The sequence below is a fragment of the Cricetulus griseus genome, chromosome 4 (genome assembly GCF_003668045.3).
Source record: "Cricetulus griseus strain 17A/GY chromosome 4, alternate assembly CriGri-PICRH-1.0, whole genome shotgun sequence".
Taxonomy (NCBI): domain Eukaryota; kingdom Metazoa; phylum Chordata; class Mammalia; order Rodentia; family Cricetidae; genus Cricetulus; species Cricetulus griseus.
This window is the reverse complement of record NC_048597.1, coordinates 74,448,812-74,592,990: the sequence shown is the minus strand read 5'-3', so window position 1 is coordinate 74,592,990 and position 144,179 is coordinate 74,448,812. Positions and strand designations below refer to the sequence as shown.

The following is a 144,179-nucleotide window of genomic DNA, read 5'->3' as shown; positions in this document are numbered from 1 at the left end:
GTGCACTTGAATATCTCTTCACAGGAGAAAGCCTATGTTCTAATGCACATAATGATGGAAGCAAACCTGTACCTAAGCCAAGAAATAAAAGCCTACAATCCAGTCTGAACAAGGCCTAGCTCTCAAATGACAGTGTATACATGTCTTCTGAAAACACTCAGCAATGGGACATTTGGAAATAGAATACTTTCTTTACCCCGAAACCTCTGTCCACATCCATCTTCCAAGGGAAACAGCTTTCCGGGGACGGCAGGCAGATAAGAAATAGCAAGTGATGAATGGAGCTCTCATGATAAAATACAAATGGTACCTGAGAATAGGAAAGCCAGAAAGCTGTCTAGGAAGTTATATAGGCAAAAGCATGCTTTTCAACACACATGTACATAGATACACACACACACACACACACACACACACACACACACACACACACACACACACATATGCACCTCCACCATCAGTCCACTTAGAATGGACCCCCTTTGAGCAGTTGGTCAGGGTTTTCCAAGAAACTTCCAAAACATTATAGGTTATTGCTTTTAATGTTGGTAGTCACCCAAATGTGAAAGTTAAGTGTCCATGACTAAAGACACCATGTACTTTGGACACAAAACTCAAGTATCTAGACTGGATCTGACTTGAAAGTCTCTTTCCTGAAAACTAGCTTTCATGGTATAATAAGCCACCATGCAAGCTTCCAATGAAGGGAGGCAACCACTAGTCCTACCCAGCTTTGAAGACTATGAACCATAACAACAACCAGCATGGCATGACAAACTTAAAGGGTGCAATAGTGGCATTCATAGCTTAGTGGTAACCAATGACTCCTAATTGGACTTCCCCTAAGTGTCTACTCAAAAAGAGGCAAACAAATGCCTGATATTAGAAACCTAGCCAATTCCCTAGGACTAATTAAGATATATTTTGGAGAAGAATGCAAATCAACATTTGACTAAACCAGCACAATTCTTAAGTACTTTGTAAATATTTGCCCTTATGTCCACAGATAAGAGCAGCACTCACTCTTCATCAAAGAAATTTCTTGATTAAACACATAGAGGTCATTTCACACAAACACAACTAGTCAAAACACAGAGAACAAGAGGTTGTATTGTGCCAAATCCTATCTGTGACATGAACAACACAATGCCTGCATCTAAGGTTCAGCTACTTAGCTACTCTTCCCAATTTGGCACCTCTTCCCCACCCCTTGCATCTGGGTCAGCCTCATGACTTGAAAAAGTGGAATGTGCTAGTCAATGATAATATGACTTCAATGAACTTCAGCATCCATTCAGGCTCTTTTCTCTATGAGGAGAACTAAGCTTCCCTGAAGATGGAAGATGAGAGTCTAGTGAAAGAAACCAACCCAAAACAGCACAAACCCTTTACAAAGCTAACTGGGCCCCTCTCCATCCTGTAAAGCCACTTAATATTCCAAGTCCAGCAAGACTGTACACAAGAGAAATCTAGAATACTACATATGGAACTGAACACAATTAATTGAGTATGATTTGGGGTCTCTGAGTTTCAGAATAATGTGTTTTGTAGAATCAAGGTATTTTTAGAACTTTGCCTGAGATATGCAAGCCTCCTCATGTTTTCTCAAGCATGTTATGCCTGGGCCTAACTAAGGGATTGGTCCCAGATATTCTGTTTCCTCTACTGGTTTCTGTGAGGTTTCTTTTGCATGGGCAGCTTCCTATGTGCTTGAGGTTTGTACTGTAGAGGTTGTCTTCTGGGGAGGATTCTCCTAGACCTTTTCCTTACTGCTGTGACCCAAGATACTTGCTGGTATCTAACACAACTTATATGTTAACTTTTTTTTATTCTCTATCCTATTCTTATCTATAGGGCTAGTTTCCGTTGGTGTGCTATCAAGGACTCAGACTCCTAAATTAAACTGTATTAGCTTAGGAAATGTTGGCTGTTACAACAAAGAGACTGAAAGCAATCAGATAGGTCTTTCTCTGAGATCCAAGGCACACTTTCCAGGTTAGCAGATGGTCTTGTCGCAGAATGCAAATCTTATTTTCCATCTGAGTCTTCCAATATACCCTACAAGTGGACTCAGGTGCTAGGAAATCCCTTTGTCTTGACTCCTGGGACAGAGAAAAAGGACATGACTGGATAGCTTATATCACAGAATTGAATGGCACAAACCCTTTGTGATCTCTTTACTATTTCTACTGGCCAGGCTCTCTGGGACTGTGGTCTAGCTGGGTAGCTATGTGCCCAGCTATATGACTATGACCATGTTAAAAGGAGATTTTTGAATGCCAGAAAGCAATTTTGCCATTATTCCTCACAAACCAATGGCTTTCCCAGAAATTATTGCTATGAAATGTATACCAGAAAAACTACCATTGAAATCAATAATAAGAAAGAGAGCTAAAAGATGTACTGCTCCTCTGATGCCCCTTAGGCTTCACTGAAAGGCATGATGGATCAGTTGGTGACAAAACTTCCAGACTCACAGAACAGGGCATTGGCATGCCAGAGAGAGTGTAATCTACACAAACACAATTTGTGATTGAAGTCCAGCCCTACAACTGACTGGCTGGTTTGTGGGCTATCAATCAACTCTTCTCATCATCAGCTTCTTTTCCCACAATCTCTTCAGGAAGAGCCATGAGTTGGACTGTAATGCAGAAAGCAATGGTAATGACCTCTGAACTAACAAGGTGAAGCACCACACAAGCAGCTAACTACTTTTTGATACTATAGTCATTGGAACACCCTCCAGGAATGGAGTCATGAGGAGAGTACTGAGTCCTTATGAGAAAACAAGAGTCTTGTGACGTCAATTTTTTCAAAACATGGAATTGTTCTTGCAATGTGTTTTTGTGCTTCTCCTATGTATAGCAGTCAGGAGTGCATTTACTTCACATTACTGATTACTGCTTGCTGTTGTTATTCAGTTATGCCTCTCTGGAAAAAAACATGCTTTTGTCATGTGCAAATTGTCCTTGATTGTATACAGCTTGAACTCATAAGAACTTTACTCTGGTGATCCTTCTTAACCCTGAGAGTGTAAATTGTCTGAAGCTCTAAATCAAGTTAGCTATTGCAGGGAACTTTAGTCTGCCTCATTTATCAGCTCCATTCTCCAAGATCCCACTGTCTCTAGACAGTGGTAACACAGTCATACCTATTATACTTGAAGGAAAGAAGGAAGGTTAGTATAGGGCATTGTGTCATATCACAGAGGTGACACTTGCCACTATTAAGTGATGACTTTCTTAACGTGGTGATAAAAATAAAAGCAAGCAATATAGTATTTAGTATGCTCACACAGGACAAGCATGCTTAGAGATCAGTGAGTTCAGTAAAGAGGGAACAGCAGATGCATCCAAATTATTCTGTCCAAAAGGTGACTCAGCAAATCAGAGCAGTAATGGGGAGGACTGCTATGTCCAACCCACTGTCTACACTGAGATAAATCACACTCTCCACATTGCAGTGGATTGGCCTCTTCCACCACAGAGCAACTGTGATTTCTCCTCAGAAACTCACAGTACCAAGTTCTTAGCAACTTCATTACGACAAAACCACCAAATTGCTTCAAAAGTGTTTTTATAAATCTTATAATACTATGGTAGGGGCTGATGGTGTTATAAAAAGTCTAGAGTAAGAAATGGTTGTCCTCTAGCCTTGTCCTGCTGTCCTTGGTATCTTCATGGACTATTATCAATCAGTAACCTTGTCTTGTCCATCAGCTAGCAACTTACTCATAAGAGGAAAATACAAAACTGAGCCAATTTTAATCTCAGTTAAGAATGACCTCATTAATGATTATAAAATGAAGTTTCCAACTTTTATTTTTTATTGTTTGAGAACTTCATACACACATATAAAGTTATTTTTTTATCAAAACTACCCACCATTCCCTTCTTTCAATTCTTTGCCTCTTCTTCCCACTACTCACTTAGTTCAACTCCATGCTTTTATTCTTTTTCAACCTCACTGATTCCTTTAGTGTTGCCTGTTGATCAACAAGCATCCTCTGGAGGATAGCCTGTTATGGGCCACATCCACGAAGAAAACTTACTCTCCCTCCCCCAGGAGATATCAATTCCCAATAGCTCATGGGATATGAATGGGACTTTGAGTGTCTTATCCATTCATGCTGACATTTTGACTGGCTTGATCTTGTGCAGGTTTTAAGCATGCAGTCCAGGTACTGTGGTGTCATTTGTCTGACAGCCTGTCAAGACTAATACTGTTTCATTATTGTGGATATCTACTCACTCTGGCTATTATAGTCTTTTGGTCATCCTTCTGTGACTTCTGAGCCCTTCGGAGGGGTATGGTATGGATGAACCAGTTAGATCTGAGAACTTCACAGTCTCATGTTCTCTGCATATTGATCAGCTGTGGATCTCTATTAGTAGCTATCTACTTCAAAAAGAAGTTTCTCTGCTGAGGCTTGGATAATGCACTAACTTGTGGGTATAAGGGTAAGGACTTATGAGACAGTCTAATAGTATGTCAATTTAGCAGAATAATAGTAGGTTTTCCCCTATGGTCTATGACCTTAGCCAGTTATGAGTCTTGGACCCAGCCAACAATACATGGCATGTGTTCTGTCTTGTAAAATGGGCTTTAAATACATTCAGAAAGAGTTTTGTTACTCCCATAACACTCATGATATGATTGCATTAGCTGGCATCCCTTGCCAGGCTAATCATTGTCGATTAATCATTGTTGTAGCTCATAGGGTTTATAGATGTCTAGCAGTGTTGATGACATTTCTCACTCAGTAGCATACATAGAATCTTTCAGCATACATAGAAGCTTCCAGGTAAGTATTAAGTTTGATTTATCCATATCCTATGATGTAAGTATGTGAGCTCTTCAGCAACTGCTCTTGCTGGCAAGTTCTGGGGAGTAATTGTCTTAGGGTTTCTATTCCTGTGAAGAGACACCATGGCCATGGCAACTCTTATAAAAGACAAACATTTAATTTGGGTGGCTTACATTTTCAGGGGTCTAGTCAATTATCATCATGGTGGGGAGCATGACAGCTTGCAGGCAGACATGGTGATGGAGGAGGAGCTGCTACTTGTTGATATGTATGCAACAGGAAGTAGACTGAGACTCTGGACAGTATCTTGAGCATATATAAGACCTCAATAAAGACACACCTACTCCAACAAGGCCATAGCTCCTAATAGTGCCACTCCCTTTGGGGAACTATAGTTCCCCAAACCACCATAGTAACCAAGAGTGATGTCAATAGCCTGTAATGTTTGGAAGGGATCTAATGTGTCACAATGACCAAAAACTCAAAGTTAACCCATAACTGGCACTGCCTTGTATTTGGAAATAAAAATGTAGGTTTCCATATGGCATTTTCAAAGGTCTTTAGTTATTCCATCCCATACTCCTTTTTCTGCACTGCCCTCTGATATCCTGCCCCAATTAGCTCTTCCTCATTACCCCTCCATACTATTTGAACTCTAGCCCCTTGTCAGATGAAAAGCTAATGATTATTTTTTCTATTCTTACACTTCACTTGAACAGTGATATCCTCTGCTATATAGAAGCTTTTCAGTTTCATGAGGTCTCATTTGTCAGTTGTTAGTATTAATACTTGTGTTACTATGGTCCTGCTCAGAAAACCCTTTCCTGCTCCAATAAATTGAAGCTATTCTCCACTCTGTCTTCTATCAGATTCAGGGTATCATGTCTTATGTTGAGGTCCATGTTCCACTTCAAAATTGAGTTTAGTGAAGGATGAAAAATATAGTTTCATCCTCTTACATGCAGTTAATCCTGTTTGACCAACACCATTTGTTGAAGATGGTATCTTTTCTCCAGTGAATATTTGTGGTCTCTTTGTAAAATCAATAATGTGTCTGTTTTTATGTCAGTAACAGACCACTTTTCATACTGTAGTACTTCAATGTAACTTGAAATACAGAGTGGTGATACTTTCAGAAGTGTTGCTATTCTTCAGGATTGTTTTGGCTATACTCAGTATTTTGTTCCTCCTTGTGATTTTTTTCATTTCTTTGAAGAACTGCATTGGAATTTAGATACAGATTGCATGAATCTGTGGGTTGCTCTTGGCAGGATGGCCGTTTTCCCAAAATGAATCCTCCTAATGAGCATGGTATGTCTTTGCATCTTCTGATATTATCTTAGTTTGCTTTCTACTGGTGTGATAACATACTTACCAAAATCAAATCGGAGAAGAAAGGGTTTCTTTTCAGCTTTAAGTTTACAGATCCATCATGAAGGGAAGTCTGGGCAGGAACTCAAGGCAAGAATCAGGAGCATAAACGAATCAGAAATGATGACTGAACACTGCTTACTGGTTAGATTCCCATGGCTTGCTCAGTTGGCTTTCACATACCTGCTGAAAGCTGGCACTACCCACAGTAGGCTGGGTCCTCTCACATCAGTCATGATCAAAGCATGCCTCACACACTCACCAAAAGTAATCCAGTGCAGGCAACCCCTCAGTTAACATTCTCTTTCTCCAGATGACTTTAGCTTATATCAAGTTGACAAAACTAAAAAGTACGACTGACCCTTGTCAACTTCACACACACACACACACACACACACACACACACACACACACACACACACACCACTAACAAACTATAACTTTCTTGTTCATCACCAAGATCTTATCTCAATATCACAGTATAAAACATAGTATAACTTTAAAAATCTTACATTTAAAAAAATCAAGGCCTTTAAAATTCACGTTCTCTTTAAAAACACTTTGCCTTTTTAAAAGTCCAAAGTCTCTGAATTATAGGTTTTTATAAATCAAAACATAGTTAATTACTTTCTTAGGAAGAACCATGGTATAGTCACAGTCAAATCAAAGCCAAACCAACACCCAACAGTGTAAATCAAATCCTGTAGCCCAGTATTTTGTAGCTGGGATTCACTCATGGTCTTCAGTTCTCCAAAGGGCTTGAGCAGCTCCACCTCCAGATCTACTATGTGCAGGACACGCAGACTTTCTGATAGGCTCAGGCTCACTCTACTTCATACCTGCCATTATCCTTCACAGACATCACATGTCCCTGATATTGTCGGTATGTTGGGGTTTCCAGTGCAAGTAGGCTATACATTCATCAGTGACATCTCTTCAGGGACTCCAACCCCATTAGATGCTGGCATGCTTCAGCTTCTCTTTATGGCCTTTTCATTCCTGGATTTTCCACCCCAACTGAGGCTGTAACTTCAACAATGGCCTTGCCTGGCGTCTTCCTATATCAAGCATCAACTTCTTTCCATGGACCCTGCAATAGTGCCATTGTTGTCCTGCCAAAACCAGTAACATGGGGGAGACTCTTACACATTACCATCTTGGCTGCTGCTTAAGATACAACCTTGACCCCTTCAGGATCACAGATCTTCATGCTGACCCTGAGGAAACATGTTTGAGAATCTTTCACCATAATGTGTGGCTGGCCAACAGCTGTTTGCAATTCTAGTTCCAGGGGAATCTGATGCTTCTTATCCCATAGGTGCTTACATGCATATACACACAAAATTTTAAAATGATAAAATTCTTTAAAATAAAAATCAAAACTTTACATATAGACTAAGAGCCACTGATAGATTTAGCATGAAGGCTTCTGTAAGCCAGTCTGGGCTTTTATTTAAATGCATAGCTCTCCAAACCCATAAAGAAAAGTTCTCTGAAATCAAAAGTATGAGATTCCCCAGTTAGATGCTGCCAGTGTCCATTCCAGTCTCAGAGACTTTACTAATGAAGATCCATTGACAGCTTTCCAGTAGACAACAAATGAAATCACTCTGTCTGTGTTGAGCTGACTACCATCTTCTAATGTTCTGGTTAACTGCTAATATTACAGCAAATCCTAAAACTAGCAGCAAAAACATCCCTGCCTCCACGGTCAGCTTCTCTATTGCCTGATACTACCTACAGAAATGAACTATTTAATGACTATGTCATTCTAAACCACATCTCTAGCTCCTGTCTTCCTAATCATGCCCTGTTAGTTAGAATGAGTCATGTTTATTTCATAGAACCACATTTCAGGATTGGGTGGTACTGCTTAGGGAATCCCAAAGACACATCAATTGTCAAGTTCCACAGAGTAAGTTACACACATTTTCCACATGTGGGATACATTGGGGGAAATGCAGAAGTAGTGGCCTGTGTACTATGGTCTCCTGCCTACTGTAGGCATTGAACAGAACTCATGTGCATGCCATCAGAGTTTCATATGCAGCTCTTATACCTTTCAAACTGAAGCCTTGACATCATCAAGAATTTATTTCACAAGGGTTGATGAAGAAGATGGAAAATGTATGTTTCCTTCTCAGCCACGTGACCTGTAAAATCTGATACTTTTTAAAAGAAGGATATGACTCTAATTCTTCAAGTGTAGTTAAACTAATTGTTAAATGTGAATTCATCCTGGAATGTAAGAGAAAATATAAGCTCAATATATCAAGTCTGAACTATCAGTTCTAGGAAACCAGTTATCTTCATGTTCAAACCCAGCTTTCTCACAGTATGTCAATTTGCTAGGCTCGGGTTGGGTATTGCATTGTTTGACATGATTTCACTCCAAATAATTCAGTGAAGCTGAAGACTGTTATATGTTCAAATGCAATACAAATGAAAAATAATAGAACACTGATTCATATAGTTTCAATGTCATATTCAAATGTGCACTTAAACATAAGCTATAAGACTGAATAGACATTTACATACCTTTTGAAAAAATTAACATCATCTGTTTGTCAGTACATTAGCTTTCGATCACTAGAATAAATATTCTAGATAATCAGCATATAAAGAGAAAAATAATTGAGTAGTGGTGGTTTATAACTAGTCAGTCCCACTGCTTTAGGACTTCTGGTGGGTGTAGCAGAGCATGGCAGGAGCCTGTGGTGTAGCAAATCCGCTCATCCTGATAGGAAAGGAAGACAGGAGAAGGGGCTGATGTGTCTCTACTCTTTTCAAGGGAATGTCCAAGTTATGCAAAAACAACTACTAGGCCACACTACCTGAAAGTTCCACATCTCCCAGTTACTCTAAGATAAGACCAAGACTTTTACATGTTTGCCTATAAGAAAAATACTATAACCAAACTATAGCTGTCAGGAAGAACATATTTCTTTTGTTTCAGGAAGGTTGGTTCACTATGATTTCTTTTTCAGGGTAGGGTTGGCAAAAGTGAGGATTTAGGAAACCTAAGTAGGATGGCTTTACCTGTTTGAAAGTAGGAGTGAGGCTGTGTGTTGAGGGATGTGCCTGGTGTGGAGAGAAGCAAACAAAACAGGCAAAAGGGGTCACAGATTGCTGAAACAAAGTTATTGAGTTGGAAGACATTTGAAGGGTACAAGAGTGATTACAAAGCATATTCCACACCCTTTTAAGTAGGTAAAGCAGATATATATGTAGTAGTTCACTTACACTGCTCTATCAAAGCACCATGAGCTGGGCAGCTCTCATAACTTTTTATTGCTCATTGTTCTAGAAGTTGGGAAGTCCAGGATTATGGCAATGGAGATTCATCATCTGCCAAGGCCATTTTCTTGCTGTGTTAATAATTAACACAGGAGGAAGAGGCTCTCTAGAGATTTGTAGAGGTTTTAATCTTAATAAATGTTCTACCCTCATTACCTAAATGCTCCCAAAAGCCCTCTTTCCTTCTAACCCCCCAACAGAATATTCTGATGATAGAATATGAATTCTTGGCACCTCAAATATTCAATCCAGAAATGTCTTCAAATGAAAGCCTTTCTGGGAGTGAAAAAGTTATGGCAGTACCTCTCTTGATTTATTTGATGTCAGAATATCACAAGGGTTTCACTTAGTGTATGAGTAGTTAAGTGAGTTTATGAATTGAATTACCTGTATTTTGGTTAAGCCAACCCTGAAAAAAGAACAGTCAAATCAAAGTCATTCCTTCACAGAAACCTGAAGTACAAAAGAATGCACCTTTGCTTTCTGAGCCATGTGGGTGCTTCCTGCTATCAGTAGGCAGTGGTCTGTAACATGAAGGATCCTTGGTAAAGATATCTGAAAGCTGGATGACATGGTGCTCATGGCTGCAAACCCTACACTTGGGAGGATGAGGCAGGAGGATTGTTGTGAAATTGAGTCCAACTTGGACTACATAGTGAGATGCTGTCCCAACATCAATGGAAATATAGAGAAGAAAATAAAGAAAAGGAAGGAAGGAAGGGCGGGAGGGAGGGAAGGAGGGAGGAGGAGGGAGGGAGGGAGGGGGAGGGAGGGAGGGAGGAGGGAGGGAGGGAAGGTTTTTGCCAGTGCTCTGTTGGCTAGAGTTAATTTTGTTGTTTTAGGCTGATGCTGGTGCTAACAATGATGCTTCCTTCTTTCTGTGTTTCCCACCATGATGAACTTTATCACTTTGGAACAGTGAGCCCAGTGAGTCACTCACCATTGTGAGCATAGGCCTTCTCCTCCTGTCCGTGTGTCCTAACCAGAGATTAGACCCAGCCATTTCCACCACCGGGCCTTCCCCCACCCCCTGAAAGTGAACTTCATTTCTTCCCACCTTAAATTACTTCTTCTCAAGACACACAGTTACATAATTACATCCATTTCAAAATTCATCAAATTTTGATCTTGAAATTGGTGGTCTTTGTGTAAATTAGGTCTCAAAAATGTTTCCTAAAGTTTCTTTTAGATTTGAGAGGGTTTTTAATTACTAAAATGCACATGGAAGTTCTTTTAAAGTAAAAAGATCCTATATTTATTCTTTATTGCTGTATGACAAATGAACAACTTGAAACAATACTCATTTATCTCATATTTTGGGAAGGTTTGACAAGGTTTTCTGGTGGGGTCTTCCACAGCCACATGATAGTTTCAGCCATCCTGAGGCTAGGGTAGAGTAGATATCTACTTCCAAACCCACCTAAGCCATTAATAGAGTTAGCTTTCCATTGGTGGAAGGATGGAATTTGAATTACCCATTAAGCACACACAGTCCTTGAAGCCTTTTGAATTTCTCTATTTTTACTTTGTACTTCCTCTTCTGCTTTTAAGGGGCTATGTGAAAGGTCTGGACCCATCAAAATTAATTCTTATAGATTATCAATGCACTTTCAGGTACCTCCTTATTCTCCTAGATATCTCATTTTCTGATAATGCTGGGTATCCTGGCTCTTTATAACCTCTGAATGGTTTGTAGGAAGCAGTGCCTGGACTTGCATGCTCATAAGACTGATTCCCTTTGTGGAACCTTACCAGAGGAGAGCATGATCTTTCCCAGATGTACATGTATACTACACTGCAGAGTCACAGCACAGATTAGTGACTAATAGGAAGAACCCAGGAAAATACCTAGGTACTTAACTAGAAACACCTGGCTCATAGCGAATACTTCAAACCACTATTAAAATGAATAAATAAATAAATAACACATGGAAATAATTTCTAGGACTTGCAATATTAAACAAATAAATAGTCATTCCTGAAGCAAATGTGTGAAATATAAAGGTCATGCTGCTAGACAAATCTTTTTACAATGCTGCGTGTGAAATAGCCTTTCTTGACTTGCTGATTTCTAGTCCTGCAAATGTCCCTTCAAATGCCACTAAAGTGACTGGCCACAACAAATTACCCGGAGCTGAAGAATGAGTCTTGTCCACCCAGCAGCATTTTCAAGTGTTAGATGGCATTGTTCTCAAGGGTTTGGCTGGTAGCTTTTATTTTAATGAGGAGAGATCATTCTGAAAAGATAGTAGGTTCCTTGGATAGTGGACCAAGTCATTTCCCCAGCAACACAGCCAACAAACTCAAAGGTGAACATTCCAGATGCTTCCAATAACATCCGTATAGTGGCCTGCTGATATTGGCATTAAGTTTGACTTAATGAAGGAACAGTGAGAGTACTCATACAAATTTTCATTGTATTCTTAAGAATCATCAAGTAGGAAACAGTCTTAAAGAAGTGAAAGTCAGCATTTTCTTGGTATGCACAGCCCTACTTTCAAACTCCAGCTTGGACAAAAAAGAAAGGAAGTCCAAGTTCCCATAAACTTGTGCTCATGGATGAAAGTGTATGGAATCCCCCTAATGTTAGTACCACAAATGCTGATCCCCCTTTCCTGTCAGAGAGTATCCACAGTCTGACAGTCACAGACTTTCTGTTGATGTCTATTCTGAATAGGTCCAGGTCTCCAGTGCATTACATGACCTATGGATTACCTCTGAAGCAGGTCCCCAGGGCATGTCATGATCTATGGGTTACCTCTGGAGGTCCAGCCTTTATTTTTTTTAATGTGTATTGGTGTTTTGCCATGGGTGCTGAGTCCCCTGGTTTTGGAGCTGTAGAGAGTTGTAAACTGACATGTGAGTGCTGGGAACTGAACCCAGCTTCTTTAGAAGAGCAGTCAGTGCTCTTAACCACTGAGCCATCTCTCTAGCTCGGTCCATAGATTGACCAGAGAAGAGGCCCACAAGCCTGGCAAAGGTGAGACCTTGGGAAAGTATGGAAAATGCACTACAAAGATATGGAGGAGATGTGTGATCACTTTCTTCATTTCCATTAGTAGGTTACAGCATCCTGGAACTCTGTAGCAAGAGTACCCACTTTCCCTGTGATAGCTATGGAAACAGCACAGTTCTCTTAAGTCTTATCACAGGAGTTTAAGATGCAGCCTGTGTAGACTTCAGTCCCACAATCCCATTGGAGTTCTACCTGGGTTCATGAAATTTTAGAAAAACTAGCGTCTTTATTCATACTGCTGGCAAGATTATCATTACACACCACATCTTCATCTTCATTAAGTTACATGTAAATTGTAAGAATCCTACATTGGTAAACCTTAGGCATTAGTTTTACTTTCTGGTCACTTGATTATGAAAAAGAAAAAAGTCTTAACTGTATTAACACCAGTGTTAACACTGAGTGTGTACTGTGGGGGAAAGTCAGTTTAAAGAAAGCTTTTCCTTAGTGCCCTACTCCCTTTAAGGACTACACTGCCCATAGTAAGTAATCGCTCCCTCTGAGGTGCTCCACACAGCATCTACAGGGCTCCACACACAGCTGCCTTGGAGAACCAGGAGATAACATTTTTTACCTTCTCATTGCACATTTTCTCCTCTGATTTTTGGTAATACAAACCCAAACTGGGACTTGTTAAACTTCAAAAGTATAGACAAAGGCTAGACAAGTGCACATAAAGACATTGATTAAAATAAATTTACATGTTGGAATAGAGAATGTACAGCGTTGGGTAATTTACAGTTTAGTGCTGAGTTTTAGAGAGTTAATGCTCATCAGCAAGAAAATAAGCAAAGAGGATTTCATAAGAAACTCAAAAGACTTATCTGAAGAACTGTAATTTCTAGTGAACAGAGATGAGATGTATCCAAAGGTCCGGATGTTCAATGTTCAATGGGCTCTCGGTTTTAAAAAGAGACTGTCAACACAGCATCTGAGCAAAAGACAAAATGACAATAAATAGCAGTGAATATTCAACTCAAACAGCTAGCTAAACGTAACTCCAAATTTTTATCATTTTCTCTATAAAATAAATTAGTAAAATCAAATTTAAATGATGCAGACAACCAACTTCTCTGTTCCTTTTATTAAAGCAATTCTATAATATATTTATAATACACCATAGTTGGACATCAATTCTATGATGTCATTTCCCACAGAGCTTCCAACTACCTTAATCATAAAAGGTCCATGTTAAGAAAAACACTTCAATCAAGTCAAGGTCCAAGCTATTTATCATTCCAAAGACTAGCAAGTCAAGGTAACCCCCAAATTAAAGGAAACATAGCATTAAATACTCACTTAAATATATTTTTGTATTTAGAAAAATATCTATCTCAAGGTTTCTTGAATTGTAGAGGGTTCCATGATCATTTCATGCACAGTAGAATCAGAGTCGAACACAAACGAACCACAATCTTTTCTTGTTGTGCTATCAGCTGCCTTGATCTAAAGTAAGCATTCACACTTAATTGACTTACTCTTAGAAAGCCCCAGGGCAATGCAGCTCTAAGCCTGTTCATCTCAAGCAACTAAAATTTACAAATAAAATTTTGATTGTCATAAATATGATTATAGAGGCCTGCAACTAGTACGGATTTTTAATTTTTCATAAAATGTAATGGATTGTCTGAATTATATCCCTGTGTTGACAAAACGTGTGTCAAATAAATATACTTACCCTGACAAAGATATGTTGATTGTCTCTACAACTAAAGAAAGCAAGTTGCACACAATGCATGCAAATATCTTTAACCCAATGGGATTTTAGGAAGCAGAGGAGGTTTCTTTCAAATGTTGCTTAATGGCTAAGAGATGCTTGTCTACTGTAAGCACTTGCCTAGTCTTAATATCAATAGGATCCAATATTGACCCTACTTTTTTTCACTGTAAGGGAAAATGACAATATGATCTGATTGAAATCAGCAATTTTCTCATCTATATGAGCCTCTAAGAGGTATCCAATGTATCCTGTCTTCCAGGATGCCTAGGCACACTCATTAAGCTGCTCCCTAAGACACTTCCCATGCCCACGGATTATGTCATTAACTACTGACAGCCACACCTACTCCCTGGCTTTCACAACGTCAACTCCAAAATGTAGGGGGAAAAATTCTGTGATTTTATGGGAGGAAAGGACAAACTATATCCAGTCCTTCTCATTTGTTTCTACTATCTCAGAGTTTGTCAGCTTCTGGATGTGAGGATATTGGTGGTCATTTCATATTGGTTAACATTTTTCTAACAATTTTCTTTAGTGAGGCACAGTACCTGGGGTTACCAAGGGTTCTTGGTTCTGCTTTCAAACAGCACTGTAATTATTTCTACAAAAAAATATGTAAAAGAAAACCAGCCCCTTCAACACTGGAACTATTTCATTTTGGGTTGTTTTTTATTCTTGGCAGTATTTTTCTATTTTCAGTTGGAAAAGGACATTATGTTTTCAATAAACTACTGTGATTTCCCAGCCGTTGCTCTCTGAAGGTTCATGCTGAGCTAGACCATTCATTTGGGTCTAAATTCAAAGAGAACATCACATCTGTTATTGAGAAAAGTAGAAAGTACTGCAGTGCTATAGATATATAGTGATTTTTTTTTAAACATTCAGACTTGTCTTTCAAATAAGCAATGCAACAATTTCAATGGGATATATTTTTTAAAAGCAAGCTTGGATATCAACACTTAAATGGGAACCTTTCTCCATATAAGAGGATGTAACTTTACTTAACAACCTTAAAATTTGATGGAAGGTTTGGGGGAGGGAGGAGGGAGGGGAAGGGGGAAGAGGGGAGAGAGAAAGGTTCTACTTTCTCAGCAACACAGTTCAAGCCTAATTGTTTAGACTCACTTCCAGTGGTCCATTAGTCCTGAAGAAAAAGCTCCTCACACTCAAGAGCAAACAGCCGCTGTGACAATTGTCTGAATGGCACACGTATTTCCCTCCAGCACTTCCACAGATCTCCCTAAAGACCCTAAGTCCCTCTTGTGCCCATCACCCAAAACATCTCCTATATAACCTGAACACTTTCTCTTAGACTTCTGATTGTTTATGTTGCAGTCTTGAGGGGCTGTGAACCCAAAAGACAATGAAAAGTGAGTATCAAAAACTCCAACCTGTCAATCAACACAACCTGAAAAGTGCCTGGTTGGAATTCTATAACTTGGACAGTAGGGGCTGGGCAGCCATAGCTGGCAGTTTCAGCCACAGGCCTTTCTGTGCCAGACTAGTCAGCCTCCAGCGCAGAGCCAATCGTCAGCAGGACCAGCTGTTGCCATGGCTCCTCTGTGTGCAAGGGCCTCATTTATGTCTTGCCTGCCTGCCCCTGGGAGCCAATTGGTGGACTGCTAAAGCGTTGCCATGGCCACGCTGTCTGTTAGGGGCCGCAAATGCTCAGAGCCAAGGAGTCTGAAACCAGGCTGCCTCAGCCTGGAGCTCGTGAAGGACCTGGCTCTGGGCTCCAGATGACACTGAGACTTACCTAGATGAATACCATCATGAACCGAAAGAAGCTGCAGAAGCTGACAGACACCTTAACTAAAAGTTGCAAACACTGTAAGTAAGAACCGAATTCTGGAGGACCCATGACTTCTGGACCAGGTCTGTTACCTAACTTGTGCTTCCGTCCTGCTTCCACCACAAGGGCTTCTTCACAGTAAGCCACAAGAGACACCTGCATGAAAATCCCTTTTTTGGGGTGTCAGCTCCTCATGTAGTGCCAGGATCTTTAGAACACGACCAGATCACGTGCATCCAGTGTGTGCTGCCTGAGCTTCCTCTCATACCGTCGCTAAATTCAAAGACCCTCTTTATTTGCTTTTATGTTATAGAAACATGATGCGATGTCCTGGGAGGCATGTGACTTTAGCTTTAAACAGGTTGACAAGGTCTAGAAAAACATTAGAATCAAGAAGGTAGCAGAGCCGATGTATAGCACCTTCACCTACTTCCTAGCTCTTTCTAGAGGAGAAGAACCTGTAAGGTCTAAGTTCTGGAAGTTTACTAAGAGCTCCATAAGGGAAAACAGTCATCCACTGCTGGGCACCTTTAAGAAAGACACTTGCAGTTCCACAGCAATGTTTTAGGATGAGGTAGTCTATTTGAAAACTGCATTGCTCAGCAAATTAAGATGGTAAGGAATCTGTGTTCAGTTTCAGATGCTCAAATACCAATTGCTAATGGGGTCTAAAGGTGAGGGAGATCCTCCAGGTGAGCAGACACCAGAGCATTGTACTCAGACTGAAAAACAGAGTTGGCCCTTGGGCTAAGAAGCTGTGTGTGGATTTGATTGGGATGAGGGCACTGTTGTCTGGTGTGGGGACTCACAAGTTGTGTGATGATTGAAAAGCTTTTGGTCACGAGGAAAATAGAAAAGGTTCAAATATTCAAATCATCTCAGTTGTATGAAGATGTAGAAGTGAACTTTTAATGGAGCTCTGGGGCCTACTTTCTTTTACATCATTGGTATCTGATATGTGTAAGAAATGATGTTATGGGTGTAGACCCAGAACTGAAATTTGTGACATACTGTCACACTGTGAGCATCTTAAAATTCTCAGAAAAAGGCATCCAACCATTTAAGCTGTTTATTAATTTGATAGTGATTGTGTTCTTTTGCTGTTTTCCTGAAATGCTTTTATCTCTTGGAGAATACCTGATATTTCTAAAATGAGTACAAACATTTCTGATGAATATACAACAGATTAATAACTGGCACATGTAGTGCTCAATTGATTGAGTCTGTTTAATAAGTTCACATTGCTTCACTACCAAACACTGAGAACAATTCAAAAATAAGTGGTTTTCCTTTTGTGTTTTATTTGCATTACTCAGGACTGAAATGCTATGCAAGCAATCTACCACTGAGCTAAAATCTAAACTCTATATAGAGAGTTTAAATTATCAGTAAAAACATGTCTTTAAAAAACTCTTGATTTTTGTTCTTAAGTAAAAATTTTTACATAAGTCCTAGAAATGTTAATGATTATTAGTGAAAAGTAAACTGTCAAACAGCTGCAGCTCATAGACATTGTGATCATTTAAAATGTCTTTAAGTGGCAGATGATGACACAGTGACTGAAATGGATGTGTTGTGTTGAACCAGAGAATAAAGGGTCTTAGGCATGCAACTAGTTAATCCACCTGCTACAGATGAGAACTTCTGAACCCATGTAGGGACCCTGTAACAATGAACGGCCAATCTGGGATGTGTCTTAACTTAATGTAATATGTTGAGAATTCAAGGGGACAGGAAAGTAATACAGGGAGAAAAGATAAATTCTACTAAGAACGTTTGAAAAAGTCAAAGGAGAACATTATTTTATAAATTACTTAAATATTCATTAGCTAACCTGAACAAGCGGGAGCTCATGGACCCCAGACTGATATCTGGGAAACCAGCATAGGACTAGTCCAGACCCCCTGAGTGTGGGTGTTAGTTGGGAGGCCTGGGCAATCTATGGGACCTCTGGCAGTGGATCAGTATTTATCCCTAGTGTATGAATGGGCTTTGGGAGTCCATTCCACATAAAGGGATACTCTCTCATCCTAGACACATGGGGGAGGGCCTAGGCCCTGCTCCAAATGATGACAGACTTTGAAGATTCCCCCATGGAAGGCCTCATCCTCCCTGGGAAGCAGAAAGGGGTTGGGATAGGGGGTTGGTGAGGGGCAGGGGAGGAGGGGAGGGAGAGGGAATTGGGATTGACATGTTAAACAAGCTTGTTTCTAATTTAAATACAAAAGAAAAATATATAAAAATAAAATATTATTGTAATATATGTATACACATATATGCACACATATATATGGAGTTATGGCACATGAAATGAGGGTGTTTCCCCTATCCCAAAGAGCCAGGCACAATCTAACACAAAATTCAGTTCCAGGCAAACCTTCCCTCAAGGTATTGATTAAGGGAATACAAGAGATTTCCAAGACAATTTGGGATGTAGCTTTTGCCATTAATTGCCTTCCAGAACTTAAAAGTGAGACTCTATTGCTGAAGATACCACACACTTGGGCACAGAATTTGGAGAAACTGAGCTGCCACTGACCAGCTAGTCCCTGAGGACTAGTTCTTATAATCTCTTAAAGTGCTGTGTAGGCTGCGATGGGAGAGGAGCAATGAGTTGTCCTACCCAGAGTAAACCCTATGAGCGAGGACAAGGACTGGACAAGGGCACTTTTATCTTGGGAACAACCAACAGCTTTTTATTTGAAATTATGGTCCACTAAATAGGAAAGAACTCATGTAAGGTACTGTAAACCTAGCCAGCTAACCTGCAGGATAACCTATAATTGCCACTTTTCTAAACCATCGTAATTTCTAACTGTATTCTAAATAATTATTCTTACAGCCACAGATAAGTGTAGTTCTCGCTCTGCATCAAAGAAGTCTCTTTTTTCAACCAGTGGACACTATTTCAGGATCCACAACTTTTAATAATGCAATGAATTAGTGACTGTGAGCTGCCTAAGCCCAATAGAAACATCTGCAACAAAACACTTGCCCTTAAGGCTCAGGGAAAATCACAGAAGAGGGAGCAGAAAGCTTTTAAGAGCGAGAAGCCTACTATACCTGCTACTAGATAGTATCTAGACATGACCAGGAAAGTGCACCCATAAAATCTCAAAAAATATCATTTTATGAACAAGATCAGCATATGACAACATCAGTCAGCATGTCGACATGTACAGAGGAAATGGGTTCCACTCCTAGGTAAAGAGTTACAGGTGTTCAAAGGCTGCTGAAAGACTGAGAATCAGTTTTATCCAGGGACCAGCTCCTGCAGAGGTTGTCCAATCCCCAAGAGGTCAGTGCTAGACACATGCACATGGCATGCCTCTCTCTCTCTCTCTCTCTCTCTCTCTCTCTCTCTCTCTCTCTCTCTCTCTGTGTGTGTGTGTGTGTGTGTGTGTGTGTGTGTTATGTGCGTGTGCATATGTGTAAATAATAAAAAAGAAAAAGTGTGTGCATATGTGTAAATAATAAAAAAGAAAAAGTGAATTTGGAAGGGAGTAGAGGTCATGAGGCAAGGGAGGAGTTAATGGGGAAGAGGGTGAGACAGCAGTGATACAGACACAGTGTTCACATATGAAGTAGTCAAAAGGTTTTAAAAATCAGTGAGAAACTTTTTCTTATAGATGACTTTTGATCTCAGTCATAAATTAAGCTAACGCCACTTAAGTGACATTTCTTTTGAGATGGAAACACAGCCCATCAGTATTTGCTGTTCCTCATGAAGTTCTTCCCTAGTCACAAGCAGTTCTTATTTTTTAGAGCTTTGCACAGTCTTTATGTGTTATTTTATATCATTAGATTTAATATTTTAGCTCTTTTATGTGTATGGTTCTTGGCATTAAGTTCAGAAGTCTTCTCTTATCCACGGGGTTTTGAGTGGAGTTCAAGATGCCTGCTCTTTGAGATACTGAGCACTATGTTCTCCATGTTTCTCCTTGTAAATGTATAGCTACTGTATTTTAAGTTATAAATAAGGCACACTTAGATGCTAGGTTAGGTTAGTTACAAACAATAAAATAAAATAGTTACAGCAATACGCTGTAATAAAAGTCACTATTTTTGGATTTCATCCATTATTCTTGCACTATAATAGGTGAAGTGAAGCTTCACACAGGAGGGGACTCTGTACATTCACAGTGTCATGCAATTGTCATGAAAAGAAAGCTCCAGAACTTTGATCTTTCCCAAATAAACCCTACACCAACTAAACACTAACTCTCCACTATGAATTTGATAACAGTAGGTCCATCATACAAGTGGAACCATATTTTATCCTCTGGTTAACAACACTTATGTCCATAAACATGCTTGTTCAGTTTCTCTGTATTTCAAAAGAAATTAGAAAACAAAAACTGGTAAAGGAAAAAAAAAGGATTTATTTTTTGAACAAGTCTGGGCATGGGTGTATCTAACTTTCCTCCTAACATGCCTGTCAGCAGCTTTTAGTTTGTAGAAAGCCAAGAGACTGAGATTACCACAGATGTAAATATATCTGTGAGACAGGTCTTTTCTTGGAGAGGAAGAGGACCTAGGCCCAGTTGTCTGTTGTCCTTTTCTTCTGTTACAGAAATATACTTTTATTCAGTTATAGGAAAGAAGCAGAAAAACATCTCCAGGATTGTTCCTAGGACCACCTCTATGCTAGGTCCAGGTCTGTTTTAGGTCCATCTCTCTCTGTGCTAGGTGAATCTGTCTCTGTGCTAGGTCCATCTATACTAGGCCCATCTCTGTTTGTGCTAGGTACATCTCTGTAATAGCCCAGCTCTTTGTGTTAGGTCCATCTCTGGACTAGGTCTATCAACTCTGTGCAAGGTCCATCTCTCTGTACTAGGTACATATCTCTCTGTGCTAGGTCTAACTCTGTACTAGGATTAGCTCTCTGTGCTAGATCCATCTCTGAACTAAGTGTAGGGCAGTAATATACTGTACCTTTTCTTTGAAAGTCAGCTTCAAGCTGTGACTCTTGCATGCCTGTTAAAGGCATTCATTTTGCAAATGAAAAGCAGGTCTGATAGTGAATAGAGAGGCATAAGCGGTTCCCTTTACCTTATGCTTTCCAACATTGTGGCCTCAGCATGAACTCAGGGTTATACTTTCCTTCTGTTTTCCACTTATCTTAATGCCAGTGCATCTTGTAACAACACTTAAAAGCTAGTATTCCACTGTTTGGCTAGATTCTATTTTGTTTAAACACTCATCTCTCACTGAACACTGGTTTGCTCCTTTTGGCTTTTGTGAATGATGCTACTGTGAACATTGGTACATAGGCACATGGCTGAGTCCCTTCTCTCAGTTCTCTCTCTCTCTCTCTCTCTCTCTCTCTCTCTCTCTCTCTCTCTCTCTCTCTCTCTCTTCTTGTGTGTGTGTGTGTGTGTGTGTGTGTGTGTGTGTGTGTGTGTGTGTGTGTGTGTGTGTGAAGTAGAATCATTGGATCACACCGTGTTTATTTTTAGGGACTGGCATACTCTTTTACACAATAGCTTACAGCTCATTTAAAAATCTTAAACATTGTATTATTTTCTACTATTTACTTAGCATTTTTTCTTTTTCTGAAGTTTTAAGTTTTCTATTAAATTGTAGTTCTTAAAATCAGAAACCACCCCGAGTGTTATGGAATACAGGAGAAGATGTAATTTCTCTATTTTCTTGTGCACACAGCCATTGTCCTTATGTATGAAAATATTCAACTATTTTTTTCTGGTTTTAAATAAAATTTCCCCATCTCCCATTCATACCTCACATTTAAATTCACTTATATTCTTTTTGGTAAACTATATTTTAATATTTTTTATTTGCTATTGTTGATGGTGCTGGTGTTGCCACTGTTGTATAAGTAAGTGTGTGTGTGTGGAGGGGATGTTCAGACTCAAATCACCAGGCCTCCATGGCAAGGCAATGTTTGTTTGTTCATTTTTTACCAGCTGAGATATGTTGCCAGCTTTCATTTATGTTCTTAAAACCAGTAAGTATTCATTCTCACACTGCCTCATTCCCTCTCTCTCTCATATTCTCTATCTATCTCTTTGTGTCTCTTTCTCACTCCATCCCCTTTCTGTGTGTGTGTGTGTGTGTGTGTGTGTGTGTGTGTGTGTGTGTGTGTGTATTTTAAATTAAAAAGAAATCCTTCAACCAGAGTAATCCTGAATTGTTTCCTGTAAATGTTCACATACTTGGAGAAGAACCATACTGGTTGTTAGAACATGCTTAAAATTCCTTTATTAGGAAATAAATCTATCTGATTTTAATGTTCTGCCTTATAAATTCACCAAGTCTAAACTGAAATGAGAATGATTAACAGATATTTAGGAGGCTATATTTCCATAGAAATGCTTGCATGCAGCTGCCATAAATACCTACCATCAAATGTTGGCTGTTTCCAGCAGTTTGAAACCACACAACAATGATTTACCCTCTGTCTGCTCTGTGAAGTCTCGAACATGACACCACAGTCATCTGGATCATGTGGCTGCTATCTTTTTTCATCCTAAATGTGATGGGATCTATTTCTATTTAGCATTTGGCTCCAGCAGGAGTAACTTACCTTCTGTTAGTGGATAATGTGACTTTGGCACCATCTTCCTTTAACTCCAAGTCTGTGACTCAGAATATGAGAGACTTGGAGGTGGCAACAAAACGTTAGATGCTTTTGATTGTGAACACATAGACTCATTAATGCAATATTTGTGTTAGAACTTAAAATTTTAAAGTGTACTTTTGTTATGTGTCCATTTTTATCTTTTACAGTTAATAAATATGAAGTGAACTGTCTCATAACACTTTTCTACAACTTGGTGGGAGATGCGGCAGAAAGGTCAGGGGCAGTCGTTGGACTAGATCGAAATGCATTTCGGAATATCCTGCATGTGACATTTAGAATGACAGATGACATGATTATGGACAGAGGTAAGATACACATATTAGTGAAACTGTCAAATTTATTTGTAATTAACAAAGGTGTAAGTTTGGTTATGCTCTTGGGAGAAATACCATGTTCTAGATTCCCAATTTCATTTGAATACATATGTGAATATATTTTAATCTTCCAAAATGTTTGGAGAAGGAATCAGTATCCTATTTCTTTTGTTGTTCAGAAAGAGAACAAAGCTGTGTTGGGTAGCTGGGTTTCATATGTCATACAAAAAAAAAAAAACCTCATAGTTTTCTGCTTCTACTTAAATTTCCTTACATACTAGAAAATACTCAATAACAGCTAAGAAGCACTCCTACTATGTAAAGCATTGCTTGTTCTGAGGAAAAAAAAATACAATTATTTTTATTAAGAAGCTTAATTATCTAATGACTAGCATGTTTAATATGCCTATGTATTATTATTCACCTATATTTTATATATTAAGAACACTATTTATACCCACAACGTATGAAGAGAAAGTTGAATATATAATTAAAAGAATTTTCTCAGTTTGTGTCAATTTCTTTTGTCAAATGAGGGTATGGGGACCTGGGTCTTGAAACAGCTATGAAATGAAGAGTGATGTTAGACTTGATGTATTATTCAGGATTAAAATCAAACACAAATGTTTCATTGTGTCTTTTTAGTGTTTCGGGGTTTTGATAGAGACAATGATGGCTGTGTAAATGTATCTGAATGGGTACAAGGATTATCACTATTTCTTCGAGGGACTTTAGAAGAAAAAATGAAATGTAAGCCTGCAGATAACCTGCTAGTTTATACATTATGGTAAACATAGCAAAAGTTTTTAAATAACTGTTTCCAATAAAGTGAGTTTTCATTGGTTGGTTAGTTCACTAACCTCATTGGCCATATTTATAGAGCAAATTACAGTCAAGAAAGAATGAGAGTATGTTAATTAACAGGGAAAATCAAGCCATTTAAGGAGTGTCATGGAAGGAAGCAGTACATGTTTGATCTCCATTTTAGCTATGTACTATTGTAGTTTACATTGCTTGATAACAAACTTTAAACCAGAAAACATAATTTAAGTTTTCTAGTTCTTAAATAATTCTCAACTAATGGAGTCATACTTCATTTAATAACATGAATGTAAACATGCAATTGCTTTTCCATGTTTCCAGTCAGTAATGCTCATGTTAGTGCTCCTAGGAGTTTCTTTTCATAGTCAGTTAAAGACACATGTAGAGAGGTATGAGAATGTTTCCCTAGTGTGCACTAACATTCCCACGAAAGTCAACTAGTAACAAGCTCAGAACCAAATAATGCAGCAATAAGACATGCCTTCTCCCTGATTTTTTGTCAGAAGAAAATGCCACCTTAGTGGTAATCTCGAACACACACCAACACACACACACACACACACACACACACACACACACACACACACACACACACACACACACACACACACACACACACACTTTATATATCTTTTTCTTTAGACTGCTTTGAAGTGTTTGATCTGAATGGCGATGGCTTCATTTCAAAGGAGGAGATGTTCCACATGCTGAAGAACAGCCTTCTCAAGCAGCCCTCTGAGGAGGACCCGGATGAAGGGATTAAAGATTTGGTTGAAATTACACTGAAAAAAATGGTAAGGATGAGTAACTTAAAAGTTTTATGTTGAAATTTACAGTCAAAGTGTGGGGTAGCAGTAAGAATTCAGTGGTGATGACTTTCAGAGTTCTGTTTAGTTAAAGAACAATTGACTTTTGCTTGTTAGTGGAATATTTTTCTGTGAGCTGCAGGTGTGGGTCAGTGACAGAGCACTTGCCTAGCATGTGAGCGGCTCTTGATATCATGTTTTTTGCACCCTGCCCTTCACCACACACAACTTCTCAACCTAATCTCTCATTCTTCTACTAACACCTGACTGTGAAAAAGAGTGTGCATTTGCAGCAAGAGTGTCATGTGCTCACTGACCCAGGTTGCTCACCTCTCAGGACCAAGACCATGATGGGAAACTGTCCTATACTGACTACGAGAATGCTGTGAGAGAAGAGACTCTTCTGCTCGAAGCCTTTGGGCCATGCCTACCTGATCCAAAGGTAACAACATTCCTTTCTTTTTGTTGAATCAAAACATAATTTGGAACAGGACTTCTCAGCTTGGTATATGGTATCCAGAAGGATGTGAGCATAGAAAGACCCCCACAGAAGTGACAGTTTGTCTCTGTATTGTTACATCCCACTGATATGTTTTCTTCATTCTTAAATGCATTAATCCATGTTAGAAAGAGATAATGAGGTTCAATGTGTGCCAAAGACCCAGGGCAGTGGTTTAGTGGCTTCAGTGGAGGGCAAAAAGCAACATGAAAACTGTTACACAACATTGCAATAAGTATAATACCATTATGATAAGATGTAATGATTTGTATGGCACTTCTACTATGCCAGGCAATGTCATAAGCACAATACCTCATATCATCTAATTTTAGATGAGGAGATAAACTCAGAGGATTAATGCATTTTATCAAAGCTGACTTAACTAATTAGTGGGGTAGCAGGATGGACATGCTGCTGCTATTGTCCATAGAAAGCTATGTAGAACGTGGTAACCGGCAGGAAAAAGAACATCCACAGCATCTAGACCATAAGAAGACAGGAAGGCTTATCCAGAGAACCAGGTTTCAAATGAATAATAGCCAGGTAAAAAGGCAGAAGTAATCCGGGCAAATGAAATGACATGTGTATGAAAGAAAGTGAGGAATGGAGGGATCAGGAAGTGTATTACAAGAAGACCAGGTATCTACTTGGCTAGAGATAAAGTAGAAGGTACCTACAAAGACTATGACCTCCACAGCCTACTTTCATCTGGACAGTTACAGGGATGTGTAAGTATTGCAGTTTATGAATATCCCTACCCTTGAGCTCTAGTTTGTATCTCCAGCTACCGATTCAAGTGTTTACTAAGACCCTTTCTCAGGGGTCATCTAAGACCTTCAGAAAACACACATATTTATATTATGATTCATAACAGTAGCAAAATAACAGTTATGAAGTAGCAAAGAAAATAACTTTATGGTTGGGGGTCACAGCATGAGGAAGGTTGAGAACCACTGTGATAGAGAAACAAAATTGATAGAATGAAAAAAGTGCACGCGCCAACACACACACACACACACACACACACACACACACACACACACACACACACACGGAATTTTTGTAATGGCTTGTACTGTGTGTTTCAACGATTCTAATAATGACTGTCCTTTGACAGAAAGACCAAGAATTCACAAGGCAGGATATATCATCTGGGTTTCAGTATACATTGGAATCCTGGAAAAGTAGGTTCTAGTCTCAATGAAGGAATCAGCTAGCCAGGAAGAGTAAGGACAAGCAGACAAAGAGAAAATTCTTCTTTCATGTCCTTTATATAGGCTGCCACCAGAAAGTGTGGCCAATATTTAAGGTGGATTTTTTTCCACCGCAAATGATTCAGTCAAGAAAAATCACTCACATGTGTGCCAAGAAGCTTGGGTTTTAGTTAATTCTAGATGTAGCCAAGTTAACAACTAAGAATACTCATCACAAGTCCACCCCTTGTCAACTTGACACAATCATATCTCCTTATGTCATACTTTATTACCAAGTGAAAACAATAACCAGATCACAATAACACTGAACATGATGTAAATATGCCATATACAAGTGCAAATACATATATTTTAGAATAAGTGGTAATCCCTCCAGGGGCATTGTTTTAGCAACTTGAGTTTGGATTTTTTTATTATGTAATATAATATCAATTGAGAAAGTATCAAGGAAAGAAAACACAAATACATTCTTTACAAAATAAGACAAAATTAGTCATGTTAATTATAATCTGTGTTTCTGTGACTAGTCTTATGGCTTTAGCTGGTATTTTCCTTGACTACCTGTTCTGTATTTCCTCTATTCTGAGCAAGCACATCAGCAGGTTTGATTCGTTTCCATTATTATGTCAGGATATTTGCTTCAGAATGGTGAGGAATATGATAAGAACAATGTATTACATGAGCATAGTTCCACTGTGACACTTCTCTGGCTGTGGAGTGAGTTCCTCAGTCAGGAGCAATGCTGTGTGAAATACCATGATGGTGGATAAGGCATTCTGTAAGTCCATGGATGGTGTTTTGGCAAAAACATTACATGTAGAAAAGGCAAGCCCACACCAGAATGGGTATATACAAAAATAAGGAGAAATTGTTGTTTTTCCCATGGAGAAAGTGATTCAGTGCAGTCAACCTACTACCAGGTCACTGGCTGGTCACCCCAAGGGGACTCAGTGCTAGTCTCTGCTGTTGGCAGATTTGTCATTCAGCAGCAGCTGTAGCCATGTTAGCCTTGGTAAGTGGAAGTACATATTGTTGATCCAATGCATAACCCCCATCTGTGTCACCATGCCCATTTTGTTCATGGCCAATTGGTCAATGACAAGAATGGCTAGGAAAAGAGGCTGACTGTCCACAGAATTGGTCATCATATCTATTTGATTATTAAATTCTTTCTCAGCTGGTCAACCTTTTGATGAGCATAATAATGGGGAACAAGCATCTTCACATTCTGTGTGAAAGACCTATGGACATACTTCTTACCAAGAAGTCTTTCTCACCAATTTTCCAATTATGCTCTTTCCAAATCCCTGACAATTCAACCAGTCCATTGGCTATAGACCATCAATCACACATCAGAGCATTTATCCTTCCAAACAAAATATATGGACATGTGTAGCACCTGAACTTCTGCCCAGAGCAAAGATTTCCCTTTGCCAGTGTCGGTTAGGATTCTCATATACAGGGGTTGTAATTCTGCAGCTGTATATTTTTAGGTGGTTCATGTATACCATCAGTAAACCAGACCCTACTTGCTTCTACTTTAGTCAACTGATCATAGGACACACAGGTCTACATAGGGTCTACAGGTGCATGCTTGGGAGCAGATGGCACTGGAACAGTAGTGGAAACCAGAGGCTTTGGAGCAACTTCTTCATACAGCTTGCTTATACCTGTAGGGCCTGGTTGGTCTGATCATGTATATACCACGTCCAGTTGATAATGGATTGATGCTGTGCACATCCTTCTTTATGGCTTGATGGATCAGATAACGCCCAGCTCTTGTTGGCAAGCTCAGGACTCATGATAATTTGGTTGCCCACTGCCAAATGTTCAGTTTCCACTAAGGCACAATAGCAGGCTGAGAATTATCTCTCAAAGGGAGAATACTTGTCTGCAGATGATGGAGAACCTTCCTACAAAATTACAAAGGTCTCCTCTGTGATTCACCTTTAGGGCCTGCTAAAGGCTCCAAACAGCATCAGTGTCTGCCACTGACACCTCAAGTACCATTGGGTCTGCTGGATCATATGCTTCAGATGATAGCACAGACCACATAGCAGCCTGAACCTGTTGAAGAGCCTTCTCCTCCTCCAGGACCCACTCAAAGCTAACAGATATCTGAGTCACTTGGTGTATACCCTCAAGTAACACATCCAAGTAAGGAATCTGCTGTCTCCAGAATCCAAATAGGCCACATGTATGTTGGGATTCTTATTTTGGTGGTGGGAGCAGCCAGATGCAATAACTTGCCCTCCACCTTTAAAGAAATATCTCTGCATGCCCCACATTACAGCACTGCTAAACATTTCACTGGGGTAGAAAGTCCTTGAATTTATTTCCCATGCTCTGATACACATATGTTTTCAACAAGCCCAAAGGTGGTTGCTACCTCCTATTCATTTGGTCCGATCTGCATAATGCCATTAATACCGTGAGCTACTGTAATATTTTGTGGAAGAGACAAGTGATCAAGATCCCTTCAAACTAAGTTATGGCACAGAGATGGAACATTAATATATCTTTGAAGTAAAACTAAAGGTTTACTGCTGGTCTTGCCAACTGAGAGCAAAAGGCTTCCGCTTGTCTTTATAGACAAGTACCAAGAAAAAGGCTTTGCTAAATCAATAGCTGCATACCATGTGTCAGCAGATGTGTTAGTCTCTTCAAGTAAGGACACTACATCTAGCAAAGCAACTGCATCAGAAGTCATTACTTGTTTAAGTATTTGATAATCAACTGTCATTCTCCATGAACCATGTGTCTTTTGCCCTGGCCAGATAGAAGAACTAAGGGAAGAATTAGACCACCATGTCTACACCTTTCAAGTCCTTGATGGTGACACTAGTTTCTGCAGTTCATGAGAAGCAATACTGTCCTAAGCTCACTATTGTTCCTGGCAGAGGTCACTCCAATGGCTTCCATTTGGCATTTCCAACCATAATAGCCCTCACTCCGCAGGACAGAGAACCAATGTGAGAATTGTGCCAACTTCTAAGAATTTCTATCCAAATTATGCATTCTGGAACTCGGGAAATAACTATAGGATGAGTTTAGGATGTACTAGAACTATTTGTGAGTTGTACTTCAGCCAAAACTCCATTAATCATCTGACTTCCATAAGTTCATAATGGATGGCCACAATGCTTCTTGAAGTCTCCAAGAATCAGTCAATTCTGAACCAGTATCCAGTACAGCCATGAAAGTCTAATTGTCTCCTTTTTCCCAGTGTAAAAAGGTCTTAAGTCCCTCTGGGTAAGCATTTGAAAAAAGCTAACTCTTAGGTCTTTTAACAAAGTTTTGGCTGTCCCTTCATTAAAGGAGTTCTGTGTCTGCAAACAGACTCAAGTCTGGTAACTGGTTCACAGGCCTTTTGGCAAAATGCAATGTAGCCTTTCTTTCATTTTTTTGAGAAATTTTCTGCATATACAGATCCAACAAAAATGCAATAGGCTTCTTATCTATTTTTTGACTGGAAACATCATGACAAATTAACCAGTATCAAAGATCCATGCAAGTTATTCCACCATAAAAATCAATTTGCCCATGCTACTCATTATGGGACAGGATTGCTTTGCCTATGATACCTATTATAATAACTAAAATCACCTTGTCTTTGGTGATTTGAATGATGCCTACTTTCAGGCTCAGTTAAACCCAGTACATTTAAATTCATCCAACTGAGCAGCAGTGTCTCTGACTCCAAGGAAAGGGTGAAGACCAAATTCTTTGAATGTGTTAATGCCCCTCTCACCATTTTGCATCTTATAGGAAGGATTAGTGGAGAGCATGTCTTCTGAGCCTTCTCATTATGCAGGATTAGGTTTTACACAGCATACCCACTCTAGCTTTGCAATTTCCCTGAACATCAGCACTAAGCCAAGGGGCATCGTACATCTCCAACTCCTTTTCAGGAGGCCATCTTTGACAAATGCCTTGGGCCACTATTCAAGCAGATGTTTGACACTGTTTTTTTTTTTTAACTCTTTAAGCATTCATATTAAACCTAGAATCTCCAATCAGATGGCCTTTATCAATAAACTCAGCCTGATCTAATTCTATGTTCCTTCCACCATTATCCCACTCCCTTAAAATCCATTCTTATACATATTCCCTAGACTTCTGTTTGAATGAATTAGCAAACTCATTCAGTTCTGTAGTGGTATAGTGCATGCCTCGTGGACTACAGTTTGAATCTCCCCCTCGGGAGCCTGTTTAGCCTTAAGTCTGGTCATAGGTCTAGAGGCAACTGTTGGTGGGCCCTGAGAGACATCGGTATTGTCTTGCTTGGCATGTCTTTCAGGAAAAGTCAATGTTGGATTAACATACAAAAAAGCACTAGTTTCCCTCTGTGGAAAATGTAGTACTTCAGAGGGTTGGGGGGGGGGCACATCTGCTAAGGGCAAGAGACTTCTTCCTTAAGGGAAATAAATCCCTGAGAATCTGAGGGATCAAAGTTCTCAGCCTCAGTATGATACTCTCATACATGCCTATCCCAAGTTATAGGACCCATTCTTTATCAGTTAATGCCCTTGCTATAATCCTCAACACCCTCAATGTCTGGGGCTTGAATTTTTCCTGTAATTCAACCAAGCCAGTCTTACAATGAGAGCTTCAACTTGAGCTATGTGCCTGCTGGAGAAAAGATTATCCTTCAGGGCATAATTAGAAATCTTTAGACTTCTTATGTACATTTAGAGGCAGTCAGTTTTACCCCTGGGTTCATTGTTGTCCTTTACCATGTTTTGAAATGCTGGGAGTTGGTTAATTTTATCACACAGATGATTCTGTTCCTTAGTCAATTTATTTACAGATGCTAAGACCAACCAGTTAGCATCATTATTTTCTTAATTTTGTCACAAATTGTCCACAAATTGAATATAGTCTTTGCTCCTCCCAATAGGTAAGTCAGGATAATCAAATGCATTTTGTTTCAGTAAGTTTGTTAAATAGTTTACACTATGAGTTTTCAGAGCCCTCCAGAATTCTAGCCAAGGCTTCAGTAATAGTAGGTGTTGGCAAATTGGAAACCTATTCCAGGTACTTATGTAACTCATCTTTATACTTCTGTTGCTCTAGAACAAATCGTGGCACTAAAATCTTCATTAGTCAGGGTTCTCTAGAGAAACAGAGCTGATTAAATATAAATGATATTTATTAGAGTGGCTTATAGTCTGTGGTCCAACTGACTATATATGATATATATGATATTTACTAGATTGGCTTATGGCTGTGATCCAACTATCTAATAATGACTGTCCCCTAATAGAAGGTCCAGGAATCCAATAGTTGTTTAGTTCACAAGCCTAGATATCTCAGCTGATCTTCACTATCCATTGGGATCCCAAAAGAGTAGGCTCCAATCTCAGTGGACCAATCATCTGGCCAGGGAGAGTGAGAGCAAGCCGACAAGACAAAGGAGCAAGTCCTTTATATAGGCTGCCACCAGAAAGTGTGTCCCAGATTTAAGGTGGGCTTTCCAACCTCAAATAATCCAATCAAGAAAAATCTTTTACCCAGAAGCTTGGTTTTTAGTTAATATTAGATATAATCAAGGTAAAAACCAAAAATAGCTATCATGCCAACCTTCCCTGGGAACCTATTTCTACAGACATTAGTGAGACACACAGAATGCTTTGTTTTGTTCTGCCTCTTTTTTAAGTCTATACTAAGTTCAACACTTTTATCTTACAGAGCCAGATGGAATTTGAAGCCCAAGTATTCAAAGATCCACATGAGTTCCATGATATTTGAATTCCAATATGTACTGTTTTGAGTAAGTCAAAAGGAGCCACATTAAGTTCATCTGTTTTTCTCAGCCCAGGAGAGGCTGTAGTGAGAGTCCATTTATTTGTACGTATTTTAGTCCAGGCCTGCTTCAGAGATTCTGGGTTTGGCAGGAGAGGTTGACATTGCTAAAGCTATTTTACCACATGGATTCTGTTAAGACATATACCTGTCATAAAACCTCCAGATTAATCAAAGCAATGAACAAATTATATAGTCATCCCTTAAGAATATAAATAGTCTTCATGTCAGAAATAGTTTGAATATACACTGAAATGTTGTTGAAACTATGGAGTTTCCTTCATAGCAATAAGTGTTGAAGATGATACAGAATAAGAACATGGCAGGCACTAGGGGCTATAGCAATGAAGGACAATGGAGCCTCTTTATTATGCTTTCTTCTGTTACATGAGGCTTTACCTCGACAGCTCATAGGCATTGCAGGGCAAAGATTGTGTCACACATACCTTTCATGGCCACCATGGCAGTTACCCTTTTGCATATAATGTGCCCTCAATAAATATTTCAGATTGGATTAAAAACAGTAAAGTGCCATACAATTATGTCCTGTCCAACAGAAAGAGAAAGAGAGACAGAGATGGAGAGAGACAGAGAGAGAGAGAGGGAGAGAGAAGATAGGTCTGCTCTGTCCATAGGCCCAGCTTTCATTAATCTCTGGAGGCATATTGCACCCCTACATTGCAGTCAGATACAAAGACCCTCACTGTTCTGGCTCCTAGTGTTGCACCTAGTGTTTCTGTAGTCCCTTTTCCACCACCATATGCAATGCCATGTTATAGTTCCACACTGCCTGAATTTCCAGTGTACAACCTATTACAGGGATCATGTCATATTGCATTCTAATGTGCCTGCCAGCTGTGACATTTTAAAGACTCCTGTGGTTGCTGTGGACATCATGTGGCATTGAAATAGCTCCTCTCTCTCCAGATCTCTGTAAACTCCCTTATACCCCTTGGTACTCACAGGAGAGCAACTGAGAGGGCCAATGATGTGGCACCTACCCCTGAAGTATAAGAGCTCTAGAGAGTATGACAAAAAGCAAGTCCCCTTTCTTGTTATATGTGCATTATTAATTTTGTGCAAAGGTTATATTGTATATAAAGAACTGACTATCACTAATAAGTGGGAAAACAATTCTATGAAATTAACTATGTTAATATAAGGGGCTTTACATGAGTATTCTCTCTATGACAGTTATAAATAATAAAGCAAATGTTCTTTATATTTCTATCTTCATTCATTCATTCATTCATTAGGAAATGACAGCCAAAATGATGTGTAATTAAGGTATACTCATGTGTATATGTGCATACGTCTAAACAGTTACTACTTAAAGTTAAATAATATACCTGTCAACACATACCTGTTTAGCTTGAGTGCAGTCTGCCCTCATGGTGAGTTTCAGGGGCATCAACTGTATCTTCTGTTGAATGAATTACTGACACCCACTCCTTTCCACTTATCAGTGGCCAAAACCACCCACCACCCTACTTTCTGCCGCCATGAGATTCTTGACTTTGAATTCACATAAAAATGAGATTCTATAGCACTCCTTTTCTTCTGTGTGAGGCATTTTGTGCTTTTGTAATGCCCAGCTTATTATCTACAGTATCACAAATGATGTAAAATTCCATTTTAAAGACTGAATATCATTCCATTTCAAAAGTATATGAAATAAATGGCTGTAGATCATGATACTATCTTTTACTATTTGTCTAATGACAGGTTATTTTGTAGCATGTTTGTTTATTTGTGTCATGTGAATGCTGTGAAATAAAGGCAAGATTCTGGTGTCACTCTGTGTGATAGATTTCATTTCATTTGGTAGCTCTGTTTCCACTTTGCTACACTCTTTTCCATGATGGCTGTCCTAATGTACATTTCCACCAATGCTGTGAAGACTATTTCCCATAGCCTGTGAACGTATTTTTGTTGTTTTTGTGTGCCCTTCTAATGTTAGCCACTAAAATCGGGGATGTGACACTGTACTTCCTTGGAGTGTGGCAACATTGAGCATTGATTTTTATATATTGTTGGTTGCTTGTATATATTTGCAAAGCATAAAGTTGGGGCCCTTGTTCAGTTTGCATTGCACCTTCTTGTGTAATTGTGGTTCAATGAAAACTATTTCACTAGCTTAAGAAACTATAAAGCTAGTATTGACTAATATCCTGGCATGTCTGCGTTCACTTCTCCACTCATGCAGCTTTCATGTGATTTCATTAAAACTGCATCTCTTCCAGATGCTGCCTTGGGGACACTTTTCAGGTTTTTTAGGGTTTGTCCACAATCTGTCTTGTCTTGCCTTCCATGTGTCAGAGCCACAGGCAGCATCCGGCCACTGATGATTGTTGTATATTTAAGTTATTCTGGTGTTTGACTAGTGATGAGCACCTTAGAGCTCATCTCACATGCCTCACCACTGACTTTCTTGGAATGGGTTTGAAAAGTAAATTGTTTCATTGAGGTTATGTGTGGTTCCCACAAAGCTGCTCCTGGCCTATGAGAATATCAGTATCATTGGTAAGAGCAGACTTTCCACCTGCCTCTCCAAAACCCTGGATAGTTTGTATCATTCATCTTATCACTAGAGCTGTTCTCTGCATGTCCTAGTTTGCTTTCGATTGCTGTGACAAAAACCATAACCAGAATCAACTTGGGGGTGTGGGGAAAGGTTTTATTTCACACTACACTTCCAGGTAGCCATTCATCCGTGAGAGAAGTCAGGGTAACGATTCAAGCAAGGCAGGAACCTGGATGGAAGCTCTGAATCAGAAGCCATGGAGGAATGCTGCTTACTAGCTTTCTCCTCATGGATTGCTCAACCTGATTTCTTATATTACCCTAAATGCTTGCCCAGGGGTAGCACTGTCCACAGTGGGTTGGGCCCTTCCACATCAATCATTAATCACAAAAGCATCTCAAGACTTGCCTGTAGGCCCATTTTATGGAAGCATTTTCCCAATCTTCATTCCAGATGACACTGGTTTGTGTCAAGTAGACCAAAACCCAAATAATATACTGCATCTAAAATTTTATTTACTGTATATTGAGTTCCATGTGTAGAACCCTCCTTTTAATGTAACATTATTCAAATCTTTTTAAAAATATGACCAAAAGCCTTAAAGTCAGTGCACCTTCGGATGATGCTGACACATGACTCAAAGGGCATATGCACCTTGTCTTTTGGCTTTTCAATATTCACGGAAGCACACCCTTTATGCTCACATTACCATGTGAAAAAACCTGTTTCTTGTTAGTATGTCAAAGTTATTGAATTCTCTTAATGTTATTGCTGTGGCAACTCCAAGATTTTTAACAAACATCTCTTCACTTGATACCAGGCATATGTAAAGACACAGAGTTCTTTTGGAGGACCAGCTTTCTCCCTTCTGGCCCATCCTGAGACACATCTGTTGTAGCCCAGCTTGGCTTGACTTACTATCGAAGTACAGCAAGCATTCAGACTAGTCCCCTGTCTGCCCTGGGGTGACTGAGTTAGGATAATGGAAAGTGTTTACAACTGAATAGGTTGGGGTATCATTTATTTACCTTAAAGCTTTAGCTTTCCCTTTTGTGATCTGTTCTTTAAAACCATCAAAAAGCCACCCTTGGCCCCTCTAGGATAAATACACATTACCCCACAAGTAACAGAGACTCTCTTTGGAAAAGTACTTTTGAGTACCTACAGGATTTGAAAACCACCACTGAAAACTGGTAGCCCTGCATTCTTCCCCACAGATAACTCTGTGTACAAGACAGTACTTGCAGGAAACTAGGCCTGCAATTGCTCACACCATGAAGTCATCCAATATGCATTAGTTTACCACTTTGTGTGATACAATGAGAATTGATGTGGTCTAATTCAGTTGTCTGGATTCTCATCTTTTGTGTAAATGATGACCTCACACCAGGCATTGGCTATATTGTTTACCTATCATGGGGTTCACGGGTGGTGACCCCTCTCCTCCAACACACACATGTATATCCATTTAAACCAAATATTGATAAGAGGAATTAAAATCAAATATGGTGCAAGCATGGTGAATAAGTTCCACATCTAACATTTTAGTGGCTCCTCAGGAATCATCATAACTCTTGCCAGAGCTAATGGTCAGTTCTCACTAACTTTGAACAAAAGAAGTTTGATAATTGTGCTTCGGGGTAGGGGGAGGAAGCACCGAGAGAATACAGAGTGGGGAGGGGGAAGGAGGGAGAGAGAAGTGGGGAGAGGAGAGAGGGAGAATAAGAGAGCCAGAGATGTAGCTCACCAGTGTACAATTTACAGTTTGAAAAGCTGTGACCTGTGGTGTCGTGTTGCCTTCCCAGTTAGTGAGGCAGGTAGTCACAGGAGAGATCTTCCAATGTGTGTTATCACTCAGGTACCAAACCAATTACATATGGAGCACATCTCAGAGAGCATGCTTATTTCATGGGGAATGTGAAAGCCAGCAACATTGAGGTCCTTTGGTCAGGGTATCATCACCCTTGGGCAGCAGTTGGTAATTTATAACTTTCTTGTATCTCTTGCCTCCTGTCTAGTTTGCCAAGAAAATATTATCACCCCTACGACACGCATCCTCTTGTTTATTTTTACTTTCCTCCTGCCTGCTCAATTCCACACTGGCCCTATTATGTGGCCCTTGACAGACAGGCTCACTGGAGCAGGGGCTTGTCAGCTTAATAAGTATTTGAATGAAATACAATCTGCTTCCCCCTTAAAGTGAGATGCAGCTTCCAATCTTCTGTCCACAACCGGAGGGATATTGAGGCCTTTGCAGCTAGGAGTCATCACATGGAGTCTGTAACTATGAATGGCCCACGAGGCTGAAAGCAGAGAATACAAAACTCTTCTTGGGAGTTAGAACCTTCTGCCACTTCCACTAGCAGGGAAGCACAGAACAGACCAGAATATACAAACCATTGTGGAAATAGTTCTTGGTGAATGCTTCATAAATATGCCATAGCCATAAATGAACTAGAAGCAGCCCCACAGCCTCAACTCTGCTTTCTACTCCACATTATCTCATCAATTTCCCACAACTAACAGGAAGGTGGTAACACTATTGATTGTTTTCAGCACAGATTGAGGAAGCTGGGCTTAAGATAACCTGAAAATTTGATATTTGTCCATGACTGGCAATGCACATGCTCAAGATTTAGACTTTGTCTGTCGAGTTCTGACATTGAAGAATTGTCTGAAGTAGCTTGTACTCCTGTGGCCTCAGGCCTCCTAACTGTGATCACAGAATATTCTATATTCCTGAAGAATGTACAAATATATCCTCAAGGCTGCAGATGGTGGCTGCATTAAAATACTCATGCAATGGCAGTCATAGCTTCTCCTTACCTCAACCCCTCTTCAGATTTCTTATTAGAAACCTAGCATGAAGCTGGGCCTGTGCCTTACCAGGCTTCCAGATGAGGTGACAGCCATTCATTAGTCCTCATGCTGTCATCACCTAGGTGAATACAAAGCCAATCAACAGACAATAAAAAGAGAAGATAGGCTGGGCTGTTGCTGGATTATGAAAACATAAAGAAGTTAAGTTGGACTCCTCTATTAAAGGACAGGAAATATGCCTTTATAGCCAGTCATTGGTGATAACAGAAGGATTCTATCTGGAGAGGAAGATGACCAAAGCAAAAGGCTTTGTTGACTAATTGGCAAACACAAGAAACTATGGTAGGGTATTTACTCATGCCAGTAAGAAGCCAAAGATACTAGTAATGAATACAGTTTAAAAAACCCCAATTCAAACTTTAATGTATCACTGAGGATGTAGCTCAGTGGTAGAACACTTTCCTAGCATGCAGGAGACCTTGGATTTTATTCTTACCACAACAAAAGCAAAATAGGGCAAAGTGATTAAATGTGATTTTTGCACTGACCCCAGTGTGTATTACAGAGAAATAAATAAAAGGTCTGATTTGTATGAAAACATATAAATTGAAAAACCCACGTGATCTTATACACAAGTTAGTGGATGCCAATGATCAAAACTGTGCTTCAGTCTTCTTGCTGAAGTCTTAATTAGGTAGTATGCATTTCATCAAGAAATGCAAGCCACTGCACTCCATGAATTTATAATTGCTTGATGTTGTATTTTAGCCATTTAAATGTAGAAGAAAGCCCAACAACCCTGGAACACTGTTATACACCAGGAAGTGAGCAGACTCCCTTTTTCCAGGTCCCTGGGATCATGTGTGAATTTCCACATAATATGTACTCACTTCTGCCACTGCAACTACAGACAATACTAAATGGAAAAGCATATGCAAAAAGATTTCTTCCTGCCTTCAAGGAGTACAAAGCAAGAAATTATAGTGGTGGTTGTCTTGTGAAAGGAGGGGAAAGAAAGATAGAGCAAAACAGGAGAGGATGGGGTGAGGAGTAAGAGAAGAAGATTAGTGAGGCAAAAAGCATGGTTTTCTTGCATGACTTTTTTTTTTTCTAAATAGCAGTGGGAGAGAGGAGCAGGAGAGCTAAGCCTGCTTCGTTTCTGTTTCCTCCATGGGCGCATGATTAGAGGACATCAGGTGGCTGGTATGCCAAGCTGGCCTCTCAAGGCTGTTGAGCAGGGCACACGAGGTGGAATGGGGCAGCAGGATGTGGAGCAGGCCAGGGCCTGTACCAAGTCCCAGGTATGTGCTGAGAGGCAGGCACTGGCCCGCAGCAGGTGCAACACAGCCAGTGCTGAGCGGCCTCAGGAAAGGAAAACCTGCAGGTGCAGTCAGGACATGCCCTGAGCCTCCCCAGCCACGAGATTTTTCTGAATTGCTATCCTATCCTCATTGTCTGTCTGCAAGATTATGGTTTGCAGTGGGAGGAGATGCAAGAGAGGGAGTGGTTTGGTGGAGTCTCCAGTTCTGGCAGCTTTGATGACACACAGGTTGCTACAGAAGTTGGGGGTGCCTGAGGAGCAGTCTCAGACTCTATCACAGGTTGACCTTGCTGAGACAAAGCGTTCTTCTCATTAACCTGTGCCCGTGAAACACAGGACAGAATGCCATCTTTCTCTGACCTGGTGATACCCTCTGTCTTCCACACCCAAGACTCTGTCTTTAACCCCAACTCAGTGCCCACAATGCTGAGAATTTACTGTGGCTTCCTGAACTCTCTCTGTGTATCCAAGGAAGAACTAGGTCTAGCTGTAGGTGGAGAGTGTTCAGCATTTTGTTTGTCTACCTCTCGGTCTTCCTTGTGACCTCTAATCAGAGGCAGTTTACACAGAAGCAATCCTTTTCTGCAGCTGGAAACAGGAGGGCATATGGAGCCATGTGTCTTTGGCCAACTCCCCTTCTTTCCCTTTTAAAACCTAGTCGATGTGAAAGGGGTCTGGGAACTGAGGAGATGAGGGCACTCAAATATAATCACTATTGTAGCATTGCCGTGAGCAACTTAAGGCAGTGGAAAGAATAAAGCCCAAGACCTTCTGCCTACTGGTTGGAGCTGGGGTGGCGTGCAGAAAAGAGAGTGTTAGGCCATAAAGCAGGTTTCACATCAATAGTCAAAGAAAACAGTGAGCAAGTGGGCTCTTTCGAAATGATGCCTGAAAGAACAAGGCAGATCCTGGAAAACCCCAATGGACACAGCCCCAAGAGAAGCCAGAGAGAACTGGCAGAGGGGAAAGTTGCTGAGGAAGCATTTGGGAAGAGAGAGGAAGCTACATAGATGCCACCTGATGGAAGAGTTAGGGGAGGGGACCTTGGAGATGAGAAAGGAGAACCTAAGGACACCTCCTGTTGGTATGGATGGATGTTCGGGGAAGACACATGCTGAGGGATCCTCCATATGTTGATAGGCAGATTACAGGGACCCCTCAGGGAACTTGACATCTAGACAACACCAGGAGAGCTTCAGGACATCCATGTCTGTGTGAAAGTGCCAGGGTCTCTTCACATTCATCCCTTATTCCTTGGGCTTCCCTTCACCCTTCCACATACCTTCTTGACTGACTCAATCAACACAAAAAGCACACCGTGCAACCCATTGAGGCCTGGCGCTTCTGGGAAAAATGTAAGAGTGTGATATACTGGGAAATAAAACTCCTCATTCTGAGAAAAATGAGCAAGAAGAATGACAACTTAGGAGCTGACCCAATGATGGAAAGGGAAGGAGAGAAGGAAGAGGAACCGGGGAGGTGAGAGAGAGAGAAAGAGATAAATAAACAAGTAAATCCTGACTCTGGTCACAAGAAACCAAAAAGATGTCCTAAGTTGCAGGCAGACAAGGTAGAAAACACCTTCATTTCCCCTCCAGCTGGAGTAGCTTCCTGTGCTGGGAGCTTGAAATTTGCACCATGCTTTGAACCCCACCCTCATGACTAGATCTGAGCAGGACCTCCTTAGAACCATTCTAGTGGTTGAGTACCCTCCCCCAACTCCACCTGACCAACCTCAACCCAGTCTACACACAGCCTTGGTGCCTGGGCCCAGCAGCCTGTTGAGACCACAGCACTATTCAAGGGCCTTGAGCACTTAATATCTTGTCTCATCCATGTAGCTGCAGTGTTTGCTAGGAAACTGGGAGTTCTATCAAAATACCAGTCATGGTAGGGAAGTTTTAAGCAATTAGACTAAAAAACACTTTAAAAGGGGGCCTGCTATATACAAGATGCTCTGTAAACACAGGCTTCCATGATTATTAAGTGCAGATATTTCTCGTGTAAAGATCTGTGGGCTTTAGCACATTTCATTGTTTTGACATATCTTCCTATTCAGTGTCACATTACCAAGAAAGGCCATGATTTCAGCAACAAACTTGGTCATCTGCTAGAACACTCTGAGTACACATGGCCACCTGCTGCTGGCCCATCTTCAGTTCCTGAACAGAACTGGAATTCCTCCAGGAATCAGCACCCTCTTCGGGCACGCCTGGAGGGAGCCAAACCAGGTGGAGTTTGGCTTCCCTGAGTAGGTGATTAAGACATTCCTCATTAGATGTTGCACAAATACCTTCCCCACAAAAGTACTCAACTCAGAACATAATGGTCCACTCTCAGAGAATGCTGACTCCACATCAGATCAATAGCCCTCTCAACTATGCTGTCTGCATGAAAATAATGCCCCAGGCACATACAGGTTGTTGTGAAGAAAATCTTTGCTCCACCTGTTACTAAGCATTTGGCTAAAAGACTATACTCTACTAAAAGAGTTTCTGAGTATTTTTAAAACTGCTCTTAATTTAAGCTGAGGCTGCCCCCCTTCTTTCCCCTTGTCTCATCTGTGTTTCTGTATCTGTGATATGTGGAAGCCTGATGTGTACATGTGCATGCAGGATGCATTCACCTCACTTTTACATTCACTGAGCCCCTCTCCTCTGAGACGTCAGTGTCCTTGGTTCCATCTGTTGCTACAGCTGCTTTCATGTCTTGTAGATAAAGAGCATATTTATCCACACAGTCTTTTTACATTCTTACTGGCCTTTCTAGACACCTCATAGAAGAGACAAGGCAAGATGACCCCATCGCCAGATAATATGAACTAGTTACAGTCTGAAGAACAAGGGTGGCATAGAAGCCTCTAGGCTCTGACTCTATCTTTCTTTACTACTCTGGGCAGCATTGAACACGGACACCTACATGGACTCCCTACTCCCATTTATGAGTGCAGCAGACAACATATTGAGTACCAACTATGGAGACACAGAATGGAAAAGTGGAACTTAAGTCTATTAAGCTGTAGCTTCTTCTTTTTTTTTAACTTTCTCTTTATTCTTTGTTGTCTTTCACATCATGCCTTCAGACCTACCCATCTCTCCCACTCAAAATAAAACAAAATAAAATTTAAGAGGATAAAAAGGGGGAAAAAGGAAGAAGGGGAAATCTTATCTTAGAGGCTTCAGTGTGACCCAGTGAGCCATGCAGTAAACCCCTTCATCCGTACATTTTTACATGCAGGCATTCACTGCAAAGAATCGATGGTCTGGTTTGAGTACCCTGGTCTCTGCTACACCACTGACGCTGGGCCTTCACTGGAACTCTTCCTGGACATCCCATTGCTGCTCTGTGTTGTGAAGATCCTGCAGTCCTGGGTCTGCAGAACACCCTCCACCCCCCCCAACCCTGGCCAAGCTCCAGAAGATCACAGATGGGGTGGGTGTTGGGCTGGGCCAATACCTAACCCCGGCTCTGGGCTTGGGTAATTGCAGGGTTGGTCAGCCCTCCAAATCTCCCCTGTCCTTAACACCAGGGTGAGCTCTGCAGCATTGCCCTGGCTAGTTCACCCTTTACAATGATGAGCAAGGGGAAGAGCAAGTTCTCCTGCTTTCACATCCCCAGGGTGGGTTATCCCAGACTTACACCTTCAGGGCCAGCTCTACTGTGTTGCCAGGCAAGATGTAGGGGCCACGCTCCCAAGTACTGCAGCTCATGAGTTGCTCTCTCGCTCTTAGGAACTCAAGTCCAGCTCTTCCACCTGCCCCAGGTAATGCTGGGAGGTGGTGGGGAGCATCTCTCCCCTGACCATGCTGTCACGTAACAAATGAGTAATGGGGACAGATCTCCCATGCTCATAACATCAGGGCTGGCTCATCCACACCTACCCAGGCAAGATACCGGGACCACTTTTCTGAGCACTGCAGCTGGTGAGGGGAAAGGTCAGCTCCCTCACCCACTACAGGTGGCAGGGTCAAGGGTGGCATCTTTCTCTTGACTTCACTACCACACAACAGATGAAGGGTGTGGCCAGATTTCTCATTCTCACACCCTCAGGGCTGTCTCACCCACACCTCTGCCAATAGCGTCAGCTCTACTGTGCTGCCTAGTCAAGGAGCAGGGCCCGCTTTTCTGAGGAGGGGTGGGGAGTCAGTTCTCTCATCTGTCACGGGCAGTAAGGGGTGAGGGGTAAGGGAGAGCATTTCTCCCCCACCTACACTGCCGCATGACAGACAAGTAGTAGGGACAGCTCTCCCATGCTCACAACTTCGGTGCTGGCTCACCCACACCTCCAACAACAGAGTTAGTTGGTTATATTGTGCTGCCCAGGCAAGATGCAGGGCCTGCTGTCCCGAGTATTGCAGCTCATAGGGCAGCAGGGACAGCTCTCCTGTTCTTATGACCTCAGTCTGTAGCTTCTTAAATTTAGTGTCACATCATATATGGAGTCACATACTTGAACTGTGGGTTGCTAAAAAATTTAGCAGCAGTGCAAGTTCATTAATCAACTTAAGCATTCAGTGTGTCTTGGCCTTTCAGTAAGGGCTCAGCCTTGTGTCACACAGCTCCGCTGCAACCTTTGTTGCTACCCTCCCTCCCGCAGTATGTTTACTCTGTGAATACCCTAAAGTTATACAATGCTACTGAACATTTCTTGAACTGCCTCATCTCAGTTTAGTGATTATTAAATGTTAGGGATCGTAATGCTTTTACTATCCACCAAAGTAGAGCACAGTGGTTTAATTATGGCAAACAAAGACATTTAATACTTCATGCATCATCCCTTAGTATATAGGTATCAAGTTAGGATATCTTTGGAATGTATTCTGTTAGAATGTTACATTTTAAATTTTCTTTTGCCTTGTTGATTTGAATTTCATAAAAATATCAAAGGGTTGGGGTTAGGATTAGGACAGAATTCAAAAATATATGAAATGGCCCTAAATATGCTTCTGCTGTCTTTTATACTATGTATGTATGTATGTATGTATGTATGTATGTATATGTGTATATGTATGTAGCATGTATGCAAAGAGGCATTCTTGGTTTTGTTGATTATAAAAATCAAAAAGATAAATCAACTCTAAAAACAGTGAAGACATTCAGCCACAATTTAATTATTTATGTGAAAAACAATAAATAAATAAAAAACAAATAAGCATGTCTATTAGGAGTAAATATTCTTTCATCTTTTATAAAAAGATAAAACTATATGTGCCAACAAACTATTTTAAAATAATTTACTGATTTTCAGTAAATACTTGATTTTATACCTGTTTTATATACCCATATGCTTATGGCCACATAGTAAAAATTTCTGAGATGAAAAAGAGCCATGAATGAGAAAGGAAGTCCTGTACTAGCCCACACAAACCTGCTGCAGTCATTAAGTTGTCTCTTGCAAACATTTATGGAAGTCTAAACCCTATAGAGCAGATAGAAACAAAATTGTGCTTTCATGGATACCCTCATGTCAGATGAATGTGATCAGGACAGAGGGGTGCAAGGATGAGATGCTTGTGTGCAGGAGAGGGAAGCAAGGATGAGAAAGACAACTGGACCCTGAGTAAAGATGACAATAGAAATCTGCCTTTACCTAGGTATCGCTAGATCCACTAAAGCGAACAAAGAGCTTTTGTTGAGGAAAACAAACCTCTAATGGCAGGAAGGGAACAGCTAAGCACAAACCACCAGAAAAATCAAGCCAGACTGCAAGCTTGATGGGGAACAGGCAGGGGCTTCTAGATCACATCTGTGTCCTGTGTGTTCTGTCCATGTGACACATGAACAAGCTCCATTAACAAGAAGGGCAGTGAATGAAGTGGTTGCTTTGGGGCTTAACCACCTTTCAGATGCTCCTTAACTAACCAGTGGCTGGCAGGGCTAAGCACAGAGCAGACACCAGGAGCTTGAGAGGGGGCTGTCACTTTAGGGACCACGCACATCCCTGGTCTAGGCTTCAGTGGAGGGAGAACAGAAAACTGTAGTCGCTCCGAAGGCAATTCATTACATACTCACTTAGACATGTGAGAAGCTCAGATCTGGAGCCCCAAAGCAAGACTTCAGCTTTGGCAATGACAAACTACAGAGGAATCACTATTTCACAGAGAAGAATGAAAACCAAGGATTAATTTTGTTGTATGGAGGTCTTAAAGAAAAGCAGCTACTCTCACAACAGATGGAGGTAGTTTAAAGGCAGGCACTAACCTAATTTTATACATGCCCAAAGAAACCTTGGATAAAAGAAATTGGTCTTTAATGCAGACAGAAACAATTCAGTCGACCCTCATCAGGAAGAGCACCTTGGTGACTGATAGCCCTGCAGCAGGAAAGCATTCCTTTCCCCTTGCAATACAAGGCAATTTGATACACAGCTACTAGAAAATGAGACCACCCGTGAGGTGCTCCTGATGAACCACCAGTGGTTCTCATGACCGTTTTAGGGTCTCATATCAGATATTCTATATATCAGATATTATGCTACACTTCACAACAGTAGCAAAATTACAATTTTGAAGAAGTAACAAAATTATTTTATGGCTGGGAGCGGGGGTCACCACAACATGAGGAACTGTCTTAAAGAGTTGCAGCATTAGTAAGGTTGAGGACTACTGGATTAGGCCCAAGGTGTCCATCAGGTGGGTAGGATCTTATGCTACTTCTTATTTCCACATGCGTTCCTAATTGTGGAAGGCTGCATAGAAACCTTGGGAGCTACCACAGGGAGTGCCCAAGACATGCACTAATCCCTTCAACGTGTCATTACATCTGCATGCATTTGCCTGCAGCCTGTAGGCACAGAACAACCCTCTTTGCCTCAGTAATTTGTGGCTTGCTGTGTACCTCAGGCTGTCATTTAATCCATCAGGAAATTTTTTTCTCCCCCTAATGCACACTGCCTTTTTCTTATTTCTGCCTCCCTTTTGCTCTTCTTACCCTACTCTGTCCCAATTAGATAACCCTAGCAACTGGCACAGAGTGCCCTGCTCATAGACTTGTTGGAAAAAAAGGGCATTTGAACGTGGGGAAAGGATACAGCTCAGCCTCTCCCTTCATCTTAGGGGTGCTTTCTATCTCCCCTCTTTGTAAAACCAAAGTTCATCGCCATGGATAACTAAACCTAAAAGCCAATCACCCATCATCTGTTTAGCAAGTGTGATCTTCTCCAACAGACTTCTGGGGAAACATGAAGGCCCATCGGGGAAGATTCAGGAAGACTCCAGGTTGCTCGCACAAAAGTGTTCCTAATGCACACATTGCTGTGTTGATCAGGAAGGTTACTGGCACCTGTCGCATCGTTCATGGCAATGCTTTCTCATTGCTGAGTGCTGACTGACAAATCACAGGGACAATTATTGCATGCCATTGAAAGCAAGTGTCATTAGTGATTCAGACAGTGACGGGAGAACTCAGAGGAGCAGGAGCAGTAACCTGTTCCTGAGTATGAGTGGGATAATGGCTACTCATTTCTTAGCATCTCCTGTTTCTGTGGATAAACCCACCTGTAGACATCAATTGGAGCTTGCAAATGATGTAAAAAAAAAAAGAAACAAAACAAAACTCAAGCTCTTGATGAAAATATCCTATTTTTTTTATAGAAAGCTTGTATTGTTGGTGCTAGTTAGGAATAAGGGACCTCCTCAAAAGAAATTTCCAAAGCTGCACATCCCTATTCAGCTGGAGGAATGGGTTCATCACTCTTCAAACTGTCTGATAGAAGCAAGCACCAGCCCAGAACCATGAGACGGGTGTGCTGAATGAAGCATCATAATCGGGAAAGGACATTGAAGCAAGCAGAATCATGGCAAGCACTGCCCTACCATGCCCGTGGCAGTGAGAAAGAGGCAGACAGCTGCTGCGTTTCTGTTTCCTCCGCGGGTGTATGATTAGAGGACATCAGGTGGCTGGTATGCCAAGCTGGCCTCTCAAGGCTGTTGAGCAGGGCACACGAGGTGGAATGGGGCAGCAGGATATGAAGCAGGCCAGGACCTGTACCAAGTCCCAGGTATGTGCTGAGAGGCAGGCGCTGGCCCGCAGCAGGTGCAACACAGCCAGTGCTGAGCGGCCTCAGGAAAGGAAAACCTGCAGGTGCAGTCAGGACATGCCCTGAGCCTCCCCAGCCACGAGATTTTTCTGAATAGCTATCCTATCCTCATTGTCTGTCTGCAAGATTATGGTTTGCAGTGGGAGGAGATGCAAGAGAGGGAGTGGTTTGGTGGAGTCTCCAGTTCTGGCAGCTTTGATGACACACAGGTTGCTACAGAAGTTGGGGGTGCCTGAGGGGGTGGAGCAGCCTGGAGGTCTGAGGCTGAGCATGTGTTAGATAACTGTGCTGAAGGAGGGGTGTCAGTGAATACCCTGACCAGCCTCCTGGTAGCCCCTTGTCACCAGGGAGAATACCCCACTCTTTTGACATCAGAGCCTCTTGCCTTCCAAAGAGGGCTTTGCTCCTTGGTCAATGTCTAATACATCTCCCATTTGCTTTTTGAGAAAGTGGAAAACAGAACTCAAAAGTAAATGTAAAATTGAGCTTCATCAGTGTGGCTTCTTGTACTGAAGATTTCAGTACTATTGAATCAGGGACAGGACATATGATCTCTTTGTACTCCGGAGACTGGAGGAAGCTCTGTGTTATCCTTTGGTCACTCTGCTTGACTTTCTTCTATTTGCTCCTCATAGTTTCCTTCTCTCAGAAAATACATCCATGAAAACCCAAACATCACCAGCTCTATCTGCTGCTGTTTCCCCTGACCCGACACAGAGTAGATAGTCTGAATTTGTTGACAGAGCAGAGCAGGCCTGTATCCCAAGGCATTGTGGTGTAGAAAATACCACTCCATGGCAGATCTCAGTTGAGTTCTTATACTTAGGCTATGCTGATTCTCAAGAAAGCTGATGGGACACTACTTTGAACGCAACAATATAAATCAAGGGGCCAGATTTGTTCCTCAAAGCCTGACACATCCCTGAAGGCCTGTGACATATTACCTGGAATCAAGGAAAGGATTACTGTTTTCATTCCACCAGTGACTACATAGGCTGAAACAGGTTCCTGTTCACTTTGGACTTCAAACAAAATTAAACATACTTCTGAGGAAACTGTAAGAGGTCACCCATGGACTTTGCTGTATCTACAACTGGGATGTGCTTTCCTTTTCCTGGAAGAAGAGCCAGTTTAATGTCTGTCTCCGAGTACTATGTGTCTCAGTAAGTTGATCCAAGTGAGTCTGGCTTTCTAAAAGGAACACACCCAAACAGCTTCCAAATGGCAGTAAGGTTAGTTTGTTATAAGCATGTATTAGATGTAATGCCATACAACAGTCAACCAAGTAGTAACCATCTGGTAACTGAGAGAGTCACTAGGGGAATGAACTGATGGTCTTGGTTCTTATAATATTGCAATTAGTGAGGGTTTCAAATCTCCTTGATGACCACGCATTTCCTCCTAAAGAGGATAAATATGCTCAAATCTGGGTAAAATTACATGATGAAAGTGACTGGGGCTGTCTAATTTTCCTTCTTCAGTAGAGCACCACATTTTAGATATGGGCAGTTAGTACCATCTAGAAAAGGATGTCAAGGCAGGCTGGTGCTTCTGAAAACTGGCTGGTCACCACCAACTGTAACATTCTGAGACACCATTGGGTTTCTCGTTCCCTCAAGTCACTTCAGCCATTATGCTTGAAAGCTTGGCCTCACCACATGTTCCTACATCTTACATCTCCTTAAAATGGGCTTCCTTTCACAAAACTCCTACTCCACCTCCCCATCACATTTCTCCTACTTTATGATACCACCTTGATCTCTAATAAGAAGTCAGAGCACCACAAGTCCCATGTCCAAGAAGGCTTTGCACTACTTATCTACATGAGTGTTGCTGAGTCCCCAAACACAATCACCTCATGTCTTATCTAGTGTATAAAAATCGCCAATGAGTGTTCTTAAACCAAACTCATAACTTTAGAGGCTCTGAAATGCCCCAGGGCACCCCTGGATTTCAACAGCTCTTTTTCTGTGGAATAAGCATCCAGGAAGACAATCTGCTGTGTACTGGCCTCATAGTGTACAATGCACAGCTAGTGTGCCACTCTAGGGAATGATATTAACTGAAGGCATCCCCTTTGATATCAATCTCTGCTTTTTAAACCTTGATCATGATTTCCTGGATTCTGTGTCTAAAGCTCATGTCATAGTTTCATGTTCAGGATCCCAACATTTCTTCCTCCTGTCTTTTTGGCATTCTCTGCCCTTCTGTTCCTTTGAATAACCTATTCACACACCAGATTTGCCTCCAGCCGAATCTCAGGATTGTCTCTAGTGCTCTGTGTTCCTGTGGTGTTGGCCTGTAATCCTGTCATCCCAGGCTGTGCTTAGCCCTCCATAGGACCTGTCCTGGAAGTGTCTTTACACTCTACAAAACATGAACTTCTCAGGGCACAGAATAATATGATATATGTGCCCTCTCCACAGAAATAATTGTCATTTATCTGTCAACTCATTATGATACTATTAGGTAAGGTAGGTGAAGCTAAGGGCTTGTCAGAAGATACAAAGTAGCCTGTAAGCTTGAGAAATGGGAGAACTCTAGATACATTGCTAAAAGTTAAAGGGTTTTCCCATTACTGTTACCCTACACCGAAGTTTCTCACCCTGACTGCAGGGGACTCAGACTCAGCAGAAGACACTGACGCCTAGAGAAGCAGTCAAGGGCTGTGCATCTCTAGGCACATTCCAAAATATGGCCCACATAAGTCCTCTCATTATAATTTTTAATGCATTCGTTTTTCCTGTATAGACCTACTCCTTCCACCCTTGAAGATGTGCTCCATCTCTTCTATGACAGTTCTTCAATGCTTGGCTTGAATTTGAGAAGGAGTAATGTAATAATTCCCTCCTTTCCTCTTTGAATCCTGGGCCTTCTGTGTCTTTACCACAAATGTGCATAATTTCCCCAGATCTTAAGGAATTGGAAAGATTATATGCACCAATGTCAGTGCAGGTATAGGCACTGACTACCTCAGTATGATTAATACCATGCAGTCTGTGGTCCAAAAATGTTGTCACAGTGCTTAGAAAAAAAAAACTCATTGTTTACTTGTTATACAGGAAATGCACCATTTCACAATAATAATAATAATAATAATAATAATAATAATAATAATAATACATAAATATAAATAGTTTAATTCTGAGAGCCAGAATTTCTAATAAGACAGGACAGTTATTTTGTAGGATTATCTTGGTCACTATGCAATCTCATTTCCTAAAATGTAGTGGTTACAAGGCTTCACTGTGAGCACAAAGTTGACAAGGTTAGAGTACCCATGCCTCACCCCAGGTAACTGCAGGGTTTTTATGATTTGTGTGGCATTTTAATACTTTGCAGATTACTTTTATATCCATGACTTCATCTGATCTTTACAGTCAGCCTGGAGGAAGATGGAACAGATGTGGTGACTAACAAATGAGTGGTCCTAGGTCCAGAGAGGTCAGAAGACCTTAGCTCCAGAGTCTATACACGAGAGGCAAAGTCTGGGCTTACAATTTGTTAGAAGGAGCAGATTTCACACATGACCAAATAGATGCTGTGTAACCCAAGGGCTGACTCAGATACCAGAGAGAAAACTCTGGAGAGGGGCCTGACCCCAAGTAGGCAGGGCCAGAGACACTGGAGTGCAGACTTCCCAAATACTGCAGTTTCTGGGGGGGATGAAAGGAGCTTTAAGTAAGTGAGTTGCAGTAATTATGCTGGCTTTAATGGAGCAATACCTGCTTTTGTTGTGCTATGGTGCAAAGACCTAATTATTCAAGCGCAGCCATTAGTTCCCACACAGCAAAGATGACGGCAGATGTTATAAAGATACCATCTTTTGGCCATTTGCCCAGCAGGCCCAGCTTCTAAGACTCTTCAAATGCAAGTGCAGCTCTGCCAGAAACATCCACCACACATCCTAGGACACCGGGGCCCAGAGGTGACCAGCGACATCTGGAAAAAAAAGAGGAATAGACATGGCAGTGAATGTCTCTCCTTCCACAGCTTCCTAGTGAACAGGGGCACCTGGGTTACTTAAAATGGAATGGCCTTGACTACCTGGGGTCTACTATGTCCTGCTCACTGTTTTTCATACAGACAAGCAGCTCCCACCAGGGCACAGGAACCCATTTCACACATACACTCAAAGGTGAAAACAAACCATTCATTTTATCAGAGGACAAAATGTACTCTGAACTAGGAAACCTGTCCAACTTCTTGCTGCCACCACGAGGGGAAAAAAGTGACTGGCTGAATTATAGGTACACCATTGCTTAAACTCGAGCACTTGCAAGCAGGCACCAGCCTGCCTGCATTTTTCCTATCCCAGCCCTTCAGTGAGTAACTGTTAGGAAAACACAAAGGGCTTTTAAAAGTTCAAAGAATTTTTTAAGTGGCTGCATCATTATTACCACCGAACTTCTCAATATCTTGACTTCTATAAACGAAAACAAATAAATAAAAATTTATGTTGCAAGAAGACCAAGGGGGTTTCTCTGCACCAACCATAAGAACAAAATTTCCTAGATGTGGGTTCCCTTAAGGCTTTCTCATTTTCTCCTGTGTGTGCAAGAACACACATATATACACTCACATACTCTCACACACATACCCTCATGCACACTCACACACATATATACTCAAGCATTCATACACACCTTTCTCTCTCTCTCTCTCTCTCTCTCTCTCTCTCTCTCTCTCTCTCTCTCTCACACACACACACACACACACACACACACACTGTCTCTGTAATGTGCAAACTGCTTAGAAGCTGGAGAACTGAAAGCAAAAGCAGAAAGGTCTCTGGAGGCATTTCTCTTAATAAAGGTTTTGTCCAAATTCTTGGGTTGGATTTCCCTCCAGCTTCTTCCATGCCCACCAATAATAGAAAGAGTGTCTATGTAGCTGAAACACTGTAGGCTGAGTTCTACTTGTAAAAAGAAAAGCATGGAAGGGCTGAAAATGCCTCTGAGTGGTAAAGTGCCTTCATAACATTCTGGGTTTGATCACCAGCACTGAAGGAAGGAAGCCTGGAGGGAGGGATTGGAAAACAGATCAGTTATAATAATAAGTCATGTCTTGTCCTGGCACCAAGGATTTGGCATGAACAATATCATGTTATGCTGAGCAGAGAAGCATATTCACTTCAAATGGAAGTGAGCAGCACAGCCCTCCACCCAGCACTGACAGGTCCTGCTGGTGAGGAACCCACAGCTCAGAGCTGTATTATCATTGTGGAGATGTAAATCAAGCCTGCAAGGACAAAGGATGAGTGCTTGCATATTAGCAGAGTTTGAGTTGCAGAGGACTGCAGAAAAGAAGAGAGCTTTCCAAGTAAGTCAGCTCTAAAATAGCAGACAGTAAAACTGACTAATGAATTAGATTTATTGAAAAATAGTCATAATAGTATCAATGAGAAATAGCAAGGAGCATGGCCCCTTACTAGGAACAGGAACATTTCCCCATATCTGACAAAGACCTAAATAGCACCTAAATCCTTCATGATTGTCCTTAGAGTTCAGGCCAGGGAGGGGATGAAGCCCTTACCAAAGGCTGGGTCTGTATGTAAGCAGCATCATAGTCCCCAGGCCTCCAAGCTAGGGAGCTGCCGGGAGTAGGACTCAAAGGAAATGGAGGCAGGGTTCCTTCTTCCCAGCCTACAGATAAGGGCCAAGGCTGGGGAACAAAGAATCTAGAGTCATCAGCTAAAACTAGCACATACCCAGGTTCCAGCCATGCTTCTTGCCTACAGGAGCAACTCCTTAAAATGAACGCTAATACAGCATCATTTGTGCAGAGGAGGAGAGAGAGTTCTGGAACTGAGTCTTGGATCACATCTCCGAACTCCTTCCCTCAAAGCCGTCTCTTCCCTCACTGGTCACAATCTGTCCTGCAGTCCAGTCAAATCCCTAATGCTACTCAAATAACCAAGCTCTTTAGTTTTCTTAGGTTATCTTTTTCAAAAGTTGAGTTTTTCTTTTCTCCTTCATTATGGAACACAGCAGAGCAAAGCCAGGGCAGCCCTGGCATCTACACACATGCAAAGGCACAGCCCTGGGCGGAGTAAACTTCTCATGAACAGAGAGAATGAAGAGGATACTTCATCTGCCATGCCTCCTGCCCCCAGGCTGCGTGTGTGGGCCCCAGCCTCTGTCTTCCTAAATGTTCATCTTAAGCATGGCCTTAGGTGGTCATGTAACCGCTTGCTGGCACCAAAGTCCAAGCCCACATGCCTGTGGGGAACAGAATTCCTCTGCATAAGGAAATGTTTTCCACTGTATTTTCACTAGGAGGGCAACTTCAAGACCAGCTGAAGTGGTTTAACAGACCTTCTGTGTGGTGCCAGGAGCCAGGCTGAGGTGAGCTTCTGGGGACCCGAGGACTGAACTGAGGGGAGGCAGGGATTGTAGTAAATTTTGGAAAGCTTCTGGAAACTTTTCCAGAGAACTAAGAATATCTGAGAGTATGTTTGGGAGCTTGTAGCTTGTCTGTGTGTGGACTACTGAGCTTCTTTGGAGCCTATGGATCCATCCTAGTGTCATAAATACACAAAGTAAATGGGATTAGAGAAAATCAACTCCACTGTAGCAATTATAGTCAAACATTTCTTGATGAACAACTCCCTAGGAATCTCAAGAACCTACATGTTGGTGTAGAATGTAAACTTAGAAGAGCAAAGGCCTTGTGAGGTGCACCTTGTCACCCTCAAACCATATCACAGGTTACTTGACAGTCACACATGCTAATAGACATCTGGTTCCATGGAGAATCCAATTCAAATGACTGAAAGCTGCTTCTGGGCAATGAGTTCAAGCCACTAAGATGTCTGTATTATGAACAAAGGCGAGTCAAATGTAGCTTCCATATGCAAAGAACCCTCTAGAAGAATATTTTGATAAAACTTTTGGGCCAGATTTGCTAATAAAGGAATCAATGCATTACTTTGTATCTTCTTAGAAAATTATACATAAACTAAAGGTTATTCCCACAGAGACAGGGGATTTTTGAGATAACATACTACTATATATGTGAAGCTAGCATGACCTCTCCAGTGCCAGGACATCAGGCATGTGTCACCAGGCCTGGCTCTCAAGGATTGAGTTTTAGTAGTTTTGTCTTCATAAGAGGTATCCAGTGGCCAATGCTGCTGTTCACATAAGACATTTCTGTGGTGCCTGGAAGGCTGTCAGCCCAGAGTCTTGGTGAGAATTACACTCACCCCACTGAAGCACTGCTCACCTGCTCCCGTAAGACACTCCATCCCTAGCAGGCACCTGCAGGTGAGGATGTTGTCATTATCCTCAGCTATGTATAAAGCGAGTCCTGGCCTGCTGAGAGTTGCTGCAGGTAATCACAGACCCAGACTCATGGCGCTGTAGAGGAGCCAAGGAGCCAAGTGCCACCTACACCCTGCATCCCACAACCAGCTTCAGGAACCCAGCACTCCAGCCATAAGAGGTGTGACCCTACTCCCCTACTCCAGACCCATCTGTCTCACACTGTGGGCTCTAGGCCTCTTGCCAGTATTCCAGATATCTCTAGATCAAAGGAGGGGGCTCTAGAGTCTGAGCTCCTTCAGGACTTCTCTGCCGCACTCCTTCAAAGCAGCCATTCCCCTTTAGTTTATAGCAATGCTTTCATCTTCTCTGTTCTGTTAGTAGCAGTGCTGAGTGCATGAACAGCCTTGTTCTGAGTGACCTTCCTAACTAAACCTACTCCAGACTGGCAACCAATCCTGCAAGGAGCTTCTACCTGGGTCATTTGACAGATGCCAAAGAATTCTTTTATGCTAAAAGAATAAACTACTCTTCTCTATGAAAATCTCGTTTCCAAGAGAAACAAAATAATGAATGAAAAAAGTAAAACACTGGTAAACTCATAGAGCTATTTCTTCATACTATTTGTTTTCCAAATGCAATTGTGCTGGCAACAGCTTTAGGGGCTGTCCCTTTCTTATTACTTACATTTACAATTAAGGAACACGTGTTCAAACTAGCCCTGATCCATAACTACATTGCCCTTACTTCCTGAAACTGTTCACACAGGGAGCTGCATGAGACCCAGCTAACAACAGTTTTTCCTAAGTAGTGTACCCCTTGATAGAATGACTGCTCTGAAATCATGCCCAAGCTACTTTGCTTTCAGATCTTCTTTTACAAAGCTATAGCCTGATGCTTCCGAGTGGTCCACACTCCAAACTATTTGTGTGAACAGGTAGGCCTTCCTTCTCCATAAAGTTTCCACCCAAACAGAGCACTGGATTCCCTGCCTTCCCTCCCCAGCTGTGGATGACTCTAAGCATTGCTCAGACAGAGTCTAGAAGTCCCTTCATCCTGCTTTCTTTTCTGGGTGAGGTACATGGTCCCTCATTGCTCTACCATAAATATGAGGATACTATGGCCATCAGATGCTCTGGAGCCCAGACCTTGGGTCCCATACCAGGATTTGTGGTCCTGACTCACTCACAAGAAATGTTTTGAAGAATAAAGGAACCGTTTACCTGTGTTATAAATTTATTGTAACATTGCTTTTATGTACTATACTTAATTTTACTACCATATTATATTTTTTAAATTTAATTGAATTTTTATGTGTATGGGTGTTTTGCCTGAATGATATGTCTGTATACCACATGCTTTGCTTAGTGCCTGTGGTAAGAAAGGGTACTGGATCCCCTGGAACAGGAGTTACAAAGAGTTGTCAACTGCCATGTGGGTACTGGGACTTGAACCTGGGTCCTCTGGAAGAGCAGCCCTATTTATGTGTTACTTCCTTAAAATGTTTTCTGATGGTTTGGTTGCCTGACACAGTATTTCCATATGTTCATAATAGATTTTACAGCAAAGTTCAGTTCATTCTCACAATTGGGTTTAGCTTAAATTATCTAATTTTCTTTTTATCGTGCCCACTTAGAAACCACAGCCATTCAGTGAACTTTGCTGAAATGAAGCCATGTGGGAGCTGCTAGATGTGGATTAGCACAGAGACCCACAACTGGTCAACTGGCAGAGAATGAGAGTGTGTGAAGGGTTTGTATCTAAATGGCACATCAGTATCACTCCCCCAAGGGTTAGGGATTATCTCAGAAGAGGGAACAGAATTATTGTGGGGGCCACAGGGTGGGTATGTCTGCAGTAAGGCTGTACTGGCAAAGCCACTACAAACAGGAATTCACAGCTTCTGTGGTTGCAAAGATGAAGCCAGCTAAAATCCCAGCAAGGCTGTTGTGGGGTTTATCAAGACCCACTCCTATCTGAGAAGCTACTGAGAATTAATGGCTATGGAGTATGGAGTCATTTTTCTTCTTGTGGGGCTGAGAGGCTGCCCATCCTCCAATCCTATACCTCCACAATTACAGGCAGCACTAAGTGGACTAAGTGGCCTTAATATAAAAAAAGGAAGGATAGGAGATGAAAGTGGTAGAATAGGGAAGAAATTGGGTGATAAGGAAGTAAAATTTTATCAAAACACATTATAAGCATGTATGAAATTTTTAAAAAATAATGTAAGGATAGATAAAAAATTCAGTATCTCAGAGGAAAGAAATGTTACTAGTGAAACTAAAACTAAAATTGTAATTTAATTCTAGCCTTTATTTAAATAATCATGTGAGTAGTGACTAAATTACACTATTTTGGTTGAATAACACATTGAGAATGATAAGTGAACAAGGCCAATGGGGAAAAATATGCTAAAATGATCATAGATCATGTTAGACTTTTCTTTACTGTGGGAAATATCTAAGGAAAATAAGGAATGGAAGAAAGATTTATTCTTTTTCCTACTTACAGAGGTTTCTTCATCTATCTGGAGAAAGCATGGCAGAGCCTAGGGAGGAATAGGAGGAGGGGACTTTCTAATAAAGGCTCTGTCTTTATAAACAGTCATGAACTCCATCTGGGATCCCAGCCTACAGGTTAATGTCCATACCCAGGGCTGGTTTTCTCCCTTAAATAGCTGTCTTAGAGTTACTATTGCTGTGATCAAATACCATTGCCAACTTGTGAAGAAAAGGGTTTATCTGGCTTACACTGCTACATCATTATTCATAACCAAAGGAAGTCAGTGCAGAAATTAAAACAGGGCAAGGACCAGGGGGCAGAAGCTGATGCAGAGGCCAAGGATGAATGCTGCTTACTGGCTTGCTCTCTATGGCTTGTCCAGCCTGGTTTCTTATAGAACCCAGGACCCCAGCCGACATGTGGCATAATCCGCTGTTGGCTGGGCCATTTCACATCAATCACTAATTAAGAAAATACCATACAGAATTGCCTATAGCCCAATCTTATGGAGAAATTTTCTTAATTGTGGTTTACCCCTTTCAGATGACTTTAGTTTGGGTCAAGTTGACATAAAACTACCCAGCACAACTGAGGCCTTGTCAATTTGACATATAAATACCTCACTGTTAAGGCACAACCTGTCTTTTCTTTTTCATTCCCAAAATCACACATTAATATTGATATCACAATATAAAACATTTTCAAATTTTAAAACTCCCACAAGTCTTACAAATTCAAAAACTTTAAAAATTTAGTCTCTTTTAAAACCCAAAGTCTCTCAACTACAAAAAGTTCCTACAAAATCAAAAAACAAGTTAGAAATAAATAATTTATTAAATAATAAATACTGCCTTATTTCAAGTGGAAAGAACCAGGGTACAGTAATAATCGGACCAAAGTAAAACCAAATTCCAACTGTGTGTATAACCTCAATGTCCAATGTCTGGGATCCACTTATGATATTATGAGCTCCTCCAAAAGGCTTGGATCACTTCCCTGGATCTTCCCTCTGCAGCACACACAGTTTGTCTTATGAGTCTACCTGGTTCCACTCCACTGCTGCTGCTATGCATGATACTAGCATCTCCAAAATGCTGGGATCTCTTGTTTCGACTGGCCTGCACCTTCACCAATATCCTCCCCTGAGCTCTTTTCAGGGACTCCAGACCTGCCACACAGTCCCAAATCTTAGCTGATCTCCACGACCCCTTCATGCACTCAAAATCAGCACCACCTGGGTGGTGATACTTACACTACCAAGTTCAGCTGCTACCACAAAGTACAACCTTTATGCCATGGCCACATTTGGACCCTAGCTTCTGTGTGCTGACCCTAGGAAACATGTTCCGGAAGATTTCACCCCAATGATGCTGGTCTCTTCTTAATCACAACTGATTCTTCAGCCCCATCTGACCATTATCTTTTGTCCCAGCAAAGCAAAAAGTTTTACTTTAGTGGCACTCGTCTCCTGTTAATCACAGCTGATTCTTCAACTCTATCTAACCAGACAGCCCAGATTCATTAAACAAATGACTCTGTGGAGGATTCGCTTCCCTTTGAAACTTCACAATCTAGGCTTCCATTGTCTGCACTACTCCCAATACATCTTCAGGCACCCACAGAACAAGTCCCTGAGCTCTCAATACTTGGTGGCTTTTCTAAGTGCCAAAATCCTTCCACAATCCTCCCCAAAACAACTTGGTCAGGGCTATCACGTGAATACCCCACTCCTGAAACCAATTTCTAAGTTAGAGTTGCTATTGCTGTGATGAAACACCATGACTAAAGCAACTTGAGGAGGAAAAGGCTAGTTTGGCTTACATGTCCACATCACTGTTCATCATCAAAGGAAGTCAGGGCAGGAATTGGGAAGCAGGAGCATTAGTCCTGCCTGAAAATGCCCTTACAGACATACCCAGAAGCATGTTTCATTAATTACCTACTCAGTTCTCAATTCAATAAAATTAACAATCAAAATTGCCTGAAATAGGAATCAAAAAAAAGAATCATACTTATGAGAATGATCAAAGTAAAATACCTAGTTAAGCCAAAGAGGTAGACGAACTCTATATTGAAAACCACAAAACATCAGTGAAAGCTATTGACACAGGGCACAAAACTGAAGAGCCATGCTATGCTCACGGATTAGAAGAATCATTATTGTTTTAATGTCTACACTAGCCAAAGTGACTTAAAGACTGAATCCAATGCTGATTAAAATACCAAGACCCCCCCCCCCAGGCTAGCAAACTGGTTCAGTGACTAGGAATGCTTGCTACCCTTTAAGAGGACCTGAGTTCAGTTCCTTGCACCCACATAGTGGCTTACAGTCCCTTGGGATTCTAGCTCCAGGGAATCTGATGTTTTCTCCTGGCCTGCTCAGACACCTACACATACTTGGCATTCACTGACAGAAACACACATACCCACAAAATATTTTTTTTAATTTTTCACAAAACCAGGAAACTTAATTCTAAATGTTATTACACACACACACAGAGAGAGAGAGAGAGAGAGAGAGAGAGAGAGAGAGAGAGAGAGAGAGAAGAGTTTTGAAGAAGGAATGATACAGGAGGTACTATGTTACCAGGCATCAAAAAGCCACAGCAGGAATAAACCCACCCAGAAGCATGGACTCTCTCCAGTCTGCCCCCCATCGAAGTCCTGTCCCCCATGCCCTCCTGTTGTGCTTGAGCTTAGTCTTGGCCCCCCTATGCCCTCTAAATGAGAAGAAAACCAGGAGAGGCTGGACCATCCAAAGTTGCTGACATTAAAGTCTTGAACCAACTACACTCACTGGGAGACAAGATGAGAGGGAGAGACCCCACATGCACCCACTGGAAGAAGGGGTGGAAAGATGACAGTATAAGAACACATTCAACAGCAGAAACACCAATATGACACCACCAACAAGACCAAAACATCCCAATGCAGATGAAGCAGAAAAGAAGGACCCGAAAACAACATTATGAAGATGTTAGAGACCCACAAAGAGGAAACAAGAAAATCCCTTAAAGAAATGGAAGAACAAAACAAACAAATACAGGAAATGGAGGAAAAGACAGAGCAAAAAAAAATCAAGAAATAAACAAATCTCTTAAAGAAAGCAAGGAAAGCCAAGAAAAAACAACCAAACAAGTGAAGGAAACAATGGGCTTGAAAGCTGAAATAGAAACAAATAAAGAAAAAACAGAAAGAGGGAATGCTGGAAATAGAAAAACAGGGTAAACAATCAGGAACTACAGATGTAAGTATAATCAATAGAATACAAGAGATGGAAGAGAGAATCTCAGGTGATGAAGACTCACTAGAATAAATAAAAAATCATTGACTAAAGAAAATCTTAAGTCCCTCAAATCCCTAACACAAAATAGCCAGGCAATATGGGACACCCTGAAAAGGCCAAAGCTAAGAATAATAGGTATAGAGGAAGGCAAAGAAATACAGCTCAAGGGTACAGAAAATATACTCAACAAAATCATGGAAGAAAACTTTCCCAACCTAAAGAAAGACATGCCTATGAAAGTACAATAAGCTTACAGAACACCAAATAGACTGGACAACAAAAAGAAGTCCCCTTGACACATAATAATCAAAACAACAAACTTACAGACTAAAGAAAAAATATTAAGAGCATCAAAGGAAAAAGGTCAAGTAATATATAAAAGCAGACCTATCAGAATCACACCTGACTTCTCCATAGAAACTCTGAAAGCCACAAGGTCCTGGATAGATATTCTATCAAGACTAAGAGACCACAGATGCCAGCCTTCTATACCTAGCAAAGCTTTCAATCACTACAGATGGAGAAAACAAGACATTCCATAACAAAACCAAATTTAAACAATACAAAGAATCAATGTAACAAACAGTTGGTTCTTGGAGAAAATCAACAAAACAGGCAATCCTTTATCCAAACTAACCAAAAGGCAGAGAGAAAACATGCAAATTAACAAAATCAGAAATGAAAAAGGGACATAACAACAGACACTTAAGAAAACCAGAGAATATTCGGGTCATACTTTGAAAACATGTGCTCCACAAAATTCGAAAATTTAAAGGAAATGGACAAATTTCTGGATAGATATCACTTACCAAAACTAAATCAAGAGCAGATAATCAATTTAAACAGGCCTATAACCCCTAATGAAACAGAAGCAGTCATCAAAAGTCCACCAACCAAAAAAAGCCCGGGGCCAGATGGTTTCAGTGCAGAATTCTACCAGAAATTCAAAGAGCAGCTAATACCAATACTCCTCAAAGTGTTCCACATAATAGAAGTAGAAGGGTCATTGCCAAACTCTTTTTATGAGGCTACAATTACCTTAGTACCCAAGCCACACAAAGACACAACTACAAAAGAGAACTACAGACCAATATCCCTCATGAACATCGATGCAAAAATACTCAATAAAATACTGGCAAATCGAAACCAAGAACACATCAGAAAAATCATCCACCAAGATCAAGTAGGCTTCATCCCAGGGATAAAAGGATGGTTCAACATGAAAATCCATCAATGTAATCCACCATATAAACAAACCGAAAAGGAAAAACCACATGATCATCTCACTAGATGCTGAAAAGCCTTTGACAAAAGCCAACACCCCTTAATGATAAAGGTTTTTGGAGAGATCGGAGATAACAGCAACATATTTAAACTTAATAAAAGCAATATACAGCAAACCAACAGCCAACATCAAACTAAATGGAGAGAAACTCAACATGATTCCTCTAAAATCAGTAACAAGACAAGGCTGTCCACTCTCTCCATATCTCTTCAATATTGTACTTGAAGTTCTAGCTAAAGCAATAAGACAACAAAAGGAGATCAAGGGGATACAAATTGGAAAGAGTCAAACATTCACTATTTGCCGATGATAGTTTACATAAGTGACATGAAAATTTCCATCAAGGAACACCTAGAGCTGATAAACACCTTCAGCAATGTGGCAGGATACAAGTTTAACTCAAAAAAATCACTAGCCTTCATATATACAGCAGATATATGAGAAAGAAATCAGAGAAACATCCCCCTTTACAATAGCCACAAACAACATAAAATATCTTGGGGTAATGCTAACCAAACAAGTGAAAGACCTGTATAACAAAAACTTTGAGTCTTTAAAGAAAGAAATTAAAGAATATATCAGAAAATGGAAATATCTCCCATGCTCTTGGACAGTAGGATCAACATAGTAAAAATGGCAATCTTGCCAAAAGCAATCTACAGATACAACTCAGTCCCCATCAAAATACCTGCACAATTCTTCACAAACCTTGAAAGAACAATACTCAACTTTATATGAAAAAACAAAAGACCCAGGATAGCCCAAAACAACCCTGTACAATAAAAGAACTTCCAAAGGCATCACCATCCCTGACTTCAAGCTCTACTATAGAGTGAAGATCTTTTCCCATTCTGTGGGCTGCCATTTTGTCTTGTTGACTGTGTCCTTTGCCTTACAGAAGCTTCTCAATTTCAGGAGGTCCCATTTATTAATTGTCGATCCCAGTGTCAGTGCTAGTGGAGTGAAGTAACCCAGTCACAAAAAGACAAGCATGGTATGTACTCACTCATATGGATATTAGACATAGAACAAAGGACTCTCAGCCTACAATCCACACCTCCAGATAAACTAGGAAAAAAGGAGGACCCTAAGAGAAAAGTGCACCGTCCCCCAAAGAAGGGGAAACGGACAAGGACTCCTGAGCAAATTGGGAGCATGGGGACAGAGTGGAGGGAGGTAGGGAAAAGATAAGGGGAGGAGAAGAGGGGGGAGGAGAACAAGAGGGATCAGGAAGATTGTAACAGAAGAAGAATAGAGGAGAGCAAGAAAAGAGATACCTTAATAGAGGGAGCCAGTATAGGTTTAAAGAGAAATCTGGCACTAGGGCAATATTCAGAGATCCACAAAGGTAACCTCAACTAAGAATCTAGGCAGTAGTAGAGAGGCTGCCTTAAATGAACTTCCCCTATAATGAGATTGGTGACTACCTTAATTGCCACCCTAGAGCCTTCATCCAGTAGCTGATGGAAGCAGAAGCAGGCAGCCACCACTAAGCATTGAACCATATATTCCTGGAATCCAGTTGTAGACAGGGAGAAGGGATGAGCAAAGCAGTCAAGACCATGCTGGAGAAACCTACATAATCAGCTGACCTGATCTAGTGAGAACACAGGGACCCCAGTCATTAAGCTGGGGAACCAACATTGGACTGAACCAAACCCTCTGAATGTGGGTGCCAGTTAGGAGGCTTGAGAAGTCTATGGGACCTCTAATAGTGAAACCAGTGTTTATCCCTAGTGCACAAATGGACTTCAGGAGCCAATTCCCTATGGAGGAATATTATTTTATCCCAGATACATAGAGTAGGGCCTGTACCCTCCCCCAAATGACGTGACAGACTTTGATGATTCCCCCATGGAAGGTCTCAACGTCCTTGAGGAGCAGGTGGGGGGGATGAGTTGGGGGGGTTAATAGGGGGGATGGGAGGATGGAAGGGAGATGAAATGGGGGGATTGGTATGTAAAATGATTGCTTCTAAATAAAAAAGCCACAGCAGTATTACATAGAAATACACACCTAGCTGTAGAAAGGAAATGAGCACTGAGAAGATCTATGCATCCTTAGACGATGGTATTTGATGAATATGCTTGGGACACATGCTGGGGAAAGACATTATTTCAATAAAAAGTGCTGGGGACCTGAGTTGGAGATGTGAGTTTTCAGCAAAGTGTTACAATGTACTTCAAAAAAATCATTCTTTGTCTGTCAGAACAGTTTAAAATTGACATCATGTGAGAATTCTGGGTGTTTGTGAGGAAACTCCAAGAAAACAAGACAAAAACTATGAATTAGATTTCTTCAAAGCACAGAATTGTTCTTGGGATATGTTTTCATGCTCCTCTAAGATGTAGTGGATAGGAGTGTGTTTAGCTATTGTTACTCATATGCCTCTATGGAAAAACATGTTTTCACACACATGCTTGTCTTTGTGATTGTGTATTTTACTCAGGTAATTCTCCTTGACATTCAGAGTGTAAAAAGTCTGATGCTCTGAATAAAGTTGGCTATTGTATGAGACTTGAGTCTGCCTCTTATAAACTCCATTTTCCCAGGTTACATCACCAAGTAGAGTTGCTAATAGAGTTTTATTATTATATTTTGTTAAACTTTTCCTGTGTTTGACTTACACTCTAAAATTTATAAAATATGTAGACATAGGATAAATACAGTGTATAAAGTAGTGTTTGGTCCTACCTATGACTGCCATTAAATAAGTATTTATCCTGCAATCTTACATTGTCTCAAATTTTAAAGTACACATAGTGCAAACAACAAGCAGTATACTTATTCAGAAGAGAGAGAAGAAATACTCCACCATAGTAGGCATACAATCCTTCAGCCCAGTGGGGCTGGGAAGAGAAGGCAGTCTCAGTGCTGCCCAAGAAAGCACAAAGGCATCCTCAAAAAAAGTCACTAAAACACTGCCAAGGGAATCACCAAGACAAGGAGAAACTGAATCAAGACGAAATGAAGGCGATGCCAAATGAGCAAGCTACAGTTAGAACACTGCTCCAAAAGCAACTAGACAGCAAAGGAGACAACCAGAGTAAAACATTAAGCAAGGCACTACTTGGGAGCAAACTAATCACAAGAGTGGATTGATGTTTCTAGAATGTTCATTTAGAAAGGAGTTTGACTTTAAGAAGGACCTGTATCTTGCAAGAGCATGTGAATGAGTAATGAAAGGATGTGATGAACTGTCCAAAAGCTGGAAAGCTGTGTTTGGGATAAACCATCAAATGAAAATGTCATTTTGGTGCTGAGTTTGAAACATCAATCTATGCTGACCATCCAGGAAGATGGAGTCAGACCTAGCCACACCTTCTATCCCAGCCACCCTCTGTTCTTGTAAATTGGATTTTCCTGGAACACAGCCATGTTCCCTTCTATGTGTCCATGGCTGCTTTTGCACTAGAACCATGAGCTTGAATAGCTGTGAGGGAAGTGGTATGATTGCAAAACCTAAATATTTACTTTGGTCTGTTGGAGAAAATCTCACAGATTTCTTCCTTGAAGAATCAATGAAAAAGAATTCTTCTGGTATTTTCCCCCTTTTATATGGTTGCATGTGGTGGGGGAAGTGATCGAATTAATGACCTGCCCAAGTGACATTTACTGAATAACTTTTCCATTTCATTAGCAATAAATAAAATATCTCTCCTGTTCAGAAATTCTAGTTGTTAAAAGGAAAGAGTAGATGTTTATAATTAGTGACATTCCATGTCTGGTACAGGATAAGACCACAAGTCTGAGGAAGATACCCATGCTCAACACATGGAAGGGACAAGGAACACCCAAAGAGGCCAATTACACTCCCTAATAACTCTACTCATTTGATACAAGTAGGGTTCAGCTGTCTCAGAATAGACAAAAAGAATAAGAATGACCTGATAGGGCTCTTCCTGGATACAGGGAAGGGTAAAACCACAATATATCCATTTTGGCTATGGACTCTTGTTTTAGCCAAACCTCCCGGTGCAGGAGGGAGCATGACAGCCTGATTGTCTGGAACACTAGGCTCTTTTAAACCTTTTAGGACCTCCCATACCTTCCCCCAAGTCCTACTGGAATATATGAGCAGGTCTTTCAGTTTCGTAGTGTTTCAGAAAAGCTCAAGTATTTGGCACCCAGCACCTGGAAACAGGCAGTAGAAGAGGGGCTAGGTTTTCCCAACTCTCAAAACCAGGCTGCTGAAAATCCTGTGGGAGTCTGCAGCCTGAAGGAAAAGAGAGTGCCCAAGAGTAAGATAGGGTGTCCTAAGTACACCTAGACATAGCCAATAAGAGGAAAGCAACAACAGGAACACTCTGCATTAGACCTAATTGTGGGAGAAACCATAACATATTCATGACTCTGTCTTCAACAATGTAGCTTCATTTACTATTCATTTTCAATATCAATCACAATTCCCTCTCCTTCCCCTCCTCCTGCTTCCCCTACACTCCCATCCCCATCCACTCCTCAAAAAGGGTAAAGCCTCCTATGAGGAGTCAACAAAGCCTAGCACACTCAGTTGAGGCAGGACCAATCCCCCAACCCACCTCCAGGCTGAGTAAGGCATCCCACCATATGTAATGGGTTTCAAAAGCCTGCTCATGCAACAGGGGTAGATCCTGGTCCCACTTCCACGGGTCCCACAAGAAGACCAGGCTACAAAACTGTCACCCACCTGCAGAGGGCCTAGTTCAGTCCCATTCAGGTTCCTCAGCTGTTTAGAGGCTATGAGCTCCCCAAGTTTGGCTCAACTGTCTCTGTGAGTTTCCTCATCATGATCTTGACCCTCTTGCTCATATAATCCTTCCTCTCTCTTCAACTGGACTTCCATAGCTCAACCTGGTGCTTGGATGTGGATCTCTGCATTTGCTTCCATCAGTTACTATGATGACAGGGTGGTCATCAATCTGATTACAAGGGAAAACCAATCCAGGCATTTTCTCCACTATTGCTAGAGGTCTTAGCTGGGGTTATCCTTGTGGATTCCTGAGAATTTCCCTAGCGTCAGCTTTCTCCCTAGCCCCATAATGGCTCCCTCTATTGAGATATCTCTTTCATTGCTCTCCCACTCCATTCCCCCCACAACTTGACAATCCCATTTGCTCATGTTCTCATTCCCCATCCCCATCCCACTACCCTCCCCATACACAGTTTACCAAGGAGATTTCATCTATTTCCCCTTCTCAGGGAGATTCATGTATTCCACTTAGGGTCTTTCTTGTTACCTAGCTTGTCTGGAGCTGTGAATTGTGGTCTGGTTATCCTTTGCTTTACATCTAGTAACCACTTATGAATGAGTATATAACATGCTTGTCCCTCTGGGTCTGGATTACCTCACTCAGGATAATTTTTTCTAGTTCCATCCATTTACCTGCAAATTTCATGATGTCATTGTTTTTTACACCTGAGTAATACTCCATTGTGTAAATGTACCACATTTTCTATATCCATTCTTCAGTTGAGGAGCATCTGGGTTGTTTCCAGGTTCTGAATAATTCTGCTATGAACATAGTCGAGCAAGTGTCCTTGTGGTATGGTTGAACACGGTATATGCCCAAGATCAACCACGTAGCTTTGCAGAGTAGCAATTTCTTGTTCCTGTTAGTATCCTATCTTGTTCTCAGAGCTGAGACTGAGATCAGTACAGGAGGCAGACAGAGTGGCACACAAAGGACTCAGGAGCTGTTGAATCAAATCTGGCACTTGATTTGTTTCTGGGCTTCTTTTTCTGACAGTATATATTGTTTTTCAAGCTACACAAAAAGATTTTTATTAAAGAAGAGCAATTAATCATATAACAGAATGATGAAAATCAGCCATGAATATTTACATTCCGAGACAGGATATTCAGATAAATGCAATATTGTTTGGACTCACTTTACTGTTTGTTCACAGAACTGCAGCACTAATCATGTATTCCTACACTTTATTTATTTAGCTCTAACTATGATGAGTACCACTTCAGTGTAGTAGGGTATACATGTTTCCAGATGTTTACATAAAAACATCATGTGGCTATGTTCCATGAACCATTAGAGCAGTGGCACATTATTAGAGGACATGGGTCTTGGGGAACTCACTTATGTTGGACACAAGTAATCTGGTAGGCTAAGGCCAGAGCTTCTCCACTATGCCATATGTACAAATGTCTTGATGTGGAAAGGACAGAGTCCTAGAATAGAAGCTGTGGGATGGTGGAAATGGGGCCACATTTCTTAGTGGTCAGACTCTTGTCTTACAGCTTCATGAGACTCTTTTAATTTTTCTACTTAAGTCAGAAACATCTAAAGCAGTGTTACAATCGTCTATAAAAACCTTTGTCTAACTAATAAATCTCTATAGCACAAAATGACATGATCACATGTAGCATGAAGGTAAAGTCGGATCTCTTGAGCATTGAAAATGACTCATGCCCAGGTCCAGGGCCAATGCAGCTGTCACAGATGCAGCTCCAAGCACACTGTCTCCTCATTCTCGAGATTGTCTGAGAGAAGTTCCAAAAAGAGCTGTTTCTACCTCCTTGCTTTATGTTTAACCCCGATTTATTTCTCTAAGTTATTAAAGCTTTCAACAACAATGAAAAATAGAGGATGGAGGTAAGAAAACAGGGCCACTTGGAATGTTTTCCTGGTACAAATATGGGCTAACCTTTCCAGGATGCCTCCCCAAACAGTAATCCACAAACAGAATAACTTGAAAGGGACAGTACCTCAATTAATGATGATATTTGACAAGGATGACTTTGTGTGACTTATAAACTCTATTATGTTATTGTACACCCACATTATAGTGGACTTGAGGAATGTGTCATAAAGGTTCTAGTATACCAGTGGCCAGAAGATCAAAAGGTCAAACCAAAACAAATAAACAAAAATATCATTGCTCTCTTATGGTGAAAATAATACAATGTTCAGATGGATTCAAATAAACACACAAAAACCCACATATTAATGTAATGAAATTGAAATGGTGAGAATCATAAAGAATGCTGTTGATAACAGAAGAAAAACATCTCCATATCCCAGAGATACAAGAGAAAGCAAAAGCAGTTCATTCACATAAAATATGACCTTCTGAACACTGCCAAGGTCAGTGAGACCCAGAGTAATCAGCTTTATCTAAAGCTAGTTTGTTCACTGCTTTTCCCTAGTTGTCCCTGTTCCTATTCCTGTCTGTTTGTAACTTTTGTGATTACCCAGAACCTTCTAGCTCTATCTTCTTACCACATGCTTTGTGATCTTCCTTACAACAATTCATGCCTAATAGGAATAGAGGAGAGCAGATGGTAAAGTTACTGATGCTCCTATTTTCTGAACGAAAACATTTTCTCAGCTCCTCGGCCTACTCTCTTGTTCTTCATGGTGTCCCATTCTCCCATCCTCCCATCCCCCCCCTCTCTCTCTCTTTCTCTCTTGCCTGTGGATCTGGATGTAGAACTCTCAGATCCTTCTCCAACACCATTCCTGCCTGAATACCACCATGCTTCCAATCATGCTGACAATGAACTAAACCCCTGAAGATGAAAACCAGCCCAACTAAATGCTTTCTTTTATAAGAGCTGCCATGGTCATGGTGTCTCTTAACAGCAATAGAACTTTTACTTAAAAGGTGACATGGACACATGCCTTTTAGTTCAAATTGCAAGAGTCTTTTTCACAAATTTGTCAGAAATTTTTTGACCATCCCTTGTCTTCTCATATTTCTCTTTTTATGGGAAGTTGTCACAAGCTTTCCTCTTTCCACAGATAACATGATCTCATCAAAGTCAAATTACAGGTCAAAGACTAATATAGCTTTAATCAATGTTCCATGTTATGTTTTTAAAAAGTGGAATCTAAGTGCTTTAATAAATTTGAAAGTTTGCTGGCATGGATTAATGCAGTAAACTTCAAGATTACCTTCTGAAAGAGCAATTATTATTTTTCTCTGGATACACAGTTGACAATGCCACACAACTTCCAGAAATAACGATGTTTTGAAAAACTTGCATTGTCATAGAAACAGGAACTAAGTAATAAGTTTAAAAATAATTTAATACAGAATAAAGCATAGTTTCAGATCAGAAATAAATGAGTATATGCTTCAGTTTCTAATGACCCAGATGATAAGAGAATAATTTAGAGAAAACAAAGTATCATTGATATAGTCCTACTAGGAAAGAATGTTAGAGGCCAGGCTTCATCAATCTTGCTAGGAAAGGGTACCCTAGCCTGTGCTGCATCTTCTGTTTAAGTCATTTATCTCATTTAGCCCTTTGTTTACAAGTTCATTTTAAAAAAGAAAGAAAGCTATATTTTTTTTTTCTGAAAACTTTCCATGGTGTGATTTTTCTGTTTCTCTGGAGGTCACTTTTTTACATTTTGGAAAAATCTTTGTAACATCTGATTGAGGGATTTGGATATTAGAGAAGCATGAAGTGGAGAAACACAAAATAGTCCATGACTATCTTAGTTGGTGTTTTATTGCTGGGAAGAGAGACCGTGACCAAGGCAACTATTATAAAAGAAGTAATTTAATTGGGGCTTGCTTATTGCTTCAGTTTTTTATCATCATGGCAAGAAGTATGGCAGAATTCAGGTAGGCATGGTGCTGGGGAAGGAGCTGAGAGTTCTACAATCAGATCCACAGGCAACCAGAAGCAAGAGAGAGGTGGGGGAAGGGGGAAGGGAGGGAGGAAGGGAGGAAGGGAGGAAGGGAGGGAGAGAGGGAGGGATGGAGGGAGGAAAGGAGAAAATGGGCCTGGATTGGGCTTTTGAAAACTCAAAGTCTACCCCCAGTTACACAATTCCTCCAACAAGGTCACACCTATTCAAACAAGGTCAGACCTCTCATTTCCTCCCAAGTAGTGCCACTCCCTGATGACCAAACACTCAAATGTATAAGCCTATAAGGCCCTTTCTCATCCAAATCACCACTATGCGCAAATCTTTACATTAATTTTCAATTTAGATCACTAATTGACCAAAAGAACCAGCTGGATTTATTTAGACATCTCAAGAAGGAAGGTAATTTTATAAATAAGTAAGCTTAAATTCAAATTTATTTGTAGCTATCAATCACTTCCAAGAATCACTAAGGGTATTTCTTTCCAAGTTCTACTGTTTATATCAATGCATCAATTCTCTGAGAATAAATGGTAAGAGACAGCTGTATAGCTCCAGATGATATTAGGCCATGTATTTATAACAAGGTCCTCCAAGGACTTAAAGTTCAATCACATGTACAATGTCCAAGTTACATCTGTGTCCAAGAATAACTGGGTATAATTGGAGAAGTGTCTTTGCCACAAGCTTAAGAAAACTTAAGACTTGGGGATGAAACTTTTTTCTGGCTATACTGGCTCCATGTTTCTTTTCGGAACTTTCCTGAACCAGGAAACAGTGGAGACATGATCCCCAGTACTGTGTTCATCACTTGAGAAGTCTGTTTTTCTCAACAGTTTTCAATGATTCTAAATTGCATGCACTTCATACACTCATGATTTTAATTAACTTTATGTTTTCTATTTACAGTGTCAATCCACTGTCATCAATTTCAGGATCAGCTAGTAGGATTCCTAGGAATGCTAGATTTGCTTGCATGACCTCAGGCCTTCATCAAAGAATGACCGACAACCCAAGCCTGAAAAGGGCAGACTGGTCTCAGAACTCACAACACTTGCTCCAGGTTATGTCCTTGCCAATGCCAACATGCATGTGGGTAAGCAAGAATGTCCTTACTGCCATCACCTGGGTAATGTCAATTTCATTGATGTATGCTGCTGCCTGGGGCCATGGTGATGTCCCAGATGAACTGGTGTCTAGAATCACTCCTGATTTCACATAGCCCTGAAGCAGCCAGAATCTGAGTTGATATCCACAGCTCCTGTTACCACCAAGGGCTGAGCAGATGCCTGGAGTCTGGTCAGTTACCTGTGACCATGTTGGTGCCCCATGATGCCACCAGGGCTATACTAATTGTCTAGTCCCAAGCTGCTGCTAAGGGCTATGTCTGGGTCCATAAGCCTGATGCAGCTGGAATCTGTGGTGATATCCATGTATCATGTTACCACAGGAGACCATAGGAACCATGCATGTTGAAATCTCAGTTACCCCAGCTCCCAATGCCACTAAAACAAATGAAGGGATTTTGGAGAGACTGGAAAGACAGAGGAACACATTGGTCTTTTTGTTTATTTTGTTTTGTTTTTAATTAATTTTGGGGGGAAAGTTCTTTTGGAGGGAGCCCTGCAAGGGTAAGGGGCAGATATGGAGGGACTGGAAAGCAAGCAGGATTAGGGTACATGATGTGAAATTCCCAAAGTATAAATAAAGAGTTGTGTTATAAAAATAAAAGATTAAAGGGGAAAAAAGAGTATCCTATGAGCTTGTAAAAGGGAAGAAGGGTCCAGAATTGAATGAAAGACCCACAAGAAACCATTTCTTTGTTGAGAGGGAATAAATCAACAGGTTTGGTAGAGAAACAGACAAGAGATAGTTACACAAACAGGAAGAAGCAGATATTTATGCAATAATGCCACTGTCTGACCAGGAAAGTAGCTCCCTGTTCATGATGCAACTACAAAGATAGCACCACAGCCTTGCTTCTCTCAGCTTAACTTCCTAACACTTCAATGAGCTGCCTGGTTCCCCCTCTTCACATTTTTCCTGTTCACCTCCTTGCCTTCCAAGTACAGTATTTATACAACCAACAAGATTTCTTTTCATTGGTGATATTTGGCCCTGGGGTTATAGTTCTTATACTCACAATGTTTTGATTGTGACATTTTAAGCCTAACATGGCCCTTTCTTTCCAAAGCTACATTAGTATAGAAAAGACTTAGCAGGCAACCCAGACAGACACACCTACAAGTTCATTGCCACAAAAATGTGAATTATTTTCTTCTGCATATGGGGATTTAAGTTATTGAAGAATTTCAGATTTTTATGAGCATTTAAATTTTGAGTTTTCCCTGGGATCTGGGAGCATCATATTAATTCTTTTCAAATTATTGTAATATCCATCTTCTACCTAAATAGAAAGGTACCAAATCAGAACTATGGAAACAAGGGCCTAGAAGAAGGTAGCAAATTTGGACTTCATAAGAAATAATCATGAAATTATCATGGAGAGCAAAGAAATAAAAAAAATATATGTAAGTAGGCCCCAAATAACCTGCTTGTTTTCAGTAATATCCAGGAACTGCATAATCTGCAGAAGGGCATCATTTCTTCTGCACACCTACCCAACCACCTGGAAGACCAGGTAGTTTTAGAAACCACCAAGACTGCACCAGGTGCCTTGGCCCAGAGACCCTTCCACAGCCAAAGACAGCTTTCTGATCTTGTTGCAGGTATAGACATGCACATGCATGCTGGAAAGGAGCCTGTGTTTGTTTTTCCAGGGAGGCCTTCTAATTTGAGAGTTAATGATGACAGCAATTATGCACCAGCCTTTCTACAACCAACGTCTGCTGGCCATAGGGCCACATAAATTAAAGCCACGGATCCTGAACATTGGTATATTTCATTCTCCTTGTGAGTTTCCAAAAGTTATGAAGCTGTATGCTCAGATTCTTCAGAACATAGACAGACACATACTAACAAAACTGAAGTCTTCCTCTTAAAAAGAAGGATTTGGGCCTTTCTTGTCATTAAAAATATCTGAAGTTATATTCATCAATAAATTATAGGGTACAAAACATCATAAAAATAAAGTGTAATTACATAAGCCTTGTTTTAACTTTGCAATTTAAAGAACATTTTCTTTTGCTGTCATCTCCATCCTTTCAATCCATCCAGCCTCTCACACTATGGTAAGTTTGCAATTCCTCACTGCAGAGTTACTGCCCCTGAAGCACCCAGATCACTCTCCAGGGCTTAAGGTCTTTATTCAGAGCATCTGTTGGATCTCTGTTATCATTTGCAACCAAAGATTAAGTTTAGCTTTCCCACACTCCCCTGTGCTGGTAAAGTAATTAGTGCCTAGGCAGAGCCATCCCAGTGGGACTGCAGGACTCTGCTGGGTGAGAAAAGAGGTGAGGAGACAGGGGCCCTCCAGAACTCAGAGGGAAGGTGGCCTACTCACCCAGCTACTTACCTTGAATGCTTACAAGGTCCTTTAAGAACTTGGATGGATGAAAGGTCTTCAGCAGTTTTGATAAATTACTTCATAGTGTTTGGACACTCACTTTCTGCAGTGCTGTGTAAATTACAGGATTAGATCAATCAGAATTTTGCAGAAGCAGCTAAAAGCATAGGCAGTCTGCCAGCCATAAATGAAAGCTATTTTCTTTCTTGTCCTTTCTTCATGGTTGCTGTCCACAGATCTATAAAACTTGTAGGCTTGAAGCTAGAAACATACTCTACTATTCTGAAAAAGGTCAAGAAACATTTCCTTTATGTAACGAAGATTTTAATTTGTTTTGTCATTATACCATTGATGGTGTTTAGTATTGTACAAACCTTATGGAAGACTGAACAGAGTTCTACATCTCTATTTTGAAACAGGACTGTGTATGCACACTATAAGAAGTAGCAAGGCATAATGATGATGCACACCTTTGATTCCATAACTTTGGAAGCTGAGATAGGGGGATTACAAATTTGAAGCTAGCCTGGGCTATACAATAGGACCCTAACTAAAAACAAAGTATATGTCTGACAGAGAAAAGAAATAACACTCAGATAACTGTCATACTAAGAGGAAGATTTGTCAGATGATCAGACAAAGCAAGTGTTCATGTTTCAGGTAATTTCATAAATTCAAAGACAAGGAAAGTGTATGTATATACACTAACCATCAATGATTGTAAGCAGAGAAATAAAAGAATGCTGAAAATGAAGTTTGCTTGATTTCACAAGGCTGTAGGTAGCCCTCATCCTGTCCCAGACAAGGCAGCATGACCCCTGAAGGCCAGCCACACAATGCCAGTCCATACAGAAAGGTTCCTCTGGAACTTTGCCTGAATTTACCCTAACCATTGCAGTCTGAAATGCAAACTTTCTCTTGTATTGAGATCTTTCTTAACAGCTTTCATTTTCAAGTTTTATATCTTCCATTGAATAGAATCATATGAGATACTGAAATGGTGGTTACTCTTCATGTTGAAAAGTAATTATTTTGTTATTGCTTTGTTCTCAGTTTTCAAAACATGGGGAATGAGAACTTATTTTCATGGCATTGCTCACAGAACTCAGAGAATTGTAGTTCACATACATTAATCATCTGAGTGGCTCCCGCTTAGCCCTAATGCTCAGACTGTCTTCAAGATTCTGGTCATCCCACCAGGAGGAAGGAGACCTTCGAACAGTCCCTCATCCCTGTTCCTGTCTTGGGCCAGGATCCTTCCCAGCCTTGACAGAGCCAGAGGGGATTGAGGGCAGAGTCACACTCTTTCTGTAGAAAGAGCATCAGTGGGAGGAAGTGAGTTACTTGGGCCAGCTTCCCTTTCTGCCATCAGGTTATTAGCTGTTTTCCAAATTTTATGATTTTGGTAAGAAGGGTTCACTAGTTAACTTTTACTAATCTGACAGTGCTTATTGTCTTCAAACTGTTAAACGGCTGTGAACTCCTGTGTGACCCAGTGTAGGAAGACTGTATTTGTTCTCTTGGTGAAAAACTGTCTTAAAGCCCCAGTATAGAAACATACCAAAACAAGACTTCCTTACAAGCTCTTTCTACCAGACCTGTTCCACCAGGTTGTTCACTATGAAAATGAAAAGCATCCAGAGTCAGTCTGAAGTGGATCTTGCACACAAATGGCCTGAGATGTCAGGACACTTTACCATCAAGGCTCAATAAAGAAGTAAAGTATGACTGAAAGTTATGCACTTAAAATAATATTTTATTTTATTGACTCTGTGTGTGTGTGTGTGTGTGTGTGTGTGTGTGTGTGTGTGTGTGTGTGAGTACATGTGTGAGTAAGTATGTATGTGTGGTGAACATATGTGTATGCGTGTGAATGTGTGGTAAGTGTGTGTAGGCGTGTATGCCTGTGTTTGTGTGAATGTGTGGTTGCATGTGTGTATGTGTATCTATTTGTGTATGTGTGCACATGCTTGTGTGTGTATGTGTGTGTGTGTGTTTTGTGGTGTGTGTATGTGTGTGTACACGTGTGTAATGTGTGTGGGTGTATATACATAGGTAAGTGAGTGTGTGCATGTATGTTTATGTGTGTCTGTGTGTGTTTGTGTGTGAAAGAGCAAGAGAGAGAGCGAAAGAGAGCAAGAGGGGGAGGTCAGAGGAAAACTTCAGAAGTCAGTTCTCTCCTTCCAGGTCATCAGGTTTTATGCAATTATGGCTTGAGCCATTTCATGAGCCCAAGCTTAGAATTTTTAGTCAACAACTTCAGGAAAAACTAAAGGATATCAGTCCAGGAATTATATGATGGGGATCCAACACAGTGGCTGCTTAGAATATTGTTCCCCAAGCACAACAGCTGTCACTTTTATTGGAGCTGTGACCATTTGAAAAGAAGTTGCAAGCTCAGGACTCTTGACTGTTGAGGCTTCTGCATAGAAAGGGAGAGGGTCACTGAAGCCTGTCCTGAGATTCTAACCACTCTCTTCTACATCTTCAGGCAAGTTTTATATATTTTTGTTCTGTGTTGCCTCATGGTCTTGGGAAGTGCTCTAGGGTAATGCACGTAGAAGGTTCATTGCAGGGGAAACTCCATCTATGCTGCTATGGTGTTACCCATACTCTTGTATGTAACTCCTCACCCATGCACTTTAGGTAAGCTCAACAAACTTAGTGAGTTCCCAAGTTGAACTTTGGTGAAACCATACTTTGTTTTCTCACTGGTGACCTATGTGTATGCCTCTCGGGGGAAAGAGTTCCTCCAACAATGATAGAGTGCTTACTTGCTTGCTTAGCATGCAAGAGGACCTGGGCTAAATTGCTAGTACCAAAAGGAATTATTTGAGGACTGAATTTATCTTTTGGATCATAAGAGGAAATCTGTAGCTATGCTGGTAAAGAGGGAAGTATTCGTTGTATTTAATAGACTACAAAGTTATTGACTGTAAGGAACTATCATAAATTTGAAAACTCAAGCTTGAAATGAAAGGTTATAGGTCTCCCGAATTGATTAAAAATACATTAAGAACAAAACCAAATTTCTTGAAGCAATTATAAAGTATTAAAAAAACTCACTGAGTTATATAGACATTGGGTGTGGTTAAATTTGGTGTGTGATGTTTTTATTCTCTTGAAAGTTTTTTACTAATAAAGTGAAACTAATGGTGTGTATATGCTGGGTTGCTGTTCTAGCTCCAGGCTTAGACAGCCGGGTACCATGAATCCTGTTCTATGATATGGGAATTCCTGCCTAGAAAGAAACCCACAGTTTCACTCCTGACTATCAGAATTCTCCTGACCCCCATCATACCATTATGCAAGATATAGTAGTTTTTATAGCCACGACAGGAATTCAGCTAGGACTCAAAAGCAAGCTTGCAGATACAAGCAGGGTCATGTGTCCCTGCCTCAATTTACTTCCCTCCTTACTTTCTTATACCAGACACTCAGCTGTGACTGAAGGTCTGTTCTAACAATCTCTCTTAGAGATTTAAGTTAGCTTACTGTACATCACTTAAATCCAAGTTCTTTCAAAGTGGCATGTCCAGCAATTAATGACGGCCGGTAAGCATCTCTCTGCTAAAGGCACACTCTGCCTATGTGGGCCTAATATGAAGATTCAGAGAGAAGCTGAGCTTCTTACCAAATAGAATGTCATGACTGAGAACAGAGGAAAAATGTTTTCTCAACTCGCCAACTAGCACTTGATTTCTTATGGTGGTGAAAGAGGATACCCAGCTCTTCCACAGACCACATGTCAGGTTTGATGTGAACTTCAATTTGTCTTGATTCGTTTTTTAATTCAAATTTCTAACCTCTACAGATTTATTGGCCTGTCTTCTATATTTTATTAAGTATCTTGATATAGTTTCTTAAGAATCTGCCTCCTCAACATTTTTAGATGTCTCTTGGAACACAGCACGTATCAATTCAATAACAAAGTAAAAGACATTCATTTAAAGCTGAATGGGGATGTAAAATATGAGGGCCTGATGTTCTGATAAAGGATCAGGAGTATCTGGGGCTACATAGGACAGTCATGATGGAAGCTGACCTCTAGTCTTCTGCAAGGTCCAGATGGGCTGTCCAAATTACAGCAGACTGATTCATCTTCATCCAGAACATGGAAACAACCTGGAAACGGAAGGACTGATTGTACCCACATGCACACTAGTCTTCAGTTTGGTGTCACCCTACACAGAGCATTTCTTCATGTAAAATTCCCAGTTGTTCCCATCAGCCAATTAGGAGAAAATGGTTGTGTTGTTATTATTGTTGTTAAAAATTTGCTTTGTTGGTATATTTTTTTAGCCAATTAATTCTAGAACTCTCTATTTCTATGTTCACTATAATCATGTAACCCTTGGCCAAAGTTGTTTACCCAGTTTCTATCCACCATTTGGATTACAGATAAAGTATGGCATCCCTTCCTAGAATATAATATCTGGAGACAGCAACCTTGGTGAGATTCCCTCTAAAGAGATTTGGTGGACCCTCAGAAGGTTGTTCATATAAAGGACTTGCCTTCTATATATTTCTATTGTGATTTTTGCTTCATTTTTCTAAGCCAACTGCAAATCCAGTGACATCTGGCCTTTGGTAGTTATGATCATAGGAGTCACTGACATCTAGGGAAAAGTAGTCCCCAGATCAAAGAAGAGAAGTTAATATATCAGTGATGGTTTTTCAGATAGCTTTCCAATAACCAAAGAAGCCTGCTTGAGACTCTTCTCTTATTGCAGACCCAAGCAGGACCTGGGGCAGAGAGAGAAGCATGGTACATGGGAACCCCAAGAGAGACTTTTGTAGCAGCAAGGAACAAAGCTCTATTCCCAGACACACCCTGCACTATCAAGTTGCAGGCTGGAATGTTTACAGCTGAGTTTTAAAACCCTGACAATGAGATTCTGCAATGGAAAGGCTGCCAGACCTTTAACTATAGTGACGCCACTATAATATTTATAAGTACCTTATACTCTTTCCAAACACATGTGCTCATTACTTATGTCTCTGCTTCTGCCTCACTTCTGGGGAAAACTCTCTGTATAAACAAAACAGATTGGTCCGCTTATACTTCTAAACTCTAATTGCCCTCCATCTCCATCTGTCAGAAGAAAGCGAGCCCCAGGGCTCAGGGCTGAAGCCTGCCCCACCATACAGCACCCAGGAGCACACAGGTTCCTCCTGTTTCCTTCACTGTCAGTACTGGTCAGTGCGCATATCTTACAGTGTTTGCCTGTAATTCTTTCTTTCAATTAGGCACCTGAGGGAAGAATAACTGGCAGGCTGGAGACAAGCCATGAACCCACTGAGTCTGACAGATTCTGACCATCAGGCAGGTTTTAAGTAAATGGGACCAGGCACCTCACATCAGTGAAAGGCCACTCAGAGTGCTGACAGCTTATCTGGTTCAACATAAGTGGGATTCCAGGGAAATTGATTGCTTAATACTGATGAGGAATGACAAGTGTTTCCTATCCCTTCTGTGCAAACCTCAAGACAATTGTCTGCCCCACAGTCAGGCTGAGATGCTGAGCTATGGACATAGCCATAACCTGCAGGTGAGAAAGAGACTGACAAAAAGAAGCTAGCCTCATGGTGACTCGGTCACCAGACATCCATCTTCTGAGCAAAAAGGAGAGGGGAAAGGGGCTTCAAAATATTTCCAGGCTGGCCAAGGCCAGCTAGGGGCCCAGCCTTTAAAATGTTGACGGAGACTTGTGCCCCATGGCCTAAGACAATGCAAAGTGAAGACTGTGGAGGCAATTTCATTTCTAGATTCTGAACTCTTAATGTCAGTAGAGAACTGTACCACTGAGCCAATCTATCAAGGCTCTTAGAACTCCAGGAACATAGACTGGTATGAACAAGGCTAGTTTTGGGAACAAAGCTCTGAATGTACACACACCACACAGGCACACAGCAAGAGGACACACATCATACCACAAACACACCAACCAACACCATCTCTTAAAGTTCAGACATTAAATCCCAATGCTAATGATAAACCACACCTTATGGAACATATAAGAACACAGAGTAATTAACTTGTACAACAAACATTCTTCAAAGGTATTTTAGTTAGTGTTTCTGTTGCTGTGGTAAAAACACCATGATCTAAAACAACTTGGGAAGGAAAGGGCTTATCGCATCTGACAGGTTATAGTCCATCATGGAGGGAAGCCGAGGCAGGAACTGAAGAAGACACCCTGAAAAAAAAATGCTGCTTACTGGTTTGTTCCCTGTGGCCTTCTCATCTGGCTTACTTATACACTCTAACAGCATTTTCTCAAGGAGGGCACCACCCCCAGTGGGGAAGACCCTCATGTACCAATCATTAATTGAGAAAATGCCCACATACATGCCCAGAGGCCAATCTCAATTTCTTAGTTGTGTCTTGGGCTACCCATCTCTGGTGTCTAGCGTTTGTGTTAACAAAAACTAACAGGTTAAGTTATTCAGGCAACTTGAATGCAGCAAAGTACTTCACTAAAATGCTATCTCTAATGTAAAGCAGAAGATTCCATCAGTTTGTATCTGCTGTTACTGACAGGAAGTGAGATCTTGGATACTCTGAGTGGAGGACCTGAATTCATTCCTTTATGCCTCACACCCTAAAGTCCCTACACCACCCAGTGACGGCATGAGCTGAGAGCCACGCCTCAGGCAGTCATTTCAGATCGAGGCATCTCTTCCTTCCAGTGCCACAAATATCATGCAGGATTCCTTCCATGGTAGAAAATCCTCATATTCAGGAAGAGATACTTGTTCACCCCATCTTCAGGACAGTGTCCACCTTTAGTCTGTTCCATAGGAGTGTGCTCATAGTGATGCACACCTCACCTGTAATCCATGGGGGTATGGCGGCATAGCCTGTCAAAAGCAGGTGGCAACCACTGAGAAAGAGACTCTGTTTCTGTTGCCTCCTAATCAGAAATCATTCTCTAGAGAATTGCATCAAGTCCTCAGAAGGAAGGTGCACAGTTCTGATACAAAAGCTGTCCATTAGGAAACAAAGTAAAATGTAAACCCTCAATGTCCAATGTTCCCTTAAAAATATGGTGATATTCATGGATTATTTGCTTCATTAAGCCACACTCCCTGATCCAATAACATATTTAGTTCAAGAATCAGATTTCATATCTGAAAGTATGCTAAAATTAATGTGAGCATCGCTCGAAATGGATCTTCCTCCTCTAAACAATCATCAGGAAGATGGAAAGGAATTACAGTCCGTGTTAATTAGCTTTCTGTAAATACAACAAAATGAAACAAAACACCATGTGAGATCATGAATTTATAACACAAAATTGTTTATTAGGCTCACAGTTTTAGAGGCTCTGGTCCATGATCAGCTGACTATGATAGAGTATGGGCTAAATCAAGCAACCTACTCCATTGACAGAGAGAAAGAACAGGTGGAGGTTGAGGTACCACTGTCCTTTTCAAGACACACCCTCGATGATCTAAGACTGTCCACTGACCCTCATGAAGTTTCTAGCATCTCTGCAACAATACTCCCCTGCAGTTAAGATTTTAATAGATGTGCTTTGAGGATCATTCAGCCTACAAACATAGCACAGCCATCCCTTAGTACTTCTAGATTCAAGGACTCCAAGAGGATACCAAACAACACAGAGGTCCAAGTCCTTAATACAAAGTATTTGCATATAATCTGCCTACATTCATCTATAAATGTTAAAGAATTTCTAGATGAATCAAAATAATTATTGCAATGTAATAATTAGCATGCTATAACTGTTTAGGAAATAATTGATATAACTTATTACTTAGGATATTATTTGAACATGTTCACCTAGATATAAATAATTTTCAAAATGCTTTTTTCTATGATAGACTGAATCTTGGGTACAGAGCCTGTGGCTACAAGGGCCAACAGTACTTAGAAAATTGAGTTTCCAACAGAGTAATCTGAAATGGCTGAAAGACACTTAAGAAAGTGCTCAAAGTAAGACCACTCTGGAAATCAGTATGGTGGTTGCTCAGAAAAATAGGAATCAGTATACCTCAAGATCCAGCCATTCCTCTCTTGGGTATATACCCAAATAGTGCATGTTCATACAACAAGGACATATGTTCAACCATGTTCATAGCAGCATTGTTTGTAATAGCCAGAATCTGGAAGCAACCTAGATGCCCCTCAACTGACGAATGGATTGAGAAAATGTGGTACATTTATACAACGGAGTACTACTCAGCAGAAAAAAGCAATGGAATCTTGAAATTCGCAGGCAAATGGATGGAACTAGAGGAAACCATCCTGAGTGAGGTAACCCAGTCACAAAAAGACAAACATGGTATGTACTCACTCATATATGGATTTTAGATTTGGAGCGGAAGATTACCAGCCTATAATCCTCTTCACCAGAGAGACTGGGAAACATGAAGGACTCTAAAGGATAAATGGTCCCCAAGAATGGAAGTGGCATGAACTCCTGAGCTAATTGGGAGCATGAGGGTAGGGCGAAGGGAGCTGCTACAATAAGAGCAAGAGAAGAGGAGTAGAGGAGAGGAAATGGAGGGGGAGAAATATTGAGTTGGGGGAAGAATAGAGGAGAGAGAGCAGGATGAGAGATACCATATCAGAGGGAGCCACTATAGGTTCGAGAAGAGATCTGGAACCAGGGAGATCTCCAGAGACCTACAAGGATGACACAATCTGACAATCCAGGCAATGGTGGAGAGGATAACCTAAAAGCCCTTCCCCTAAAATGAGATTGATGACTTCTCTTTATGCCATCCTAGAGCCCTCATCCAGTGGCTGATGGAAGCAGAGACAGACATCCACAGATATACACTGAGCTGAAATCGGGAATTTAGTTGAAGAGAGGGAGGAATGAAGAGTGAAGGGGTCTGTACCAGGTTGGAGAAACCCACAGGAACAGTTTGCCTGAACAAGGGAGAGCACATCGACCCCAGATGCTGTCGGGGAGGCCAGTACAAGACTGATCCAGACCCCTGAACACGGATGTCAATAAGGAGGCCTCTGCACTCCAGGGAGCCTCTGGTGGTGGATTAGTATTTTTCCGTGGTGCAGGAGAGGACTTTGAGAGCCCATCCCACGTGAAGGGTTACACTCTGGCCCTAGACACATGGGGAAGGGCCCAGGAGCACAGGAAGATTTGGTGGACTTTGCAGAGTCCCCGTTGAGGGTCCTACCCTGCCTGGGGAGTGGTGGGTGGATGGGGTGGGGAGTAGGCTGGGGGTGGGAGAGGAGGGATGGGGGTGAAGGGAGGGAGAGGGAGAAGGGACTAACAGGTGAAACAAGCTTGTTCCCTAACTTGAACTAATAAAGAAAGAAAGAAAGAAAGAAAGAAAGAAAGAAAGAAAGAAAGAAAGAAAGAAAGAAAGAAAGAAAAGAAAAGAAAGTAAGAAAATTGAGTTTCTCCTTCAAGCCTGATTCAGACTTATTCTTCCAGTCAACAGCAGAGGTAACACTGTGTAAGTGGGCATGTGACTGCATAAGAAACAGCCTGAAAACAACTCTCTTAAACAAATAAACAACTCAATGCTTGAACATTATGTTCCTAATCTCTGAGACCATTAATCACATTCAAAATATTTCTTTAAAAGCCTGTAGTGAAGGAGTGAGAAGTGGGGGAAGGGAAGGAAAATAAACTCTGAAGTCCAGTAAGAATGGGGACACATAGAAGATGGAAATCCACCTCACCTCCCAAAAAGAGCTCAGGAAGCTAGCAAGACATGCCAGTGGTATGATGGGGCACCCATGATGAGAGTCAAAGCAGGAATGACTAAACACTCAGCATTCAGACAGAAAACCCATGAAGGAAACTGAAAGAATTTCCCTCCCTGTACATTTATGTCTACTGCTTAAGGAAAGGGAAAAAAAAAACAGGCATCACCTATTTGAGTTTGCCAAATGTGTTTATAATGAGGAGATGTGAATATAGACTTCATGGATGCTATTATAAGAATATGATATATAAAATTATATATATTTATTTATCTATATTGTATATAGGTATAAAAATAGTATATAATGCACTCAAGATATAAAGTTGAAACCAGTTGTGTGCACCAACCTCCACCTCACAGTGCCCTTCAAGCCTGGGTTGCACATTGTAGGTTGCAACAATCTGCAGCTGTTCACAGAATAATAATCAACCAGACCTTTATTTCTTTTACCTGCTTTCCCTAACATTTCCTTTGCAAAACTCCAGATCCCCTTCCAGATCTTAATAACTTCATCCTTATCTCACATTCATGAATCGAATGGTTTGTTTTCAAAGAAATCTAAGTGTGAGGTTACAAGGCTGCACTAAACCATCTTCCATCTTGTAGTAATGAGACTATCTTGCAGGAAGCCAAACTGGGTATCATTGTGTATTTTTGTGTATCCTGTTCATGACATGAAACAGTCATAATTTATAGCAGCTAGTGAAGGGATGAGATGTTATCTTTCATTTTATTTATTATTTTTAACGTTTTAATTGAAATAGAATTACGCCATTTCACCCTCCCTCCAAGTTCTCCCAGTTACCCTTTCTCAAATCCTTCCCCTGCATCTCCACTCTCAAGTTGCTAGCCTCTTTTTATTTGATGATATTTGTTACAAATACATATGTGTGTACACAAATATAAATATATAAACAGACTTGCTAGGTCCATTTTTGTTATTTGTGTACATAAGATTCCAAGGCTGACCACTCTGCATTGGACAATCAATAAAGGGGCTCATCCTTGGCAATGGCTAGTTCTTTTCTTCCCAGTAGTCAATAATTACCTATAGGTCTTTGTCTAGGGTTAGTGTTGTAATTTAAGAAAAGCACTGCTCGAGAGAAAGATGCCATGAGACAGGGTTCAAGCAGAGGGGTTCTTTATTAGGGAAAGGGATCATAAAAGGGGGGAAGGGGAGGGGAAAGACCAGTCTCCAGAGACAGGAGCAGTAGTGGAAAGGAGAGAGGAAAGAGGGGGAGAGAGAGAGGGAGAGAAAGCAGACAGAGAAAGAAAAAGAAGGATGAGAAGTAGGCAAGGTCCTTTTAAAAGGGAACACAAAGCCCTGGGTGGTGGTGGTGCAAGCCTTTAATCCCAGCACTTGGGAGGCAGAGGCAGGCAGATCTCTGTGAGTTTGAGACCAGCCTGGTCTACAAAACTAAACACAGAGAAACCCTGTCTCAAAAAAGCCAAAAATAAAAGAAAAAAGAAAGAAAGTAAGTAAAAGGGAACATAGTAAATGTGCACAGGTGATACTCTTAGTGGCTGCAGCTGAGGGCGTATCCTGTCAGCACCCCAAGGACAGGCCAGTACGGATGCCTGGATACTAACAGTTAGGACTGAGTGAATTTTTCCCCTTTCACATTAACATCTCACTTGATAATGATATTGTTCCAGTTTTGTCTGGGGGTTTTGTTGTCAGGACAACTTCTGAATACTTTCTGGCTAGAAATTCTCTTACTGGGTGTCAAAAGTATACCATGTAGATGATGAAAGCCAGCTGGGGCACTGTATGTTTGATATGGTGAATAGATCTTCACTCTGAGGGTGAACTTTAGACAAGTCACCAGCAATTTGTGATATCTTCATCTTACTCAAAGATGCGTCTGCCAGTTCAAAACCTTCCTAAGAATCTAACCCGCTGTTATGCACAATGACAAGGAAGCAGTCATTTAAATAACTGCCTACCACTAGGATATTTAATGTAGATGCTCAACCTGGCTCCTAAGAACTAACTCAGTCTTGAGTAGGCTGCCTGCTTTGCTAATTTGATATTTTCCCCTGGGGAAAAGAGCAACTGAGATTCATCCTTCTGATAGATCTTACTCGGTTTTACCCTCCAGCTCACTAGAACTCTATCATGTAAATTTTCTTAGAGATATTCAGAAGTCAACACCATAACACAGAAACAAGGCAAAGTGAAGATAATGAAAAGGCCAAGGTCTATTGTTACATAATTCATTTGGTTAAAGAAATCATCTGCTATTGCTGAGAATAATTGCTGCTATAGCACACATATTGAGTTCAATGGGGATGATTACAATGTTGTTCTGATATAATTTTAATTATTTCCCCCTTAATGTTGCAGTGTAATTTAACTATGGAAAAACTACACTGAAATTCTCACTAAATTGTCTTTCATGAACCCAGAAGTTTCAGACACATCATACATTCTCTTATCAAAAAACAACTATCTATTCCCAAAAAGGTCTATGTTTTTTGATGTGCCTTTGACGTAAATGAAATGTAAACTCAAAGGGACCCAGCTGTTAGGGTTCTGCACAGATGCACAAAGGTCCATTGGCTTTATGCTATCTTACTGTGAGTCTCTGTGATATGAATTGAAGTGCCTTCTTTCTGCCATTTCCATGACAGTTAACAGCAACTACTAGATAATCTTCTGTGAATACAAACTGAGCTAAGAGAGATACTTCCAGTGATACACATGGAAAAAGTCAGCTGTCAGCCATAGCTAAAATTCCAAGATCCAGTTAAGCGAAGGATGAAAAAGGAACAAAACAGAAAGCTGAGAAAAGATGTGGAGGAAGTCATGGAATGGGTACGTTTTTGACAGAGTATCTATTCCCCAGCCCACACCAAACTGTCTTTCTAAAGTGTGCACACAAAGTCAGCTAGGAGTGTACACTGGAAGTGATTCTGAAAATTCCATCTGAACTCTGCTTCCCACTGTTCCTCTGAAGGGGCAGACAGGACTTTTCCTGTCTCCCTTTTCTTCTCTCTCTCTGTCTGTCTCTCTCTCTCCCCCATCTCCCTTCCCTTTCTCCACTCCCTTCCTTTTCTCCCAATAAAACTTCCCACCTAAATCCCATCTGAACCAAACTTGCTTGAATTTTGTATGAAATCAAAAAATTTAAATATAACTTTAACTATATAAAATACATTATAAAAGACAGAAACATTTGATAATACATGCAATATATACTATCATGTGTGTGTGTTAGAGAGAGAGAGAGAGAGAGAGAGAGAGAGAGAGAGAGAGAGAGAGAGCTGGTGGCCCCAGTACACCACCTTGCAGTAGCTACAGCACATTATCACAACCCAACACTCCCCTTCCCTTGGTGCAAGGCTAGACCTCATTGTCTGATTTCACTTCCCATCTCCAGGTTTCTGAATCTCTTTTCCTAGGAGTCACTTCTTTCATTGTTTCCACGTCATAACTATCTGGCAAAGAAAAGAATTTTTTCTTTTCAAAAGTTTTCTTTTCTCGGTATGTGAATCTCTTGATTTCTGGTATTTTTTTTTAACTTAGCAGATAATTTCTTTCTTTCATCAAAATCTGATGTTCTGACTAATGGGCGATTATTTTTAACTTAAGGGTTTAAAAAGGCAATATTCATATAAAACCCACTGGAAAATGCCAATTGTATTACTATTCTAAAACCTTTTCAGTAATGCATCAATTGTAAGCAGTGGAAATTTCTTGACTATTTCTTCACAGTCTTTTGCAATATTATAAAATACTTATTTAGAAGTTAATCTAGAATCATCTAAAATGCAATAATGGCTGTAACCTCTGCATGAATGTATGTAAAGCTCTGTAGGCCATGTATGAAATGCCAGATTCTTTATTATTTTAGCTGTGATTTCAGAGAAAACTACTTATTCCAGTTGAACATCAGTTTTCTCTGCTACAAACTGATTGTGACAAGTTTCTACTTTAAAACAATGTTGTGAGGATTAGACAAGAGAACAGAAAGAGCATGTGGGAACACTGACCATGGGACTTCTGACCATCTCCAAGACTAGCTACCAGGAATGGAAGAGTCTACACGTAGTGCATAAAGGAACAGGTTAGAACATAGAGATCATACAACAAAGACTGGTGAGCCTGGGGTGATAACAAACAATCCAGGAATACCCTGAGTTGCAAATAGTGGAAAGGGTTCCAGAGCAGAGAAAAGGGAGCCATAATCCTACAGGGACTTGGAAGTTTGTCAGTGGCAAAATGAGAGAGAAAGACAAGTCCAGAAAATCTAATTCACTCTCACAGCTTGGAGAGTGACATGTGAAAGGCTTAGCTCTCACCCAGGCTGATAGGAATGTCTGCTCTACCCAAGGCACCAACTCCTGTGTTGCATTCAGCGCAACCTAGTGAAGCAGCACCCTGTGAGCCAAACTGTTTCCAAGTGACAGCAGAGCACCCCAGAAAAAAAATTGAGTGTTTATAGAATTAAAATAACCGTTAACCAACATGGTAAGCTTTGTAGTGCCTGCAATCTGGTCAGAAATGCATGGTTTGAACAGTTATACAAAGAAGGAGAGAGAGAACTCAAGATGGAGAAAAGTAACTAAAACCAACTCAGACAGCAGGGTAAAGACAAGAGTAAAAATACTAATGACTACATCATATGTATTTAAAATGTTAAACAGAAATACTACACACACACACACACACACACACACATATATATATATATATTATATATATATATATATATATTATTAGATTATCTTTAGAATTGAAAACTATGGTATCTAAAATGAAAACTAGGCTATCTAGAAGTAACAACAGAATAGGCATTGCTACATAAAACTTTATCTAACTTGGAAATAGAAGTAGAAATGATCAAAGGAAAGCAAGAGAAGAAAGTTAATTGTAACAAACAGTACAACAGCAAGATATGAGGAATTTGAGCACAGCTGTCCATGCATTTCTAAGAGAAGGAAAGAGGACAGAAAACATATGCAGATAACCACAAATTTCTGGACGTAATGAAAATTGTAAGCATACATACTGACTCAAAAGAATATAAACACCAAGAAGTAAATCTATTTTTCTTTATGAAGATACTATAGCAATGCCTGCCATCATCAAATTGCCTGAAAGAAATTGAAAAGATAAAAAAATATTTAAAGTAGGCAGAAAAATTCTCTAACAAAAGAGAAACGTTTCATAGAGAACCAAATGGAGTCTTACAGACAATTTCTAGCAAAAAGCTTCTGGTGATCCCTATGGACAAGTACTGAGAAAAAGCCATTTGTTAGAACAATAGCTTTATACCAAGTACCAGGAGATGTGTTCATATGCTCAGTAAGGACACCACATCTGGTATAACAACTGCAATAGGGAGTCAATACTTGATTGAGTTTTCAATAGTCAACTGGCATTCTCCACAATGCATCTGTCTTCCGGACTGGCCAGAGAGGAGAGTTAAAGGAAGATGTGGTGTGAACCTACACCACCCTTGCATCTGTCAGGTCCTTGATGGTGGCTCCACTGTTCTTCATTCTCTGTTTTCCTTAGCAGAGACAATTCTAAAGGCTTCCATTTTCCCTTTCCAATCATAAGCTCCCTCACCTCACAAGTCAGGGAACCAATGTGAGAAATCTGCCAAAATCTCAGTATATCAATCCTAATTATACAGTCTAGGACTGGAAAAAGGCCCACAGGGTGAATTGGGGATACATTGGACCTACTGTGAGTCTCACTTCAGCCAAAACTCCATTAATCACCTGACCTCCGTAAGCCCATACTTTAACTGAAAGGCCCCAATGTTTCTAAGGATCTTCTAAAATCAGTCTCAATTCAGACCCCTGAAAATCTCTTTGTTTCCTTTCCCCCAATTGTTATTCTAAGAGTCTTAGGTGCCTCTGGGGAAAGGCTAACAGTAAAACTTTGAAAACTTCAGCATGATTCTTATCTGTTTTATGCTTGTAAACACCATGATTGATTAGTCAGTACCAAAGGTTCATACCAGTCATGTGACCATAAAACTCACTTTGCCTGTGCTTTCCATTGCAAGTCAGTCCATTACGAACATTGCTTTGTCTTTGCTGCCCATTATAACAATGATCAAGTTGCCTTTGGTGAGTCAGTGCTGCCACCTGGCCCCTCAGGCTCAATCAAACCCATTCATTGCATTTAATTCATCCAAATGACCAGCAGCATCACCAACCCTAAGGTCTGGTACAAGGAAAAGAGGGACAACAAAACTCTTCAGATCCACCCATGCTCCTCTCACCATCTTGCATTGTATAAGATTAGTGAAGACAAGTCTTCTGGGATCCCATTATGGAGGATTAGATTACATACACTGTACCAACTCTATCACTGCAGTTACCCTGAGCCTTCAAATCACTTCTTCAACACTAAGCTAAGGGAAATCAGACATCTTCGAGTCATTTTCCAGAGGCCCTATTTTAGCAAATGCTTCATCCTACTATTCAAACAAACTTTTGGCAACTTTTTTTAACTGTATGTTCTTCCATATTAAACCTAAAATTAAAACTCAGAGGGGTCACATCAATAAACTCAGCCTGATACAGTTTTCAGTTCCTCCCGCCATTATCCCACACTCGTAAAATCCAGTCCCACACATATTCTCCAGACTTCTGCTTGAGTGAATTAGCAAAATCCTTAAGCTCTTTAGTAGTGTTGTGCACCTCTTCATGGACTACACTCTCTACCTCCTCTCTGGAAGCCTGTTTAGTCTTAAGTCTGGCTATAGGGCTAGAGGCAACTATTGATGGGTTGGGAGGGATACCAGTATTGTCTTGCCTGGCATCTTTTTCAGAGAAAGTCACTGCTGGTTTAACAGAAAATGAAGGATAAATTTCCCCAGCCAAAGGTGAAAAGGACAATATTTCAGGGGGTGGAGGTGGGAATGCATCTTCTGCTGAGGGTAAAGAGACTACTTCTTCAGGTGAAATCAACCTTTGAGAATCTGAGGGTTCAAAGTTACCAGTTTCAATAGGGTCCCCCCATACATCTACATTCCACAATACAGGATCCCATTCTTTACCAACCAATGCCCTTTAACCTTCAACACTCTCCAAGGCTGGGATTTGAATTTTCACTGCAATTAAGCCAAACTTACACTGAAGATTTTGGTTTCATTTTCTGTCCTGCAGCTCTGTGGCTGCTGGAGAGAAGATTATCTTCCAGGGCACACTTAGAAAACTTTAGACCATTTATGTGCACCTGGATGCAGTCAGTCAATTTCATCACTGAGTTCATCGTTGCCATTCGCTGTGATGCTAGAAGCTGATTCGTTTTATTAGGAAACTCATTCATTTCCTTTGTTTTCCTACAAATGGTCAAAAGCTTTATATATAGTGCCACCAAATCATTGCCAATCACAATTTGTGAATCAGGATAATCAAATGCATTTATCTCCTGTAGTTTGTAAAATAGTTCACACCATGGGCTTCCAGTACTCTCCGAGTTTCCAGGAGAGGCTTCAGTATCTGGAGAGGCTTCTGTAACTATAGTTGTTCGAAATCCTGTTTGAAATACTTAAACATTTATCCTTATACTTCTTTTGTTGTCCCAAAATCAGTTTTAGTCAGAGTTCTCTAGAGTGACAGAACTTATAGAATTATTTCATTCATATATATATATATATATATATATATATATATATATACATATATATGGGAATTTATAGGCTGTGGTCCATCCGATCCTACAATGGCTATGGCTATGAATGTAAGGTCCAAGAATTAAGAAGTTGTTCAGTCCATGAGGCTGGGTATGTCAGCTAGTCTTCAGCGAAATACTGAAAATGAAGGCAAGAGCAGGCAGACAAAGAGTTAAGGCTTCCTTCTTTTGTGTCCTTATATAGACTTCCTACAGAAGGTATGGGCCAGATTAGGGGTGACTCATCCCACTTTAAAAGTTCTGGTTTAAGGGCGTATTTTCCCACCTCAAAGATCTGGATCTGGATTATGGTGTATCCTGCAAACTTAAAAGTTCCAGATTAGAAGTTGATCTTCCCACTTTAAAGTAAGCAAAAATCCCTCACATGTTGCCCTTCCATTTGGGGGTTTCTAGATGTCCTCATGTTGACAACCAAGAATAGCCACCACAGACAGTAAAGTTGAGAAGATGTACAGCCTCACCAGATACCAGATAAAAGGTAAATCAAATCGCATCAAGATTCCTTTTTGAAAAAAATATTTTCACTAATCTTTGAGAATTTTGTACGATGTGTTTTGATTATATTTGTCTCCTCCCCTAGGTTTTTTCAGATCCACCTCCCTTCCCTCCCCTTCCAATTCTGTCCTTTTTTTCTATCACCTCAGTCAGAATAGGTGTCATTAAGGAAACAAATAACACATGAGTAAAAGAATGTGTGAAAAGGGAAACTTGCACATTGACACCAATGTGTAGAATTTATAAAAGGATTAAAAATCTATCTACTATATGACCTGATGTACTGGAAGGACCCTTTGTCCACATGTCCCAGACTCACCAGCACAGCTGAATTGTGGAATCAGCCCCAGTGTTCAACAATCAGAAAAGAGAACACATAAAGGAAAATTGATTTGATAGGAAATGAACACATGAAGAGTTAAGCACTTATTGTGTTTTCTCTCCTCAAACATGATTCCTACATGTTACATAGATACATAAAGTCATGACATGGAACAAAGTAAAAATGTCTAGGGCAACAAAAGGGACTAAAAGTAAGGGGAGGAGCAACAAAAGGGGCTAGATGTTGCTCAATGTACAGAATATACTTGTGTGAAAATCAAACATTAAATCTCTTTACTTTTTTTTTTAATCGTGTGTGTTTGTATGTGTACGTAAGTATGTAGGTGCACCTATATAGATGCATCAGATTACCCCAAAGCTTGATGTAAAGGAGACTGTGAGCTGCCCAGTGTGGATTCTGGAAGCTGAACTGTATGAGCAGTGTAAGCTCTTAAGTACAGAGTCATCTCCACCCCTTGGATCTTTTAAAACAATGTCACACACTTATGGTCAGCCCAGGGGCATACGCAGATTTTCAGGGGCTCCTGATCTATACAATTACAGAAATCCCTGATTTTGAAAATGAAATAACATATATACAATGTTTGAATTGGAACCCTAAAAAGGTAACAACAGAAAAGTCCCCAAAGCTTTAATCACAATAATCATTTTTTAATTTGCTTACATAAAACAAAGAAATAGGAATATTTCTTTCTGATATTTCACAAAGGTATGGAATTGGTCATTTCTGAAAATGAAGTATAAAGTTACAAGAATCTAGCCTTGGCAATCTCGTAGATCTACAAAAGAAGAATAAGTTGTCAGCAAATACCTCAGGATAAAATGTAGGGTAAGGACTATAACAAGAGGCAACACATTCACCCAAACTACTCATCATACAAAAATCATCCATGTAGGTGATCTGAGAATGTCTGCCAAGTGATATCATTATGGTTGTTTGTTCTAAGACCTAAAATTTGCTAGAATTTTGGTGCCAATCTTTTCTATCTGGATTCAGTGTCTCTAGGTGTCAAACGGGGCTGTGGTAAATAAAGGAAGGGAGGCATGCAGGCTCTGTTGGGCCACCCGTGGCCCCTCACAGGTCTCAACAGGAATGTCGACTGTAGAGCAACTGTGGCCGGCACCAATAAGAGCACACAGGTAATTAGCAGCAGCGCAAGCTGAGTGCCCAGCGTGTTGGAGCAAGTTGTCATGCAGGGTTAAGATGCACCTGTTTATGATTAGCTACAATGGATTCCACACCCCATACCTCATTTCTTGGAAGGAAGGAAGAACTTGTTTGAGCAATGATTGCAAGCTTTTCTGTCTTCCATTCCAAACTCATTCACCTGGTCTGCTTTTAATGTTCTTTCTCTCCTATTCTCTTGCCGATGGTTCATTTACAGTGCCTGGTAAAAATCAGAAAAGGGTTCTTTCTTCTTTCTGCTGTGGTAGGAAGACAGCTTTTCAGAGTGTCTTAGTCTTCAAACCTGACTTTTTTCCTGGGTTATGGGACCCACAACAGGGTCCCATAAGTGCGATGTCACTTATCCCCACAGTTGCTGGCACATTCTGATTCCCTTGTAAGTTTTGCATGAAGTCCATTGTGTTGCTACACAGAAGAGCCACTGGACATAACACACATATTCCACAGCTATCTGCATCAGCTTGTGAGTGTGATACGAGCAGATTCCTGTCACCATCATCACTGCTGAAAACAAGAGCCAAGGAAAATAGAAAGAGTGAGTGTTTCATCATAGATAGTTAAATAAAGCCAGTGAGTAATCCTAGGTTACCAACAAACACTAATAATAGCAAGCCAGATTTCTTCTCTGCAAATGAACCTGACGCTTCTGCTCTCAGTCTGCCTTCAAAGGGTAAGTAAGAGCTGGTCTTTTAGTTATGCTTTTGATCTCTAGGTTCCAGCCCACTCCAACTCTGCAGAGATTTCTGGTGCTCCTTCGGTGGGGCACAGAGATCCCATAGGTGCCTTTAGGAGAGAGAACTCACATGAGGCGATAGAGTCAGGGTCCCCTCAGTTTCTGAATACAGTAAGGCTCTCAGATTTCCTCAGAGTTCTTAGTCATCCCCCAACTACCACAAATCCTGGAACATTCCAATGAAAGCAGGAGAGGCATGGTCCATCAACTTCATTCAAATCCCAGTGACCTTCGTCCAACCAAGGTGATCCCAGCAGTGCTGGCTGGGGCATGGAAGGAGTTTTCTATTGTTTCTATTGTTTCAATGAGATCAGGGCATACCTAGTGCCTACTCCTTCTACCTGCCACTGTCCCTAGGCATCCTGGTCTTTGTAGGTACTTTGCTCTACAGGGATTAATTCTAAACTACTCAGACTGGAATTTGCCATGCTGGCCAAAGGAAGAGAGCCACCAAAGATAATAAAGTCTAAGAATTTCCTGAATCCTAAAATGTAGTCATTTTCACCCTTTGACAGCAGCATTCCTAAGTTTTCCAGTTGCTCAGATGCTGCAAACATGAGGGTGGCTTCATCTGTGCACCTCTATGACTCTGCAACCATGTTGGGAGGCATGGGCTTAACTAGTGTAGGGCTATAACAAGGCACCTGCATGGGAGAGCCCTGGCAACAAGACCCTACGATGACCTTTTGAGTTTATGTGCCACAATACTTAACTCTACTAGAATCTATCAAATGATTTCTTCAACAAATCTTTATGGAAAGCTTACAGAACTAACAACATTTACAAAATGGGGCTTATGCATTTCAAAATTAAGTTTTCTGCTACTGCATGAAAAATGCTATAAACCTTGAAATGCTCTTTCCCATACTGTAAATGAAGACTAGTACTCAGCGACTTTCAGAAACTGAGACAAAATCGTGTACTGCTAGCTGGGTATGACCTCCTCAAGAAAATTGTAAGGCACTTCTGTGATATGTTTAAGAAAAGCATTTTCTTTTTTAAAGATTTTGTTTTATTTTAATATGTCTGAACACATATATCTGTGTGAGCAGGTTCCCACAGAGTGCAGAGCCTCTAGGTTCTTCTCAAGCTGGAATAACAGGCAGTTCTGAAACACCTTTAAAAGGTGCTAGGAAAAACTTGGATCCTCTGGAAAAACTGTGGGCTCTTAATCACTGAGATAAATAGGCAAACAAAAATCTACATGTAAAAATCTGGTTTATTAAAACTCACTGAATCTCAAGTTTTGAATATTTCCATTTTCCAATGTTTTCGACTCTACTCTTATAGAACTAAGAGTAACTTAATAATCCAGCTGGTTTGGCTAAGGGTACCCCTAGACAGAATGTCCAAGAACACAACCTGCTTTCCCACAGCTGAACAAAGATTTGGACCACTGAACATGATGTAAAATGTTTTCAAATAAATTTAAGTTTCTTTTTCATTATTATGTTTTTTTGGTTAGGCATATACAATAGTGGGTTTATTACCACATTATCCATTTATCAATATTTTATCATTACATTTACATTGACATTTATTCACTGTGCACAGTCGTGGGTTTATGAAAGATTATTTTTTAAGTATATCATGTAATTTAACAAATTTGTCCTTGGTACCCATCCTCCCTCTTCTTTCCCTGCCCTTCCTTTCTCCCCTCCCCTCCAGCCTCCTCTCTCTTTGTATTTATAAAGAATGTAGAATTCAAGAATGAGAGAATATGTGGTATTAGTCTTTCTGGTGTGGCTTACTTTGCTTACTATAATGATCATTAGTTGTGTCCATTTTCCAGAAAATGGCAAGATTTCATTATTATTTGTAGTTGAATAAAACTCTATTGAGTGTATGTACCACATTTTATCAATTAACTGATCTGTTGACAGACATCTAGACTAATTCTGTAACTTGCTTATTGTGACTAGTGAAGCAATAAACATGGATAGGCAAACTTTTTAAAATATATTTCCATTTTCTTTTATTAAGAATTGCTGTCTTTCTTTAGTTCTGTTCCTCAAGTAAACTGCAAAGATTCCTGTTTTCCTGAATGAGGACTTTGTATGATCTTGGTTAACTCTGTGATTTGAACACAGGAAATACCAATGTCTGTCCCAGAGAGTCTTCAAGTCCTGGCATCTGTCTAGACCCTGGCATTTATCATGTTCACCACAAACGTCCTTTGTTGGAGGTCTCCATGCTGATATAAGTCCTTACATTTGGGGAGCATTTGAACCTGCTGTCAGTGACTGTCCTCCAAGCAGAAGTAGTAACTATGCCATCTGTGGACATAGTTTTTGTATCTGGTTCCTCCCATCCTCTCTGCTCTACATTTCTAAATGCCTATTCCATTGGATTAGTCCAGAGGAGATGAAGAGGGAAATTACAACACTTGCCCTGCACCAGTCTATATCATTTTAGGAAAAAAGAGTGCCTTGATAATACCATGTTGTGTGTGTGTGTGTGGTGTGAGCAAAAGCTAGAGACACTTGTGTTGTAGACTGACTGGCATGCCCAACCTTTTCATGTTGTGACATGGCATTGTTATCTACTAAGATTACACTCAAGAAATGCCCAAGTGAATTACCAAAATACTGGAGGGATGGGGTGGGGGAGTCAACATTTTATGTAAGTTTACATCAATTTTGTGTTAGGCCACATTCATAGATATCTGGGCATATTTGGCCCGTGCGCTGTGAGTCATGCACACCTGGCAGAGTGTTATGCTCACTTATGCATAACTCTGATCTAAATTAGTGGCTGAGTAAGCATGCAGACACCCTTCCTGTCTAACAAATAGTTTGCTGTGGTGGGATATTTAAGATCTGTGCTCCTCAATGGAGTCACTAAGTCACATGTGGTAATGAGCCCTGGAAATACAGCCAATGTGTCTGAGGATCAAAGATACTAGTTTCACTTAATAGTGGTTAATCTAGATTTGGTTTGCCTCATGCAACAGTGATCAATAAGATGTATAACATAGCGCTATACTGCAGTCTAGAACAAATCAGTTAGCCTTTGAAATACTGAAAATTTCAAAGCTATAAACCTACAAAATGGAGATAAGTTTTGGAATGAACAAAGATTCATCACTACATAAAATCATCCACCACAGAGTTTTAGGCAAACCATTCTATGAAAGTAGAATAATAGATAATATGTACTAATATAATTGAATGGGTTGTACATCAGTTGGTTTTCTGTTGCTACAATAAAATGCCTGAGGCTGGGTACTTTATTTTTTTATTTTATTTATTTTTTATTTTTATTTTTTTGGTTTTTTGAGACAGGGTTTTCCTGTGGCTTTGGAGACTGTCCTGGAACTAGCTCTTGTAGACTAGGCTGGTCTTGAACTCACAGAGATCCACCTGCCTCTGCCTCCCGAGTGCGGGATTAAAGGCATGTGCCACCACTGCCTGGCAGGCTGGGTACTTTATAAAGAAAAGAAGTTTATTTACCTCATAATTTTGGAAGCTGAAAGTCCAAATTTCCAGCTCTTTCAAGAGCCCATTATCAGGCAAATGCCCATGGGAAAGAAATGACCACAAAATGGCAAAGAAAGTCAGAGAGCTGAAAGGGGACAGGCTCATCCTTTACAATATCTCACTCTCCTTTGAACTGAGTCTTTATAGCATTCATCAGTCCCTTCAGAGACAACTTCTCTATACCCTAATCACCTCACCATAGGCCTACCATTTAAAATATATCAGCACAATTTCTCTGGTACCCAACCTCCAGCATATGTGTGTTTAGTAGATGCTGTTACATTTTTGAGCTGCCTCTTTTGTCACCTTAGAAAATTTCGTGTCAGCCTTTAGCACAGAGGAAAACTTGACAAGAATTCTTCTGTGGTAATGATCGCCCTGAGCCTTTAGATTCTTACTTGTACATGCATATTCATAGAGATCTTAAAGCACTCATTCGCTATTCAGAAATTACTACTAGAATCTTACTACCATGTGAGATGCACAGAACTGCTACAACAATGCATCTTGACACCTGAGACAAAGCAAGCACTTACACAATGTTTCATGAATAAATTTACAAAAGACAAATTAACTGACCAAAATGTCATTGCTATTGCTATAATTCCTTTTGATGTCATTTTTTTTTGAAAGCTTCTGAGCTTGTACAGCAGAGCCAATGCCATTTTGGAGTCTGCAAAATGCTCCGTTGCATTTAGAACCTCGGTGCTAAACATGAATTTTTCTCTCTTAATGATAGCCAGGAAAATGAAAGGTCTGATCTAGATGTTATCTTTCAGTTCCTATTAAGACTAGGTTAGTAACAGTTCACAGAAAACAACAGCTAAGTTCCCTCTTCTAACCTGAAGATGGAATCCAAAAGAAAAACATAAAGGGTTTTTAAAAATATATAAACAATAGTTTTTCTGGGCAGCTATGCCCATTCGGGGTCATAGGAGTGACAGTGGGGCTGACAACTGATAAGAAAGAAGGATCAGACACTGATGACCCCCTATGGAAGGCCTCACCATCCAGGGGGAGCAGAAAAGATATGTGACAGATAAGGTTTTAGTTGGGGGGGGGGTAGGGGAGGATGGGTGGGAAAAGGGAACTGGGATTGTCATGTAAAACAATCCTGTTTCTAATTCAAATTTAAAAAAAAAAGTTGGAAAAAAAAAAGAAAGAAGGATCAGCTGGTAGAGCTGAACAGCAATCAGGTTTCCAGGTATGACACAGGGCCCCCTGGTGGCCCACACCTACTTCACTGAGGTCTCTAAAGTTGTTTAATAATAGTATCTCATCAACACTTAAGAAAATATGCCAGGTAGGGTATGCCAAATAGGGTAGCAGACAGTACAGGAATGAGTGGGTTAGAACTGTTTGACATAAGCAACAGAGTTCTATGCTAAGTCATCATCCTAGGAATTCTGTGTGGTTAGAAAAGGAAGAACTGAATTGCCTGGGTCTGGAGGAAATTGATGCTTTGTTTGATATATGTGTGATAGATTCTATCATGCTTGTAGGCTGTTCATGAGGTTGCTGACCAGCAAGATTATTTGATTAGCAATAATTCTAGGAGACATAAGGCCTTCCAGATGGTCTCAGTGACATGAGACTCTCCCTGGCCCTGTGCATGCTATGGAGGAACCAAGGCCTTTCCACTACCCATTCCTTGTCTCTTGAGTTGAGTGGAACCACCTGTTATCTCCTCTACTATCCAGCCTATTCATCTGGCTACTTCACATATCCTGTTGGAGAGGTAGAGTCCATGCTTGGAAAATCTTGCACCTGGCTTCTAGAATTATTAAATGCTAAGCATTTTGTCCATGGGCATGAGTGAAAGGCAGGACAATACCATAAGGATGCACTGTGTCTTTGTGACATGCACTGTCTGGATGTATTGAGGGGAAAATGTTCCTAAGCTTTAACAAGTATTCAGAAAATACTGTGAGGTTTCTAGTGCAGTAGAATATCCAAATATTCCTGCAGTTTGTTGTAGGCTGACAGCACGCTCTGTGTGTTCTATAACTCCCTCTTTACCACATATCCATATTGAAAGTTTGCAAAAGTCACACTGTATTTCTTTTAGGAATGGCTGTATTTTGCCACACATATTGTAAACAGTAGATTGATGCCTTTCTTCAGGACACTTTATGTCCAAGTTTTCATGCTACTTCCCATTTGATAATTGTGCCTCCAAAGAACAATGTCAGCAGGTCTCTAGCTGTAATAGCAGGGGGGAAAGAGGCACATGGAAACCAAGTGTGGTATGGAGTATGAAACAAGGCACTGAGGGCACAGTAGAAGAGGGAAAGTGTATGAGGTCCAGCAGTGGGCATCCCAGAGGTGGAAGTCATTGTCACCAGGGCTGTTCTGAACAGATATGTTCCTAAGAATCTAAAGGTGAACACTTTTCTGACCCATTGGAACTATTGCACTGAAAGTGGTGGGGGCTCAACTCAATTCTACAACAAATAATGGAGTTCTGTGGTCTGTCCCGAGCCAACAGTTCCTTGCCACCCATTACACAGTCACAGTTCTGAGGCTGTGCAGTGAGATAAGGATGGTCAAAGGAGAAAACGCTGGGAAAATGAGTGCAGACAAATGAAGAGCTGTTGAAATAGCTGTAAAATCTGAGTACAGCTATTTCTCAAGAGTTCATGCCCAGTGGATCATTATAGACAAGAGACCCCAGCCTTTGCCATGTGGAATTACCCAAGACAATCATGTAGAGATAGGTGATAAACTGTAAACAACAATGAGACAGTAACTGGAGGGACACTGAACATGTTGGAAGCTATGTCACCATGTAAAATCTGATGTCATCTTGGATTTTCAAAGCAGTTAGTGGGCAGCAAAACCTCCTGCCCATTAACACAGCTGATCTCACCAACAAGAGAAAACCTTCCTCACTGCAATATTTGGTGGACATTGGAGGATGGAGGAAATGTACCTGGTAGAGAGAGTTAGAGCATAAGCTGCATTTGATTAGACTCTGAGTTCTGGGCCCCTACTTTGCCTCCTGTCATGACTTTGAAACAATGTCTGATAGGTAGGAAATGCTTGCCTAATAATGCAAATGAAAAACATGAAGTGAAGAACATGATTCCTACTGTGGAAGTAAACATGCTGGTAAAGTGTCAATCATGGCGTATCATCTCTGCATCAAGAGGTAAGTGGCTTTCTGTCTATGCCTCCTTTTCTAACCTTTAATGCTGATCTAACAGTAAAGAAACAAGCACTCCAAGGTGATTGCACAACAAGAAAGGGCTTCACTTGCCATTTAACTTTCAGTCCCCATCCAAGACTATTTGTATGTTAAACTATTTCTAAAGTTCAAATCTGAACACAACAAATATTAGTTGTTTTGTTATTTAGTTTATGCTTTGACTTCTATTTATTTATTCCTAAGTGTTTTATAAATCTTCAGATCTCCTCACCTTTCTGGGGTACAATGTTTTCTCTTTGCACATATCTAGCAGTAAGGAAAAACATAAATTATTTCAAAACAATGACCTGAGTGTTAAAATGTATCCATGTTCATTTCTATGAAAAGTAGTCTATAAAACTACTTGTAGATTTAAATGGCCTTCCAAAGATTTTTGTGCAAAAATTAAATTAAATATAAGAATTTATATTGTAATGGCCCCGGGGCCATATTTCAGTTCTTTGAAAGCTGTTGCTTCCCTCTAATGTATTTTGGAATGTATAAATATTTTAAATATAATAACATGAATCAAACTTCAATAAAATAATTCTTAGCCATAGACAGTTTTTACCCAAACCATTTTGTGCAGCCTCTTTGTCTGAAGCTTGCTGTGTCACTGAACTTGAAGTTTTCTGAAGAGTATCTCCTAGTAGGGAGTGCCACCTTTAGTACAGGTTGGTGTCCCTTGACCTGTTGAGAGCTTTGGGAAGTTCTACTACTATCAGCACCTCACATGACAGAGGTCAGCAGACAAGAACTTCTAAGAGGTCATAACAAGAGATGAGGATATTGGAACACATGCTATCTCCTGATGTCTTGCTTTCTCCTTCCTTCCTGGGCAACTACAGGCTCCACCAGCTGCTGCCTAGGCCTAGTGTTACTCATGCTGCAACTCTAAACAAGTCCTCTTTGCAAACCAGTAGAGATATTTCATCATTGTGTTCCCTCCCTTTTGCCCAAGATTCACAAAGTAAACCTTTGTCTAACTTAGTGCTTCTCAACCTGTGGGCCACAACCCCTTTAGGAAACAAATGTCCCTTTCACAGGAGTCACCTAAAGACCTATGATTCCTGCAATATTGGTTATTTACATTATGATTTAAAACAGTACCAAAATTATAGTTATTAAGTAGCAATGAAAAATGACTTTATGGTTGGGGGTTACCACAATATGAGGAGCATTAGGAAGGTTGACTTTAACCTAGCTTCCATAGCTTATGGCAGAGTAGCAGGCAGGTCTGTGTACCTCCCCTCACCCCTCCCTTACCCCCCCACACCTTCCCTCTTCTTGCAGTGCAAACTCCAAGTCATATGGACTTGGACTCTGGCTCCCTTTTCTTTGCCAAGATTCATATTATTGAGCAAGTGAGGAGAGTTGAGCCAAAACAAACCAAGTGACTCCACAGCACATTGTGTGGTGCAGAGCTAGCACTTTGGATATTGTGTAATTAAGGCCATAATGAACATCACACAGAGAATTAGACTCCAGATTGTGGCAGAAATAAATCTGCTTGGCTTTGAAAAGTTTTCCTTAAAAAGAAATATTTTGGTACCAGAATGTGTGCAGGAGGAAAAGAGCCTGTGTTCTTGACACAGGAAGTAGATAACACCTGTCAGTAGAATTCAAACCACCTGCTGGGTTGCCTCTGGGAATAAGTTTGCAGCTGGTTGCAAGGCACATTCTCCCACTTATGGCCCATGCCTTCAGGCTGTAGAGTAGGTTCAGAGTGGACAAAAGCTTTCACAACCTGGAGGCCCCCAGCTATGGAATTCCTGTCATATTGTGGAATGTTCCCTGGGGGTAAAGCATGGCTGCATGCTCCATCTTTAGATCTTGTTCTGCCCAGTACTTTGCAATTTTATGGGTTTACAGTCTACATGGTGTCCTTGTTCCTCATATAAAAACACTAGAACACAAGTCCTAGTACACTGAGTCTGTTCCCCAGAAGTGAAGCCATCAGAACACTCTGCAGCAGAAGCTATACAAAAGGGAAACAGAAAGGCCAAAAGTTAAGACCAATCCACTCCACTGCGAAGCAGTGCCATTGTTCTTAGGAAACCTATGCTGGCTTTAACTACATCAGAGCCCCATAGCCGTTTGTCATAGACATCCTTTTCATGTTATTTTAAAATTTTTAATGAATTCTGGAGTCTTAAAGAATTAAGTAGAATTGGCACTAGGATGGTACCCACCCCTAGTGTACATTTTAGTCATAAAAACTCTCAAAAAGCACTGAAAGTTCACTGCCACAGCTGTCTTTCTTTTGCAGAATTTCCAGGACAAGTTTTGAATCTGCTATTGACAAGTTAAAACTTTCAGTAAAGAAGGAATATTGAAAATGTATGGGAATAACCTTGGAATTTAGACTAAAGGGGTCATCTAACTGGGCATGGGAATGGAAAAGGTAGAAGGTGGAACCTTTTGTAAGAGTTCCTTTGCCCCCTTTTCTTCTTTACGAGTGTAACAAAGCCCACCCCTCTTTAATCAATGTATGGAGTACACATCTTATTACAAGTGTAGCTATTGCAAAAGGGAATTGCAAGTAAATGTAAACTGGCCTTTTAGTTTCTGAATGGAAGCAGGACACTTGTACACATCATATGCAAAGCTATTGAAAGGCAGTGCCAGAAAGATTTTCTTCTCATGCTTCCTCTGTGCATTCTTTGTGGAAATGTGTGCCATATGTCAGGCTGTTTACAGAGAAAAGGGATTCCTTTCTGAACCACACATCTGGTAGACATGCCAACTCTGGCAGAGAGAAGAATGGAGACGTGGCTTTCCCAGAGAATCCCCATATTCACTAATGGACTAGCAGCCATGAGTGCCAGCAGCTCAGAGATAAGCATGTTTCTAAAGAGGCCAAGAAAAGACCTCTTATAGCTCGGATGAGTCCAAGGTTTTTATTTTTATTTTTTTTTATTTTTTGGTGGTGGTGGGTTTGGGATAGGGTGTTTCCTGTGCTAAAGTGTGTATATCCTTCCCAGAATCCAGGAGGAAAAAGGAGAGGAAGGCAGTCAGTCATAGGTGAGAAAGCCAACAGCCCTGCAAAGAAGACAGGAACATGGGGTCCCAGGATAAGACAGTGAGTGGTGTGCCAGAAAAGCCTGTGGCATTCAATTGAGGAGGGTCTCCTATCACTTCTATCCTGAAGGCCATAGGAACTGTAGGCACTTTGTGAAACTCTGAGGTTTCTGAGGGTCAGTGACATGTACCACAGTGGAGCAAATGTGCTGGGCAGTGGAGGCCATGGGGCAGAGACCCAGATCAGGAAGAGGGACCAGATAGAGGGGCTTGTCCTTCTTGCCTTTGACTCACACACAAGACACATGCACCAAAAATACAGGTTTCATTCACACACGAATGTCATTCCAAGGTTGATAGATAGACTCTGATCACAGGACACCCATCCAAAGTCTTTCTTCTCACCTCATCACTGAGGGTTTATAAAAGAAGATTCCAAGTAGGCCTGCAGAAGGAACCTTCCAATGCGTGTGTGGCTATCTGTCCCATGCAGATGTCTTCCTTTCTGTCTCTGGAGAAGTGCCCACCCTTGCCAAGGCAGAGCACATCTGTGTTTTATACATCCTCCCACTCACACCATCCAGGGCTTCCATCCCCCAGCCATATCCTTTCACTGCACATAAGGCACCACCATCAAGCCTCCCTTGCATATAGAAATGTTACTAAGCAACTGTAACCTGGATAGCAGCTCTCACAAATTGAGCAATTATTGTATACCGTACTCTCATTTGAGCACTTCACATATTCTCCCTCAGTACATCTTGGAATTGATTCCACTAGGATGTACATTTTTTTTGTTTTTTATTGATTAAATTTATTTATTTATTTATTGTATATCTTGACCACAGTTTTCACACCTTCCTCTCCTTCCATTCCATTTCTGTTCAGAAAGGATCAGCATGCATATCAACAAAACATGGCATGCCCATTTTAAGGTAAGGAAACTGAGTTTTCAGTTCATGTAACTGGCACAAAGCGGACACTGCTCACTGACATTGCACAGGCCCTGAGCTAGCACAGTCTTCAGCTCTCAGAACAGAATTATCAGTAAGTATCTCATGTCTCACAATGAACCCCAAGGAAGCATGTATACCTGGCAGTGACTCCTGGCAGTGCTCAGGTTTGCCTCCCAGCCAGGCTACCTGGAGCTGTATCTCTCCCTCTCCCTCCAGATAAGCCTTTCCCTAGGCTCCTGACTCCTCCTCAGCTCACTTATCTCGGTATTGGAAGTCTGAGCTTGCCCCACAGGCCACTGGAATCCCACTAGCCCCTCAAGACGACAACGGACTCTTGAATTTCTCCTGACTCTTCATCTTAATCTGCCCTTTAATCATCAAAGAAGACAGCCCTAGCATTCGCCTGATCTTTCAGGTCTGAAATCTGAGGTACCATCCATTAGAGTCCTTCATCAAGACCCTCTATCTGGTCCCTTTTCCTGATCTGGGTCTCTGCCCAATGCCCTCCACTACCTGGCACTTCTGGTTCACTGTGTATGTCACTGACCCTCAGAAACATTCCAAGCATCACAAAGTGCCTACAGTTCCTATGGCCTTTAGGATAAAACTCAGTGTCTCCTCTGTGATGGGGGATCCTCCTCATTTGTGGGCCACAATCATCTCTGGCACACCACTCACCTTCTTACTCCGAAATCTCATGTCCAAACCCACTTGTCTCAACACACTTCTGCACCTCGAAGACTTCTCAGGGCACATGCAACATTTCTTTTCTGATCTCGTGGGTATTTCTTGAACTTGTTCTTACCCTTCTCCCTTCTCCTTTCCCATGGTACTTGCTCGACAACTAGGGCCTGGGAATGCAGTTCCATGGCAAGACACATGTAGAGCATGAATGAGGCCCTGGTTGTCATTTCCAGTACTGCAAAACAAAAACAATGAACAAAGACTGACACCCCCTGCCCCCACCCCCATAGGTTAGGTTTTCTATTGAGGGCTAGAATTGCAAAGCTACCTTCCAAGGCAAGATCTAGGAAAACCTGATTGAACAGAAATGATACCAAGTGACAGTAATCTCTTGTCCTGAGAGTCAGGACAGTCCTCCTATCCAGAAACAGCTGGTCTAGCTTCCTAGTGGTTCAGAGGCTGAGATGATAGCCAGTGAGGAAAAAATTGGTGATACCTGCTGCCTTAAATCTACCACCAATGTGAAACTGTCCTAAATATACATACTTCCCTAAATCTCTCGAGCAAGAGTAAACCATCACAAAACATCAATCCAATTTTAAAATCACATGCAAAATGAAATTTGATTTTCAAAATCTGCAATATCTTTTTAAAAGTTGTTTCAGTTTATATATCTGTGTGTGTTTTCTACTGGGCCCTGGAGACAAATTTTGTTTTTTTCTTGTGGAGTCAACACTATTGGGAAAAATCTTGTCATGGGTACCAGCAAAGCACATTGGAGCAGTTTTCTCTACTTCTTTCCACTCTATTCCAGTTTTAGAAAGGGAAGAGGCCACTGTCTTTGAGAACATCAAACACACGGCAACTATCAAGGGAAAAACAGAGTTTATGGCAGAGTATATGGCCTGCCAAGGGTGAGACCTAGCCCTGGTTGGTGGACAGCCATCCAGGATAGGCTGGGGCATGCTGCCTTGACAGAGATGAGGTGTGCCTGGTTCCAAGCCTGCTGCTTCTAAAGAAGACGTAGAAGGCAAGGAGAAGAAGGAAGATAGAAAGAAAGCCATCATCATTGCAAGGCATTGTTGGAAATGCTCCTTAACCAGATGAGCTTCTTGCTTGATATTCTTGTTCTGGTGGAAGCTTCACTGAAGCCCCTGACATCCACATACCCAAAGAGTCTGGAATATTATGGTGGAAATTCCACCCAAGCCCCCTCCCCTATTTCCCTACACACCCTGCTACATCTCAGGAAACCAACCAAATGATGACCTACCTCCAGAGATGCTCAAGACCACTCCCACAGGTTATTTAAACTGCCTCCCAGAAAATAGACATGTGGTTTTCCAGTCTCTCCTGTCTCCTCTCTGAGGGACTGAAAGGCCGTCCAGGAGCGTTATATCCATTAAACATGGGCTTTTTAAATTCTGTTTGATTTGGTCTGATTTGGATTGCTGCATCATCGAAGAGGCTTATCAGGGTGCAGAAACTTTTCAATTCCATCACTTGCTTCTTTTCACATATCTTTTATGAAGGTACTCTAATACTGAAACACCCTACCGAAGCAGAAACTGGGATTTTGAAAAGCTACACAGCCTGCTCAACTAAGTCTAGGATTCTCTACCCTGTACTCTGAACAACCATATTGTGGCCTTTGCTCTGAGTCTTTTCATCCACAAAGAGTATCTACACATAGCATATACTGATTAATAAGTGAGCACTGTGTGTGGAAGCCTTCTATAAAATGATAATTATGTTTCTTTTGTAAATGTTATCGCCATGAATCAAAGGGATGAAAATAATTTTATTTAGGCAAACAATGATAAACAAAAAACAAAAACAAAACAAACAAAACCATGAAGAGGAACTGAGCTTAAACAGATGAAAACTACCCTTTGCTCCACACTAAATGACCTGTCTCTGGGCTTCTCTTGGTGTCCCATTGGCCACAAATGCCTCACCCACATTTTAAAAAGACTAGGTTGCTCGGGATGTCAGCAGCTAAGGATTGCTTTTCTTAACTGAAAATCCATCTTTCGGGGAAACCCATGGAATCCTTTCCTGTCTTACCTGATTACTTTCTGACTGAGGAAGTTAGCTTCCAAAAGATCTCTCAATGGCTCTACTGCTCTGTCACAAATTTTAAAAGTCCTATAGTTTTGCTTCCTTGAGTTTTACACTTTATTCATGTAGTTTGGAGCTTGAGCAGATTTATGTTCTTTCAAATGTTAGGTTAAAATAAAAGTATAGTGAGCAAAATCAATAGATTCCTTTTACTCAAGAAAACAGAGGAAAGAGATACCCAGTCATACTTGCATGGACAATAGCAACCTGTGTCAGCTTGCAGAGTGTGCCATACCACTAGGGCTCTACTGTATTCTACTGAAGCAATATGAACTGACAGTTTCTGATGTGAGGACGAGACGTGCTGTTGTTTCTGTCACCACAGGTTCAAGGGGAGATGGCAGTCCTAAAATTTGTAGCTGGAATGTCTCCCAAAAGCTCCTGGTTTAAGGCTTTGGTCTCAGCCTGTGATATAATATGAGAAAGAGTATAATGTTCCAGAGGTGGAGTCTAATGAGAGGAGGTTAGATAACTGGGGGTATGGCCTAGAAGTGGATGCTGGACCACAGTTTTTCAGCCACTATAAAGTGACCAACCTTCTTTGCTCTGTGTCCACACTATAATGTCTGTGTCACAGTTCATCCAGTGCAGGAGTCCAATGCAGGCTGGAATCATAAGTCAAAATAGACTTTCTCTTCCCATGAATTGTTTACTCAGGGTGTTTGTAACAGTGATGCAAAGCTGACTAATACAAATGGTGTATAACTTTGTTTCATTCTAAGAAATGCAATTATTAACTTCCTTGTGAACATTTCCTGTCTCCCTTTCCCTAAAGAGGACCTGTAGATGGGAATCCACAGTTTATCCTTGCCTTGCCACTCCCCACTGTGTGACCTCAGCAAAGAAGATTTTCGGGCCTGGCTGTTATCTACAGATGAGAAGCAGCAGACAAGGATTCCTTAGGCTTTCTTTCAGTTCCAAATATTACCAACTTCCCAGGGTCACATGAAAAGCTATCCAGCTCCTCAGGCTGACTTCTTATTCTCCCTGATGCTTCTGCCTGGTGGGATTAAGAACAGGACTCCTCAGACTGCAGGGCTGGACATTCCACAGTGCCCAGTTGGACAGTGACAGATCCCAGAGCTATGAGAAATCTAGCTGACATTTCCCAGGGAGATAAGCAGGAGCCTTCAAATGTAGAATAATCAGACGTGTTCTCACAGCACTCTAGAATGTTCCTAATCAGACAAAAGATAAAAATATGAGAATCTTGAAAGCCTGAATTCCTATTTCCCTGTATCAAAATGAACTGTGGTTCCTATGCTCCCAAGGTTTTCCTTGAAGCTGCTGGCTGCAGAGACTGTAGCACTCTCTCTTCTAAAGGTACTTCGGGTGGCAAGTAGACCTGAATTTAGCAGTGCCTTGCTGTATAGACTCTGGGTTTCCATTAAAATAAAAGGGCCTAAAGTAATGCTTGAGGTTTTAACATGAAAACTCTTCTTCATTTGTGATAATTTACCATGTTCCAGTGCAGGCCTTGAGCAAAAAGACTTCTAAATACTGGCAAGAACAGATGAATGGGGAAAAACTAGGCTTCCCTCGTTCCCTCCTCCTACCCTGTTTTCCTTTCTTTCTTTCTTTCTTTCTTTCTATGTCTGAATTCCTTTCCATTCCTTTTGTTCTTCCTCCTTTTTTCCTTCCTTCCTTCCTGTTTTCCTTTTTGAGATAGTGTCTGACTATATGACCCAGACTGGCCTTAGACTAGTGACATCTTCCTGGCTGTAGCCTCTCAATTGCTGAGATTACAGGTGTGTGCTACCATGCCTGGCTTAGAAGTAGCATACTTTAGGGTGTATCTATCAAAAGACAGCCTAAGGTTCTTCATAATCTACATTTCAGTGATATACATACATACATACATACATACATACATACATACATACATATAAACATACATACATACATCAAAGGTTTTTCCTGAATTTGAATTTTGTGGAAAAAAATAATTGTAGGAAATTCAAAACTTAAAGTTTAACATTGTGTTGTTAAATCCAGCTGCTCCAGATCTGTGGCCAAAGGACTGTGCATTGTGGAGACACTGCATACAGAAGGACTCAGCCCAAAAGACAAGAACTGACAAATCAGGTGTCATCAGAGACCTCAGAAAGCACCAGGAATGTATCAGCATGTCACCAGTATCAATTAATGGTTAATTCTGATTCCAAATGTCTGGCAAGAACATCTCAGTACCTGGGAAAAACCTGTGGGACATGTTCTTTTTTTTCCACTTAAAAATAAGTTAAAGTGGGCTTCGGGGTTGAGAAAACACAGTAAGTTCAGCAGTAGAAAACACTGAAGTCAAGTGGCAAACCTAAGATGCTGGTTTTATGGTCTGGGGTTTTGTTTGCTCTGCTTTCTGGTACCTACTATGTGGTCTCAATTCCAGCCCATACTGACCCCAGGAACTCAGAGGACACATGTCTGATGTGAATCCAGGTGATTTTGAATGTACACAAAGACAGAATCCAAGTTGCATGCCTAATGCAGGAGAGTAATTAAGTAGTCCTTAAGTAGCAAAAGTGGCCTATATCCCCAACAAACGCATTAATCCCTACCACATTGATTGTCACTGTGATTAGGCCTTTAGTCCATTTCTAAACTCAGTACTGTGATAATACAGATGGCTATCATGATTGGAAGGTCTGAAGTTATATTCTAACCAATCAAGCTTGTCTCCAGAGCACTTAGGTATGGAAAGTTTTACGACTCTTAGGAAAGTTGAAGAGCTTTACACCAAAGTATGTTTTGGTAGAAAGTGACAAGTGGGTATTCATAGCTTAAGAGATAATCACTGTGAGGCCAGCTTTATAGGAGAACACTAAAAATTCCAAGCAGGAGACATGCTGTGTAATTTACATTTGAATATTGTAAGGATGGTTTGGGACATTTATCTTGTGAAGAACCCCAAAGTGCATTTTACACAATTTAAAAATAATGCATCCAGGTTTTATGTATTAATGAATCTGTAACTGTTTTGTTAAAGTCTATAGAATCAGAAAGATACATGATGAATGCTGAAGTCCCAGAGAAATCCTAGCGAGCTACTGGTCTTCTGTCTACACTGCAATATGGAAGAAGTAGGTTCTGCTCAGCAACAAAATAGATGAACTTGCCAATAAAAGTGAAGGTAAGATGATTGTGAAGAAGAGTAAGTGTAAGAGCAATAAGATACCACTAGAAACTAGTGGTGTTACAACATCAAGCAAGACCTGAACATCCCAGCACAGATGACATAGAAGAAAAAAAAAAAAGGCAAAAAGCTAAAGCTTCTTTCTTCCATGTCCTTTTATGTAGGTTGTCACTAGAAGATGTAGCCCAGATTTAGGGTGGGTCGTCTGTCCTCAAATGATCCAATCAAGAAAATATTTCACAGGCATGCTCACCTTCGTGAGTTTTAGGTGATTCCAGATGTAGTCAACTTAATTGCAAAGATTATCTACCATATTAGGTAAACAAGTTTTTCACCATATCGCTTGTGCTATCATAAATAATTGCCAGTTTTATGAAGCAATGAATTCATAAGTTAGACATAATACAATTACAAAACTCAATGACATGAGAATTTAATATCGCTGACCTTGAAAGTGACAGCACACTGTTGCATTCTAAAGTCATGCAGAACTCTATTCTGGATATAAGCATTCTACTGTATATATTCTTGGTGCTTACTGTAGATCTACTGTGTATGTGGAGCACATACTTGAGATACAAAATAAAGGTCTTCCCTGATAAAGACAGAAAGACAAGATACTTGTTTTTCTAACATATGAGAATCTAAATTAACAGGGTGTGTGAGAGAGAGGGGTAGAAGGGAGAGAGAGAATCAGAAGGGGAAGCACGGGGGCAGGGAGGATAGGGAGGCAGTGATAAGGCAAGTATGAACAAAGTTCAGTGATATGTACGTATTAAAGTATAATGGGGAGGGGGTGGCTAAATGTCTTGGCATTGAACATGCTTGCTCTTCTTCCAGAGAACCAGAGTTCAATTCCAAGCACTCACATCAGTAGGCTTACAATATTTTGTAACTCCAGCTCCAGCAATTTCGCCAAAACAGGAAAAGATAGTATAGTATTATGGAGATATAAAGGGGAATTTAAAATAGAAGAGTTGAATGGGGAGGAGGAGGGGACTGCAAGATAAAGGAGGGAATGTAGGGTGGAGCGAGTAACACTAGAGGCTTTCTGAAAGGCCTCTGAAAACTTAATATGGAAGCTCCCTAAAATATTTACTTACATGAAAGTAACTTAAACTTAGTCACCCTATAATGGGGGATACAATACCACAACTAAACAACTTATGCCACCAAGAAAAACCTGTGCTAGGTATAGGTTACATCTTGTTGAGTCATTGGTCAAAGCAACCTCACAGATCATATCCAGTATCCAAACATCAGTTTATTGACAAGGTAATTTGTTGCTTTCTACAAATAAGGCCCCATTGATGAGGACAACACTTACTTATATCATCAAACATGGATAAGTTGTGTTGGTGCCCAACTAGAAGGTTGACCTCTGCTTATTAGCATTCACGGTACTATAGGGTCCTCTGCATGATTACCATATGAGAATGTTAATTGTCAATATGACTGAACCACCTGGCTGCAAGTCATGCACAAATGTTATGTGAGTAATTAACCACTTTCTGATTGGATTTAAGGCCCACCGCATGAGGTGTAACCCATACATGATAACTGCTAAAGTGGCCAAGAACCTGAGACTAGATTGGTCATGGGCCTAGGGGAAAACCAAGTACTATTATTCTGCTAAAGGAATATTTTATTCTGCAATAAAATGGTTCCTAATGGCATACTTCCATGCCACAGATCTGAGCATCACTCAACCTTCACCAGAGAAGCTTCTTTAAGTATATGTGAATTATTACAGCTTCTTCTTGTAGTATATGTGAGTTATTACAAACAACTGGACAATATGCAGACAGAGACTTTGGAACACTCAATCCTAAATTAGGTGTTTTCATTAAAACCCTCCACTCAGCACTCAGAGACCTATGCAGAAGAGGAGGTGGAAGGAACATAAGAGCCAGAAGTGGTAGATAACTCCAAAGGGGGAACACATATCACCCAGATACACCAGGATTGATGTGCATATGAACTCACAGATACTGAACAGCATGTATAGGACCTGCACAGGTTCAAACCACATGGGGTCACAACACTGAAAGGGGGTAATAGACGTGGAGTTCCAACCCTAACCAAGAAGCTGTTTGCAACTATACCTTCTTACAAAGGAAAAAATTTATTTTCTCCAATGGAGTGCCACTGGGTATATCAATCACATTCCAGTGCAGGTTTTATTCCTGGAAGTAGATAGTCAACAAAACAAACTCTATGTTTTTATTTATGAATTTCTTGTTTGTTTTGATTATCACTTTTTTGGGAGCTGGAGAAAGCATGAAGTAGGAAGGATAGGGAGCTGAGAAGAATCTGGGACAAGTTGGGGGCATAAAAACTTGATCAAAATATATTATATGAGAAAAAGTTAATTTAAAAGTTTTTAAAATAATAAAAAGAAATCTTACAATGTTATAACTAACCCCATTATTTTGCAAGATAACTGAAATAATTAATAAAAAGGTGTTTCATGTTGAAAGCAGAAAAATAGAGCATGATGTGAAAAAGACAGTATTTTCAACAAATGGTGGTAATCAAACTGTATGCCTTCCTTACAGAATACAAATAGATCCATCCTCAACTCCAAATGCATCAAAGACATCAACGCAAAACCAGGTACACTGAACCAGATAGAAGAGAAAGTGCAAAGTTTCCTTGAACTCATTGGCACAGGAGAAGACTTTCTGGACAGAACACCATTAGCATAGATAACAAGATCAACAATTAATAAATAGGACTTCATGAAACTGAAAAGTTTCTGTAAGGCAAAGTTCAGCATCATTCAGACACAGTGGCAGCTTACAGAATAAGAAAAGATTTTTATCAACTCTACATCCAATAGAGGACTAATATCCAAAATATATAAAGAACACAAGACATCAGATACCAAAATAACAATCCAATTTTAAAACTAATTTATAAATTTAAACGGAGAATTATTAAAAGAAGAAACTCAAATGGCCAAAACACTTAGAGAACTGTTCAACATCCTTAGTCATCAAAGAAATGCAAATGAAAAGCACTTTGAGATTCCATCTTATACCTGTCAGAATGGCTCAGATCAATAAACACAAATGAAAGCTCATGCTCATAAGGATGTGGAATAAGTGGAGCATTCCCCCATTGCTAGTGGGAGTGCAAACTTGCAAGCCGCTATGGAAATCAGTATGGTGGTTCTTCACAAAGATGGGAATTGATCTACTTCAGTATCCAACTGTACCACTCTTGGGCATACACCCAAATGATGCTTCTTCCTACCATAAGGACACTTGCTCAAGAATCATTTCCATTCATAATACTCAGAAATTGCAAACACCCTAGATGCCCCTCAACAGAAGAATGGATAAAGAAAATATGGTACATTTATACAATGGAGTATTACACAGCTATGTTTTTTTTAATGGCATCACAAAATTTACAGGCAAATGGATGGAAGTAGAAAAAAAATCATCCTGAGTAAGGTAGCCCAGACCCAGAAAGATTAAATATGTTGTGTATTTGCTTATACCTGTATATAGGACATTAAATAAATGACAATCAATTTCTATTTCATAGACCAAGAAAGGTTGGGTATAGAGGAAGGGACTAGAAGGAAACACATGGATTTCCTTGGGAGATGGAAATAGAATACATTTTATGAGTTTCCTGGGGGCAATGGAAGGACAGAAATGAGTATGCGGTAGGGAGAGAGAGATAAGATGGATTTGAGTGAGGGAATGTAGATAGAGACTGCTGGAATTAAATCAAACTTCCTAAAATATATGAAAGCAGGGTGTCGGTGGTGCATGGCTTTAATCCCAGCACTCAAGAGGCAGGCAGATCTCTGTGAGTTCGAGGCCACCCTGGTCTACAGAGAGAGTTCCAGGACAACCTCAAAGCTACACAGAGAAAGCCTGTCTGGAAAAAAAACTTAAAATATATGAATGTGATCCAGATATCAGATGAAGTCTCCAAATAATGAGGGAAACAGAGTCCCAAGTGGCCATCTCTTGTCACCAAATGAATCTTCCAGTACAGGAAATGGGTTACATCCAACTGAGTTGTTGGACAAAGGGATCCCATGGGAATCTCCAAACAACCAAGGCTGTTGCCATGATCAGAGAAGCAGAACATGGGAACAAACACAGATATTTCACACACACACACACACACACACACACACACACACACACACACAGAGAGAGAGAGAGAGAGAGAGAGAGAGAGAGAGAGAGAGAGAGAGAGAGAGAGAGAATGTCCTTGGGACTTACAGCTCTAAATGGGATGTTCCTCATCAAATTCCTCACTTCTGAATTCAGAGAATTCCACGGAAGAGGAAGCAGAAAGAGGGAATAGAGGACACTAGGAGAACAAGGCCCTCTAAGTTAACTGAGGGAAACTCATATGAACTCACAGAAACTGAAACAACAGTAGTGGGATATACATGGATCTGCTTCGGGTCCTCTGTATGTGGATAGAGACTGCTAGAATTAAATCAAACTTCCTAAAATATATGAAAGCAGGTTGTTGGTGGTGCATGGCTTTAATCCCAGCACTCAGGAGGCAGAGGCAGGCGGATCTCTGTGAGTTCGAGGCCAGCCTGGTAGTAGTATATATATACTACATATATGTATTACATCTTTCAGGTTAGTATTTTTATGGTGTGAACAAGTGTGTCTCTGACTTCTGTGTTTTCTCTTAGGGTTCTTTTTCTTCTGTTGGTTTGTCTTGTTCAGCTTCAATGTGATTTTTTCATTTTCTGTTATTATATTTGGGTTCTATCTCTTAGAAGCCTACTATTTTCTAATGAGAGACAGAAATGGAGTGTATGTGGATGGGAGAGAAGGTAGGGAAGAACTTGGAGGAGTAAAGAGAGGGGAAACTCTAATAAGGATATATCTTATGAGATAATAATCCATTTTCAATAAAAGGGAAAAATACTATAGCTTCAACATGCAAAAAGCACAGAAACTGCCAATGAGGCTTTTTTAAAAAGAGATCTCGAGTATCAAAGATGGCCTTGAACTTCTCATCTTCATGCACTCACGTCCTGAGGTGTGGGCCTCCAAGTTCCATTTATGTAGTGCTGAGGATCAAACCCCAAAATCCCAGGGCTACACGCCTAGTAGGAAAGTACTCTACTAATTGAGCCACATCTCTAGCCTCCATTAATGATGATTTTGGGCTACATTTTTAAAGAGCATTCCAGAGCTCACTGAGTATCTCAGAGTGTGTGTGTCAGTTTGGATTGTCCATATAGCATGTTCTCGTCAGTTACTGTGGCTGGATACTACAAGATGACACAGTGAAGTCCCAGATGAGAAATTTTGAGATGGAAATTGTTGAAAAGTGGCACAAAAAGTCAACCCAGTCACACAAAATTTTAGGGTACTTCATTTAGGATGCCATGGGAAATAATAGGTTAGTGGCTTTGTAAAATTGATGTAAAGAGGAAAACCTGGAATTGAATAGTCATTTATACTTCTAAAACACAATACCTTAGACCAGGTAGTTTATGGAGAGCATGTTTCATTTATCTTAGAGATATAAAAACTTGGGAGCTTTCTGGCATCTGCTGGGAGTCTTTTTGCTCATTTCCAACAAAATGGCAAAGTCATTTTGGTCTCTCTTATTTCCAGGTTCTTTTGCAGCCTCCTCCTCCTCTTTCTTTGACTTGTTGTTTCAAGCAAGATTACATCAGTAAATCACTTTTCTTATAAGGCCACTAATCTGACAATAGGAGTCTTACCTTCCTGACCTCATCTGAACCTACTGATTTTCCAAAGACCAACTTTTACAAAACATAAACATATGACTTTGGAGATTAAGTTTCTAACACATGAACTTTTAAAGCAATTATATAAGCCATAGCAGATGTTTACAGGATCCAATCAAATATGAAGAAGGTTAACATTAGGACCAGAGATGGTGTTTAAAAGATACAAATATTGAGAATGATACATCTGAAGCATTCTAGCATGTTTGATGTAGTGGGAAATACGATGAGGTCTGGATGTCTTAGAAGTTTCTACCTTGAATTACTACACTTGAAAAATGGGGCTATAGGCAGATGATGAGTCTGAGCATAATACATAATACACAAGAAATTACAGAAATATGCTGTGCCAAGAAGTCTATACTGGCTCCATTGAAGATCTTCACCCTCACTCAGAGCTTATCAGGATGAAAGTACCAAATCTACAAAATGCTAAGTTATTTCCAGAGCTTTTCAGATCCTCAATGAAATAAGTCAACCAGGAAACATAGGGCCCTACATGAATCATCAAACTTATTTAGGAGAGATTGTTACATATCTCCTGTCATAATTAATTGGAGGTGGGACTTGTAGCAAAACAGTAAAGTACCAGACAATAGGATGCCAAGGCAGCCACATCCTTATCTACAGAGTGGCACAAAACATGACACAAAGCAACTTCTAGTTTGACAGGTGTTCATTCAGTAAAGACATCTGCAGGCTAGCTCCAGGTTTGTCATGAAAGAAAATGCCTCCACAACAAGCGGTCACCCTTCAGTAACCTACAGCTTGGGAGTTTTCCAGCATCCCAACAAGATACATTAATAGAGTAAGCAAAAAGCTTCAAACTCTGTAACACTCAGGTCCCTGTAGGTCACAGTAATGATCACATGGGGCTACATCCAGTTACTTCCAGAAGAATGGCCAAACTATAGGAAAAAAGTGACTCAAATTGTGATTGGATGCAACTCTCATCCACAGCATATGAGGTGGGCTTTAGATACAAGGGATCTTGGGAAATTTTACAGTAGGGATTGAATGATATTTTTCCTATTTTTTAAAATGTGACAATCAGAATATAATAGTAACAAGAAACACCTGGTGTTGGAAAGTCAATGAACACCAGTGTGTACCTGAGTGAATGCTAGTCATAATTGCTTGAGCCCAGAAACGGGATATCATATGATCAGTGGGCAAATATTCAAGATGAGCAGAGATTGGAAAGTCATAGAGACAGCCCTTCTCCATCCTTAGTGACCACCTGTCATATTAAAACATCTCCTAGATCAACAGTTGTGCATAAAAGAGCACCTGAGCCTGGGTTCTTCCAGGATGCTTCCAAGGAACTCACCATCCTAGATTTGAATGACTTCCTCCATTGAAATGGAAGAGATGAATTGAGGGAATTTCCTGAAACTTTTCTTTTTACCTCAGAAAACAAAATGTCCTAGACCAGAAAGAACAATTATGTCACATTCATCATGCAGACCCCCATAGCAATTCCAAAAGAAAAAATAAACAAATAAATTCATCCCCTCCTGAATCAAGTATCATTGTTAATTTCTCCTCTGTATACTGTATTGGGACCCCATGTGCCTCTGCCTCATGGAACACAGTGCACCAGCCAGGCTTTCTTCTAGTTCTGGTTCATCTTGGAAACACTGGTGCCTATTTCTGACCTAATGAAAGCAAAAATACTAATGGAAGTTTCTTTTTTCCCAAACCCTGTTATCTTTTCAAACACTGACATCAGGGTTGCTTTAAGTAACAATGAACAAAATGAACAAATCTCTATTTTTTACTGAAGTTCAGTCATTTATTCATCTTTATCAAAATACTTTGAGATGATACATTAAATCAGATATCTACCAGCAAGTCAATCAAACATTTCCAAGGAGGAGGTGGAGAAATTAACTTTGAGTATTAATGAAGTTTACAAGATGAAAGGCAAAATAAATTGTCCCAAGTATTCTAGTTGAGAATGTTGTTTCTCGTGCCAGTTACACTGCTATAAAAGTGTAGAAGAATCAAATAATTAAGTCATAATTTTCCTTGCTCTGCTGGCTGAACACCCAGAACTGAGGAAGTACCAATAACAGTAGGCACACACAGAATTCTCTGAAGACAGGAATGAGGGCTTTTTGAAGAAACAAAGATTCTAGTCCTGCAATAAGAGATATAGAAGATGATTCTGGTTGTGTTCACACATTAGCAAATTTGTTGGAAAGTTGAACAACAAATACAGTAAAACTGACTCATAATACAAACTGAAAAATAAGTATTATGAGCATATAGTAACATAGAGACATGAAACTAGTAAATAAGAAGGAGCCAAAGTTTCTGTAGAGGAACCAAGCAAGTGGGACTTCACCTTGAAGGAGAGGTGAAAGGTGTACACAGTGCTTGCCAAAGGAGCAGCAGAAGTGGGAAGTCAGTTCCCAGTGATGAAGCCTAGAGAGCAGCAACCTAGCAAGTCAAACAAGTCTGCATCAGCAATGAAAGGGAACTCTCTGTTCTTCATCCGTATGCACAAAAGAACTGCCCAAACATTAGTACTCTGTTTAATACATAAAATGAAAGTATAGAGGGGAGTACCTGGGATGGAAATACAGTCTTCGGTGGTTTCTTCGCCGGTGTGCCCACTCTTCCAAAGTGTAGTTTCAATCCCAAGGCCACACAGATGACAATCATCAACCCAGAGAGACACAAATAAAACAAAAGTACATGAATGTGGGAAAGAGAATAATAGAGAAGAGGGGGCTGAACAAGGGATGGAGAGATGAGAAAGGGTGGGGGTGAGAGCATTCAGAATGAATTACACACATAAACAAATTGTTAAAAAGCAAATGTGATTACCTCAAAGTCAGTTTAAAAATAAATGAAATTACAAAACCAAGGTGATTTTTAAAGTCATGTTCCTTGACATAGTTGATACTTTTAGTAAAGTTTTAGGGTCTAACACTGAACCCACACTAAGCTCAGCTACCATTTCCATTATGTTACATGCAAACACATGTGCTAGGAAGGAAAACCTCCAAAAGGTGAAGGACCATGATCTGTATGAGGGACATGCGTGTGTACAATGTACTGTCCTGGGAGACCATGGGACAGATTTCTGCACCAGTTTAAATTCTAATTGTTTATCTATCCATGCCTTCAAAATCAGAAGCTAGATAGCTATGGATTTTAAAAATGCACACAGAGTCAAAGATATTTTATTGTCTTGGGAAGGAAAATTCGGGTGTGCAATGATTTCACAATACATCCACAATTCTTCGTCACTTTCCACTGAAAGAATTGCATTCCACTTACATGACAGCTAAGACTACTGGTCTACTTGGAATGACCTGATTAAAGCAACAATAACAATTGAGGAGAGGTCAAAAGGAACTTGAGCTTCAGTGACACTCCTTTTCTCTTCCAGGACACTCTTCTTGGGGGAAGTTAATGCCTTGCATAGATGTCATTTACGTGCACTGTGAAAGGGGCATCCTCCAGCCACATGAATGAACTTCCTCAGGAGCAGCTCCTGCCCCAGAGTTGCCTCTTAAGACATAGCTGACATGTTTCCTGTGCCCTTAAACATGCTATGTGAGGCTCTACCAATTAGCCACACCTTCAGCACTTATTCTATTTATGCAAAGGCAAGGGTCTCACTAAGTTTTGTACAGCAGTCTTGAATTTTCTCTATATCTCAAGCAGACCTTGAGTTTGCAACCTCCTGTCTCAGCCTCCTGAGTAGCTTAGTAGTCTGCACCACTAGGCCTGGACCTGTTGGCATCTTGACTTCAAACTCATGAGACTCTCTAAGTCCCAGCCATCTAAATAAGTCACTTCTGAGTTTCATTTCCTTAGAAAGCATAATATCATATATAATGCTATTAATAGTATATAACAATAATAACTATTATTGCTTAAAAACACTACACCTTGCAATGATTTATTAGGTAGAAATAGATAACTGATATAGGATGCTCTATGCAGATGACACAAGAACACAGAAAAGAGTGGAACAAGTGTTGTTTCTGATCCAAACCATTCTCCAGCCCAGAATCCCAAAGCAATAACTTGTCTTCCTAATGATAGTGGGGATAGGGGATAGAGGGATGGCTGAGCTGTTAAAGGCTAGGCTTACAACCAAAAAATAAGATAGTTGGGATGGAAGGTAAAGTTAAAGAAAATTGAGCAAAACATGGCTTTGAAGGGAAGAAAATAGCTTACATGACTCAAAATGAATTAGTATTTATAAAATATACATATCTGGTATCTATCAAAGATTATGACAAATGTTTAAAAAATAACCCTATAAGTTAACCAATGAAACATGCAATGGGTGACAGCTGAACAGCAATACAAAAGGCCTCGAGAGCCACAGACTGGGGTTCTCCAAGAGCAGAATTCAAAGTTCTCAACACACTGCTAATAGCTCAGCTGGAGATTCCAAGTAGATGGAGTTTCTGCTTACCTCTCTGCCTTCCTCTTCCCAGAATTCTTCTAGGTTGGTAGCCCTGCCTATACTTCCTGCCTGGCTACTGGACAATCAGCATTTATTCATCAACCAATAAGAGAAAGATATATTCACAGCAAACATAAAGACATCCCCATCAATTATCAGATCTACTCTACTTGGCAGAACTGGTATTAATTGAACCACAGAGATAAGAGTAATGTATAGGAACTAAGGTATGAAATGAAATTTCTTCACTATGGTTTTAAAAATTAACTATACAAATATAAATTTGGGAAACCATACAGTTTGCCATAGTTCATATGGAAAATTTGACTTAATGTGAGCCAACACCAGGACAGGGATTTTCTTTGGGCTAATAAAACCTTTAATAGAAATAATAGAAAGAAGTAAGGGGACAAAACTTAACTAAACTCCACAAAGGTCAAAGCTCAGCTCCAGGAACTACCACTTATGTCCAAGTCAATGCCCAGTGACCCCAACAAGTTGACAGTACAGTTCAAGGGGACCTGCTTATGGGAGACCCAGCCCTGTGCTGTGAGAAACAGTGAAAAGATCATGAAGTGGGTGGGATCAGAGGATGTTACAGATGGAGTCAAGATAGAGAGGAAGGAGATCTCTGTAGCCTTAGGAAGGAATCTTTAGCTGAACTGGAATAATGGCTGCTCATTAGAGTCAATAATTTGCTGAAATAAGGAGCTACCCAAGAGTAAGAAGCTGACCCAAAGGGTAAGGAGCACAGAATCTTTCTGCTAGAGCAGACTCCAGCCCAGCTCAATGGGATCATGACCAATGAAAGCCCAGTTGCTCTTAATTTAAAGTGGATTCTCACTGTTGATAATCATACACAGCAGGCAGCTGAATAGAATTACATGTAATGTTACATGAAAATCCCATCTCAGGTGTACTGTGCTCTTGGTAAGAGTGAGTGTAGTCTCACACACCATTACTGGAAACCTTTAAGCCATAAGCTAAAAATAACTCTGAAAAAAAGTGTGTCAATATACCCAAAGGATTTAGGAAATACCAGCTCTGTTAGTCAGCTTCCCGTTGCTATAAAATATCTACAATGATAAATCTATAAAGACAAAAATTTGTTTCAGTTCACAGTCTGGAAGTTTCAGTCCACTACGCTGGTCCTATGCCAAGAAAGCATTGATGAAGGATGTCCCTCTGTTATGATAAATCTTTCTGCCAAAAGCCGCAGAGCCCCACCGCCACATGTGTGCTTTTATGTCAGCCGCCCGCCCGAGTTAGGGCCCAAATTAATGGACAGAGAGACTTGCATTAGGTACAACGCTGCTTGGCCAATGACTAGGATTTCTCATCTGTTAGCTCAGTATTAATTATCATAAATCTATATATTTTATAAGACTTATCTTATTGGATGCCTTATTGGAGTACCTCCTTGCTGGTGGCTCACATCCTGCCACTGGAGAAGGTGGGGCGGCACTTCCTACTTCTCCTTGCTCAAATATGAGTCTCCTTGCTATGTCACTTCCAGCCTGGATCACCACTTCTCTACTACATTTCCCAGAATCCTCTTTGATTCCTAGTCCTATCTAACTTGCTGTTTCATTGGCCAAACAGAACAGAAGTACTTCCCCCATCATCTCCTCTTTTCTGTCTAAATAAAAAGAAGGGTAACTTATCTTTTATAATAACTGAAGAAAACTATAACCATAACTATCTGTCTTCAACTCTATCAAAGACCACAGAAGGATAATATATAAACTCTAGAATTGACAGAGACATCTCGCTACCTGGACAGTCACCCAAAGTTCCTCTGTAACATTGGGGCATCCATCTTCAGTCTATAGGCCACAGTGTGTCTAGCACACTTCTCCATTTTAACAGGAACCCTTCAGTACTGTCTTATTTTGTAAGTTCAGCAGTCATTTTCTTGTGGGTCCTGCATGTCCATTTTATACAGCAACAAACAGTCCAGACAAGAGCAGTTTCTTGCTCAAATGGCTAATCTTGCCATGTTGAAAGCAAACTCCATAACGAGTTTCTTCGATGCCCATCCTCCTTTCTGACACTCTTTTCTAGTCCCTATTAAATTAAACCAATGCTGGATTTAGAGTTGGATTTGGTTTTCCTCCTCTAAAATCCAAGCACATTATTTAACTAAACTTTAGAGTTTCTGTATTGTATCAAGAAGCCAATTGATGTAATACAGAATAAAAGAAGAATTTGGGGACTGTCTTTGTCTTTTCTTGGATCTTTCTTTCGAGGTGTGCACCCTCTTATAATTGTTATGCTCCCATGGTTGCCTTTCCCAGTATGTGTACATCACAAGCAAACATTTCTCTGCTAACTGTTTATGTTTGAGTCCCACACAGCCAATGAAGACCCGCCTGACAGCAATACCTGGACACAGGAAAGAAAATGGGCCACACCTCCTCAACTGCACTGGATCCAACTTGCTCCATTTCAACTGACACTCCCACCAGAGCTTTGGGTACTGACAATCAAGTTGAGGATTTCAAGCGAGATCTTCATTTAAGCAAATCCCATCTAACATGGACTGGATACAATTCATTCAAGACTTTTACTATACTAACATTTTCTTCCTACAGGACCCCACAAGGATGTCATCATCCCATTGCAGCAGGAAGTAACTTGGAGAATGCTATGTCCCCTTTCCCCCATTGCTGTCACTTAGGATAGTGTATATACCTAGTTAGGGATAGCTTCCTATTGTTTATGGTTGGGATTGGAAGGAGGTGTTCAGGTTTGGACACCTCTTTCAGATGACTTTAGGGTTTAGTTAAATTGGATAGTTAGGATGTGACATAAACAGATTGTTGTATCTTCTTATATTTCACCTTTATGATTGTTAATTTTGGATACTTTATACTGTTAAGTTTTAATCCTCTTTTAGAATAAAAGGAAAATTATAGGGGAAGCTGCCCCCTTAGGGGTGTGCCTGTGAAGGTGTGGTCAGGGTGATGTAGAGTGAGAGTTTCAGGTGGCTGGGTTTCACTTTCAGTTTTGCTTTTCAGCTTGCTGTACAGAGTGCTGCTGTACAGACCTAGCCCGGCTGGCTAGGTCGCTCTGTAAGTAAGGCTTTTCCCTGTTAAATACCCTTATATTTCTACTTGGCTCCGTATTGGTAATTTCCCACTTTATCCCTCTGTATGCTGTGAATATGTTTTATTACCATGGGTTAATAAAGAAGTTGGTTTGGTCAGTGGCCTCACATAATAGAGCTAGGAGGGAAATCCAAACAGAGATACAGAGAGAAAGAAGGCAGAGTCAGGGGAAGGCCATGTAGCCACAGGGGGAATAAGATGCAAGAGCATTATCAGTTAGCCACAACCATATAGTGATATACATATTAGTAGAAATGGGTTAATTTAATTGTGAGAGCTAGTTAGTAATATGCCTGAGTAGTTGGCCACACAATTACAATTAATATTAAGCCATGGAGTAATTATTTTATAAGTGGCTGTGGGACTAGGCAGAACACATAACAGCTTCCAGCTACAAAGCATGGTGAGTAAATGCCATTCAGCTTGTGGCTGAAATGAAAAAGAGAAAAAGAAGAAAAAGAAAAAGGAGAGGGAATGAAATTTGGGTCCCATAACCTCCTTAAGGGTACTTCTCCAATGGCCTAAAATCTGTCATGAGATTCTATCCTTTTAAGGTTCTGCAATCTTTCATTAACACCAATTCTATAAAAAAATGTTTACTACAACATGGGTTTGTATGGGTCATTTAGTATCCAAAATATAATATCAGTATTCTCAATCCTGTACATTAGTCATGTGGGAGATTAAAATTTATCCTACACTCAGCAAAACACAGTAGTAGACACCTTCAATGCAAGCACTCTGGAGGATGAGACAGAAAAATGATGAGCTGGAAGCCAGCCTGGCCACACAGTTAAATCTTATCTCACAACATGCATAAAGAATGAGAGACAGAGGGAAAGAGACAGACAGGTACATGATGGGGGATGTCCTTTCTGTATGCTGTGAATATATCTTTCTCTTATTGGTTGATGAATCAATGCTGTTTGACCAGTAGCCAGGCAGGAAGTATAGGCAGGGCTACCAGCCTATGAGAATTCTGGGGATAGGACATAGAATGAAGCCAGCACAGAGAAGTCATGAAGACACTAAAGGAGTAACAGTTCCTGGCATTCTCCAGAAAGCTATCTGGGCATTCTCTGGTAAGCCAAGGCCACATGGAAGTACATAGATTAATAGAAATGGGTTAATAATTAAGAGAGGGACAGCCAATAAGAAGCCTGAGCCATCAGCCAAAAGTTTATAATTAATACAAGCCTCAGTGTGTTTTGGGGGGACTGAAGAGCAGTAGGACCAGGCAGAACAAGAAACTCTGTCTACAAATGAAACTCCACTTACAAATGGTACTCCAACAGGTGCAACAATTTTCACACAAAACAGAGCTTCAGTGGGCTTCCTAGTCTCACAGTCTAATGAAGGCCATGGTGCAGAGACACCATGGGAGTCAGGCTTGAGCACAACATGGCAGAATCCCACTGTGGTACACAGAGGCTGAGTCTCCAAGCCACAGAGCATGCTGCATGGCCGATTTAGCTTTTACTCATAGGGACAAAAAAAGGCTTATGGGCAGTGTGCTACAAGCTGCTTGATGGTGGCCTGGACAAGAGTCGAGGCAGTGAACACAGTTCCCAGAGATGCTGGCAAATGTGCCCACGCCATGTTGGAAAGCCAGCAGCCAAAACCTCTGCTTTAATCCCAGCCATGAATTTTAGCAGATTAAAGACTCATGTGGTCAGAAAAAGACAGAGATATACAGTAAAGACTGATTCAGATGTAGACAATCCTCTAACTGGTATACAGTGTGTTCAAAAATATACATAGGCTTGGGAGAGAAAAGAAAAAAGATAAAGTGGTTAAAAGAGAAACAGAGTAGCTAGGTGTGGTGGCATAGGCCTTTAATCCCAGCATTTGGGAGGCAGAGGCAGGTGAATCTCTGTGATTTCAAGGCCAACCTGGTCCATTGAGTGCATTCCAGGACAAGCAAAAATACACAAGAGAAACCCTGTCTTAAAAAACAAAAAACAAAAAATAAAAAATAAAAGTTAAAGAAATAGAGTAGTAAGTAAGCCATGTAAAGATGGAAAACATACAGAGAGTCTGAATACTGTATGTAATTGTGTTGTCTTTGAATTGTTTGACTGCTGAGGAAGGAACAACTGTTACTAAAAGACACTTGGTTATAAATGCTGCTGGATTAATCCAATCTATACATTTTGAAAATGCCTTGACTTTAAAATTTAAGCCTAAGGACATGTTACTTTGTTCCTCAGAAGATGAAAACTATGGATTCCTTCCCATCTAATATGGTTTGATCAAGCAAGACCCCCTCAATCAGTGGTCCAAGTGATCCAGCATCCAAAACAGTTGAGACAATGAAGCTTCAGTCTATTACAGCCAGAATTTGGGCTTTTTTCTGAGTTTTCTCAGGATATATCCATGGGATTGACAGCACCCCCAAACAGCAGGAAGTAGTTTAGAGAGAACTACACCCAAATTCCCAAATATTGTTTATAATTTTTTTCATTTAAATGGGATTGATTATAAATGGTTAATGATCTAAAGAAAAAAAAGAAATATGATGTAGAAATGTATACTTTGCATTGTTAGGAGTAATCCTGTTTAAGAGATACTACTTGGGGCTGGCCACAGGTACCGCCGACCACACCTGCTTGGGTGTGGTCAGAGTGACGTAGCAAAGGTTGAAGTAGCAGAGAGGCATGCACACAGCCCTCTTTTCTCTCTCCCACATGACTGAATGAACATCTGTGGGTCACACCAGCTCTGGTGCAAACCTGGTCACTGGCTCTTGCAGTACTATCCCTTTAATAAAACTATCTGTTGTCAATCAAGTTCTGACTCAGGTCGGCAGTACCTGTAAACAAGATTACTTCCTACATTGCATTAGTACGGATTTTGGTTTATTGTTACAAATTTAAGGTCAATATATATATATATATATATATATATATATATATATATATACATATATATATATATATTCTTGTTTAGATTTTGTGCTTATAGAGCTCTTTTAAAATTTTAATGTATAATTAAATATAGATTATAGATAATCACCTATAATAGTAAAAACTACAGTCATTTTAGTTGTCTAGATATACAGAGATATATTTGAGATGGATAGACATTCATCAAAACATTTCAAATACCTTCGGAATATGGCATTTAAAATGGTTTATTAGGGTTTTTCATGACAAAGTGACACAACTGCTTCTGGAAACACCAATTAAGTCAGAGGGAAGATGGGCATTTAAAAAACTCATTATGGAGTTTGCCTTCAACATGGCAAGACTAGCCATATGGGTAAGAAACTGCACTTGCCAGGACTGTTTGACTCTATGCAGTATAAACTGGACAAGTAGGACCCAAGGAAAAGTGACTACTGAACTTCCAAAACAAGATGAGACAGTCCTTCAGGGTTCCTGCTTCATGGAAGAGTCTGCCAGACATTCTGCAGGACACAGAAAAATGACTGACAAACTGCCAATACAGGCAGGACAGTTTCAAATTTCCTGCTTCATTGAGAAGTCTGCCAGACACTCTAGGCCTATAGGATGAAGATGGATGCCCCAATGTTACAGAAGAACTTTGAGTAACTGTCCAGGCAGGGAGATGTCTCTGTTAATTCTAGAGTTTATATATTATCCTTCTGAAGTCCTTGATGGTGTTGAAGACAGATAGTTATGGTTATGGTTTTCCTTAGATATGATAAAAGATAAGTTACATATAAAACTTTACACTCACAAAGATAGGATAGATAAAAGAATATTTTCTTTAAATTTTGTCAAATGTAAATGGACTAAATATTGTTAACTATTGTTTTTTCTTGATAACTGTTTTATTACATATAATTTTACTATATTAAAGTTAAAATCTTCCTTTTTATGTAGACAGAAAAGAGGAGATGATGGGAGATGTCCAGTATGTTGTTAATATATGTTTCTTTTATTTATTGACAAATAAAACACTGATTTGCCAGTAGCCAGGCAGGAAGTATAGATGGGGCTACCAGACAAGGAGCATTCTGGGGAGAGGAAGTGGAGAGAAGCTGCCAGAGAGACACCATATATAGCTACCAGGAAGATAGGATGCCAGACATTCTCTGGTAAGATAAGGCCATGTAGAAATACATAGATTAATAGTTATGGGTTAATAATAAAGATAGAACTAGCCAGTAAGGAGCCTAAGCCATTGGCCAAACAGTTTATAATTAATATAAGCCTCTGTAAGTTTGCTTATTTGTGACTGAAGTGCAGCAGGACTAGGCAAAATAGAAATTGCATCTACAGAGACAGAGACAAAGATAGAGAAAAAAAAGAAGTTTCTATTATTAGTTATTTCTATTAACTCAGAATCTCTCAGCAGCAAGATAAGTCTTGAAACCACATGCCATGGGGTGTTTCTGAGCATTGTATTGGAGGTGGAGGTCAGGGTACTTGTGTTGTTTGTCAGATCTCTACATGATTCCAAAATGCAGACATATATATGAACACTAGTCCATGTGATTTCCAAGGCTCATTTTAGCTCTGGGAATCTGCAATTCTTTACCTGGATACATAGTTATTCCATGAATCCAGCCATCATGTATTCTTGTCTAAATGCCAACTTTAAAAGACTCCACCACACATCCCAACATCCAAATAGTCCGTGTTTACTACTTTCCAGTTCAAACTATCTGGTCTGAACACTGTGCTCTCCACTGTAACATGAGAGTGAGACCACTGCTTAAGAGAAAGATTAGAATAAACTGGAAAATTCATATAAAGTGCTGTGCATATCAGTCACACAGAAGGATGCAATTAAGTGGACCCTTTTATTACTAATGCAGATAGCAAAGTTTTGTACCTGTGTAAATCTTGCTTTCAATGTCATTGTAGGCCAACACAACCCAAGTATCATAATCCTTGCAGATTCATTCTGAGCAAAAATATTATTCAGAAGGTACAAACTTGCAAATTTAGCTCCCAAACCTTTATTAAAATATAAGACATGTCTTTCTTTAGGAAGAATTCTATGGAAGTTCTATGACATTTTCTGTAATTATTTTAAAAGTTCAATTTTACTAAATAATTAAAATGGCACTTCTTAGATCATTTGAAATGCCAAGAACATGCTAGAAAATGCACATGAAAGGTCTTAATTCTCAGAAATGTCACACACCAAATAAAGAGATCATAAAAGAGAGGGGTTAAACAATATTTAGAAAGAACAATACAAAAGTGGCCATTCACCTGTGCTAAAGGTTGTTTCGCACAGGAGTGCAGGTACACAATACCCAGGTTGCCATTTCTGTGCTTTAGGAATAAATAACTAAAATTAAAATGACATCAAGTAATAATGATATAAATGATAGATTAAGAGAAAATGTTTCCAAGTCATATTTCTAGTTAAGTATACACAGAATTTTGAAAGAATTCTTAAAACTCAATAACTTAAAAAGCAATTAATGAAAGGCAAGTAAAAGTTCTGAACATAGCCTAATGAAGATTTATAAACATACAGAATGTGAATCTAAACTTTCATTACTGAAATGCAAATTAAAATTTGATGAGATGTCATTACAACTATTTAAGGACTGATTTCCTGAAACCTCAGACCAAAGCTAGCAGAAACCTGGGAAGCTTCCATTCAATGCTTGTAAGCAAGCAGTATGTCCTCCAAAGGGAAGGCCTTTTTCAGAAACTTCTTTGAAGTTCAATATAGACACATAACATAAAACCCACTTGTAAGTGTTTTCTGCATGTAATAAATAAGCAAGTTATTGAAAAGTCTTGCATATAATTGTTCACAGAAACTGTCAAATCTAAAGACTGTGGAAAGCAGACAGACAGGCCTGATTCTTCCATGGAATGGAATATCATCCAATAACAACAACAAAAATGGAAATCGAGTCACAAAAAGACATGCAGAAGTGTTTAAATGCATATAGCTTCCTATTAAAGGCTAGTCTACAAAGCCAATATACTGTGTGATTGTAATTATATAACAATCTGAATGTGTCTAAAAGTATCACTGGATATTAGATTTGATTGTAGCAGTGAGAATTTAAGAAGTAGAGTACAGGATTTAAGACAAGGATGAAACTACTAAGAATTCATACACCGCTGTGACTGGATGCCTGTTCCTACCTAACAAAACCCGTAGGACTGACTTTCCAAAACAAAGAGTAAACGTTAGTGAGTGTTAGTGAGAAACAGAATTAACTGGGAAGTTAAAGAATGGAGTACAGAATGTAAGAAAATAATCTATGTATGTTACAGATACCTGAAACCACCATACTAAAGGACTTAAGCTAAATGGGGTGCTAACAGGTTATTCTGAAAATGAACAATATCCATAGGACTGAAAGCATTCCACTTTATTTGCTAAGGCTTCTTCTTGTAGAACTTAGGTTAGCAATACAGCTGCCGCTGCATCTGGATCCAAATGTCATATCAATCACAATTATAAACTTTATGAGATCTAGAATCACCTAAAAGAGGGACCTCTGGGCATGTCTGTGGGAGATTATCCAGATTCAGATAACTGAGGTGGGAAGACTCTACTACTATGTGTAGCAGAATTCCCTGGGCTAAAATTGCTATATAAAGAGGAGAAAGTGAACTGAGTATAAGCTGTTATCTCATTCTGCTTCCTGACTAGAGGTGTAATGTGATCAGGTTTAAGCTCCTCCTAGCACCATGATTTCCCTGCTGCTTCAGACTGTGTCTTAAAGAGTGACTAACACTGCCAGCACCTTACTGTCATCCTGAAAGCATACACATGATGACAGGGAAAGGCGAGAAAGGCTAGGGGACTATGCTGATGGGTGAATGGAGATCGAAGACTGAAATCTTGTTTTGCTTAAATTAAATAGAGCTGATTACCCACGGAAATGTGTATAAATGCATGTGTATTTCTGTCATCACACAGACAGACAGACAGACACACACACACACACACACACACACACACACACCTTACCTCTACAGGATAAGAAGACTCAAGACCAACATGTACACGGTACACACCCAGACCCTCCCCATGATCAATGAGCATCAGGGCACTCAGGAGGGGTGGTTGATTCTTGGCATTAGCACTATCTCTTGGTTTTAGAACACAAGAAAGTGCTTTTCAAAATATTTAAAAGTAAAATCACGGAAGTGTATCAAAGAAATACCAGAGTCAACTACAAGAGCTCCCATATGACAAAATGGGAGAAATTCAAACCACAAAATAGTTCTTAACCAAACTCAAAATATGGAAGCATATTTATTTAAATTACCCATGAGTTCATACTAATATAAATAAATGATAAACAAATGGGAAGAAGAAACAGATTTATCTCTGAGGAGGAACTCCAAATCGTTTGTACAGATTTTGACTCCATACTCCATGTCCAGGCTGTGAAGACAGGAAGACAAAGGGAATCACTTTACCAAGGAAACCCTAAAAATCTACCCTAGACTGGGTCTGGGTAACCCTCTGTATTTTCAAAGATCCTATGTTCTTCTTGGTCCTCACCCACAGATGTCCAATGTGCTCTGTTGCTGGTCCCAATGGTGGACCCCCTTTCTCAAAGGCTCATTGCTTCTCATTCTTGTCTGTATTGCTCATTATTTTTTCTTTATCCTACACACACACACACACACACACAGAGAGAGAGAGAGAGAGAGAGAGAGAGAGAGAGAGAGAGAGAGAGAGAGAGAGAGAGAGAGAGAGAACTTGTCTTAGGGTTTCCATTCCTGTGATACGACATCATCACCAAATCAACTTTGATAGGAAAGGTTTTATTTGATCTTATATGTCAGCATCATAGTCCATCATGAAGGTAAGTCAAAGTAGAATCTCAAGACAGGAACCGAGCAGCAGGAACTGATGTGGAGTCCATGGAGGATGCTTCTTACTGGCCTGTTCAACTTGTTTTCTTATCGAACCCAGGACCACCAGCCCAGGAGTACTACTGCCCACAGTAAGCTGGACCCTCCCACATCAATAATCAAACAAGAGAATAAAACACAGGCTTCTCCACAGGCTTTGTGGGAAGAAGTATGTCATTGGGGTTTAAAAGCCTATGTATGTCATTCTCGGAACTCTCTGCCTCATGCTTATGGATCAGGATGGAAGCTCTCAGCTACTTGTCTAATGCCACGTACATCCTATGATGGGCATGGAGGTGCATATACATGTGCATATGTGTGTGTGCGCGCGCGCCTGTGGAGGCCAGAGCTTGATGTTTGCTCTCTTCTTCAGGTGCTCTCATCATACTTTTTGAGATGGGATCTATCACCGAACCTTGAATTCATTGTTTTGCCTAGACATGCTGTCCTGTGAGGCCTGGAAGACATCTCTCTCTGCTCTTCCTCCACTCCCCGGTGTTGGAGTTATAAATAAATATAGCATGCAGACTTTATGATGCTGCTGGGTATCTGAACTCAGGTGTTCATGCCTTCATACCAAACATCTTACTGTCGGAATCCTCCCCCCAGACTGCTGAGCACACTTTCGAAAAGCTGTCTGGGGACTCCACTGTGAAGGCTTGAGAGACAAGGAAATGACTCCAGGTCCTGTTGCCAGTCTGGGCCGGGACAGGATGAGCAGAGAGGATGCCGTGGGCATTTGGAGAGAGAGGAAATGAGCCTCATTGACAGACAACAGACTAAGTGTGTGTGGGAGTGAGGCTTGGAGAGCGGAAGGAGCCTTACGAGCACCATTGTTTCCACTCAGCTTCACTGAGGCGGGAGTGGCCTAATTTCCTGAGGTGAGGATTCTAGGGCAGAGGGAGGGAGTATTATAAAGCTTATCCTATATTCAGGGTAACTTAGTGCTTTCATGAAATACTCTAGGCACATGGAAAGAAACAGGTGGGAGTGTGAGGGAGTGGCTCTAAGCACAGGCAACAGAAGGAAAACTAAGATTTGGGCACTGTCAGTTTATAAATGGAACTTAAAACCAAGCCATGGGTGGGGTCTTCCAGGTAGAAGACATGTGCAGGGGTACAGGCCAAGCTCAATTTACAGGAAGAAAGGGTAACAAGTCCAGAATGGGTGGCAGTAAGAAGTGTGGCAGCCCCAGGATGGGGATATGAGGAAATGCTGCAAAAATAGTGTTCCTTGGAATGCCAATGTGGGGTGCCAGACTGGGTGAGTAGAGGCTGAGACAATCACACCACTGCATCCACAGCTTTTCAAATCTAGCCAATCATTCCACCACGTGGAGATAAACCTCTTCAGAAAGGTTTTCCCATTGCATGATCTACTTTTGCAACTCACCAAACTTCACTCTTTTCTCTCCAAATTGCAGGCTTGGGTTTCTAATTGCTATGGGCATTCAATGGATGCTGGCAAGTTGTCCATCTCTTTGTATCTCTTCCTCCTTCCCCAAGAATGGGTTAGCATCTCCTAGGTCCCTCCAGGTATATCTTGTCCTCTGACCAAGTAACTGGCATTGTGTTTTCTGTGAGAGAAAATCATACCATATCCACTCATTGAACCTTTAATGGGCTTCACATTCACATATATGAAACCTGTTAGAAGAATGAAGGGGACTAGATTGTCACCTGCCATTTTCACTAGATCCCACTTCTCAACCAGACGTCTTGTGTATTCGTGGGTTAACTACAGGATGACTTTGAACCTATGAAGACATGAAGAGTATTGGATCTCGGACTCACAATTTCATTAAAACTATCAGAGATAGTTGACATTTTAAAAAAGAAAAGGAAAAAATAAACTTTAGTCAGATTAGATTCCTCCTGAGTCAATGCTGAGAAACTCCAAGACCAGGACTATAGTTATTTCCTTTACCCTAATAATGCTGATTTGAATAGATCTATGGCATGTTTCTTCAAAGGCCTATTTCTATCCAGGCATGTTGTTCTCAGTGCTGTGACTACTTGGGTACTTTTTAATCCAGGTTCTTTGCTTCTCAGATGATGTTTCAGACAAGTCAGAGGATTCATGTGGAACAAGCTCTAATAAACCTTGTTTAGACCAGCCCAGGCCAAAGAAGACTTCAGATCCCAAATGGCTGTGTTCCTGGCATTGAGGAGGGGTGGAAAAATAGCATCTCTAACTAAACCCTATTCAGAATTGCTCAGTCTTGTTTCTAACTTTTATGCAGTGTTTTGCCATCTGTTGTATCCTGAATATTTGCAATACCTGCCAGATATTGCTCCATGCTTTATACCAATTCTCTGTCCTATTGAACTGGCCTTCTAATAAGGCAGATAATAAAAGAGATAAGAAAATAGACAAAGTATGTTTACTCAAGATAAGCATCAAAGAGAAAATAAGACAGAATGACAATGATAAATAGGATTGTGAACATTTTTTATTGCACAGACCACAAGCCAGACACTGTCTTAATATTCTTCATAAATTTGTTCTTTAAATTCTCAATATGACTGTATAAGACTGGCATTGTCATAACACCTATTAAAGTATAATATAGGTGAGACACCAAGGTAGGTCCTCTTGCATACAGCTGCATAGTCCCAAAAGGTGAGCTTGGGCTTTCAAGAGGAAAGAAGAAGGCAAAAGCCTTAGGTAGGCAGCCACAGAGGGCCATAAGGCCTCCTCCAAAATATCCATATTACTTTGCATGTAAAGAGTAAATATTGTGGGTTCATGTGGTACAGTAGCTGATTATAGTTATTTCTCCAAACCTTAAAATCAGCTGGAATGTTAGTCCTAGAAGGTTCATTCACACTTAGGAGCCAGAGATTCATGTCCAACCTACTCCTTTTTGTAAAGTATAAAAAGTATACTGAATCTGACTTTCTTTAGATCTAAAGAATCAGAAGTAGGAAAATATTTGAGGGGAAAGGATCTAGCAGGATGGTGGGCACATGAAAAGTTATAGGTTTGTTCAGATTAAGCAGAACATTGAGCATGAAAAATAAAAAAGATACATCTACATAATGCCTTCACCTCCTCTCTGAAGCCTCTGTGAATCTTGAGAGATATCCCCACAGGGACAGAATATGAAAAGAATACAAAGGCAGGAGAAGAATGGCAGGCAGACGGGACGGGGTGGGGGAGGGGGTAATCCTGGAGCAGAGCCAGACAATGTGGAAGTAATTGAGATTCACCATCACCATTTCCATAATCGCTTTGGACACATGATAGCTGAGGAGTGTGCCTTAGATTCCTATTCATTGTGCTATGGAGTCACAGCATTGTTACAGAAGGTGGGGAATCTATTGCTTTTGCAGCAAGTTAGTCTTTCTCAAGATGCACCCCTGGAAAGAGATGAGCTCCCCTCACTCTATGGAATGCAAAAGTCCTGCTAGTCTAGTTGGGCATGTGCTGCCTTGCTTTCCAGGTCAACTGTTGATCTCATCTACTTCCAAGACAAGAACTGGTTTTTCTAAAGTCTGGTACATTATAAGGCCCTTTATGGAGAAAGTACACAGCAAGTAGTGTAAAAATCAGCCATGTATTAAATGCTTTGAAATCTTAATAGGAGCAGTGAGACCTTCAGCTGCATGAAAATGGTTGTCTATGGCCAGTTCCCTTTTCTATAAAACACTGAACTCTGTGTTAAGTAGACAGTAGGTACATGTCACATTCTACAGACATTGTCTGATTCTGCAGTAAGAATACCCTAATAGGAATATATTCACCACTAATGCAGGGACAGAACTTCAGTCCTTAGTGATGTATACTTTCAATTTATTCCATAAGACCTTTCTTCGTTTTCATCCATGAGGCTTTTGCTCTGCATCAGCTTGGAGGATGTTGATGCAGTGATACTCAGATAGCAAACTGCAAACTAATAATAATGTCTGTCTAACAGTAACAAGCAGTTTGCAGGGGAGCTTGATGCTTCCTTCCTAGGAGTTCATAAAATGAAACATTTGGAAACCTGCCCTTAGAGACAGCAGCAGCAGCCCCTCCTGGTCCAGGATAGGCCTATAAGCCACATAGACATCGTCTCCCTCAGTCCAAACTCAGCCCTCCATCTTTTCTTCTACAGGATATGCCAGGTACCCAGCCAAGCCATAGAGTTGAACTCAAGACCAAACCTTTTCTGTTCCTACAAGGGAAGAGGTGAGAGAAAGGGATAGAAAGAGCTGCAGTCTAACGCTGGTGACTATGGGCATCATGACCTGAATGGCAGTCTGTAACAGACAGGGATGTTGACCTATGCAGAATCCTTGCACTGGCTTGTGGGAAGGAAACATGCACTGATCACCACTCTGACTTGGCCTCAATCTTCTGGTAGCTGGTATGACTCTTCCTGCTTCACCGATCTTAAAGGATTGCAGCTACATGTTCAAACTAATACGGTTCATTGAAACACACAGATGGTCAGCATGGCGAGTGACCTAAGCTAACTCAGCATCAGACCCAGTGGAATGGAGGTGAGGGTAGTTCCTCCATATGCTGTTCTACCAGCAGAAATAAGCTAACACCTGTGGAGTACTAGAATGTTTCTGCCTTCAACAAGTGAGCACCACATGCCAGCCATTGTGTTGCTGTCCTTAGTAGGTTCAGACAATAGCTGGGGTGATAGTAGAGGTAATGACATACAAAGAGTGAAATCCTCTCTGTGAAATCCTCCATAGGGAGAGAGCAGGGCACTAAGGGCTGAACAATTGCTCAGGACCAATGGGTTCAGATGGAGAAGCCATCACTATGCTTAGAGTATAGTGGCCTATGGGCTTCTGTTGAGATTGAAAAAGGTAAAACAGAGGACACATGCTTAGCCAGAATTGGGAACTCGGTCCTCAGATTCTAGTCCTAAAGTCTAAATAGTTTCCCCTGAAGCCTTGGTTTGTCTTGCCTCTAAGGCCCCTATGATAGCTCCCTTATCCAATAATCCAGTAGTATCTTTAAGTGATCCATGGAGATAGGACAATTCCACAGACTCTCAACTGTAAACCAGCCTACAGATTAGAGAGATGAGAATGCATACATAGTCAGACTTCCTGGGCTCCCATACCAGAGTGTTGTGTGGACAGTGACTGTGCCCAAGCATCAGCACAGAAGCAGCAATTTCACTCACCAGTTTTCTCTGCAGTTCTGGAAGACAGAGTGGAAAGAAAGATACCCTGGGGCAAAAGATGAAGTACAACTTGATGCCCTCATCTCTTGTTAGCACAGATCTGACTAGCTGAGTCCTCCCTTGGTCAATGCTGAGGAGAGAATGGAGCAGATCTGCAACTCCAATAAGCTTCCTCCACTCTGGCCAAGTAGTCTTAAGTCTGAAACCATATGCATTCCGGCTTGAGAGCAGGGCCAGTCTTCAGACCCAAATTACTCTGGCTCCACAGTAGCATCTGCCAATGAAATAAGCTTCCAGCAAAAGCATCAGCTCTCCAGCAGCAATTATCTGGAACAGCTTGAAAACTACATTTTTGCCATTTGAGAATCTTTCCCACAATTGCCAGCCATCTTGCCTGTCAGCATGCCTGTGGGAAAGCACAGACCACAGGTACAGTGCAGACTTCCTAACTGAAGTTGTACCTGCCTAGTTTAAAGCCCTAAGACATAAGCCCCAGTGGAAATGAGTTCATTACACTTAAGAATTCCCCCAAAACTGCCAACCTTCTTGAAGCAAATCAGCCTGTTCCCCATGGATATGGGCTTTGACCCTTACCCTACTGAACTCTTGCAACTCTCATTTTCAAACTCCCAGAAGGAGAATTGATCTTTTCCCATATAGCACACAATGTGGAAGAACAGATCATCTTTATCGAAGAGAATGTTTGGCAAAGCAGAAATTAAATACATTTGTTAATAATAAAAGCTCAGGGATGGACAAGTATTCAGGAAGACACAAAGCATGTGATGCGTGCTCAGCACAAATGCCCTCTCCAGACCATCCTCTGTACTCTGGGAAACTCTCCTCCAGGCAAACATCTCTCAAATGTTGAACCTGACCCTGCAAGCCATGCTTGTATTCAGTTTCCTCATAGTGCCAATTGCTGCTTTTTCCTATGGTGCCCATTGGAAGGGTGAGTTTTGGAAGTGCAGTTTACAGACTTGACTCTCCCAGCACTGCAATGACTTATGCTCAGCTTCCCCATATTCCATCCCAAGAGCTCTGGGCATTGGTTAATCCACAAGTATATGTAACCCAGTTTCCATCAAAGACAAAGACTTCTGTGTTTCCTTGATCAAGGCAAGCCCATTGGAAGCAGGATAGGTTCCTATACTCCTAACTATAACTTAAACCAAAGGAGAAGAGGGGAAGGAAAGGGAGGAAGAAGAAGAAGGGGGAAAAGGAGGAAAGAAAGTCTACCAAGCCTTTGAGCAATGATGCAATTTTCTCATGCCAGATCTGTTATTTTCTCAGATAAAATTCATAAGGGTGAGGTCAAGCCCCATTTAACAGTTCCCAGACTCTCCCATCAGATGGCTGAAAAAAAATGTCTCCTTGGTGGACAGCTGTCAGACACTAGGAGCCTTCCAGGAGTTACTTTTGCCTTGCCTCTACCACAATGATGACAACAGAGTCATTCTAATATCCATGAATCTGACCTCTCAGCAGGTAGGGTTTGCCCAAGATGTTTTCTCAGCCTGCTTGTCCTACTGAAGTTGGAAGTGATGACATGTGTGATCTGTGAAACACTGAGAAGGATGTGGTCTCCCAGACAGATTCTAGGAGGCACTGAGATATTCAGCATCCTCATGAGAAGAGACCATACTGTGGACTGACTCACTTCAGTCTTCTAACTACTCACCTCAAATGGTGGAAGATGTGGGCTACTGTGAACTTGAGAGAGAGAGAGAGAGAGAGAGAGAGAGAGAGAGAGAGAGAGAGAGAGGTTAAGCTATGTAGCACCACCAACACCAGAACAGCAGCCTTGCTGGCTTTCTGGTGCCACACTACAAAGATGTATACAAATGCACTAGGTTCCAGAACAGTACAGACAGGAAAATATCTGAATTTACTAATTACACTGTGAAAATATCTTTGTCTATTTTCTTTTATAGGCACAGTATTCAAAAGGTTAAGTTTGTTAAGATGTCCACTGAAGTACTAAATAATATGACAATTTGGTGGCCATCATTTTCTTCCTCTGTGAACATTGTCCTAGAGTGGATCATAGATATAGAGGTTCACTCCCCTTTCCATCCAACTTTCTTTCCGAGTTCTCCCAGGACATTGTTTAACTCCACTCTTGTTCTCAGTAGCATATGCAGCAACTCTGCCAAATTCCTGCAGCTGCTGTTCACAAGTCCATCTGCTACAGCTTCCCTACTTGAAAGGTATCCCAGACAGCCTTGTTTTGCCTTATTCCCAGGGAAATCCCAGAATTCTTGACACAAAGGCTAACTGATAACTCAGAGATAGTGGTCCAAACATATAAGGCCATAACAACAAACCGTAGGAATGCAACTGAATAAACGCTAAAGGCTTGGAAGCGGTGGAAATGTGCAACCAGGCAGGATGTGGGGGTGGGAGCAGAGTCAGAGCTGTGGTGAAACCATTGTCTTGAGCCTTCAAATCTGCCCAATGCTAAAGCCCAGAATCATTTCCATCATGCCAACTATCTCCCATATCATGAACATAAAATGATGATTTTATGGGTACTTGGGCCAAATGAAAAGCTTTTTTTCTGTGAGGGAAAAAGCAAAAATACTCTTAATAATCAAAAGAGGGATTTAAGAAACTAATTCTAACCAAGAATGTCCTTTTAATCTTCTTAGTATTAGGGTTGTATCCAACTAGCCAGCCCTGATGATTTAGAATACATTTTACCTAGAGAATGTCCTGAGAAGCAACAGGAAGTTAACTCTCTGGGAGGTGTCTTCTCCTTCCCACCCCCACCCCAGGGATCCACTCTTTAATGACTTTGAAATTAAAGGATATTTATTTCGCTAAAACTGTGATAGAATATAGCCAATCTTCTTTGCAAATGTTGAATCATTTGATTCATCATTGAACAGAACTTGGGATGAGAAGCTATCTCACAAATAATTGACCCAGGGAATCATTTACACAAGAGTTCTGAAAGTCAAACTTCTCCCAGCCAGCAAGATAAAGTGAAGGAAAGTCTTCGGACATGGGCAACCAGGGGAACCAGGAACAGGGAATATCCACACACCACACTGGTCCTATTGTACATGTTCTAGTAGATTCCAGAATGTATGGGGTCACCAGTCTCATTGCTAAATATAATTCACATTGATAAAGGAAAAAACACTATACATACAAAATTTGCATGTAACATATTATTTTCTAAAATTTAGAACAGAAGCCTTGCAGCAACTAATAAATGCAATGTAAATGCAGCATGCATGTCCCCACAGACACACAACCCACCAGATCTGTTCCTTGATCTCACCATCACAGAGTTACCAGTAACATTTCATTCTACATAAGCTCATTCAACAAGTATGAACAGATATTGGAACACATGGCACAGTGTGCCTTGGATACATAAATATTAAAAATGTCTCATTGAGTTTCCAGATGGAGCACAAGGGTTCCAGAAACTTCTCTTGCTTTATCCCCTTCCTCTTTCCAACTCCTAAAATGAAGCTGTCCCATTTGTAGAGCACTTCTGTAAAAGTTTGACTGAAATCATTTACATGAAAAGTATCCCACCCTAGGGAACTTGGGCACCACACATCAGATGGGAACTTTCTGGAAAGAAGCCCAGTGGTCTTGTGGGAGATGTTGCAAGAGTGAGCCATGTTTGTGCAGGAAACACTTCCTAATAGCTAGAAGAGAAAGTACACATTCAGCAGTCTGGGAAACAGTGAGAGGAAGAAAGGAAATAACTCACAAATCTGTATTTGTCCCCAAATACAATATACTCTGTCCTCATCAACCCAATAGCTAGCAGGAAAAGCATTTCAATTTTTACATCCTTTCCCCAGAAAAAGGCCTCTCTATGTCACTACCCTTTGGATAGATGTGCTTCAGGAGGACTGCTGAGAAGAAAACCTACCCTAAAAGCAAGAAGGAGCTGGTATTCTCACCCTTCTACAAAGAACACTGGTGAACCTCAACCTTAGCCTAGAAGCAGCTGGAGAGACAAAGCCTTAATTGTGCCATGAAATAGATACAGAAAACAAAACATATTTGTGTGGTACCCTGTGATATTTTGAGACACACATACATAATACAGTATTTAAATAAGTCTCCATCCTGTACTGTCCTTCTCTCTCACTGACCTCAATAACTACGTATCTGTATATTTTTAGGAGATTCCTATTCTTAGACACCACACAACAGTGCAATCACAAAGACATGAAAGTGGAAGTTGAATCAACAAAGAAAACTCATACTAAAAGGAATCTGGAAATGAAAAATTTAAGAACTTGAACAGGAGCCTCAGAGACAAGCTTCACCAAAAGAATATAAGAGGTGGGAGAGAGAATCTCAGGCACTAAAGACAAGATACAAGAAATGGATACCTTGGTTAAAGAAAAAAGTCAACTCTAAAAATATCCAAACACAAAAGATCCAAAATCTGGGACACTATGAAAAGACCAAATCTGTGAATAATATGAATAGAGGAAGAGGAAGAGACCCAGGTCAAAAGCATAGAAAATATTTTCAAAAAACTATCAAAGAAAAACTCACTAATCTAAAGAAAGATACAAGAAGCATACAGATCATAAAACAGACTGGAGCAGAAAAGAAATTCCCCTTGGTACATAATACCAACACAAAAAACGTGCAAAACAAAGAAAATGAAAATTTGCAAGGGGAAAAGACCAAGTAACATATAAAAGAATACCTACTAGAATTATATCTTTCTTCTCAATGGGGGCTTATAAGCCAGAAGGTCCTACACAGATGTGCTGCAGACTCTAAAAGACCACATATGTAGCCCAGCAAAACTTTAAACCATCCAAATTAACTGAAAGATGGAAAGAGAATAACCAAATTAACAAAATTAGAGGTGAAAATGGGAACGTAATGACAGACACTGATAAAATCCGAAGAATCATTAGGACATATTTTTAAAAACCTGTACTCCACTGAACTGTAACATCTAAAATAAATGGATAATTTTTACAATACATACCAACTACCAAAGTTAAATCAAGATCAAGTATTCGATTTAAACAGACCTATAACCCCTAGTGAAATAGAAGCAATTATTAAAAGTTTCCCAAATAAAACAGTGCAGAGCCAGATGGCTTTAGCACAGAATTCTACTAGACTTTCAAAGAAGAATTAATGTTAATACTCCAAATTATTCTACAAAATAGAAACAGAAAAAAACATTGTCCACTTGTTTTATGAGGCCACAGTGACCCTGATAACCAAATACTCTGATTCCTAAACCACAATAAGAACTGACAAAGAAAATTACAAACCAATTTCTCTTATAAACATAGATGTAAAAAATTCTCCATAAAATTGCAAACTAAATACAAGAACACATCAAAAAGATTATTTACCATAATCAAGTAGGCTTCATCACAGAGGTGCCAGGATGGTACAACATAATAAGCTGATAAATGTAATCTGCCATATAAACAGACTGAAAGACAAAAAACAAACAAACAAACAAAACCACATGATTATCTCACTAGACTCAGAAAAGGACTTTGGTACAATCTAACACCCCTTTATGATACATCCTGGAGAGTAATTCAAGGGAGATAGTGCAACATAATAAACACTATTTACAGCAGTCCCATAGCAAACATCAACTTAAATGAAGAGAAGCTCAAAGCAATTCCACTAAGATCAGGAAAAACACAGGTGTGTCCACTCTCTTCATACCTATTAAATTGAGTACTTGAAGACTTAGCTAGATCAATAAAGCAACTGAAAGAGATCAAAGGGGTATAAATTGGAAGATGGCAACATATCTCTATTTTCAGATGATAGTGTGGTATGTTATAAGTGACCCTAAAAATTGGACCAGGAAACTCCTACAGCCAATAAACACTTCCAGCAAAGTATTTATATAAAAATTAACATACAAAAATCAACAGCCTTCTTATATATAAATGACAAATGAACTGAAGAGGAAATCAAGTAAACAATACTATTCATAACAGCCTCAAAAATTGCAAAATATCCTAGCAAAGCTCTAACCAAGCATGGGAAAGACTTGTAGGATAAGAAATACTGGAGAAAGAAATTGAAGATGACGTTAAAGTAAGTATTCTGTCCCAGCAAGTCCTGCCTCCCTTCTCTGCCCCAAATGAACACACAAAACTTATATTAATTATAATACTGTTGGCCAGTGACTAGGGCTTCTTATTTGGCTAGGTCTGTCTTAATTATTAATCCATAACTACTAATCTATGTATTTCCATGTAGCCTTGGCTTACCAAGCAATGCCAAACCTGCAACTCCTTTGCCTGCTACATGATAACTGCTTAGCATCTCCACAGAGAAAAGAGTGGTTTCCCGTTTGTCCCTGCTTATATACTGATTCTGCCCAGCTATGTCACTTTCTGCCTGTCTGTAAAGACCTCCAGACCTCTATGGTTAGCTAGTGGCAGTATCTGCCCAGATACATCTCTTCCTGGGATCACATGATGACTCTTCTCTGCCTACACTTCTCAAAATCCTCCTTGTCTTCTAGTCCTACCTATCATCCTGCCTGGCCAATCAGTGTTTTATTTATCAACCAAAAAGACAAGCATATATACAGAAGAACATTCCCCTTCAAGACTATATCAAGAGATAGAAAGATTTCCCATGCTCATGGATAGGCAGCATCAGCATAGTAATAATGGCCATCCTACAAAAAGCAATCTACAGATTACATGGAATCCCCACCAAAATTCTAACCTAGCTCTGCACAGATCCTGAAAGTACAATCTTCAGCTTCTTATGAAAATCTAAATCTGGGATAGCAAAAACAATCATGAATAATAAAAGAACATCATTACTGATATCAAGTTGTACTACAGAACCATGGCAGTAAAAACAACTATTATACTTGTATAGAAACAGACACACCGATCAATGGAATCAAATTAAAGACACAAAAATAAGACTCCTTGTTTTTTATAAATAGGCCAGAAATACAAGCTGGAAAAAGACAGTATCTTCAACAAATGGTGCTGGTCAAACTTGAAGGCTACATGTTTACATGTAGCCTTCTTTCAAGAATCCAAATAGATTCACACTCATCACCCTGCACAAAACTCATCTCCAAATGGATCAAAGACATCAACCTAAGGTCAGATACACTGAATCTGATACAGGAGAAAGTCAAAAATACTCTTGAACCCTTTCAAAAGGAAAAATTTATTTTTATAATTTATTTATTATTTTAAATTTCATTTTACATTATAACCACAGTTCTCCCTCCCACCCCTCCTCCTTCCCCCACTGTCTCCCTTCCAGCCAACCTGCAGTACACTCCTCCTCACCAGTAAGGGCTCTCATGAAGAGTCAACAAAGTCTGACACAATAGGTTGGGGCAGGGTCAAGCCCCTCTCCCATGCATTAGGGTGAGCACAGCATCCCACCACAGGGAGTGGGCTCCAACAAGCTAGCTCATCTACCAGGTTTGTATCATGGTCCTACTGCTAGGGGCCCCTCTGATAGTCCAAGCTTCACAACTTCCCCTATATACAGAGGGCCTAGTTTGGTCCCCTGGAGTTTCTACCACTGTTGGTCTAGGGTTCATGAGTTGTAAAAGACATTGTTAACAGAACACCAATGCGTAAGCACTAAGAACAATAATAATAAATGGGTCTTCATAAAACTGAAAAGCTTCCATAAGGCAAAAGTCACCATCATTTGGCCAAAGCATCAGGCTCCAGAATGGAAAAAGATTTTCATATCCAATATCTAATATACAAAAATAAAGAACACAAAATCCTGAATATCAAGACAACAAATAACCCAATTTTTAAAATGGGCACCTATCTAAACAGATAAATATCTAAAGAGAAAACTCAAATGCCTGAGGGAAGCACTTAAAAAATTTCACCTTCCTTAGTCATCAAGGAAAGGCAAATCAAAACTACTTTGAGATTTCATCTTACACCAGTCATAATTGTCAAGATCAATAAAGAAAATGACAGCTCGTGATGGCAAGGTTGTAGGGAAGGGGAACCTTACATAATTATCCATTGGTGGTGGGAGTGCAAACTTCTACAGCCACTACAGAAAGTGGTG

The 144,179-nt window shown here is 40.5% G+C and overlaps 1 protein-coding gene and 1 long non-coding RNA gene across 3 annotated transcripts; one reads left to right on the top strand and one right to left on the bottom strand.

The window, feature by feature from the left end:
* Positions 1-15,983: 15,983 nt before the first annotated feature.
* On the top strand, positions 15,984-32,013 carry Efcab1 (EF-hand calcium binding domain 1). Of its 2 annotated transcripts, XM_027413440.2 has the most exons (6): positions 15,984-16,041; positions 22,754-22,912; positions 23,567-23,671; positions 24,386-24,537; positions 24,887-24,991; positions 31,954-32,013. In XM_027413440.2, the coding sequence occupies exons 1-6, from the start codon at positions 15,984-15,986 to the stop codon at positions 32,011-32,013; spliced, it is 639 nt and encodes a 212-aa protein (XP_027269241.2). The 2 variants fall into 2 exon arrangements, with proteins under 2 accessions (XP_027269241.2, XP_035300658.1); XM_035444767.1 differs by lacking the exon at positions 22,754-22,912.
* Positions 32,014-49,894: 17,881 nt separating this feature from the next.
* On the bottom strand, positions 49,895-92,880 carry LOC113835460. The gene is made up of 4 exons (XR_004769998.1): positions 92,629-92,880; positions 77,220-77,299; positions 73,184-73,285; positions 49,895-50,712 (listed from the first exon to the last, which is right to left on the bottom strand). It is a non-coding gene; the product is annotated as an uncharacterized LOC113835460 (long non-coding RNA).
* Positions 92,881-144,179: the final 51,299 nt, after the last annotated feature.

Excerpts from the sequence above, each read along its gene's own strand:
- Efcab1 (XM_027413440.2), top strand. The coding sequence starts at position 15,984 with ATGAACCGAAAGAAGCTGCAGAAGCTGACAGACACCTTAACTAAAAGT. Across the intron at positions 23,672-24,385 it reads TTTAGAAGAAAAAATGAAAT|ACTGCTTTGAAGTGTTTGAT; the intron begins GTAAGCCTGCAG and ends CTTTTTCTTTAG. Across the intron at positions 24,538-24,886 it reads AAATTACACTGAAAAAAATG|GACCAAGACCATGATGGGAA; the intron begins GTAAGGATGAGT and ends CTCACCTCTCAG.